Raw genomic sequence first — 144179 nt, forward strand, 5'->3', positions numbered from 1 at the left:
GGCTGTTCAGGGGACTGGAGACGTGGTGCCTACATCTCATGGAACACAAGCATTGTGTAGCGAAATGGGTGGTTTTTCTACACAGGTGACAGGAGAGGAGGAGCAAGAGCAGCCGGATTCGCAAGAGGGAGATGATGAAGACGAGGCAGATGACGAAGACGAGGCAGATGACCCAGACACACCGTGGCAGTATGCAGTGGAGATGGAGGCAGGAGTCTCTCCGAGTCACTTGCACAAATGGCCCGATGCATGCTCACTTGCTTGTGTAGTTACAGCCGAATTGTCACCATTCGGCAGAGGGATGACTACTGGCTTTGCACCATGTTAGACCTTTCAGGGCTCCAGATGGCGACCAAAATGGTCGCCAATGCGACTTAGAATTTACAAATGGCGACAAGACTTTTTAGTCTTGTCGCCATTTGCGACTATACTCGCTGCCGCAGCTCTGCCGTTGAATACAGCGGCGGGCACAGGAGCTGATAGTTCTCTGCCCCGCCGCCGATATTCTTCTCAGCAGCGCAGAGGAGGCGGAGTCTCCCTCCCCCGGTGCTGCTGCCGCTGCCTCCGCCAATAAGAAGAGAGATGGGAGGAGGAGGGGGGGGGGGCGCGCACTGTGCCACCAATGAAGATAACTGACCTGTTAATACAAATACAGGAGGCGGCACCCGACCTCTGACAGGGAGCTGCGATCAGCGGCAGTTGAGTTAACCCTTCAGGTGCGGTACCTGGGGGGTTAACTTGCTGATCGCAGCTCCCTGTCAGAGGTCGGGTGCCAGCTATTTGATTCCGGCACCCGCCTCCTGTATTTGTATTAACAGCTCAGTTATCTTCATTGGTGGCGCAGTGCACCCCCCCAGTATAAGAAATGTTGGTGGCACAGTGCGCCCCCCCCAGTATTAGAAACGTTGGTGGCACAGTGCGCCCCCCCCAGTATAGGAAACGTTAGTGGCACAGTGCGCCCCCCCAGTATAAGAAACGTTGGTGGCACAGTGCCCCCCCCCAGTATAAGAAACATTGGTTGCACAGTGGGAAGTGCCAATGAGGGTTAAAAAAAATATAGATAATTAACTCACCTCCTCCAACTGATCGCGTACCTGCCGGTCTCCTGTTCTTTCTTCAGGACCTGTGGTGACGTCACTGAGCTCATCACATGGTACATTACCATAGTGATGGATCATGTGATGAGCACAGTGATGTCACCACAGGTCCTTTGACAGGTCCTGAAGAAAGAACAGGAGACGATCAATTGGAGGAGGTGAGTTAATAATTTTTTTATTTTTTAACCCTCATTGGCACTGCCCACTGCGCCACCAATGTTTATTATATTGAGGGGGCACACTGCGCCACCAATATTTATTATAATGGGGTGTTGTGGGGTGCGCACTGCGCCACCAATGTTTATTATATTGGGGGGGTGCACTACGCCACCAATGTTTATTAGAAACCGGATTCCAAAAAAGTTGGGACACTATACAAATCGTGAATAGAAACTGAATGCAATGATGTGGAGGTGCCAACTTCTAATATTTTATTCAAAATAGAACATAAATCACGGAACAAAAGTTTAAACTGAGAAAATGTACAATTTTAAGGGAAAAATATGTTGAATCAGAATTTCATGGTGTCAACAAATCCCCAAAAAGTTGGGACAAGGCCATTTTCACCACTGTGTGGCATCTCCCCTTCTTCTTACAACACTCAACAGACGTCTGGGGACCGAGGAGACCAGTTTCTCAAGTTTAGAAATAGGAATGCTCTCCCATTCTTGTCTAATACAGGCCTCTAACATGCAACCCCATACCATCAGAGATGCAGGCTTCTGAACTGAGCGTTGATAACAACTTGGGTTGTCCTTGTCCTCTTTGGTCCGGATGACATGGCGTCCCAGATTTCCAAAAAGAACTTTGAATCGTGACTTTTCTGACCACAGAACAGTCTTCCATTTTGCCACACTCCATTTTAAATGATACCTGGCCCAGTGAAAACACCTGAGCTTGTGGATCTTGCTTAGAAATGGCTTCTTCTTTGCACTGTAGAGTTTCAGCTGGCAACGGCGGATGGCACGATGGATTGTGTTCACTGACAATGGTTTCTGGAAGTATTCCTGAGCCCATTCTGTGATTTCCTTTACAGTAGCATTCCTGTTTGTGGTGCAGTGTCGTTTAAGGGCCTGGAGATCATGGGCATCCAGTATGGTTTTATGGCCTTGACCCTTACGCACAGAGATTGTTGCAGATTCTCGGAATCTTCGGATGATGTTCTGCACAGTTGATGATAGATGCAAAGTCTTTGCAATTTTTCACTGGGTAACACCTTTCTGATATTGCTCCACTATCTTTCTGCGCAACATTGTGGGAATTGATGATCCTCTACCCATCTTGGCTTCTGAGAGACACTGCCACTCTGAGAAGCTCTTTTTATACCTAATCATGTTGCCTATTGACCTAATTAGTGTTAATTGGTCTTCCAGCTCTTCGTTATGCTCAAATTTACTTTTTCCAGCCTCTTATTGCTACTTGTCCCAACTTTTTGGGGATTTGTTGACACCGTGAAATTTTGAATCAACGTATTTTTCCTTTAAAATGATACATTTACTCGGATTAAACGTTTGATCTGTCATCTACGTTCTATTTTGGAATCCAGTTTGTATATTGGGGGGGTGCACTGCACCACCAATGTTTATTATATTGGGGGGGCGCATTGCGCCACCAATGTTTATTATACTGGGGTGTTGGGGGGCGCACTGCGCCACCAATGTTTATTATATTGGGGGGCGCACTGCGCCACCAATGTTTATTATACTGGGGTGTATATAATGTTTATTATATTGACCTTCTACTAAGCATTCTGTATTAAAGAATGCTATTATTTTCCCTTATAACCATGTTATAAGGGAAAATAATACAGTGAATAGACTTTCATCCTAGCAACCATGCGTGAAAATCGCACCGCATCCGCACTTGCTTGCGGATGCTTGCGATTTTCACGCAGCCCCATTAACTTCTATGGGGCCTGCGTTGCGTGAAAAGCGCACAACATAGAGCATGCTGCGATTTTCACGTAACGCACAAGTGATGCCTGAAAATCACCGCTCATGTGCACAGCCCCATAGAAGTGAATGGGTCCAGATTTAGTGCGGGTGCATTCCGGTATTTTGAATGCTGGATCCGGCACTAATACATTCCTATGTGGAAAAATGCTGGATCCGGCATTCAGGCAAATCTTCTGGGGTTTTTTCGCCGGAGATAAAACTGTAGCATGCTGCGGTCTTATCTTTTCCCTGATCAGTCAAAATGACTGGACTGAAGACATCCTGATGCATCCTGAACGGATTGCTCTCCATTCAGAATGCATGGGGATATGCCTGATCAGTTTTTTTTTCTGGTATAGAGCCCCTAGGACAGAACTCTATGCCGGAAAAGAAAAAAGCTAGTGTGAAAGTACCCTAAAATATTAAGTTTAAATCCCCCCTTTCCTAATTTTACATATAAAATACATAAACAATAAATAAATAAACATATTAAATAGCGCTGTCCAAACTATTAAATTATTAAAAAAAATATCTCCTATGCGGTGAGCATTTGCCATTTTTTTTGTCACCTTGTCACCCCAAAAATAGGATAGGACTGTTCTATTATGGGCCGAACGTTTCATAAAATGCGAAATGCACGCAGCTTTTTTGGTGTTGAAAGCAAATCAAAATTTTGGTATCAAAACAACCCTACGCCGATCTGATTGGCGTAGCGTTGTCACGATACCAAAATTCTGATTTGGTTTCGATTTGGCGACTAAAAATTTGATTTGGCTCCTAAATTTTTCAGTTCAGGAGCCAATGGCTACTTGGTATTTTTTTTTGTCTGGAGCACTGCCTTTGCTACCGGTCCAAAATGGGGACCTTTTTTTACACAAGTGCTGAGAGGGAGAACAAACTGAACTACTATAGAGACATCCTATGTAGTCAGTTTCCCACTGCCTATCTATGTTATTGTCCATCCTCTTGCAGGTCTGACCATGGGGCCCCTTTGCACTCACGTTCCACGGCCATGGCTGCTGGGGGGGGGGGTGGCAGGAGCAGTACAAGCTCCATCAGCCTGAGTCTAGAGTCGCTGATGAGTAGATTTCTTCACCTGCATATTGAAGAAACTAGTCACCAGCAGCTAGACATAGAGCAGAACCTGAACCAGCAGGTTTTGGCATACTTGGAATGCACCCTGCCAGCCATCATTGAAGATCAGCTTGACTACTTGGGAGCCAAACTGGATTTGTGGCCGCAACTGGCCGAACTTGCCCTGGAAAAGCTGTCCTGCCCGGCCAGTAGTGTGGCATCAGAGCTGGTGTTTAGTGTTTCGGGTGCCATAGTTACCCCAAGAAGAACTCGCCTGTCTACCCAAAATGTGTAGAGACTTACTTTTGTCAAGATGAATCAGGTGTGAATCAGCCAGAATTTCAACCCACCAATGCCTGATGCATCAGATTAGATCATCCATGCTGCCTCACCCAAACCTTGACAAAAGAGATCAGTTTCTTATTGCTACTTGCCTCAGCTACTATTTTGATGCTGCCACTCACCTGATGCCAAGTGCTCCTTCTTACACCCACCATTGTCAGCGAATACTGTTAGTTCCACTCACCTCCCCACTCTGTCACTGGGTCACTCTGTGGTCTCCTGATGCTGCTGCCACCTCCACACTATATCACCTTGCCACTCTGTGGTCTCTTGATGCTGCTGCTACCTCAAAACTATGTCAACTTGCAACTCTGTGGCCTCCTCATGTTGCTGCTTCCACCTCGACACTCTGTCATTATGATACGCTGTGGTCTCCTGATGCTGCTGGTACCCCCACACTATGTCACCTTGCCACTCTGTGGTCTCCTGATGCTACTGCCACCTCCACAATCTGTCATTGTGCCACTCTGTGGTCTCCTAATGCTGCTGCTACCTCCACACTATGTCACCTTGCCACTCTGTGGTCTCCTGATGCTGCTGCCACCTCCACACTATGTCACCTTGCCACTCTGTGGTCTTCTGATGCTGCAGACACCCTCTCCACTCTGTCTGGGGCTCTACTTGTATAAGCGTTTGATAGAGCAGGTTCTGTAGGCATCTATGTGGAATCAGCTGATGATCGTGTAAAAGAAGTGCGCTCTTACATGCTATAGTAGGATCTTGGGCCTCTGCATTGTTCTGTTGAAGATGCTCTCAATCAGGGCTAAGAAACGTTTGCTCTACTGCTCCAAATTGTTCTGATCCTAGGATTTTACATGAATGGAAGAACCCACACTGACACCAGACAAGGGTCAAAGCAGTTTCTTATTTATTACAAGAAGTTAAGCAGTATATATGTACATCAGAGGGGGCATCCTACCTGAGGCTCGTGGCTAGAGATGGCCTTGCGGTTCGCCCGGCAGTCATTTCGCAGCAAACTTTGCGTGTTCGCGATTCGCCAAACATAGAGAAATTCGCGCCCGCCATATTCTTTTACATTATGAAGAACTTTGACCCATGACACATCCATCAGGTGGTACAGGACAGCCAATTGAGACATTTCAGCACATGGACATACCTCCTACCTTATAAATAAACCTGACCTGGCCGCCATTTTACATTCAGTATTTTGCCAGTGTATGGAGAGTTTGCTGTGTGGAGCAGGTACAGGCTGTTAGAGATACCAACCGCTAGCTAATAGGGCCACAAAAGTCATTTTAAGGACTAGGATAGGTGTGCTATCTATATGTGTGATACACAGAGGGGTGTGATATACTTATAATATACTTTTATAATGAGTCAAAAACACATAGATCTATATAATGATCACCTGGAAGTCAGGGGCCTCGGGGCTAGGGGCTTCTAGGGCCATTTTTATATAAGATAAGGTTCTGGATGGTGTCGCTCTAATCAGGCTGGGTGGTCTGTGGTTAGGCTATCAGGGCCAGAATAGCACCCCCTGTAGGGCAATTTCAGGGACAGTTCTTTGCCCACCCTGTCTTTCAATACCACATCATCATCTAGCCCAGGGATAGATGTTTTTTGCTTTCCCTCCGGGATTCATGGATGTGCACTGGAACCCCCCGGATTGTGGTAGGACATATGGTTTCTGATTTGGTGCCGCCGATCATTTGTTATTGCCTACCACATCTATGCTTTTTGCTTAACTTTAATTATTTAATTTCTTTTCATTTTGAGGGATATCTATTCCATTCACACGTCCGCAAAATGGATCCGCATCCATTCCGCATTCATTTTCAATGGGGCCGGAATGTGCTGTCGGCATCTGTGGATCCACATCCGCATTTGCGGATCCGCACTTCCGCATCTGTGCTTCCATTTCCGCAAAAAAATAGAACATGTCCTATTCTTGTCCGCAATTGCAGACAAGATTAGGCATTTTCTATTATAGTGCCGGCGATGTGCGGTCCGCAAATTGCGGAATGCACATTGCCAGTGTCCGTGTTTTGCGGATCCGCAAAACACTTACGGACGTGCGACTGGACCCTTATAGTAAAATTATTAAAGTTTACGTTTTATCTTTATGTATATTCTAATGGATTGCCTTCCTTGTACAATGTTATAATAAACTTTCTATGTTAGAAAGTATATTATAGTGCATTTGTATTGTGCGGCAGTTGTGTGCGGTTCTGCTGCGATACTGCAGGACAAGCGTTATTGGAACAAATAATTTTTACTGGTGTGATATACCAGGCGCCCCCCCAAAAAACTGATTGAAGTGGGGTGTTATATACCAATATACTTTCTTTATAGTGCATTTGGGTACTGTATAGTGCATTTGCGTATGCGCGCACGTGAAAATTATATTGCTAATATTTCGCTGTGAAAAAAATAATGAATGGGGATCGCAAATTCGAATAATACATCTGGTATGTCACTGTCCATGTTGTGGGACTATTTGTGCACTTCTATTAATTATTTCTTGGCTGCAAATATGAGCTGAAGGTTTTTCAGGTTCGCCTGCCATTAAAATTAATAGCGCAAATTTCAGAGGTCAAGGAGACCAAAGCGTGACTTGGGTCACCTACTGGCTATCTTTTATTTTTTTTTATTAAAACATGTACCTTTATTGATTCTATTTTAAAAAAGAAAAAATATCACTCTAATTTCTAAAAGAGTAAAATTCCTCAGAGTGAGCAGTGAGACTGTGAATTCCACTGTGTATTTCTCTTCTCAATACATATCACATAGTGGGATAGCACCTGATAAACTTTCTCAGGGCTCGCCCTACTAATCTATATCTCTGCAGCAACTTTGTATTTAGTTGCCTGTAAGTCTCTAACTTTGAATGCTCACTGGCTCAGTCTGAACTAAAATATTATTAATGCTCCCACATCCCTACATGTTTCGCCGAACTTCGGCGTCCTCAGGGGATAATGCAGGTTTGCATTGGACGGGGGATCCCTGATTATTATAGGTTTGGTTCCTATGGGTGGGGTTTGAATAACCTATCAGGGCTAGGCTCTCTATGATTGGCATTGGTAGCAGTCAATCCCTGTTTTATTCCCGTGTCAGTTGTCCACGTCACCCTGCTTGCACTGGTGACGTGGTCTGGCCACTCCCCTTTTACCTCCGTCACTTCAGCTTCCACCAGTGACGTACCCGGGCCTCGGTCGGATGGCGTGTGTTGTTCCGGTGCACAGATATCCACGTCATTCGTCTCTTGATAGTGACCTTTTCCTTTGCGCCGGGCACTCTAGGATGACGTCTATTGACTATCATCGTCCCGGATTTCATATACGCATGCGCCGGTACTTGGAGTAGTTTTTATGTTATTATGTCCGATATTTTAAAATATTATGCGCCTGTGTTCACACTCAGAGAAGATCCCATATTCTCTTCATTAAAGTAGGATCAGGAGTTGAATATAAAGTATCCATCAATTTCTTAAATTGTATACTGGATGTTCTATTCAGATTATATACTTGATATTGTATTCAATTAGATGCTGGATGTTCTATTCATCAATATTGGGATGCATTAGGGTGTTTCTCAGTATTTGGATGTCATATTCTCTCTCTCTTATTTATACATTATTTCTATTGTTTGTGCATTATTTATACATTATTTCATAAATTCTCCTGTGGTCACTCTCTGTTTTACATTATTCTTTCATTTTTGTGATATTATTTATGTTTATTAAAGATATATTTATTCTATATCTGTAATTGTGCTGATTTTTTAGTGTTCTTTTATACTTGGTTATTCCTATCTCCTACTATTTCTGATCAATCATTCCCTATATAAAACGTGATAAATTAATATTATATTTTTCTCATTAGTGTTTATTTTTATTATTTTCTCTTTTTAGTTAGTTTTTATTATTCAATATCTAATTCAATTTCTCTTTTTAGTTAGTTTTTATTATTCAATATCTAATTATTATTTCTAATACTTTTCACTTTAAATTAATATTTTTTACACACCAAAATATTCTTTTATTTTTATTTTATATTTTGCATCTTTTTGAGATTATGCTTATTGATTGCTTCCTCTCCAGGATGACCATCCCCTCTCATCTTCTCCTGATCCCGAATTCCTTCTTTACTGAGTGTGTTGTTCATGCCCTCTGGTTTTTATTATTATTATTTTATTCTATTTTAATATCCGACTCATTATTTGTTTTATCTTATTCCTCTTTGAATTTTTTTTTTTTGGGGGGGGGGGGGAGGGAGTTTATTACCAATGCACGGTTTGTCTATTTCAAATGCCTAGTCTTTCTAATATTTTTTATTTTTATTTTTAATATTATTTTTTTATTTTTATTTATTTTTTATAGAAAAAAGGAAATTAATTCTCCTTTATGTATTTTTTATATTTTATGTTTTATTATAATTTCATTATCTTGATTCTCTTTTTTTCATATTTCATATTTACGGAACTCTTGTTTTTGTTTATTTAGCATTCTTTGCATCAAATTTATTAATTTCTTCTTGCAAGAAGGGGAATATACCTGAAAAGCAAGAAGAAATTAATAAATTTGATGCAAAGAAAGCTAAATAAACAAAAACAAGAGTTCCGTAAATATGAAATATGAAAAAAAGAGAATCAAGATAATGAAATTATAATAAAACATAAAATATAAAAAATACATAAAGGAGAATTAATTTCCTTTTTTCTATAAAAAATAAATAAAAAAAAAAAAATAATATTAAAAATAAAAATAAAAAATATTAGAAAGACTAGGCATTTGAAATAGACAAACCGTGCATTGGTAATAAACTCCCCCCCCCCCCCAAAAAAAAAAATTCAAAGAGGAATAAGATAAAACAAATAATGAGTCGGATATTAAAATAGAATAAAATAATAATAATAAAAACCAGAGGGCATGAACAACACACTCAGTAAAGAAGGAATTCGGGATCAGGAGAAGATGAGAGGGGATGGTCATCCTGGAGAGGAAGCAATCAATAAGCATAATCTCAAAAAGATGCAAAATATAAAATAAAAATAAAATAATATTTTGGTGTGTAAAAAATATTAATTTAAAGTGAAAAGTATTAGAAATAATAATTAGATATTGAATAATAAAAACTAACTAAAAAGAGAAATTGAATTAGATATTGAATAATAAAAACTAACTAAAAAGAGAAAATAATAAAAATAAACACTAATGAGAAAAATATAATATTAATTCATCACGTTTTATATAGGGAATGATTGATCAGAAATAGTAGGAGATAGGAATAACCAAGTATAAAAGAACACTAAAAAATCAGCACAATTACAGATATAGAATAAATATATCTTTAATAAACATAAATAATATCACAAAAATGAAAGAATAATGTAAAACAGAGAGTGACCACAGGAGAATTTATGAAATAATGTATAAATAATGCACAAACAATAGAAATAATGTATAAATAAGAGAGAGAGAATATGACATCCAAATACTGAGAAACACCCTAATGCATCCCAATATTGATGAATAGAACATCCAGCATCTAATTGAATACAATATCAAGTATATAATCTGAATAGAACATCCAGTATACAATTTAAGAAATTGATGGATACTTTATATTCAACTCCTGATCCTACTTTAATGAAGAGAATATGGGATCTTCTCTGAGTGTGAACACAGGCGCATAATATTTTAAAATATCGGACATAATAACATAAAAACTACTCCAAGTACCGGCGCATGCGTATATGAAATCCGGGACGATGATAGTCAATAGACGTTGTTACGGTTACTCCCCGGCTAGCTGGGAGCTGGACCGCTTGGATAGTCTGGATCTCTGTTTAGGGAGAGAGAGAGGAGCCGCTTCGTCTCGGTATCCAGAAGGATCCTGTAAATGTACAACAATCCCGGTAATGATCTTTCAGCTAGGATAATCCTTCCCCCCTCCACAAACGAGTCGAGGCTGCGATTTGAAGGTTAAGCAAGACTGATGTTTATTGACCCGGGGCCTCCTTTTATGCCATCCTTCCCTGGGAAGGGCTACATTTACATGATTACCACAATACACAATTACATGTCTGGGACAGCCCCCACTTCTCCTCCCCTCAGATAAGCCTTTAACATAATCAACCCACACACAATGTTACCCAAGTTCTGGATGTACCCCAAAACCAGGGGGTACATCTTTACATTCGGTATCCTCAGACAGTCCTGGTGTAGGGGAACAACATATCCAAAATCCGGCTCCGTCGGTCCAAGGGTTCGGGAGTTACGGGTCCCTGAAGTCCTGACCGACCGCACATAGTGTAATTAACAGTTTTGTAACAGTGTAACTAACAGTTTTGTAACAGTGCTCCCTTTTTGTGGAACACTCTGGCAGACACTGTCTGACCCCTTTTCGGGGCAGCCTAAGGCTGTCCAGACCGCTGGTTATGCTGGGCTGAGGTCTGTTTGTCTGGACAACCCGTCAGCGTTGCCATTCTGTTTCCCAGGTCTGTAGGTAATGGTGAAGTTGAAGGGTTGTAATGACAGACTCCAACGTAAAAGTCTGCCGTTATCCCCCGAGACCCGGTTTAGCCACACCAACGGGTTATGGTCGGTAACCAGAGTGAACTCTTGTCCATACAAATAGGGAGTCAATTTCTTTAGTGCCCACACCAAAGCCAAACACTCTTTTTCTACCGCTGCATAGCTGACTTCACGTGGCAGGAGCTTACGGCTGATGTAGACAACTGGGTGCTCCCCTCCATCTTCGCCTACTTGGCTGAGGACAGCTCCCAGCCCGAACATGGAAGCGTCTGTATGGACGATAAAACGTTTGTTAAGGGCTGGGGCCGCCAAGACGGGAGCGTTGACAAGAGCAAGTTTGAGAGCTTGGAAAGCCGTTTCACAGTGGGGAGACCACAGGACCTGTCGAGGTAAGTTTTTCTTGGTCAGGTCAGTCAGGGGTTTGGCAAGTGTGCTGTAGTCTGGTACAAACCGTCTGTAGTACCCTGCTGTGCCCAGGAATGCTAGGACCTGAGTCTTAGTGGTGGGGGTGGGCCAATTGGCAACAGCTTCTATCTTGGCCGGCTCTGGTCGCTGTTTCCCACACCCCACCCGGTGACCCAGGTACTGTACCTCGGCCATCCCAAAGTGGCATTTTTCTGGCTTCAGAGTCAGGCCCGCAGTCCGGATCTGATCCAGAACCATTCCTACGTGAGCTAAGTGGTCCCCCCAGGACTCACTGTAGATCGCTATGTCGTCCAGGTATGCGCAAGCAAAACTCTGGAAGCCATCCAGGAGCCTATCAACCAAGTGCTGGAATGTAGCTGGGGCATTCTTCATCCCAAACGGCATTACCTTAAAATGATATAAGCCGAACGGGGTGACGAATGCTGACTTGGGGACAGCCTCCTGGGCCAGGGGAATCTGCCAGTAACCCTTGCAGAGGTCGATGGTGGTCAGATAATTTCCCCTGGCTATACGATCGAGTAGCTCGTCTACCCTGGGCATAGGGTAAGCGTCCGTCACTGTCTTTTCATTGAGCCTCCGATAGTCTATGCAAAACCGGGTTGTACCATCTTTCTTGGGCACCAGGACCACTGGAGAAGCCCAGGGACTATCGGAGGGCTCAATTACCTTGAGTTGGAGCATCTCATCGATCTCCTTCTTCATCTCTGCCCTAACTGCCTCGGGGATTCGGTAAGAAGCCTGGCGTAAAGGAGCTTGTCCCGGGGTATCTACCTGGTGGGTGGTTAAGGTAGTGTACCCTGGCTTCTGGGAGAAAGTGGGGCTTTTGGACTGCAGGAGTTGGTTAAGCTGCTCCCTTTCAGTGGGGCTAAGTCGGTCCCCTATCTTGACCTGAGCTACTATATCTGCGTGGGGACTTTTTTCTAACAGATCTGGAATGGGTAGACTGTCGGGGTCTTCCTGAGGGGGAGCATATGGCCGTCACGTTCTCCGGCCGCTCAAGATATTCCTTGAGCATGTTCACATGGAATGTCTTTCTAAGATTGCTGTCATGGCAGCTAGCTATTACATAGGTGGTGTCTCCCCTTTTCTCCACTATCTGATAGGGGCCCTGCCAGGACGCCTGTAATTTGTCTGTCTTAACTGGCTTAAGCACTAACACCTTTTGTCCTAGGGTAAAGATTCTCTTTCGGGCCCCCCGATCGTACCACACCTTCTGTCTTCTCTGGGCCGACTGGAGGTTAGCCTGCACTGATTTAGCTAATTGCTCCATTCGGTCCCTGAGTTCCAGCACGTACGGCACAATGGGGACACCGTCAGTCTCCATCTCTCCCTCCCAGTGCTCCCGGATCAGGTTTAGGGGTCCCCGTACTTTTCTTCCGTAGAGCAACTCGAAGGGCGAAAACCCGGTCATTTCCTGGGGCACCTCCCGATAAGCAAATAGGAGGTGTGGCAGAAAACGCTCCCAGTCTCGGTATTCCTGAGTAAATGTTTTGAGCATTTGTTTGAGGGTCCCGTTGAACCTCTCACAAAGTCCGTTTGTCTGGGGGTGGTATGGAGAGCTCAGGAGGGACTTAATTTTGCAAACCTGCCAGAGTTGCTGAGTCAATTCGGCCGTAAATTGGGTGCCTCGGTCGGACAGGATTTCTTTCGGAAATCCTACCCGGGAAAACACCTGCACCAGCGCATTCGCTACCGTATCCGCTTGGATGTTGGATAGGGCGACAGCTTCCGGGTACCTGGTAGCGTAGTCCACTACGGTAAGAATGTAGCGCTTACTGGAGGGACTAGGGGTAGCCAGCGGTCCCACTAGGTCAATAGCAACCCTGCTGAAGGGTACCTCCACAATGGGCATATTTACTAAATGAGCTTTAGGGTGATCGCCTCTCCTCCCTACTCGTTGGCACACATCGCAGGTCTTACCATAAGTCCTAACATCAGCGTGTACCCCTGGCCAAAAGAATGTGTGAGTAATGCGGTGTAGTGTGCGGGTTACATCTAGGTGGCCTGCCAAGGGAATGTCGTGTCCTATCTTGAGTATTTCTCGACGGTATTTGTGGGGCACTACCAGCTGTCGCCTCTGCTGCTCCCTTTTCTCCGTCAAGCGATACAGCTTTCCCTTTTTCCATAAAAAGGTTTCGTTATCTGACCCGCTCCCTCCGGTCTCTGCTCGTTCCCGGTACTTTTGTAATGTCGGGTCAGTCTTAGACTCTGTCTCGAAAGCATCTGGGGTGTCCCAGGGTATGGGACCTAACGGGTCAGTCGAGGTCGGGGTAGGTCTTACCTGTGTCTCCCGCACCGGTGATAGTTCTTGCTCCATTCGGGCTTGGGCTCTGGTAGTCACTGGGTTTGCCTCGTTGTTGTCCACTGGAGCATAGGCAGAAGTCATGGGGCCCAAATCGTTGCCCAGTAGTACTTCGGCAGGTAAATTATCCATTATGCCCACGTTTACGGACCCCTTTCCCACTCCCCAATCAAGATGTACTTTAGCGGTCGGAATTTTGTACACATCCCCTCCCGCCACTCTAACGGCCACAGTCTGCCCTGATCGCTTGTGCTCCGGCACCAAATGGCTCTGGACTAGTGTAATGGTAGCCCCCGTGTCTCTTAACCCCTCGGTAGATCGGCCCTCGAGCCATACCTTCTGCCGATGGTGCTGGCGGTTATCCGAAGCAGCATATACCGGATCTGCTTCGTGAAGTGGTCCCAAATATTCCTCCATAGGGGCTTCTTGGTTAACACAGAGCGCCCGGGCAGGACGAGATGACCCAGGGGGGTAATTATAATTCCGGGGGGTCTGGTGTGCATTAAGGGGGCAGCTAGCCATGAGGTGCCCTGGTTGCTTGCATCGGTAGCAGGTCGGTCTGGGGCGATCAGAGTTGTTACTCGGTGGTCCTGAGTACCGTGCGGGGCCCGCGGGCACCGAGGCTCGGAATTCAGTACGTGGTGGCGTGCGGTAAACATCTTTGTGTTCGACCCGTGCTGGGGCTCGGTAGTTCGTGGGTTCGTGTAGACGGGAGTCGTAATGTTCATCGGCCAATTTGGCTGCTTCTTCTAAGGTAGAGGGTCGTCTGTCTCGCAGCCATTCCTTCCCCTGCTGCTCCATGCCGTTATAAAAATGTTCTAAGAGAAATAATTGTAAAATTTCTTCACCAGTCACAGCTTTACTTCCGCTCATCCAGTGATTTGCCGCTCTCCGCATTCGGTGCGCCCATTCCATATGTGTGTCGTTAGGCTTCTTTCTCGTGCTGCGAAATTGTCGGCGATACGTGTCAGGAGTTACAGCGTACCGCCGCAACAGTGTCTCTTTGACCAGCGCATACTGTGTCACTTCCTCAGCGCCCAGAGTCCGAAATGCTTCCAGAGCTCGCCCGGATAGTTTTCCAGACAATATCGTGGGCCACTCTCTGTTGGGAATCTGGTGCAGGGCACATTGCCTCTCGAAGTCCGCTAAATATTCATCGATTCCTGTCTCGCTCTCTAGGAAGGGTCTAAAAGCCGCATAGGGTATCTTTGGCCTCCCGGCATTTCCGACAGGAACGATTACCTGCGGTGCTTCGGCATTGCGGTGTGCGGTCACTAGGCTGAGTTCGTGGGCTCGAGCCTTCCGTATATCCTCGTCCGCTTCTGCCATCAACTGCTGTACCAGTTCCATAGGTGGGTTCGGCCCGTATAGAGAGAGCCTCTCCCGAACAATCCTGGTCTTTTCGTCACTACTCGTGGTCGGGGTTTCTGCCATCGTGAAGCCCTGATCCAGTTCGGTTAGTTCTGCGATCAGTTCCCTTCTCGGACGGTTGCTGGCGTTCCCCCCTCTGCTTTCGAGTAAATCCTTCAGGGTCGCACGTTTCAATTTTTCGTAAGCGCTCTCCATCCGTTCAGTACCTCTCCTAGGAAATCCAGGACAATCCCACCGCTGCCATCCAAATGTTACGGTTACTCCCCGGCTAGCTGGGAGCTGGACCGCTTGGATAGTCTGGATCTCTGTTTAGGGAGAGAGAGAGGAGCCTCTTCGTCTCGGTATCCAGAAGGATCCTGTAAATGTACAACAATCCCGGTAATGATCTTTCAGCTAGGATAATCCTTCCCCCCTCCACAAACGAGTCGAGGCTGCGATTTGAAGGTTAAGCAAGACTGATGTTTATTGACCCGGGGCCTCCTTTTATGCCATTCTTCCCTGGGAAGGGCTACATTTACATGATTACCACAATACACAATTACATGTCTGGGACAGCCCCCACGTCTCCTCCCCTCAGATAAGCCTTTAACATAATCAACCCACACACAATGTTACCCAAGTTCTGGATGTACCCCAAAACCAGGGGGTACATCTTTACATTCGGTATCCTCAGACAGTCCTGGTGTAGGGGAACAACATATCCAAAATCCGGCTCCGTCGGTCCAAGGGTTCGGGAGTTACGGGTCCCTGAAGTCCTGACCGACCGCACACAGTGTAATTAACAGTTTTGTAACAGTGTAACTAACAGTTTTGTAACAGACGTCATCCTAGAGTGCCCGGCGCAGAGGAAAAGGTCACTATCAAGAGACGAATGACGTGGATATCTGTGCACCGGAACAACACACGCCATCCGACCGAGGCCCGGGTACGTCACTGGTGGAAGCTGAAGTGACGGAGGTAAAAGGGGAGTGGCCAGACTACGTCACCAGTGCAAGCAGGGTGACGTGGACAACTGACACGGGAATAAAACAGGGATTGACTGCTACCAATGCCAATCATAGAGAGCCTAGCCCTGATAGGTTATTCAAACCCCACCCATAGGAACCAAACCTATAATAATCAGGGATCCCCCGTCCAATGCAAACCTGCATTATCCCCTGAGGACGCCGAAGTTCGGCGAAACATGTAGGGATGTGGGAGCATTAATAATATTTTAGTTCAGACTGAGCCAGTGAGCATTCAAAGTTAGAGACTTACAGGCAACTAAATACAAAGTTGCTGCAGAGATATAGATTAGTAGGGCGAGCCCTGAGAAAGTTTATCAGGTGCTATCCCACTATGTGATGTGTATTGAGAAGAGAAATACACAGTGGAATTCACAGTCTCACTGCTCACTCTGAGGAATTTTACTCTTTTAGAAATTAGAGTGATAATTTTCTTTTTTAAAATAGAATCAATAAAGGTACATGTTTTAATAAATAAAAATAAAAGATAGCCAGTAGGTGACCCAAGTCACGCTTTGGTCTCCTTGACCTCTGAAATTTGCGTTATATATTTAAATAGCATGACCACCTACTGTAGGACCCATCTAGTCTGTTGTGTGCAGGTCTTTTTTTCTGGCGGAACGCCCCGGAACGGCGTTCCGCCACCTATTTTCTCCGACTCGCCCCACCCCCCTCGTGGGCGTCCGCCCACCGCCGCAAACTAGCCCAGAATGTCATCTCCAATAACAACCAGTCCCAGTGAAGAGAACCCCTGGCTCCTCCACATTCGGCGCTGACCTGGAGCACGTGACTGCTCTCATCTCCACAGCAACCCGCACTGACGCTTCCTCAGTAATCTGATAGGCCCCGCCCTATAGACAGCGAGACTCCACCTCTTCCGTTGACATCACACCTACCAGGAGAGGCTACATTCTAGTCAGTACGCAGGTATGTGTGTAGTCATAGTCATTAACCCCTTCGTTGCCGGCTCTGTGCCCTGGCTCCCCTCTGCCCTCCAGTCTTCCCTGCAGGGACAATGCAGCGCTGACCTCTGCCAGGTTCACCCTCTGTATACGGACTATGGAGAGGTGACAGGACTGGGGAAGTCTTCAGCTTTTACATCTCTGGAGTGATGGACCAGAGTCCAGCTTTGTACAGACCTCACCGCTGCAGTGGAGCGTTATGTGAGGGCGGACGTGCTGTCACCGCTCTGACCTCACAGGTGGAGAATGCGCTCTGCTCTTCACATGCTCAGACCTCACTGAGGAGGTGTCAGGGTCTGGAGTCCTGTTACGTGGCTCCTGCTCTAGAATGGAGGAAGGGGGCAGACGGCGGCGGCACCAGGAAACACCTTTCAAAAAGGAAATGTCTCTGAGCTTACTTTTGGTAAATATTTCATTTTTTTTGCACGTTTTACTGCATTGCTTTTTATTTAATTCCATACATTTACTTTTATAGACCCCCCCCCCCAAATTTTACTTGCATCCCTGTTCTCTAAAGGGACGGTTTTAGGGGGCGGTCCTAGGGGTGGGTAGGGGTGTGACCAGGGGAGGGGGGGTGAGTTCCACCACCTTTTCTCTGAGAAAAAAAGCCCTGGTTGTGTGTATGATTAAAATTAATAGGACCTGCCGCGAACTTGCGGTTCGCAAACATTTGATCGCGTTCGCGAACCGTCCCTGCAGATGTTCGTCCATCACTACTCGTGGCATTGTTACATTGGCTAGAATGCCAAAACAAAAAAAAAAAGGTAACACTAGGCATCTGCCGTTTTACTAACTCTGGTTTGCAAACTATGTAAACATCTAAGTGCAAGCGCCATATTGTAATCTCTATCCGTTCTTTATACCTGACGCTAACATCAAGTGTGCAGTGATTCTAAGAGCGATGCCGGTCATCTGCGTGTTATACTGACTTACAGTATTGTTTCACTATCACAACAGACTCCCTATGTGTGTTGCTGCAAGGCACAGTGTTCTACACCAGTACACCACTATACAGGCTCTCTGCAGCCAGGAAATTGCTTTTTTTTAACACAATTCACCACAAATTAATTTGGATCGAATCGTTTCGGAAAATTCAGCGAATTCTGAATTGAATTTTTGAGAAATTCGCTCATCTCTAGCCAGAACCTAGTGATGTGCCATCAGTGATTTGATGAGAAAACCCTTTAAAAGGAAGTCTGGGTAACCAATGGCAGTATCAAATTTGCTTACCTAACCTAATTACAACGCTGCCTGTTATTTGTAGAACCGTGGTTCCCCTGCAAAGAAATTCCAATTTTTTGTGGTATTCAAATGAGGTTTTAGTGCAATTAGGGTGTCACCATTGCTCTTGTTGGACTTTTTTCCACTCTCTTGCTAGTCCCTGCCTCAGGCTGCTGATTGATATATCCAGGTGAGATTATGGTACTGATTTATAATGCCTTCACTACAGAATTCTGGCTTCAAAAAGTCACAAATTGATCTTTTAGAATGTGGTGACTTTTTTAATTCTTACAGAACTCCAGTTTTGGAATATGAATAGGAAAGTAGGTGTGATTAAGTATGTTAATGACTTTCAATTCAGATTTGTCACTGAGACTTTTTTTCACAAAGCTGCACTTGCACATGGACAAAATTGTTGGTACCTTTCTGTTAAAGAATGAAAAGCCCACAATGGTCACTGAAATAACTTGAAACTGACAAAAATAATAAAATAAAATAAATGCTGAAAATCAGCGAATAAAAATCAGACATTGCATTTGCTTTGTGGTTCAACATATTAATAAAAAAAACAAAAAAACTAATAAAACTGACCTGGACAAAAATGATGGTACCCTTAACTTAATATTTTGTTGCACAGCCTTCTGAGGCAATCACAGCAATCAAGCGATTTTTGTAACTCTCAATGAGACTTCTGCACCTGTCAGCAGGTTCTCCAGTTGTCTCAGGTTTGAAGGATGCTTTCTCCAGACTACATGTTTCAGCTCTTTCCGTAGATGTTAAATAGAGTTTAGATTAGGTCTCATAGAAGTCCACTTCAGAATAGTACAATGCCCTTACAATACTCTTGGACATTCTTGGATTCTTTTTTAGCTGTTTGTTTTGGGTCATCAACCTGTTGAAGGACCCATGACCTGCGACTGAGACCAAGCTTTGTGACACTGGGCAGCACATTGTGCTCCAGAATGCTTTGATAGTCTTGAGATTTCATTGTATCCTGCACTGATTTAAGAAACTAAGTGGCATATGCAGCAAAGCAGCCCCAAAACATAACCAAACCTCCTCTCATGCTTCACAGTAGGTACAATGTTATTTTCTTTGTATTCTTCATTTTTTGCATCTGTGAATACAGAGCAGTGTAGTCTCATCTGTCCAAAGGAAATTCTGTCAGAAGCTTAGTGGCTTGTCAATATGCATTTTGGCAAATTCCAGTCTCACTTTTTTATGATTTACTTTCAACAGTGGTTTTCTCCTCGGTCGTCTTCCGTTAAGTCCACTTTGGCTAAGACAACAACAGATGGTGCCATTTGACACAGATGTACCTTGACCTTGGACTTCAACTATAATTTTTTTCGAAGTTGTTCTGGGCTCTTTGGTTACCATTCATATTATCAGTCTCTTCAATTTGTCATCAATTTTCCTTTTGCAGCCAGGTCCAGGGAGGTTGGCCACAGTCCTGTAAACCTTAACCTCTTCAGGACATATGTCTTGGTACTTAAGGACACAGGGCGTACATGTACGCCCTGTGTATTTTCAATCACTGCCGTGCGGCTGGCTGTGATCGCAACCCGGTGCCTGCTCAAATCATTGAGCAGGCACCTGGGGCAAATGCGCGGGGGGTCCTGTAACCCCCCCCCATGTCGTCAATTCAGACCTGCGGTTTGCTGCGCGGGGATCAGAAACTTTAGTATTCCTAAAATATAAATTTACCCCCCCCCTGCACCCCTGAGTGATTTTATCCCAGTGGGAGGTGCAGGGGGAGGGTTGCAGGCAGTGCAGGAGGCGGGCGGTGCGGCAGGCGGGATCGCAATCCCCCGCTCGCCTCCCTTTGAATAATCGTTGGTGTGCAGTGGGTATACCAGAGTGTCAGCACATTGCTGACACCTTGGTATAAACGGCTGACATCTGTGATGCGATGTCAGCCGTTTAACCCTTTCCATACCGTGGTCCGTACGGACCGTGGTATGGAAAAGGTTAACAGTAAGAGGGGACTCCCTTCCTCTCCCATCGGGGAGCTGCTGTGCCTTTGCAGCCCCCCCGATGGGAGAGGGAGAGAGCCCCCAGACAGCCCCTAGACAGATACCCTTTCCCGTCTGCGAAATTGTGGCAGACGGAGAAGGTTCCCATGGCAACAGTACGCCTTCTCAGGCATCCTGCTGTCCATGGTGCTGAACAGATCTGTGTTAAAGGCATAGATCTATTCAGACAAAGTGTAAGTAAAATACAGTACAGTACACTATATAGTATACTGTACTGTATTATACAGACATCAGACCCACTGGCTCTTCAAGAACCAAGTGGGTCTGGGTCAAAAAAAGTGAAAAAAATGTAAAAATCAAAAAACACATTTATCACTGATTAAAAATGAAAAAAATAAAATTCCCTACACATGTTATATATCACCACGTCTGTAACGACCTGATCTATAAGATGTTACTTTACCCGAACGGTGAACGTCATAAAAATAAAAAACTATGATGAAATTGAAATTTTGCCCACCTTACTTCCCAAAAAAGGAAATAAAAGTGATCAAAAATGTCATATGTACGCCAAAATAGTACCAATCAAACCGTCACCTCATCCCGCAAAAAATGATACCCTACCTAAGATAATCGCCCAAAAATTGAAAAAACTATGGCTCTCAGAATATGGAGACACTAAAACTTGATTTTTTTTGTTTCAAAAATGAAATCATTGTGTAAAACTTACATAAATAAAAAAATTGTATACATGTTAGGTATCGCCGCGTCCGTGACAACCTGCTCTATAAAAATATTACATGATCTAACCTGTCAGATGAATGTTGAAAATAACAAAAAATAAAAACGGTGCCAAAACAGCTATTTCTTGTTACCTTGCCTCACAAAAAGTGTAATATAGAGCAACCAAAAATCATATGTACCCTAAACTAGTACCAACAATACTGCCACCCTATCCCGTAGTTTCTAAAATGGGGTACATTTTTTGGAGTTTCTACTCTAGGGATGCATCAGCGGGGCTTCAAATGGGACATTGTGTAAAAAAAAAAACGGTGCAGCAAAATCTGCCTTCCAATACCGTATGACATTCCTCTCCTTCTGCACCCTGCTGTGTGCCCTTACAGCGGTTTACGACCACATATTGGGTGTTTCTGTAAACTACAGAATCAGAGCCATAAATATTGAGTTTTGTTTGGCTGTTAACCCTTGCTTTGTAACTGGAAAAAAAATATTAAAATGGAAAATCTGCCAAAAAAGTGAAATTTGGAAATTGTATTTCTATTTTTAATTAAATCTTGTGGAACACCTAAAGGGTTAACAAAGTTTGTAAAATCAGTTTTGACTACTTTGAGGGGTGTAGTTTCTTAGATTGGGTCACTTTTATGGAGTTTCTACTCTAGGGGTGCATCAGGGGGCTTTAAATGGGACATGCTGTCAAAAAAACTAGTCCAGCAAAATCTGCCTTCCAAAACCATACGGCGCACCTTTTCCTCTACGCCCTACTGTGTGCCCGTACAGTAGTTTACAGACACATATGGGGTGTTTCTGCTGACTAGAGAATCGGGGCAATAAATGTAGCATTTTGTTTGGCTGTTAACCCTTGATTTGTTACTGGAAAAAATGGATTAAAATGGAAAATTTGCCAAAAAATTTAAATTCTCAAATTTAATCTCCATTTGCCAATAACTCTTGTGCAACACCTAAAGGGTTAACAAAGTTTGTAAAATCAGTTTTGAATACCTTGAGGGGTGTGGTTTCTTAGGTGGGTCACTTTTATGGAGTTTCTACTCTAGGGGTGCATCAGGGGGGCTTCAAATGGGACATGGTGTCAAAAAAACCAGTCCAGCAAAATCTGCCTTCCAAAAACCAAACGGCGCACCTTTCACTCTACCCCCACTGTGCGGCCGTACAGTAGTTTACGGCCACATATGGGGTGTTTCTGTAAACGGCAGAGTCAGGGCAATAAAGATACAGTCTTGTTTGGCTGTTAACCCTTACTTTGTTAGTGGAAAAAATGGGTTAAAATGGAAAATTAGGCAAAAAAATGAAATTCTCAAATTTCATCCCCATTTGCCAATAACTCTTGTGCAACACCTAAAGGGTTAACGAAGTTTGTAAAATCAGTTTTGAATACCTTGAGGGGTGTAGTTTATAGAATGGGGTCATTTTGGGTGGTTTCTATTATGTAAGCCTTGCAAAGTGACTTCAAACCTGTAGTGGTCCCTAAAAATTGGTTTTTTGAAAATTTCTGAAAAATTTCAAGATTTGCTTCTAAACTTCTAAGCCTTGTAACATCCCCAAAAAATAAAATATCATTCCCAAAATAATTCAAACAAGTAGACATATGGGGAATGTAAAGTCATCACAATTTTTGGGGGTATTACTATGTATTACAGAAGTAGAGAAACTGAAACTTTGAAATGTGCTAATTTTTTCTAATTTTTGCTAAATTAGGTATTTTTTAATTCAAAACAGTAAACTTTTTTGACCCAATTTTAGCAGTGTCATGAAGTACAATATGTGACAAAAAAATAATCTCAGAACGGCCTGGGTAAGTCAAAGAGTTTTAAGGTTATCAGCACTTAAAGTGACACTGGTCAGATTTGAAAAAAAAAATGGCCTGGTCCTAAGGTGAAATAAGGCTGTGTCCTTAAGGGGTTAAACTTCTGAATAAAATGTGCAACTGTACTAAAAGGAATATCAAGCTGTTTGGGGATTATCTTATAGCCTTTACTGTTAACGTGTCTGTCTATAATTTTCTTTCTTATGAGACAAATCTGTATTTAGCTTTCTTTGGTCCATGTTCAGTGTGGTAGACACCATGATACCAAACAGCCCAGTGACTACTTTTCACAGTTTTTTTTATTTTTATTTTTTATTTTTTTTGTATTCAAAATAGTCAATATAATATCATATATACATTTTTTACACTTATAACCCCTTATATCCCATCCACCCACTCATACTCCTACCCAAGAGATAGCAGAAAAAAAGATAAATCAATAACTAAATAAAATAAAAAATATAATTAAATAATACAGTTATATCACCAACCAAATAATTTACACACTACACAGATATCTACGTAGCCTTGTTAGTAAATATCTTGCATTTACTCTATAATTTGTTAAAAACATGCACCCTGTTTTGCCTGATATAGCCCGCTTTCTCAATAGATTTATTTAAATTCATCATGTTTATCCATTCCCTCACCGTGGGCACAGCAGATCCCATCCATTTTCTTGCAATTAATAATCGAGCCAAAAAAAAAAAGATTTATACACCATGAACTCCATATGTTTTGATAAGTTACAAGGAATTTCGCCCAAAACACAAATTAAAATCATCAAAATTGGGTTAAAACTAAAAATAACTCCAATCATTTGAATGAGATCTTGCCAAAATGGTTGTATCTTTGAACAATGCCACCACATATGAATAATATCTGCATTACCGTTTTCACATCACAGGGATATATTTGGAGTTTTAGTTAAGATTTTATGAAGCCGATGTAAAATCATAAATTGAAGGATTAATGAAATTAATGGAAGGATTTCCCAAGTAGTTACTCGCTAAGGCTACTTTAACACTAGCATTTTAGTTTTACGGTATTGAGATCCATCATAGGATCTCATTACTGGAGAAAAACGCTTTAGTTTTGTTCCCATTCATTGTCAATGCATTCCGTTCCGTTTAGTTGCGTTCCCATACTGGAGAGCAAACCACAACATGTTGTAGTTTGCTTTCCATCTTGGGATTCGAAGCAAGACAGATCTGGCATGACCCCCAATGCAAGTCAATGAGGACGGATTTCTTTTCTCAGACACAATATGCCACAATAGAAAACTGGTTTCTCCTCCATCGACTTTCAGTGGAGTTCATGACGGATTCATTCTTGGCAATGTTAAAGATAATACAACAGGATCCATTCATAACGTATGCAGATGGTTGTATTATCAGTAACGGAAGCGTTTTTGCTGAACACTACCATGGTGATGGATCATGTGATGAACCATGTGATGAGCGTAGAGACGTCATCAAAGGTCCTTTTCCTCTCAGATGAAGACAGAAGAGATGCCGGCTGCACGAACAAGTTGATTAAGGTGAGTTAAAATTTTTTTTATTTAGCGTTCAGTATTCAAAATGCTATTATTTTCCCTTATAACCATGTTATAAGGGAAAATAATAATGATCGGGTCCCCATCCTGATCGTCTCCTAGCAACCGTGCGTGAAAATCGCACCGCATCTGCACTTGCTTGCGGATGCTTGTGATTTTCATGCAGCCCCATTCACTTCTATGGGGCCTGCGTTGCGTGAAAAGCGCACAAAATAGAGCTTGCTGCGATTTTCACGCAACGCACAAGTGATGTGTGAAAATCACCGCTCAGGTGCACAGCCCCATAGAAATGAATGGGTCCAGATTCGGTGCGGGTCCAAAGCGTTCACCTCATGCATTGCACCCGCGTGGAAAACTCGCCCGTGTGAAAGGGGCCTAACAGTAAGCACACGGAAATCCCCTTTGAATGGCTGCTTTCAGAGCTTTCAACTACAAGCAAAGTTTAATTTCAGCTGATGATGATGATTGGTTTAGCGAAGACAGATCCTTTCCCTGTCTATAAATCATCTGTCCCTCCATGTTCGTTTCTTTCTGCCTTACTTTTTGTAATTAGTAAAATGTATATAGCAGTTCATTCAAGCTTTTACGTAAAAGGCGAAGGAGTGAATTTCCACTACTAGCTGTGAGCATATATTTTGTAAAGCTGAAGAAGAATGATTTCGCTTTGCCTGAGCGCACAGCTGCTGACAATAACTGTAATAGATACTGCGTGGGATGTGCCATTTCCCTTTACCAAGACATAATCATGATTCATGACCATAACTCAGCAGTCCAGATTGAGAACATTTCAGTGCCTTCTCCTAACTGAGCTCATTAGATTACAGTCTGAAAATGACTTTGCAAAACAACAGCATTGCGTCCGTTTACAATTAAAGTCTGTATTTCTCTGTGACCCAAACATTACCAAAGGAAAATAAAATAAATGTAATGTGTTTGATTGAGAAGCATTGGAGCAGAGGCATTTTATACTTTACTGTCTTACATACATAAGATACGGTTGCCTTCCCTGAGTGAGCTGCTCTATTAATTCTTCATTCTGTAATGTATAAATACAATAGAGGGAGAGGCCAGCAATATTATTAGAATTAGTTTGGATAAAGGCTTCATATTTACAATTAAATTAAAAGAAGAAGTAAAAAGTAGTTATGAAAGTTTACAATTTTCTGTTTATCTCACAACTGGAAGTATTCCCAAGTAGAATGAAGTTTCCCCAGTTATCAGCTGATGTCTGCCTTTTCCAGTTAATGGCCTTTGTAGATTAAGGCTAGGTCTACACGACGACATTTGTCGCGCAACAGATAGGGCACAACTACTCTGCAACATTTGTCGCGCAACATTTTGTTGCACCAATGTCGCGCAACAATTTTTATAATGGCAGTCTATGGTCTCGAATGGATCGTGTAGACCTAGCCTTAGGTTGCTGCCCCACTTTCAGGTTTCTTGGTAGCCAAAACCAGAAAGGAATATAAAAAAAAAAGTGGACAGTGTCTGAACTTAAACGCTATGTACACCTTTAGGGGCTATTTTTAAATTATTGCATTGTGCCCATTTTGAGCAATTTTTTTTTTTAAATTGGTCTTTATTAAAAATAGGAAATCCTTTTTTCTGTACAGAGCTGACGTGGTCTAGAAGCACCCTTTGGATTTTCTGTCTTGTCCGTCATCTGGGGAGCACAGACAGACTCCTTATCTCTGTTCTATGACCTCATAAGCATGCATTGTAGCTCAGTTCTTATCTTACTGTTAAGAATGTGGCTTAAATAAGTGTTTATGACCTCTCAGTATTTTAGAGGGTTATTAGATGACCGGCAAAAAGTGAAAGTACCAGTCACACAGCTAGAAAAACGGTTAACCCTTTGTGACAGAGCAGCTCAATATTTTTTTTAATAAAGGCCAATTAAAAAAAATGACTTTCAGCCAAAAATGAGTAGTATGCAATCATAAAATAAAATTGACTCTGAAAGTGTACATACCCTTTAATGCTTTATTTTCTTTTTAGGATACACCCATGATTTTGGCTTCAAAAACTGCATCAAAGACCTGAACATGTGGCAGCACCCTTAATGTTGTTTTCAATGGTGCACTTTCAAATAAATGTTTGGCAATGGTCACATCAGAGCACGACTTATTCTTTCTAACTGCAACCTCCACCATGACATTCACATGTAGTAATCATCGCAACCCATTTAATTTTGTCATACATTTGATAGACATGGCTCTCTCGCCAGAGTCTGCTGTGAATGCTTCCACAGTACCTGCACAGTGGATCTGATTGGTTCTGACAGCATAGTTCATCAGATCCACTGTGCAGGCTGGCTAGAGAGCCATGTCAATCAAATGGTGAAGGGGGGAGTGAATAGAGCAAAGGAGCATACCCTAGGTGCTCAAAATAGAAATATATCACTTTACTCAGCATAATTAGCCTTGCCATGAAATATGCCCAGTTTAAGGGTTGATCATGCTGACAGAGACTATTTAAAGGGATTGTGTCATCAAAAAATGACAGTTTAAATCACATTTCTATGTTTAACATATTTTTAAAGAGTTTTTTTATGCTATTTTTAATTTCCCATATTAATATCTAAATTTAAACAAAAAACAAAATCCTACCGTTTTCGCACTGGCCACCAAGCCGAATATTAGACGCCACTTTTTGGTCTGTACAGATCACTTTACTGTAGTTACTGGTTATCTGACATTCTAATCCTGCCTGTAATGATATCACCTCTATGTATAGATAAGACAGGATCCACCATTCACAGTAGGTGATTGTCAAAGCTTATCTATAGTGATAAGCGAAGCAAGCTTTGGATGCTACATCCAAAGTCGCTTCGCTCAAAACCTTGGATTAATGCTGTACGGAGATCCATCTGCAAACAGCTTTAAAATGCATGGGCTCCGATGAACCAGTTATTCGCGAAGTTGCATGAGACTTCATTGAATAACTTTGGTAGTTGATTTTTAAAGTGGAAAACCACTTTAGAACTTGGAACTGAACTCGGCTTTGATTTGGACTGGTACTTCGGAACCAAAGCCGAATTCAGTTCCAAGTTTTAAAGTGGTTTTCTAGTTTAAAAATCAACTACTGAAGTTATTCAACGAAGGACTCTTAAGGGACTATTTACAGAAGTATGTGATTGTTAATTAATTTTCTAAGTTATAACCAACATGGGTTTACCAAGGGCAGAGGTTTTCAGACTAACCTGATTTGTTTTTATCAGGAGGTGAGTAGAAGCCTGGACAGAGGGGCGGCTGGGGAAGTAGTGTTTCTGGATTTTGCAAAGGCTTTTGATATTGTCCATCATAGACGTTTAATAGGTAAAGTAAGGTCTATAGGCTTTGAAAGTATAGTTTGTAATTGGATTGAAAACTGGCTGAAAGTCCATGTCCAGAGAGTTGTGCTCAATTATTCCTATTCAAAATGGTCCCAGGTTATAAGTGGTGTACCCCAACGTTCAGTGCTTGGTCCTTTATTATTTAATTTATTTATTATAACAAGGATGGGATTAATAGAACCATTTCTATTTTTGCAGATGACACTAAGCTATGTAGCACTCTGCAGTGTATGGAAGATGTCCATAAAATACAAGCTGACTTGAACACTTTGAGTAATTGGGAATCAACTTAGCAAATGAGGTTCAATGTAGACAAATGTAAAGTTATGCATCTTGGCAGTAACACTGTGAGAGTCACTTATAGAGAAGGATGTGGGTGTCTTTGTAGATGGTAGATTAAATACCAGCATACAATGTCAATCAGCTGCTTGTAAGGTCCCCCGGATATTGTCATGCATTAAACAAGGCATGGACTCGTGGGACAGGGAGGTAATATAACCATTTTATAAAGCATTGGTGCGGCCTCATCTGGAATATGCAGTACAGTTCTGGGCACCAGTACATTGAAAGGATGCACTACAGCTGGAAAAAGTACAGAGGAGAGCGACTAAACTGATAAGGGGAATGGAGGGTCTTAGTTATGAAGAAAGAATAAAAGAATTACATGTATTTAGTCTTGAGAATAGATGTCTAAGGGGGGACATTATTAACCTATACAAATATATAAATGGGCCATACAAAAAAAAGGTGAAAAACGGTTCCATGTAAAATGCCCTAAAAAGACAAGGGGGCACTGCCTCCGACTGGAGAGGAAAAAGTTCAGTCCACTCTCCAGAAGTGTCAAAGCTTCTTTACTGTAAGAACTGTTATCTGTGGAATAGACTTCCTCAGGACGTGGTCACAGCAGGAACAGTGGACAGTTTTAAAAAGGGTTTAGATGAATTCTTAAAAATAAATGACATTAATGCTTATTAAAAAGTGTAGAAATCTGAGTCTCACTTCCTTGATAGATTTATGCCTTTTTTCAACCATATTAACTATGTAACTATGTAAGTCACGCGCTACTTTGTGAATAACTGACTTCGGCTCATTGGAGCCCGTTTATTTTAATGCTGTATGGGGGCGGATCTCTGTACAGTATTATTCCGAAATATTGAGCAAAGTGACTTCGGATGCAGCATCTGAAGCATGCTTCGCTCATCGCTACTTATCTAGTCTTTTCTCTGCACATGTCACAGAGCATGCCTAGACTAAACTCTCCCATAGAAGTTAATAGGGTCCCCTCCTGTCCATTGTGTCTATAGTCCATGTGTAAATCAATTCTAGAAGGCTATGTACACCTTAGGGGGGCATTTTTATGATTGCATTTTACTCATTTAACAGAAAAAATATTTAACTGTTCTCTCACAAAGGGTTAACAGTTTTCTAGCTGTGTGAATTGTACTTTCACGTGTGTCATCTAATAAACCTTATTTCTAAATTACTAACAGGTCATAAACACTTATTTTAGCCACATTAAATCAATGAATCAATAGATGTCGTATATCTGGACTTCTCCAAAGCATTTGACACTGTACCACATAAAAGGTTAGTATATAAAATGAGAATGCTCGGACTGGGAGAAAACGTCTGTAAGTGTGTAAGTAACTGGCTCAGTGATAGAAAACAGAGGGTGGTTATTAACGGTACACACTCAGATTGGGTCACTGTCACTAGTGGGGTACCTCAGGGGTCAGTATTGGGCCCTATTCTCTTCAATATATTTATTAATGATCTTGTAGAAGGCTTGCATAGTAAAGTATCAATTTTCGCAGATGACACTAAACTGTGTAAAGTAATTAACACTGATGAGGACAGTATACTGCTACAGAGCGATCTGGATAGATTGGAGGCTTGGGCAGAGAAGTGGCAGATGAGGTTTAACACTGACAAATGTAAGGTTATGCACATGGGAAGGAATAATGCAAGTCATCCGTACATACTAAATGGTAAACCACTGGGTAACACTGACATGGAAAAGGATCTAGGAATTTTAATAAACAGCAAACTAAGCTGCAAAAAACAGTGTCAGGCAGCTGCTGCCAAGGCCAATAAGATAATGGGTTGCATCAAAAGGGGCATAGATGCCCGTGATGAGAACATAGTTCTACAACTTTACAAATCACTAGTCAGACCACACATGGAGTACTGTGTACAGTTCTGGGCTCCTGTGAACAAGGCAGACATAGCAGAGCTGGAGAGGGTCCAGAGGAGGGCAACTAAAGTAATAACTGGAATGGGTGGACTACAGTACCCTGAAAGATTAGCAAAATTAGGGTTATTCACTTTAGAAAAAAGACGACTGAGGGAAGATCTAATTGCTATGTATAAATATATCAGGGGACAGTACAGAGATCTATCCCATCATCTATTTATCCCCAGGACTGTGACTGTGACGAGGGGACATCCTCTGCGTCTGGAGGAAAGAAGGTTTGTACACAAACATAGAAGAGGATTCTTTACGGTAAGAGCAGTGAGACTATGGAACTCTCTGCCCGAGGAGGTGGTGATGGTGAGTACAATAAAGGAATTCAAGAGGGGCCTGGATGTATTTCTGGAGAGTAATAATATTACAGGCTATAGCTACTATAGCGAGGGGTCGTTGATCCAGGGAGTTATTCTGATGCCTGATTGGAGTCAGGAAGGAATTTTTTCCCCCTTAAGTGGGGAAAATTGGCTTCTTGATCAACTTGCAGGATAACAGGCCGAACTGGATGGACAAATGTCTTTTTTCGGCCTTATATACTATGTTACTATGTTACATTCTTATCAGTAAGATAAAGATTGAGCTATAATAAGTGTTTATAAGGTCAGAAATAAGAAGCCTGTCAGCTGTGCTGCCTAATGGAACAGAGTAAGATAGGTTATTGTTTCTATTATACAGGTGAAACTTGGAAAATTAGAATATCGTGTAAAAGTTCATTTATTTCAGTAATGCAACTTAAAAGGAGTTGCATTAATGCAACTTAAAATTTGAATTTTGTGAAAAGGTTCAATATTGTAGGCTCAAAGTGTCACACTCTAGTCAGCTAATTGATCCATACCCCCTGAGCAAAGGGTACCTGAGATTGTGACTTTAGGGTTTTCATAAGCTGTAAGCTTCGCAGAATTTTCCTAAAAAATTAGCTTCGATCTGAATATATTTGCGACAAATCGCGATAAAAAACTGCTATTTCCAGGCTGCATAGAGCCTTTATATGGGTGTAGAACTCTGTGCCTTGCAGTAACACGCATAGGGAGTGTGCTGGGGTAGTGAAATAATACTGTCAGTCAATATGACACGCAGATGACAGGCGTCGCTCTTAGAATCACTGCACACTTCACTTATTTGGGCAGTGACAGGGCCGAAACTGACCAAATAACTCAAGTATTAACTCAGCCTTACAGGTCCATGTTAGTGTCAAGAAGAAGCGCACTCCTTTAAAACCCTCATCAGCTGATTCCACATAGATGTCTACAGACTACAGAACCTGTTCTATTAAACGCTTATAAAAGTAGAGCCCCCGGGACAGAGTGAAGAGGGTGTCAGCAGTAAACTTGTGTTGAAGTCGATGATTATTTTGCTCTTCCTCTAATTCGTCAGAACAATAACCCACAAAAAACATATCCTGTCTGGGGAGCATACGCCTTCACTCGGTCAGCATTTGCTCAGTAATCCATCTCTAAAACAGAGATGACACGTGAAGGTAATATTTGCATGTCTTCTGTGTTTTGTACCCACTCCTGCTTTTGGCTACCAAATCATAAGTCAATTCTGATGGGGCCATACAGGCCTTACAGCTGCTACACAGAGAGGATCCGTTGTGCGTCTCATTTTTCCATCATTCTGAGCGATCAGAAGAAAGGTCAAATAAATGGTGATTTCAAAAAGGCCAAACAAGGACAATAGCAAGCCTGTCATAGAGTGCGCAGGGTGGTAAGAGCAGAGGAAGTGCACAGAATGGCCCTATGACATAGTGGTGAAGTGGAAGCAGCATGAGGAGACCACCAAGTGGCACAATGACAGGGTCTGGAGGTGGCTGCAGCATCAGGAGGCCACAGAGTGGCAAAATGACAAAGTGTGGAGGTGACAGCTGCAGTATGATTAGGCCACAGAGTGGCATGGTGACATAGTGTGGAGATGGCAGCATCAGGAGGCCACAGAATGGCAAGGTGACATAGTGTGGAGATGGAAGCAACAGCAGCATGATACCACAGAGTGGAACGGTGACATAGTGTGAATAAGGCAGCATCAGGAGGCTACAAAGTGGCATGGTGACATAGTGTGGAGATGGCAGCAACGTGATACCACAGAGTGGCATGGTGACATAGTGTGGAAATGGCTGCATCAAGAGGCCACAGAGTGGCAAAGTGACATAATGTGGAGATGGCAGCAACAGCAGCATTTTACCACAGAGTGGAGAGGTGACAGTGTGGAGATGGCAGCATCAGGAGGCCACAGTGTGGCAAGGTGACATAATGTGGAGATGACAGCAACAGCAGCAGCATGATACCACAGAGTGGCAAGGTGACACAGTGTGGACATGGCATCATCAGGAGGCCACAAAGTGGCAAGGCGACATAGTGTGGACATGGCAGCAACAGCAGCAGCATGATACCACAGATTGGCAAGGTGACACAGTGTGGACATGACAGCATCAGGAGGCCACAAAGTGGCACAGTGACATAGTGTGGAGATGGCAGCAGCAGCAGCATGATACCACAGAGTGGCAAGGTGACATGGTGTGGACATGGCAGCATCTGGAGGCCACAAAGTGGCAAGGCGACATAGTGTGGAGATGGTAGCAATAGCAGCAGCATGATACCACAGAATGGCAAGGTGACATAGTTTGGACATGGCAGCATCAGGAGGCCATGAAGTAGTATGGTGACATAGTGTGGACATGGCAGCATCAGGAGGCCAAAAAGTGGCACGTGACATAGTGTGGAGATGGCAGCAACAGCAGCATTATACCACAGAATGGCAAGGTGACATAGTGTGGACATGGCAGCATCAGGAGGCCACAAAGTGGCATGGTAACATAGTGTGGAGATGGTAGCAATAGCAGCAGCATGATACCTCAGAATGGCAAGGTGACATAGTGTGGACATGGCAGCATCAGGAGGCCATGAAGTGGTATGGTGACATAGTGTGGAGATGGCAGCATCAGGAGCCCACAGAGTGACATGGTGAGATAGTGTGGACATGGCAGCATCAGGAGGCCACAAAGTGGCAAGGCGACATAGTGTGGAGATGGTAGCAATAGCAGCAGCATGATACCTCAGAATGGCAAGGTGACATAGCGTGCACATGGCAGCATCAGGAGGCCATGAAGTGGTATGGTGAAATAGTGTGGAGATGACAGTATCAGGAGCCCACAGAGTGGCATGGTGACATAGTGTAGACATGGCAGCAACAGCAGCAGCATGGAGATGGATGATCTGATGCATCAGGCATTGGTGGGTGGAAATCCACGCCTGATTCATCTTGACAAAAGTAAGTCTACACATTTTAGGTGGACAGGCGAGTTCTTCTTAAGGTAACTTTGGCCCCCGCCACACTAAACACACACTCTGGTGCCACACTACTGGCTGGACAGAACAGCTTTTCCAGGGCAAACTCGGCCAGTTGCGGCCACAAATCCAGTTTGGCTGCCCAGTAGTCCAGCGGATCTTCTATGACGGCTGCCAGGGTGCTGTCAAAGCATGCCACCACCTTCTGGTTCAGGTCCTGCTCCAGGTCTACCTTCTGCTGCTGGTGAGTAGTTTCTTCACTATGCGGGTGAAGAAAGCTGCTCATCAGCGACTCTAGACTCAGGCTGCTGGTGCTGCTGTCACTTGCGACAAAGTCGAAGATCCAGTCAACCAATCAAGAACCGCTGGGTTGCTGGTCAAGACACGACCGCCAGCTGACATGTGGACCTGAGGCCTCGGGAAGAAACCCCTGCTGCCACGCCACCTTACTCTGCTGCGACCTGTGCCTGCGCCAGAATTATTTACGCCTCTGACACTCCCCTGTGCAGGGCCTGGAACTTCTCTGTCTCACATACTTTTAGCTGAACTAAATAAATTAAAAGCAAATTAAACCACCCCTAAAAGCGGCAAATATATTTTTCTTTTTTTACTAAAATAGGCAACTAAAGGATTTGAAATTGGCAACGAAACGATTTCAGCGTAAATAACGGCAAAAGTGAACTGCGTATATATTTCTCGTATTGGACTAAAATAGGCCACTCAACGATTTTCAAGTAAATAACAGAAAAAGTGAACTGCGAATATTTTTCTCTTTTTCTAAAAAAATATGACAATAAACGCTTTTAGCGCAAATAACACCAAATGTGAACTGCGTCTATTTTTCACGTATTGTAGTGAAATATGACAAGAAACACTTTTAGGGCAAATAACATCAAATATGAACTGTGTCTAATTTTCGCGTATTGTAGTGAAATATGACAAGAAACACTTTCAGCGCAAATAACACCATATATAAACTAAGTTTATTTTTCTCGTATTGTAGTGAAATATGACAAGAAACGCTTTCAGCGCAAATAACACCAAATGTGAACTGCATCTATTTTTCTCGTATTGCGGTGACATATGACAAAAAACGCTTTTAGGGCAAATAACAGGAAATATGAACTGCGTCTATTGTTCTCGTTTTGTAGAGAAATATGGCAATAAAAGCTTTTAGCGCAAATAACACCAAATGTGAACTGTGTCCATTTTGCTCGTATTATAGTGAAATACGACAAGAAACACTTTTAGCACAAATAACAGCAAATATGAACTTAGTCTATTTTTTCAATTTTTCTCTAGAAATATGGCAATAAAAGCTTTTAGCGCAAATAACAACAAAAGTGACATGCGTAAATATTTCTTGTATTGTATTAAAATAGGCCACTAGATGATATCAGCGCAGTTAACAGCAAAAGTGACCTGCGTATATATTTATCTTTTTCCACAGATAACAGCCACTAAAGGTTTTTCAACATAGCACTTGCACCCCAATAACTAATTGCTGAAATGACAGAGCTGGATTATGAGACTATTTTGATCCCCAAGTAATGTTTCCCTGCACCTGTAAATCGCATTTTTTCACAATAAGGATTTTCCTATGACTGTCCCTAGAATCTGAACACGTCTCTCCCTGACTGTGAAATGATTCCTATCACTATCTATCCTTTCCCTGCACTAGTAAATCACTTCTTTCCTTTTTTTTTTACAATTACTTTTTCTTTCACTCTCCCTAGCGCCTGCATACACGTCTGTCCCTGAACAAAGTACGATAGTGAATGGCAGACGCTAAGATGGCCGCTGTATTTATAGGGCTGTGACATCACTGGGCTGGCTGCTGATTGGCTGCATTCATGGCATTATGGGTCATCCCGCCTTCCCAGAGTTTCTTGCCCCATGTCCTCGCATGTGTAGCCGCCATTTTAGCCGCCATTGTAGCTGGCTAGCTGCCATGTTAGGAAAAATTGCAATTCTTTACCATGAAGCGCATTCATTCAGAATCTGCATTTTCATGAAATTTGGAACGAATTCGACTTCGTCAGCTTCCATTCCCTCATCTCTATTGTAAGCCATAATCATCCAAATTATAACAAATAAAGGCTTGAAATATCTCGCTTTGCATGTAATGAGTCTATCACATATATTAGTTAAACCTTTTAAGTTGCATTACTGAAATAAATAAACTTTGCATGATATTATAATTTTTCGAGTTTCACCTGTATTATTTTCTGAGTTTATTCTATTTTTTCCAAATAAGCCTAAACCACATTTTATGGCCAGCATAAAAATATGGACCCAGTAAAGATCAGTTTTTAGCCAGCCACTATATAGGACACTCAAACATTTGTCCAATTTTGCGTAATTATAATACACTGCTCATTAAATTTAATGAGCAATCACTGAACACAGTTTATTCCTTTTCTATCAAATGTATGCAAATGAAGTACAAAAGATAAAACATGAATACCAATGAAACTGTAATTGAGAATAGAAACTGTAAGTGTTAATGAAAATGCTAAGATTAAAGTTTAACTCTGCATTACATAAAAGAGCTTGTGTTTGAATGGAGTTTATTTAAGTTTTACACCAAAATTAACAATTTTCATCTTCAAGTTAGATATGTATTTCTTATGTATTTCTTTTACGGTATATTGTTTGGTTATATTCCGCCAGGTTTGTATTACATCTTGATTGCAAAAAACACAGATAAATCCATTATTATGGAATTGGATCCATTGATGGAACAGTTAAGCTAAAACGGAATGATAAAAGTACACAAGAAATTTGGTTGGCCTCAGTGTTGGTCTGTCTGCAGTACTGCATGATCCTTACAAAATGTTGTAGAAATCTAGCAGAGAACACACTGCTCAGTCTTAGGATGCAGATGGAGTGGGCAAGGCTTAGTCAGAGGAGAGGGGCTTAATCTTTTTGTCCTACTACACATAGGGCACAGTAGCGATGCTCCTGCTCCAGCCACTTACAGCTTACTGTCTTACAGCTTTTCACAGGATTGTAAGAAGGAGGAGGCAGGCATGAATGGTTTCCTTGGACACATAGAAAAAATGTATGTATGAATTTATGCTTGCCTATTTTTTTTTACATTTCTGTACATTTTATGTGTTTAAAGGGAACTGTCACGGCTGAGGATGGGGAAAACCCTCAGCCGTGCGATGACAGAAGATGCTTGGCTGCTTGGCCAGGACGAGAGAATTATAGAGCAGGTCACCTCCTAACGCATCCCTAATCCGACCCTAACTCCTAGCTGCATGAGCCGACCATGAAGGTAGGAGGGCCCATGCTCAGGAACCTCGGATCCCTACTCACCCTCCGCTGGTCCCTGAACTAGAAGTAGGGTAAGACGACCTGTTCCTTCTGGACACGGAGGAACAGGAGTCTCACTGGCCAAGCTGCAGGGAAAAGGGGAACAGAAACAGTCCTATGGATATGGCAGGTGAACTGCATTAGTTCCAGCCACCTGCCACAGCCTTGCTGACTGGATCCCTGTGCTGGCAAGCTGAAGTCCACACAATACAAAATGAACTCAGCACACACACATCCACACAAAGGAACCCAGATCCATAGCTGCATCGAATAACAAAGGAAAACATCAAGTAAACATCACACATAAACCTCACATCAGACAAGGTAACAATTTATGACCAGAAGGGTGGCCCCCACTGGCAGTTGGTAAATAACCAGGAGGATGTCTCCAGCAAACATAGAAACATAGAAACATAGAATGTGTCGGCAGATAAGAACCATTTGGCCCATCTAGTCTGCCCAATATATCTGAATCCTATGAATAGTCCCTGGCCCTATCTTATATGAAGGATAGCCTTATGCCTATCCCATGCATGCTTAAACTCCTTCACTGTATTTGCCGCTACCACTTCTGCAGGAAGGCTATTCCATGCATCCACTACTCTCTCAGTAAAGTAATACTTCCTTATATTACTTTTAAACCTTTGCCCCTCTAATTTAAAACTGTGTCCTCTTGTGGTAGTTTTTCTTCTTTTAAATATGCTCTCCTCCTTTACCGAGTTGATTCCCTTTATGTATTTAAAAGTTTCTATCATATCCCCTCGGTCTCTTCTTTCTTCCAAGCTATACATATTAAGGTCCTTTAATCTTTCCTGGTAAGTTTTATCCTGCAATCCATGGACCAGTTTAGTAGCTCTTCTCTGAACTCTCTCTAGAGTATCTATATCCTTCTGGAGATATGGCCTCCAGTACTGCGCACAATACTCCAAGTGAGGTCTTACCAGTGTTCTGTACAGCGGCATAAGCACTTCACTCTTTCTACTGCTTATACCTCTCCCTATACATCCAAGCATTCTGCTGGCATTTCGTGCTGCTTTATTACATTGTCTTCCCACCTTTAAGTCTTCTGAAATAATTACTCCTAAATCCCTTTCCTCAGATACTGAGGTCAGGACTGTGTCAAATATTCTATATTCTGCCCTTGGGTTTTTACGCCCCAGGTGCATTATCTTGCACTTATCCACATTAAATTTCAGTTGCCAGAGTTCTGACCATTCTTCTAGTTTTCCTAAATCCTTTTCCATTTGGCGCTTCCCTCCAGGAACATCAACCCTGTTACATATCTTTGTGTCATCAGCAAAAAGACAAACCTTACCATCGAGGCCTTTTGCAATATCACTTATGAAGATATTAAACAAAATTGGTCCCAGTACAGATCCCTGTGGAATCCCACTGGTAACATGACCTTGTTTTGAATGTTCTCCATTGACTACAACCCTCTGTTGTCTGTCACTCAGCCACTGCCTAATCCACTCAACAATATGGGAGTCCATGCTCAATGACTGCAGTTTATTGATAAGTCTTCTATGTGGGACAGTGTCAAAAGCCTTACTAAAATCTAGATATGCGATGTCTACTGCACCTCCACCGTCTATTATATTAGTCACCCAGTCAAAAAAATCTATAAGATTTGTTTGACATGATCTCCCTGAAGTAAACCCAAGCATGGCTGAAGCACCCTCCCTGACTACTGCCTTCCACTGAGGCTTTATAGGGCCAAGAAGCCACACCCAACAGTCAGACACACCCAGTGCACACACACACTAGGAAGGAAGTTAACCCTTCCAACACCAGGGAAGGGAAAACATCAACTTAAAGGGGAAGTGCACACAATAACCCCCATGCACACCAGACAAGGGAAGTGCACACAAACACACGTTGCCAAGGGCAACCGCACGCATACCTGCTGTCCGCGGCAACCGCACTTGAGGCAAACAACTAAGTACCCCCAGCTGCCGTTGACACAACACCAAACCGCGGGCAATTGCATGCGGCTCCCAAGGAGTCACGACCATGACCAAGGGTCGTGACACTCCCACCCCTTAAAGCCCCCCCAACCGAAAAGGGAAGCTGGTGGGGCCAAACAACAGGGAGGGGGGAGGGGCAATGCCTGATAACCACCAGTGTCTCCCTCCAGAACTGCCGCCAACAAACCTGGACCGACACAATGGTCCCAGGTCGTCAGCCACCAAAGCAGACTGGAGGAAAGAACAACTGGAGGCACTGCCAGACAGGTACCCGTATCCTCCTCCAGAACTGCTGCCAACATACCTGGACCGTCACCTAGGTCCCAGGCAGCCAGCCACCAAAGCAGTCTGGAGGAGAGGACACTGGACACCGCGTCCAACTCAGGAAAACGTTCCTACTCCAGGTCGCTGCCAGCAGACATTCCCAGACCAACACCGAGCAGGTATACCATGGAATACTGCCAGCAGACGACCAGAGCAAGGAACCCTGAGAGGGACGAGGGGTCACCAACATGGACACAGTTAGCAAGGTGGCGGGGAATAAGCCACCAACCGCGCCGTTAACGGTGAACCCCATAACGCTCTCCCTCCGGAGAACGCGCATGCACCCCATCAGCCTATGGCGATGCATGCTTCACCCTTTTTCGAGGGAATGCCATGTGAGGAGCCATTGTGGTCTTACGGTCACGGCTGAGGATGGGGAAAACCCTCAGCCGTGCGATGCCAGAAGATGTTAACACTGCTTGGCCAGGACGAGAGAATTAGGGAGCAGGTCACCTCCTAACGCATCCCTAATCCGACCCCAACTCCTAGCTGCATGAGCCGACCTTGAAGGTAGGAGGGCCCATGCTCAGGAACCTCGGATCCCTACTTACCCTCCGCCGGTCCCTGAACTAGGAGTAGGGTAAGACGACCTGTTCCTTCTGGACACGTAGGAACAGGAGTCTCACTGGCCAAGCTGCAGGGAAAAGGGGAACAGAAACAGTCCTATGGATATGGCAGGTGAACTGCACTAGTTCCAGCCACCTGCCACAGCCTTGCTGACTGGATCCCTGTGCTGGCAAGCTGAAGTCCACACAATACAAAATTAACTCAGCACACACACATCCACACACAGGAATCCATATCCATAGCTGCACCAAATAACAAAGGAAAACATCAAGTAAACATCACACATAAACCTCACATCAGACAAGGTAACAATTTATGACCAGAAGGGTGGCCCCCACTGGCAGTTGGTAAATAACCAGGAGGATGTCTCCAGCAAGCATGGCTGAAGCACCCTCCCTGACTACTGCCTTCCACTGAGGCTTTATAGGGCCAAGAAGCCACACCCAACAGTCAGACACACCCAGTGCACACACACACTAGGAAGGAAGTTAACCCTTCCAACACCAGGGAAGGGAAAACATCAACTTAAAGGGGAAGTGCACACAATAACCCCCGTGCACACCAGACAAGGGAAGTGCACACAAACACACGTTGCCAAGGGCAACCGCACGCATACCTATTGTCCGCGGCAACTGCACTTGAGGCAAACAACTAAGTGCCCCCAGCTGCGGTTGACACAACACCAAACCGCGGGCAACTGCATGCGGCTCCCAAGGAGTCACGACCATGACCAAGGGTCATGACAGGAACCCGTCATCAACTTTATGCTGCCCATACTAATGGCAGCATAAAGTAGAGACAGGTGAGTTGATTTCAGCGGTCTGTCATTTAAAAGTAAAAATTAAGAACCAACATCACAATCATTGCAGACTAGGCCTGGAAAAGATTCACGGCCACCTGAGAAGAGTCATGGTTATTCATGAATTCTTGCTCTCCTGCCCACCTGCTGATAACTGACAGTCTTCTACCTAGTTTTCTGCCTTTCTATCTAGTAGAGAACTGCCAATCATCATCAAATGGTCGGGAGAGCAGGAGATTGTAAATAACCAGGACTCTTCTCTAGTAGATTTGACTCTTTTCAAGGCCGGGGCTGCAATGATTATGATGCTGGTTCTTAACAACCACTTACTTTTAGCTCATGAGTGACACATCACAGAAATCAGCATTTCTGTCGCTAATTTATGCTGCCCTCAGTGAGGTCAGCATAAAGTTGATGACAGGTTCCCTTTAATGTACTATTATAATTGGGTTACACTCCATTTGAATGAAAACCATGATGTTAGCATGAAGGGTCTCTAAGATACAACATAGACAGATTTTCCTCCACACTTCATATTATAATGCCTTTATTTCATCTTCATAAAAAAAACACATAGTACAGTGCAGCCCATTTTGCTTACACATTTTGAAACCTTACTGGGCTCTTGTGTATGGCTCATACACAAATTAATAATAACACCTTGAATATTAGGTTATAGGTACTGTAAAAAAAAACATTGAATTTTCTTTTTTGGATATTACACTGAGAGGAGATCATGTTCATCAACAATCACTTTATTTTCCTTTGGCTTTGGCAGGAAACACTATTTTAAATGCACATAGCTGACACCCAACACATACAGTTAAAGTGTTATGGGCACACAGTGCCAACTAACCGGGCTATTCCTGAGGGCGATCTCCGGGTGGTCCCCTGGTTTTCACCTTTTAATTCATAGGGATCTGCTCTTTGCTGCAGAACACTGAGGCATCAGGCTAAACTCGCAGTCAGGAAACAGGCCAAGTTCAGGGCAGGCAGAGTATGTGCAAATTTAAGTACAGTCTAAAGGTCGGGTCAGGCGGGTCAGCATAATGAACAGGAATGAGTTAGGTCATTCAGCAGAGAATTCAATGTCTAGCAGACAATAGTACACAGGCAAAAAAAAAACAGATATAGCTCTTCTCTTTTACAGGGTTGAGCAGACCAAAGGACCTTGCAGGAGCTTTAGAGACCTATTGCACATTCAACTATTGAAGGAAACAGCCAGGTATATATCGGAACAGTTTATTAGCAATTGGATCCAGCCATGCGGCAGCTCACAGAGCAGGAGATTAACCCTTGCAGTGTTAGAGACTGAGGTTCAAAGAATACAAGTGCTAATACACACAGGACACTGATGCCCTGGCATGCTGCCAGAGTACTGGAATGTTACAGAAACAGGGTGAGTATAGTGGCACCCATGCCTGCCCAAGATGGCGGGACAGCAATGGACACAAGCTGCCAGCGTCACATAAAGTAATTGCCGTAAGTGAATATATCAGAACCAAGAGAGCATGCAATACCCAAACAAATTTTTCATTAGCATGTGAGGAAATTGATAGATGAAGGGGGTATCAAAAATGGATGCTGAATGCCACTGAGGACAAATTAAAACATCATTCACATAGTATTTTATTCTATGTTAAATCAATTTTTTTTTTGTAAGGCTAGCAATGTTGTCTTTTTCTACTGTTTACAGTGATAACTTAAAGAAATTAAAACATTTTTTTTTCTAAACTACTTACCTTTATTCTACCAGGATGAGGTTTTGGGGAAAATCACTGAAGGAGTAGTTAAATGTGTAGCCAAGAGTCGAAAGACCCTTGACACAAGGTGCCATGTGTGTCCGCAGAAGTTGAGAACTAGAACCAACTGCAACACATATCATGTAGTTTGCAAAATTAATTGCACCACTTGTGACAAATCATACATTAGGTACATAATCACAAAATTAAAAGCAATTATAGCAGAACATACATTCCTTAACATTGACATTGCAGAAGGACAAGCAGTAAATCAAATAAGTAGCAGTCAATGCTTACATCTGCAAATGATCAGTTTTCAAGCACCTATCGCTAATCTGTGGCATTTGGAAGGAGCATAAAGGTCAGACTGAAAGCAAAGTTTTTTTTAGCCACATAAAATCTCAAAAATTGTATCAAGCCATGTGAAAGGATTGTGCAATGCCTCCTCTTTGTTGACATGCCAGTTATCGACACTTGTCGCATATTGAGAGGGACAGAATGCTTGAACTGAGAGACCTTGGATAATTCCTCTGGAAGATCACTATGCGTCTAGGCCGAGATGTAAGCACTATTCAGTATTGCATATCCCGATGGTTGAGAGAACAATGACGAACTGGAATGACAACAAGAGGTGCCCAGAGGTTATCCTCTGTACGAATAGATGGTCTGATTAGAAGAATGGCACGTAGTGATACTGTACATTCTGTACTGCAAGTAAAATTGGATGTCACATCCCAAGCCTAGGGTGTCAGTGATTGCACAAACCATTAGAAGGCATTTGCACAACATTGGGCTATGACCCAGTTATCTAGCTACGGCGTTCCATTGACCTCACGTCACCGCTCTCAAAGGCTATCATGGTGCACAGGAAGCAAGCAGTAGAGGCTGGAATGGAGGTCTATTCTCTTCAGTAATAAGTCCTACTTTTGTCTAGGACACAATGATAGCCGGAGATTGGTCTGGAGACCACAAGGGTAATGCCGTAAAGAGGCCTTCACAAGGGAACGCTACAGCAGTCCTACTCCTGGGACTATGGTGTGGGGTGGCATAATACATAATATATAGTAGCTGGACCCCTAGTTTTCATTTTAATTACACTAACAGCTCAGTGTTACATTGATTTGGTCATGAAACCAGTGGTATGGCCATTTCTCCAAAGTGCCCCAGGAGCTATTTTAAAAACACCAGGATGCATGTTGCCCATGCTACTGTGAACAACCTGAGTGGACTAAACAAGCTACCATGGCCTGAAGCAACTCAGCATCTCTCATCGAGCACATCTGGGATATCATTGGTTGGCAGGGAGTCTGCCTGGGTGAAAATAGGGATATGTCCGAGTTCAGCTCTGAACCCGGACACCCCCTTTAAGGGTTACTTGATTAGTTTTGTATGAACAGTAGTTTTGCAATATTGTACATTGTCAGCATTTACTCTGATTGTGACATCAAGAGATTTTTTTTCCCCTAGTTAAGTCAGCTGTCTTGAGGATAGGCCATTACTTACTAAAAGCTGCACAACTCCTTTAATATACTGTAGTTACATAGAGAATATTACAAATGCAAAATGGCACAAAAATAGCTGTTCTGTCTGGCTAATAGAAACACTGAATGCATACAATAGACTCATAGCTAGGGCTCTTGCACGTGACTGTATTTTCAGTTTGCGTCGCGGATCACACATGGACCCATTAATTTCTATGGGGTTAAAAAAAAAATGTGGCTGAGAGTACATTCACACGATCAGTTTTATATCACCATTTTACATTAGGCTACATTCACATTAATGGAAGAAAATGGCACACACCCATTTTTATAACCATTTGAAGTCAAAGGGGTTATTCACATTGCCTTTTTTTAATGGCCAGTGACTATCTGCCATCAAAAAATAGGATGTCCTTTTTTGACCATTTTGATGGCCAGGTGACCCCATTGAAGTCAATGGAACAGCTGTTTACACAGGTGTGCGCTTAACGGCAGTTTTTATTTTTTTAACACAAGCAGAACAGGAGCGTTCCTTATGCTCAGAGCCACTAATGACGCCATTAATAATACTGGGTGCCACTAAAATGGGATGGGCACTAAGGGGGCATTTATCATACTGGGGACCTCTAATGGGGGGATTAATACTGGGGGGCCAGTAATAGGGGAATTATTAATAATACTGGAGGCCTCTAAGAGGACATAAATTATACTGTGGAAACTGACAATATGTCTGTCTTTCAGCCATATTTTGCACTGTGTGTGCATCCATTTTCTGGTCATTTATCAATTTTTTATGACTTTTGCATCAGTTTTAAGGGCTGTTAAAAATGGAAGAGTTAAATAGGCTTTTTTATTTTTTATTTTTTTATTCCAACCCATGAAATGCCCTCAGTCTACATAATTTCCCCCCGAGTGCCCACTGGACATCCAATGGCCCACATAGTTCCTCCTAGTATAAAGAATGGTACCCATCGTGTCCCCCAGTATAAAGAATAGTCCCCATAGTGTTCCCCTAGTATGTAACAGTCCCCTTAGTGCTCCAAGTATAATTAATAGCCCCTTTTTTGCCCCCAGTGTAACTTACCCCTCTTGTGATCTCAGTAATTATAGTGCTGAATAAGTGTAAACAATTAAAGAGAAAATACCTCATTCACATCAGATTCTCCTGCCTCCACGCAAGGGACAGCACTGAAGACAGCAGGACCTGATGATTCCAGTGGGATCATGTGACACCACCACTCTGGAAAAGGTGAGTGTTCCTGCCATTGCAAATGGATAAGGTGTGTATTTTATTCTTTAATTTTAAATCCTGAAAGGGCACCTCTTTTTAACGCCTGTTGAGCATTCCTTTCTAAACGACCAGTAAAAAAACGGCCACATTGATTTCAACGGGGTCTGTCTGGCCATGAAAATGGACAAAAATCGGACATGTACTATTTTTGACAGCCATTATTTAATGGCCTTTAAAAAAAAAAAAGGCCTACGTAAATAGCCCTAGAGACTTTAATCAGTTCTCCAAACGACTATGTGACAGCCATCACACGGCTGTTGAATGTAGCCCTAAATGTCAATTATACTACTTGGTGAACACTGTAAATAATAATTTCAGAATTGCTGCTGTTCATTCTGCTTCCCATAAAGTGGAAAAAAGGAATCAGAAATACCTATTATGGGGATTCGCTCTAGTAGACAGGATAAGTGGACGCAGTATAGAGGCACCAAACTGTTCAGTGTTTATTCACACTCTTGGCAAGTTCATAAACAAAAAGTCACATTCAACACAAAAAGTCACCTTTTGGTTTTGGTGTTAGTTTACACCCAGCTGGCAGTTCTGCCTCAAAGAGTCCATGAACAGACTTTAGGCGGCCTGTTATCCCTCACACCTATTTGGAATATTTTTTGACAGCGTCACATTTATATACAGTGTCTTGCAAAAGTATTCACTCCCCTTGACTTTTTCCATATTTTGGTGCCTCACAACCTGGAATTAACATGGATTGTTTTAGGATTTGAAATATTTAATTTACAAAACATGCCCACAACTTTAAGATGTTTTTTTTTTTGTAAAGCAAACAACAAATAGGACAAAATAACAGAAAAAGTCCATGTGCATAATTATTCATCCCCCCTAAAGTCAATACTTTGTAGAGCCACCTTTTGCGGCAATCACAGCTCCAAGTCGCTTTGGATAAGTCTGTATGAGCTTGCCACATCTTACCACTGGGATTTTTGCCCATTCCTCCTTGCAAAACTGCTCCAGCTCCTCCAAGTTGGATGGTTTGCGCTTATGAACAGCAATCTTTAATTCTGATCACAGATTTTCTATTGGATTGAGATCTGGGCTTTGACTAGGCCATTCCAACACATTTTCATGTTTCCCCTTAAAGCACTCAAATGCTGCTTTAGCAGTGTGTTTGGGGTCATTGTCCTGGTGGAAGAATAACCTTCGTCCTAGCCTCAAATCACGCACAGAGTGGTACAGGTTTTGCTCAAGAATATCCCTGTATTTAGCACCATCCATCTTTCCCTCAACTTTGACCAGTTTCCCAGTCCCGGCTGCTGAAAAACGTCCCCATAGCATGATGCAGCCACCACCATGTTTCACTGTGGGGATGGTGTTCTTTGGGTGATGTGATGTGTTGGGTTTGTGCCAGACATAGCCTTTTCTTTGATGGCCAAAAAGTTAAATTTTAGTCTCATCAGACCAGAGCACCTTCCTCCATACATTTTGGGAGTCTCCCACATGCCTTTTTGCAAACTCACAATGTTTTTAGCTTAAAGTAATGTCTTTCTTCTGGCCACTCTGCCATAAAGCCCAACTCTATGGAGTGTACGGCTTATTGTCGTCCTATGTACGGATACTCCAGTCACTGCTATGGAACTCTGCTGCTCCTCCAGGGTTACCTTAGGTCTCTGTGCTGCCTCTCAGAATAATGCCCTCCTTGCCTGGTCCGTGAGTTTTGGTGGGTGGCCATCTCTTGGCTGCTTTACTGTTGTGCCATGTTCTTTTCATTTGGTTATGATAGATTTGATGGTGCTCCTGGGGATCATCAAAGATTTAGATATTTTTTTATAACCTAACCCTGACTTGCGCTTCTCAACAACATTGTCCCTTACTTGTTTGGAGAGTTCCTTGGCCTTCATGGCAGTGTTTGGTTGGTGATGGTGATGGTTGCAGCCTTTCGAGCATTTCAAAAAAGGTGTGTATATGTAATGACAGATCATGGGACACTTAGATTGCACACAGGTGGACATCATTTCACTAATTATGTGACTTCTGAAGGTGATTGGTTGCACCAGAGCTTTTTATGGGCTTCCTAACATACGCACATGCCAATTTTATATTTTCTATTTCTAAACAATAGTTTTATTTATATATTTTTATCATTTCACTTCACCAACTTAGACCATTGTGTTCTGATCCATCACATAAAATTCAGATTAACAAAACATTGAACTTAAGGCTGTAATGTAACAAAATACGAAAAATGTCAATGGGGTGAATACTTTTGTAAGGCACTGTAGAATATAAATAGTGCCCTTAGAAAATACAACTTGTTCAGGAAAAAATAAGCCCTCATGTGGTGATATGAATGGAAAAGTAAAAAAATAAAGTTATGGCCCTTGGAGGGCTGAGAGGAAAAACAAAATATTAAAATTGGCTGCATCCTTAAGGTTTTAAAGGGGTTCTCCAGCTTCTCTTTTTTAATTAAATTGCCACCCCAGCCTGCAGTAGCTGTGAACAAATGCACACTCACTAGCTGCTCATTGCACTGTTCTGCCTCCCTGGCTCTCTTCACTGGTCTTCTGATCCAAGTCTGTAAACTTCCGGATACACAGGATTTTGGCTTATGTGCTTCTTGGAGACTAATCTTCACCGAGACCAGTCATTGACTGTAGCGGTGCCTGTAATATAACAGCAATATCTGTTGGGCACTTACTATAGAGGTTGATTAACGTCGATAGCTCACCACCTTTCTCAGGGTGGAAAAGGTGCTCTAGTCTTGACTGATCACCCAATCAGTAAATAATACGCAATGGAGAAAATTTATATAAGACTGGCACTCAATATATGGGCCACAAACAACACAATTAAATATTGCAGCAAAAATGTATTGGCTAATGACACTATAAAAATTAACTCTAAATATACACAGTTCCGGATAAATCTGTGGATAAGATAGAGTATAATCAATCAAATCACAATCAATCACAATATAAAATACATAAAAGAAACGCATAAAAAACGCAATGGAATCACAGCTGACAATACGATCTGAGCGCAATGCAGAGCCCTATGAAGGAGATCACTTCAATCTCTAAGGTGAGAGATATTAGGCAACAAGTATCCAGCAAGAATGTTTCCTTGATCTTGCTTATAAATTGACACTAAATGTGCCGCGGTATGTTTAAATCCCCAATTACACTCCTTAAGGGGGATGTTCGACTGAACATGTGGCGATTAAGTTCAGTAAAAAACTATCTCCATCTGTACTCCTAGGGTGGAAAGCTCACACTGGACATATAACAGTTCAATCTGATAGAGAACAATCACCATCTATACTCTTAAAGTGAGAGAATCACACCGAATGTATGGCGGTTGGATCCGGCATAGAGCAATCACCGTGGTCCAAGTGACACTGTGCCCAGTGATTTTGCTGGCAGTTCAGTGTAGTGGTAAGAAATACGGGAATAAAGGTCTTACCGGTAGATGATCAGTAAACCGGCAGTTGAAAGTCCCGTTCAATCTCTTTCTACTCACCACCGCACGGCTGTTTCTCTTTCCTCGGTGCTCTCGCTCTCTAGTGCGTCTCACGTGACCGCTTTAGAGATATCGCGAGATTGGTCTTTTGGTCCACTTCGTAGGTGAGACTATACTCACAAAGAAAAAAGATTTTGGAGCGCTCCAATTTTTAATGTTTCTTAGTTGATCCGCGGTGTATCCAGTTTAGTGTAAAAGCAGGGGTGTAACGCCAAGCGCGTTTCGGGGACTTCTCTCCCCTTCCTCAGTGGCTCTACCCCTACTCAGCCCTCACATCCTTTTATAGTCCCATAGGTCATCCACAAAACCTGGACCAGAGCACGAATTGTGTTCATTGCGATATCAGTGCGTCTTCTGTGCGTTTTTTAACAAACATATGCGTTTTTTATTTATTGTCCCCGCATTGCTATAAATAAGATACGTAATGAAGGAAAAGTAGCTGCGACATTGCCTTTTGCTACAAAAAATCCAAAAAATACATTTATATTAGCAGCAATGTCTCTTTAAATAAAGAAAAAAATATGGAAAGCCCTTTTAAGACCCCAAAAAAGCCAAGAAGGGGATTTGCACCAGAAATAGGCTGGAGGCTGGGCACAATCACAGTAAATGTGTGCCACTATTTTTCTGTTTTGCTTGGCGTGATAGTTTAGTGGACATGGCACAATACTTTGCTGCCTGTAACGAGGGAAACATATTAAAATGACAGATCAGAGACTATTCATTCTCATAAATATGCAATAATAAGGAATGTCTGGATGTGACAATTGTTTTGTAGCCCTACTGTATCTGTAGGTCTTTAATGCAAATTTAATTTCTTTCCTGCTTGATCTCTTGCCTGGGGAAGAATCAGCTACAATAATATAGGGAATATTGCAGTGATAATAGATTTATAGCCAAGATGTGGCACCTGCGGCGAAGCAGCCTCATACCCAAGCATAGTGTTTTGTCTCTGCCATGATCTGCAATGTTATCAGGTGTTCACGGTGAAAATTTGTTATTGAAATTTTCTGGAAGAAGTAAAAAAAACAAAAAAAACCTAAGCAACTTTTGATGGATTATAAAATGACGTTTTCAGGGGTGCACGACCAATGAGGCCAGGTGAGGCCTCAGGCAGCACCAGGAAAGGGGACGAGGGTGGCAGCAGAAGGGCCATGGGCCCATGGGTGGCTCAGATGCGGACCCATTCACTTCAATGAGGCCGCAAAAGATGCGGACAGCACTCGGAGTTCCGTTCCGCGGCCCCATCAAAAAAGTATAACATGCCCTATTCTTGTCCGCACTTTGCGGACAAGAATAGGCATTTATATTGCCGGCGCCCATTCCATTCCGCAAAATGTGGAAGGCAACACGGGCGGCTTCCGTTTTTTGCGGATCCGCGGTTTGCGGACCGCAAAAAACAACACCGCTGTGTGCATGAGGCCTTAGGTTTCAGTTTACGCCTCAGGCAGTAGAAAGGCTGGGTGTATCCCTGGAGGTTTTATACAGAGCACTATGAATGTCCAAAGCATCTACTTGATTTCACCAGGAGAAACCTGGCGAGCAGTGGTGTACCTTGCATGGAGGCAGACCATGCGACTGCTACAGGGCCTGAGGTGGAAGGGGGCCCTGACATTGAGGTGTTTTCACTGCTTCTTTACATGGCCACATTCATTTTCTGAATCCACCACTAGAGGGAGCTCACTGAATAGATATTAAACAGCTCCTATTGAGTTCTATTGTAGATGTATAATTCATATGTACTAAGCTCCCCCTCGTGGAGACTATGGCACTCATTGTGGTAGATTAAAGAGGTTGTTTTATCTGCACACGTATGGCATATTCACAGGATAAGTGGAAAGGTACGTGGCACGTTCTTTTTTTTTCTATGTCTATGTTTACTGTAATGGTTGGGACATTGTATATTTGAGTAGTGATTTATGTCCTATTGTCTCCACGTGTGTATTGGCGATTTCCCTTTGTCCTGAGAGATAATTGAGTTACTCCTTGGTTGTCTCCAGGACAGAAGACATTGTGTATTCTCCTTGCCTGTGATAATTACATCAACCCATTGTGTAAGGTAATTGCATCACAGGCAGAGGATTTTGTGTGGGAGTGTTTTACTGTATTGTACGTGTTTATTGTTTTGTTTTTTTACAAAACCCTGTGGGTGGTACGAGTGTGTAACAATGTTAAATAAGAACAATAAACACACAGCTCTGGCTGTTCACTGCTTTACCCTCAACACGGAGCTTGGTTTCGGTCTTGGGGGGATTCACTCTATGCTGTTAGAGACTGATTGCTAGGAGTGTAAGCCGATTGGGTGCGTTTCCTATTCATCTGCTAGCAGCTATTCATGAGGTTCCGTTCGGGAGTTTGGAACATTCCCTTGCATGCCGTTACAATTGGTGGCAAGCGGCGGGATCGTTCTCACAGCCTAGAAGGACAGCTACAAAGTAACTTCATTCCCTGGAATTACAATTTGAGGGCAACCCATGTCCCAGTACAGCGACCCTGACAGCAGCAGGATGGAACTAGCAGTGGCATACGATGAGGAAGACCTGGATGGCCGGGGAGACTTTCTGCCGGAAACAAGTGCCAATCTCGTTTAGCTCTATTTGCAGGGAGCTATCGTTGACACGGTACCAAACGATTGTTCGTGCAATCACTCGATTCGTACTCTTTGATTACCATCGGTAGCACATTATCCAAAGGCCTCCTGCAAACTAAAGTATCCGTTTTTACGGTCTGCAAATGGCAGATACGCAAAACGTGGTACTGACCATGTGCGTTCCGTATTTCGTGAATCGATGCCTCCTGCCCTCTGTTAGAAATACCTATTCCTGTCCGTAATACTGACAAAGATACATTGTGTGCTGTCCGTATCTTTTGCGGTCCCCCCATTGAACTAAATTGGTCCGCATCTAAATCGGCAAAAAAATGCAGATCGGATGTGGACCAAAACCATGTTCAAGTGCATGAGGCCTTACACAGTGTGCGATACGCTGCTGACAACTAGTGGTTTTAACATCGCATTAAAGATGCGATGAAACAACAAATGAGTATTCGCCCATGGAGGCAAATGGCACCCTTCAAACCTGCATCACTTAACAAGAAATAAATACACTACCACTTCTTTATTGGAATAAAATGTCTGCAATGCTTTATTAAGGGTAATACCATAATATAATAAATAATTTAATAAATAATTAAAATCATCTGCATTAATAAATGAATGAACCATTAGAACCATTAAATAAATACCGAAATCCACTCAAACACTGAGTGATAGTACAGCCCCTCTAATAAAGCAAAGCAATGTTGTGAAAAAATAAGGGGAGGGTGGGCGACCCGACCAATCCGGTCTTCTTGAACTGGCCCAGAAGCACCACCAGACCCGCAATTTAAAGACGACAACTTTCCCACCATAGGCAAGGAGATGAATCAGGGAACGGTATTCTCCCCCAGCAACAGCTTCCTCCAATCAGCGCCACATCTTGTGGTAACCAGCTGGAACCGGTCCAAGGAAATCTCCTCAGGTAATTCTGAACTAAAAAGCGGGAAAACAGAGAAAGCAACCTAACTAAAATGAATAGTGCCATTGCCCCCACGTGTCCCCCAAGCTAAATGCTCTGAGGGTCCTAAACATTTGACAGTTCATCCGCCTGATTACAGCTCTTGGAGCTTGTTCACTTCTTGGTTGGAGGCTCCGTTCTGGACCTGAATAACACATTCCTTCAAAAACAGCAAAAAAGTGGACTCACGAATAGAGTTGAGCGAACACCTGGATGTTCGGGTTCGAGAAGTTCGGCCGAACATCCCGGAAATGTTCGGGTTCGGGATCCGAACCCGATCCGAACTTCGTCCCGAACCCGAACCCCATTGAAGTCAATGGGGACCCGAACTTTTCGGCACTAAAAAGGCTGTAAAACAGCCCAGGAAAGAGCTAGAGGGCTGCAAAAGGCAGCAACATGTAGGTAAATCCCCTGCAAACAAATGTGGATAGGGAAATGAATTAAAATAAAAATTAAATAAATAAAAATTAACCAAAATCAATTGGAGAGAGGTTCCATAGCAGAGAATCTGGCTTCCCGTCACCCACCACTGGAACAGTCCATTCTCAGATATTTAGGCCCCGGCACCCAGGCAGAGGAGAGAGGTCCCGTAACAGAGAATCTGTCTTCATGTCAGCAGAGAATTAGTCTGCATGTCATAGCAGAGAATGAGGCTTCACGTCAGCCACCACTGCAACAGTCCATTGGCATATATTTAGGCCCAGCACCCAGGCAGAGGAGGGAGGTCCCGTAACAGAGAATCTGTCTTCATGTCAGCAGAGAATTAGTCTGCATGTCATAGCAGAGAATCAGGCTTCACGTCAGCCACCACTGCAACAGTCCATTGGCATATATTTAGGCCCAGCACACACACAGGCAGAGGAGAGAGGTCCCGTAACAGAGAATCTGGCTTCATGTCAGCAGAGAATCAGTCTGCATGTCATAGCAGAGAATGAGGCTTCACGTCAGCCACCACTGCAACAGTCCATTGGCATATATTTAGGCCCAGCACACACACAGGCAGAGGAGAGAGGTCCCGTAACAGAGAATCTGGCTTCATGTCAGCAGAGAATCAGTCTGCATGTCATAGCAGAGAATGAGGCTTCACGTCAGCCACCACTGCAACAGTCCATTGGCATATATTTAGGCCCAGCACCCAGGCAGAGGAGGGAGGTCCCGTAACAGAGAATCTGTCTTCATGTCAGCAGAGAATTAGTCTGCATGTCATAGCAGAGAATGAGGCTTCACGTCAGCCACCACTGCAACAGTCCATTGGCATATATTTAGGCCCAGCACACACACAGGCAGAGGAGAGAGGTCCCGTAACAGAGAATCTGGCTTCATGTCAGCAGAGAATCAGTCTGCATGTCATAGCAGAGAATGAGGCTTCACGTCAGCCACCACTGCAACAGTCCATTGGCATATATTTAGGCCCAGCACACACACAGGCAGAGGAGAGAGGTCCCGTAACAGAGAATCTGGCTTCATGTCAGCAGAGAATCAGTCTGCATGTCATAGCAGAGAATGAGGCTTCACGTCAGCCACCACTGCAACAGTCCATTGGCATATATTTAGGCCCAGCACCCAGGCAGAGGAGGGAGGTCCCGTAACAGAGAATCTGTCTTCATGTCAGCAGAGAATTAGTCTGCATGTCATAGCAGAGAATGAGGCTTCACGTCAGCCACCACTGCAACAGTCCATTGGCATATATTTAGGCCCAGCACCCAGGCAGAGGAGGGAGGTCCCGTAACAGAGAATCTGTCTTCATGTCAGCAGAGAATTAGTCTGCATGTCATAGCAGAGAATGAGGCTTCACGTCAGCCACCACTGGAACAGTCCATTCTCAGATATTTAGGCCCCGGCACCCAGGCAGAGGAGAGAGGTCCCGTAACAGAGAATCTGTCTTCATGTCAGCAGAGAATTAGTCTGCATGTCATAGCAGAGAATGAGGCTTCACGTCAGCCACCACTGCAACAGTCCATTGGCATATATTTAGGCCCAGCACCCAGGCAGAGGAGAGAGGTCCCGTAACAGACAATCTGGCTTCATGTCAGCAGAGAATCAGTCTGCATGTCATAGCAGAGAATCAGGCTTCACGTCACCCACCACTGCAACAGTCCATTGTCATAAATTTAGGCCCAGCACTAGTGTTGAGCGGCATGTCCCATATTCGAATTCGCGAAATTTTGTGAATATTCGAAAGAATATTCGTAAAATATTCGCGATTATTCAAATTCGTTATTATTTCGCATATGCGATAATTCGAATTATCGCATAATACATATGCTATGCAAAATTCACATGTGCGCTAATGAAATCGCCTTACGAAGATTCGCAACTCAATTCAATCACTAATGTATGAATGCAATGCCCTTTGCCTCTGTTCTGGGACAAGTGTAGATATTCGCATGTGCGCTAATAAAATCGCCTTACGAAGATTCGCACCTCAATCACTTTCTAGGGAATGTGAGACTTTTGGGAATCAATCGAGATACAGTGGGGGGTGATGACAGTAGTTGACAGAGTACAGATCAATGTAATCTGTAAGGTGGAAAGTAAAATAAAAAATACGAATATTCGTAAATCGAATTTTACGAAGTTCTACGTATTCGCGAATATGGTGCTATACTATATGAATGCACAGGCCTTTGCCTCTCTGTTCTGGGGACAAGTGTAGATATTTGCATTTGCGTTAATAAAATCGCCTTACGAAGATTCGCAGCTCAATTCAATCACTAATGTATGAATGCAAAGCCCTTTGCCTCTGTTCTGGGACAAGTGTAGATATTCGCATGTGCGCTAATAAAATCGCCTTACGAAGATTCGCAACTCAATTCACTAATGTATGAATGCAAAGCCCTTTGCCTCTGTTCTGGGACGTGCCGATATTCGCATGTGCGCTAATAAAATCGCCTTACGAAGATTCGCGCCTCAATCACTTTCTAGGCAATGTGAGTAAGATCTGAGCTGTTGGACCTTTGGGAAACAATCAATTATATGTGTACTGTAATTTTGTGGGGGGGGGGGGGGGAAACAAAAAACGAATATTCGTTTTTACGAATATATAGCACTATATTCGAAATATTCGCGAAATCGCGAAGTTGCGATATTCGCGAAAAAAATTTGCTTTTCGAATATTCGCGCTCAACACTACCCAGCACCCAGGCAGAGGAGAGAGGTCCCGTAACAGAGAATCTGGCTTCATGTCAGCAGAGAATCAGTCTTCATATCATAGCAGAGAATCAGGCTTCACGTCACCCACCACTGTAAGAGTCAATTTTCATAAATTTAGGCCCAGAACCCAGGCAGAGGAGAAAGGTCCCGTAACAGACAATCTGGCTTCATGTCAGCAGAGAATCAGTCTTCATATCATAGCAGAGAATCAGGCTTCACGTCACCCACCACTGCAACAGTCAATTGTCATAAATTTAGGCCCAGCACCCAGGCAGAGGAGAGAGCTCCCGTAACAGAGGATCTGGCTTCATGTCAGCAGAGAATCAGTCTGCATGTCATAGCAGAGAATGAGGCTTCACGTCACCCACCACTGCAACAGTCCATTGGCATATATTTAGGCCTAGCACACAGGCAGAGCAGAGAGGTCCCGTAACAGACAATCTGGCTTCATGTCAGCAGAGAATCAGTCTGCATGTCATAGCAGAGAATGAGGCTTCACGTCACCCACCACTGCAACAGTCCATTGGCATATATTTAGGCCTAGCACACAGGCAGAGCAGAGAGGTCCCGTAACAGACAATCTGGCTTCATGACAGCAGAGAATTAGTCTGCATGTCATAGCAGAGAATGAGGCTTCACGTCAGCCACCACTGCAACAGTCCATTGGCATATATTTAGGCCCAGCACCCAGGCAGAGGAGAGAGGTCCCGTAACAGACAATCTGGCTTCATGTCAGCAGAGAATTAGTCTGCATGTCATAGCAGAGAATCAGGCTTCACGTCAGCCACCACTGCAACAGTCCATTGTCATAAATTTAGGCCCAGCACCCAGGCAGAGGAGAGAGGTCCCGTAACAGACAATCTGGCTTCATGTCAGCAGAGAATTAGTCTGCATGTCATAGCAGAGAATGAGGCTTCACGTCACCCACCACTGCAACAGTCCATTGGCATATATTTAGGCCTAGCACACAGGCAGAGCAGAGAGGTCCCGTAACAGACAATCTGGCTTCATGTCAGCAGAGAATCAGTCTGCATGTCATAGCAGAGAATGAGGCTTCACGTCACCCACCACTGCAACAGTCCATTGGCATATATTTAGGCCTAGCACACAGGCAGAGCAGAGAGGTCCCGTAACAGACAATCTGGCTTCATGTCAGCAGAGAATCAGTCTGCATGTCATAGCAGAGAATGAGGCTTCACGTCACCCACCACTGCAACAGTCCATTGGCATATATTTAGGCCTAGCACACAGGCAGAGCAGAGAGGTCCCGTAACAGACAATCTGGCTTCATGACAGCAGAGAATTAGTCTGCATGTCATAGCAGAGAATGAGGCTTCACGTCAGCCACCACTGCAACAGTCCATTGGCATATATTTAGGCCCAGCACCCAGGCAGAGGAGAGAGGTCCCGTAACAGACAATCTGGCTTCATGTCAGCAGAGAATTAGTCTGCATGTCATAGCAGAGAATCAGGCTTCACGTCAGCCACCACTGCAACAGTCCATTGTCATAAATTTAGGCCCAGCACCCAGGCAGAGGAGAGAGGTCCCGTAACAGACAATCTGGCTTCATGTCAGCAGAGAATTAGTCTGCATGTCATAGCAGAGAATGAGGCTTCACGTCAGCCACCACTGCAACAGTCCATTGGCATATATTTAGGCCTAGCACACAGGCAGAGCAGAGAGGTCCCGTAACAGACAATCTGGCTTCATGACAGCAGAGAATCAGTCTGCATGTCATAGCAGAGAATCAGGCTTCACGTCAGCCACCACTGCAACAGTCCATTGTCATAAATTTAGGCCCAGCACCCAGGCAGAGGAGAGAGGTCCCGTAACAGACAATCTGGCTTCATGTCAGCAGAGAATCAGTCTTCATATCATAGCAGAGAATCAGGCTTCACGTCACCCACCACTGTAAGAGTCAATTTTCATAAATTTAGGCCCAGAACCCAGGCAGAGGAGAAAGGTCCCGTAACAGACAATCTGGCTTCATGTCAGCAGAGAATCAGTCTTCATATCATAGCAGAGAATCAGGCTTCACGTCAGCCACCACTGCAACAGTCCATTGTCATAAATTTAGGCCCAGCACCCAGGCAGAGGAGAGAGGTCCCGTAACAGACAATCTGGCTTCATGTCAGCAGAGAATTAGTCTGCATGTCATAGCAGAGAATGAGGCTTCACGTCAGCCACCACTGCAACAGTCCATTGGCATATATTTAGGCCTAGCACACAGGCAGAGCAGAGAGGTCCCGTAACAGACAATCTGGCTTCATGACAGCAGAGAATCAGTCTGCATGTCATAGCAGAGAATCAGGCTTCACGTCAGCCACCACTGCAACAGTCCATTGTCATAAATTTAGGCCCAGCACCCAGGCAGAGGAGAGAGGTCCCGTAACAGACAATCTGGCTTCATGTCAGCAGAGAATCAGTCTTCATATCATAGCAGAGAATCAGGCTTCACGTCACCCACCACTGTAAGAGTCAATTTTCATAAATTTAGGCCCAGAACCCAGGCAGAGGAGAAAGGTCCCGTAACAGACAATCTGGCTTCATGTCAGCAGAGAATCAGTCTTCATATCATAGCAGAGAATCAGGCTTCACGTCACCCACCACTGCAACAGTCAATTTTCATAAATTTAGGCCCAGAACCCAGGCAGAGGAGAAAGGTCCCGTAACAGACAATCTGGCTTCATGTCAGCAGAGAATCAGTCTTCATATCATAGCAGAGAATCAGGCTTCACGTCACCCACCACTGCAACAGTCAATTGTCATAAATTTAGGCCCAGCACCCAGGCAGAGGAGAGAGCTCCCGTAACAGAGGATCTGGCTTCATGTCAGCAGAGAATCAGTCTGCATGTCATAGCAGAGAATGAGGCTTCACGTCACCCACCACTGCAACAGTCCATTGGCATATATTTAGGCCTAGCACACAGGCAGAGGAGAGGTTCATTCAACTTTGGGTAGCCTCGCAATATAATGGTAAAATGAAAATAAAAATAGGATTGAATGAGGAAGTGCCCTGGAGTCCAATAATATATGGTTATGGGGAGGTAGTTAATGTCTAATCTGGACAAGGGACGGACAGGTCCTGTGGGATCCATGCCTGGTTCATTTTTATGAACGTCAGCTTGTCCACATTGGCTGTAGACAGGCGGCTGCGTTTGTCTGTAATGACGCCCCCTGCCGTGCTGAATACACGTTCAGACAAAACGCTGGCCGCCGGGCAGGCCAGCACCTCCAAGGCATAAAAGGCTAGCTCTGGCCACGTGGACAATTTAGAGACCCAGAAGTTGAATGGGGCCGAACCATCAGTCAGTACGTGGAGGGGTGTGCACACGTACTGTTCCACCATGTTAGTGAAATGTTGCCTCCTGCTAACACGTTGCGTATCAGGTGGTGGTGCAGTTAGCTGTGGCGTGTTGACAAAAGTTTTCCACATCTCTGCCATGCTAACCCTGCCCTCAGAGGAGCTGGCCGTGACACAGCTGCCTTGGCGACCTCTTGCTCCTCCTCTGCCTTGGCCTTGGGCTTCCACTTGTTCCCCTGTGACATTTGGGAATGCTCTCAGTAGCGTGTCTACCAACGTGCGCTTGTACTCGCGCATCTTCCTATCACGCTCCAGTGCAGGAAGTAAGGTGGGCACATTGTCTTTGTAGCGTGGATCCAGCAGGGTGGCAACCCAGTAGTCCGCACAGGTTAAAATGTGGGCAACTCTGCTGTCGTTGCGCAGGCACTGCAGCATGTAGTCGCTCATGTGTGCCAGGCTGCCCAGGGATAAGGACAAGCTGTCCTCTGTGGGAGGCGTATCGTCATCGTCCTGCCTTTCCCCCCAGCCACGCACCAGTGATGGACCCGAGCTGCGTTGGGTGCCACCCCGCTGTGACCATGCTTCATCCTCATCCTCCTCCACCTCCTCCTCATCCTCGTCCTCCTCGTCCTCCAGTAGTGGGCCCTGGCTGGCCACATTTGTACCTGGCCTCTGCTGTTGCCAAAAACCTCCCTCTGAGTCACTTCGAAGAGACTGGCCTGAAAGTGCTAAAAATGACCCCTCTTCCTCCTCCTCCTCCTCCTCCTCCTGGGCCACCTCCTCTTCCATCATCGCCCTAAGTGTTTTCTCAAGGAGACATAGAAGTGGTATTGTAACGCTGATAACGGTGTCATCGCCACTGGCCATGTTGGTGGAGTACTCGAAACAGCGCAACAGGGCACACAGGTCTCGCATGGAGGCCCAGTCATTGGTGGTGAAGTGGTGCTGTTCTGTAGTGCGACTGACCCGTGCGTGCTGCAGCTGAAACTCCACTATGGCCTGCTGCTGCTCGCACAGTCTGTCCAGCATGTGCAAGGTGGAGTTCCACCTGGTGGGCACGTCGCATATGAGGCGGTGAGCGGGAAGGCCGAAGTTACGCTGTAGCGCAGACAGGCGAGCAGCAGCAGGATGTGAACGCCGGAAGCGCGAACAGACGGCCCGCACTTTATGCAGCAGCTCTGACATGTCGGGGTAGTTGTGAATGAACTTCTGCACCACCAAATTCAGCACATGCGCCAAGCAAGGGATGTGCGTCAAATTGGCTAGTCCCAGAGCTGCAACGAGATTTCGCCCATTATCACACACCACCAGGCCGGGCTTGAGGCTCACCGGCAGCAACCACTCGTCGGTCTGTTGTTCTATACCCCGCCACAACTCCTGTGCGGTGTGGGGCCTGTCCCCCAAACATATGAGTTTCAGAATGGCCTGCTGACGTTTACCCCGGGCTGTGCTGAAGTTGGTGGTGAAGGTGTGTGGCTGACTGGATGAGCAGGTGGAAGAAGAGGAGGAGGAAGCCGAGAAGGAGGAGGTGGCAACAGGAGGCAAAGAATGTTGCCCTGCGATCCTTGGCGGCGGAAGGACGTGCGCCAAACAGCTCTCCGCCTGGGGCCCAGCTGCCACTACATTTACCCAGTGTGCAGTTAGGGAGATATAGCGTCCCTGGCCGTGCTTACTGGTCCACGTATCTGTGGTTAGGTGGACCTTGCTACAGATGGCGTTGCGCAGTGCACACTTGATTTTATGGGATACTTGGTTGTGCAGGGAAGGCACGGCTCTCTTGGAGAAGTAGTGCCGGCTGGGAACAACATACTGTGGGACAGCAAGCGACATGAGCTGTTTGAAGCTGTCTGTGTCCACCAGCCTAAATGACAGCATTTCATAGGCCAGTAGTTTAGAAATGCTGGCATTCAGGGCCAGGGATCGAGGGTGGCTAGGTGGGAATTTACGCTTTCTATCAAATGTTTGTGAGATGGAGAGCTGAACGCTGGCGTGTGACATGGTTGAGACGCTTGGTGACGGAGGTGGTGGTGGTGGTGGTGTTGGTGGTACATCCCCTGTTTGCTGGGCGGCAGGTGCCAACGTTCCTCCAGAGGCGGAGGAAGAGGCCGAGGCGGCAGCAGCAGAATAGGCCGAGGCGGCAGCAGCAGAAGAGGTAGCAGGGGGAGCCTGAGTGACTTCCTTGGTTTTAAGGTGTTTACTCCACTGCAGTTCATGCTTTGCATGCAGGTGCCTGGTCATGCAGGTTGTGCTCAGGTTCAGAACGTTAATGCCTCGCTTCAGGCTCTGATGGCACAGCGTGCAAACCACTCGGGTCTTGTCGTCAGCACATTGTTTGAAGAAGTGCCATGCCAGGGAACTCCTTGAAGCTGCCTTTGGGGTGCTCGGTCCCAGATGGCGGCGGTCAGTAGCAGGCGGAGTCTCTTGGCGGCGGGTGTTCTGCTTTTGCCCACTGCTCCCTCTTTTGCTACGCTGTTGGCTCGGTCTCACCACTGCCTCTTCCTCCGAACTGTGAAAGTCAGTGGCACGACCTTCATTCCATGTGGGGTCTAGGACCTCATCGTCCCCTGCATCGTCTTCCACCCAGTCTTGATCCCTGACCTCCTGTTCAGTCTGCACACTGCAGAAAGACGCAGCAGTTGGCACCTGTGTTTCGTCATCATCAGAGACATGCTGAGGTGGTATTCCCATGTCCTCATCATCAGGAAACATAAGTGGTTGTGCGTCAGTGCATTCTATGTCTTTCACCGCTGGGGAAGGGCTAGGTGGATGCCCTTGGGAAACCCTGCCAGCGGAGTCTTCAAACAGCATAAGAGACTGCTGCATAACTTGAGGCTGAGACAGTTTCCCTGGTATGCATGGGGGTGATGTGACAGACTGATGGGGTTGGTTTTCAGGCGCCATCTGTGCGCTTTCTGCAGAAGACTGGGTGGGAGATAATGTGAACGTGCTGGATCCACTGTCGGCCACCCAATTGACTAATGCCTGTACCTGCTCAGGCCTTACCATCCTTAGAACGGCATTGGGCCCCACCATATATCGCTGTAAATTCTGGCGGCTACTGGGACCTGAGGTAGTTGGTACACTAGGACGTGTGGATGTGGCAGAACGGCCACGTCCTCTCCCAGCACCAGAGGGTCCACTAACACCACCACGACCATGTCCACGTCCGCGTCCCTTACTAGATGTTTTTCTCATTGTTATGGTTCACCACAACAACAAATATATTATTTGGCCCAATGTATTGTATTCAAATTCAGCGGGATATAAATTTGAGGCCTAGTATTTAGGCGCTGGGTGACCGGTATGGATTTAGTGACAGAATTAGACTTGGAAATGCACAGAAGCGTGTGTGTGTGAAGTTATTCTGAATGACCCAATGTGCACCTTGAATATTATATACCCTTTTAGGGATAGATTTCAAATAGCTCTGATATAGCAGAAACCACTAAATTATGAAATTGCTAAATTGGGAATTGTACTTCAACCCAGAACAAAAAATGTGCTTTGACGGACACTAAATATCTTGCCCAGCAACAACAGTACAGCGGTGGGTAACGAGAGATTTAGAGGGAATTAAATTTGAGGCCTAGTATTTAGGCGCTGGGTCACCGGTATGGATTTAGTGACAGAATTAGACTTGGAAATACACAGTAGCGGGTGTGTGTGAAGTTATTCTGAATGACCCTATGTGCACCATCAATATTATATACCCTTTTTGGGATAGATTTCAAATAGCTCTGATATAGCAGGAACCACTAAATTATGAAATTGCTAAATTGGGAATTGTACTTCAACCCAGAACAAAAAATGTGCTTTGACGGGCACTAAATAACTTTCCCAGCTACAACAGGACAACGGTAACGAGAGATTTAGAGGGATTTAAATTTGAGGCCTAGTATTTAGGCGCTGGGTGACAGGTATGGGTTTAGTGACAGAATTAGACTTGGAAATACACAGTAGCGGGTGTGTGTGAAGTTATTCTGAATGACCCTATGTGCACCCTCAATATTATATACCCTTTTTGGGATAGATTTCAAATAGCTCTGATATAGCAGAAACCACTAAATTATGAAATTGCTAAATTGGGAATTGTACTTCAACCCAGAACAAAAAATGTGCTTTGACGGACACTAAATATCTTGCCCAGCAACAACAGTACAGCGGTGGGTAACGAGAGATTTAGAGGGAATTAAATTTGAGGCCTAGTATTTAGGCGCTGGGTCACCGGTATGGATTTAGTGACAGAATTAGACTTGGAAATACACAGTAGCGGGTGTGTGTGAAGTTACTCTGAATGACCCTATGTGCACCTTCAATATTATATACCCTTTTTGGGATAGATTTCAAAGAGCTCTGATATAGCAGGAACCACTAAATTATGAAATTGCTAAATTGGGAATTGTATTTCAACCCAGAACAAGAAATGTGCTTGAACGGACACTAAATAACTCGCCCAGCTACAGCACTAGGGACAGATTTAGCTGGATATAAATTTGAGGCCTAGTATTTAGGCGCTGGGTGACAGGTATGGGTTTAGTGACAGAATTAGACTTGGAAATACACAGTAGCGGGTGTGTGTGAAGTTATTCTGAATGACCCTATGTGCACCTTCAATATTATATACCCTTTTAGGGATAGATTTCAAATAGCTCTGATATAGCAGAAACCACTAAATTATGAAATTGCTAAATTGGGAATTGTACTTCAACCCAGAACAAAAAATGTGCTTTGACGGACACTAAATATCTTGCCCAGCAACAACAGTACAGCGGTGGGTAACGAGAGATTTAGAGGGAATTAAATTTGAGGCCTAGTATTTAGGCGCTGGGTCACCGGTATGGATTTAGTGACAGAATTAGACTTGGAAATACACAGTAGCGGGTGTGTGTGAAGTTATTCTGAATGACCCTATGTGCACCTTCAATATTATATACCCTTTTTGGGATAGATTTCAAATAGCTCTGATATAGCAGGAACCACTAAATTATGAAATTGCTAAATTGGGAATTGTACTTCAACCCAGAACAAAAAATGTGCTTTGACGGGCACTAAATAACTTTCCCAGCTACAACAGGACAACGGTAACGAGAGATTTAGAGGGATTTAAATTTGAGGCCTAGTATTTAGGCGCTGGGTGACAGGTATGGGTTTAGTGACAGAATTAGACTTGGAAATACACAGTAGCGGGTGTGTGTGAAGTTATTCTGAATGACCCTATGTGCACCTTCAATATTATATACCCTTTTTGGGATAGATTTCAAATAGCTCTGATATAGCAGAAACCACTAAATTATGAAATTGCTAAATTGGGAATTGTACTTCAACCCAGAACAAAAAATGTGCTTTGACGGACACTAAATATCTTGCCCAGCAACAACAGTACAGCGGTGGGTAACGAGAGATTTAGAGGGAATTAAATTTGAGGCCTAGTATTTAGGCGCTGGGTCACCGGTATGGATTTAGTGACAGAATTAGACTTGGAAATACACAGTAGCGGGTGTGTGTGAAGTTACTCTGAATGACCCTATGTGCACCTTCAATATTATATACCCTTTTTGGGATAGATTTCAAAGAGCTCTGATATAGCAGGAACCACTAAATTATGAAATTGCTAAATTGGGAATTGTATTTCAACCCAGAACAAGAAATGTGCTTGAACGGACACTAAATAACTCGCCCAGCTACAGCACTAGGGACAGATTTAGCTGGATATAAATTTGAGGCCTAGTATTTAGGCGCTGGGTGACCGGTATGGATTTAGTGACAGAATTAGACTGGGATATGGCCAAAAAATGAACAGACTATTGCTGGTTAAATGCACTTGGTGTGACAGCTTCACCCTGATGTAGGCTTTAGCCAAAAAACAACCACACCATTGAGGGTTAAATGCACTTGGTGACAGGCGCAGCTTGCCCCTGATTTTGTATATGGCCAAAAAATGAACAGACTATTGCTGGTTAAATGCACTTGGTGTGACAGCTTCACCCTGATGTAGGCTTTAGCCAAAAAACAACCACACCATTGAGGGTTAAATGCACTTGGTGACAGGCGCAGCTTGCCCCTGATTTTGTATATGGCCAAAAAATGAACAGACTATTGCTGGTTAAATGCACTTGGTGTGACAGCTTCACCCTGATGTAGGCTTTAGCCAAAAAACAACCACACCATTGAGGGTTAAATGCACTTGGTGACAGGCGCAGCTTGCCCCTGATTTTGTATATGGCCAAAAAATGAACAGACTATTGCTGGTTAAATGCACTTGGTGTGACAGCTTCACCCTGATGTAGGCTTTAGCCAAAAAACAACCACACCATTGAGGGTTAAATGCACTTGGTCGCAGCTTGTGCTGGCGCACCACAAGACACAAAATGGCCGCCGATCACCCCAGAAAAATGAGACTGACAAACGGTCTGTGCAGCCTAAAAACAGTGAGCAATTGAGGATCAGCAGCTCAATGATCCACAGCTGCAGATCGATCAGTTAATCAAGTCCTTTGGAGGAGTTAATCTGCCTAATCTCGCCCTACTGTCGCAGCCGCAACCTCTCCCTACGCTAATCAGAGCAGAGTGACGGGCGGCGCTATGTGACTCCAGCTTAAATAGAGGCTGGGTCACATGGTGCTCTGGCCAATCACAGCCATGCCAATAGTAGGCATGGCTGTGATGGCCTCTTGGGGCAAGTAGTATGACGCTTGTTGATTGGCTGCTTTGCAGCCTTTCAAAAAGCGCCAAGAAAGCGTCACAAAAGCGCGAAGAAAGCGACGAACACCGAACCCGAACCCGGACTTTTACGAAAATGTCCGGGTTCGGGTCCGTGTCACGGACACCCCAAAATTCGGTACGAACCCGAACTATACAGTTCGAGTTCGCTCATCCCTACTCACGAACAAAAACTAAACACACCCCATTATGTTCAATGGGATCTGTTTGGATCCATTCGGGCGAGTCATGAGCAGGATCTGGCACTTCTGGCATTTCATTGTTCTGCTCCTCTAAGGGACCAGAACAACAGAAATCAATTGTGGTGGTGTGAACTGACTCTTGTACAGAGACAGTTAAGGGGTCAAGCACACGACCGTATGTATTTTGCGATCCGCAAAACACGGATCCTCAAAAATACTGGATGACATCCATGTGATGTATTTGCGTATCCATTGTGACAATGCCTGTCCTTGTCTGCAAAACGTACAGCAATGCGGCCCCATTGAAATGTATGGTTATACAGGCCGCAAAAAAACGGAACAGACAAGGACAATAAAATATGTTCATGTGCATGAGCCCTAAGGCAAACAGCAGTCTAAAGTATGAATTTCCAATCCAAGTATAGCAAACAAATGAACACGCATTCATAGGTAAATGAGTTATCTGACCCTCTGTAACGATGACCTATCCTCTGGATAGGTCATCAGCATCTGATCGGTGGGAGTCCGATGCCTGCCGATCTGCTGTTTGAGAAGTTTGGCCGCTTACTCTAGGCCAATGATGTCACAACCGTCGGTCACATGGGACAGGAGCAGTTCAGCTCCATTCATTAAAAAGGGGCTGAGCTGTGCTTAAGGCTACGTCTATACGACGACATTTTTCGCGTGACAGATAGGGCACAACTACACTGCAACATTTGTAGCGCAACATTTTGTTGCACCAATGTCGCGCAACAATTTTTATATTGGCAGTCTATGGTGTCGCACTGCAACATGCAACATGCTGCGACTGCGACGCAACAGTCGCAGAAAAATCCATCTTGAATGGATTTTCTGCGACTGTTGCATTGCAGCATGTTGCATGTTGCAGTGCGACACCATAGACTGCCATTATAAAAATTGTCGCGCGACATTGGTGCAGACGTAGCCTAAGCCACATGACCGATTTAAATAATAAAAACAGCCTCAAAAAGTACGTTGCCTAGTTGTGTTGCAGGTCCCAATGGTGAAGTGGGTACAGTTCACACAGATAGAAGGTTGATAGGAGGAATGTGACCATGTGTGAAGTGACGTAGAAGTAGTTGTCACGGAAAGTGTACAGGAAACAAGACAACACAAAATGAATATACGACTCACTGGATCCAAAACTAAGGAACAAAAAGGGAGACCCCTGCATCAGACCTGGCACTCTCCCTGACTGCTCAGCCTATGCGAAAATCCCAATGGTAGATGATCGCATATCCTTGTACCTCGACTGTATAACACCTGAACACCCTATAATAGTGAGGGGACACGACCACCAGCTCCCTACACTAGATACGCAGGGAGTCAGGGTCACCTGGGATCCAGCAAACAGAAAATCACAAATGAATGCACAACACTTATCTTGTAGAAGACCGGGAAGTAGGATCAGCATGCACACACACTCCAGGAAGAACTATAAACTGCACACTAATGCACTATGGGGAGGAATTTAAAGGGATGCAATCAGTACAACTACATGACAGCTGAGAGAGGCTAACGAGATGAGGAACTGAAAGCAAAACAAAGGAAGCTCAAGGAGGAGGTTCTGAAAGGCATCTGTCAGAGCTTCTCAGATGTCTGGTGGTGACAGTAGTTTAATGAATGAAGCCGGTTGTAGTGTGATGCGTGTGGTCTAGGATTGGTTTAGAAGTTTTTACATGTATATGTGAAAGTTAATGTGAAATGTCTTTCTTTTTATGTATTTGAAACTTGTATGTGTCTGATATATTACTGAGGAATATGTACTGTATTTATATATTGCTGGATGTTTAAATATTGAACTTTTAATGTTGTAATGGATTGGATCATGATTTCGTGGAGAGGTGGGTGCAGACCAACCTGATCCCTTATAAGACCACCCTGGAAGGGGCGGGATGAATACCCCTGACGAAGCTCGACTGAGCGAACCCCGGGTCGGGTGATTGATCCTTTTATACACTGCTCGTTTTTACCTGTGTATTGTGAGTATAAGGCCTCTTTCACACGGGCCTCATGTTTTTTGCCCGGATAAGATGCAGGTGCGTTTAGGGAAAATGCGCAATTTTTCAGTGCGAGTGCAAAACATTGTAATGCGTTTTGCACGCGCGTGAGAAAAATCTGCATATTTGGTACCCAAACCCGAACTTCTTCACAGAAGTTCGGGTTTGGGTTAGGTGTTTTGTAGATTGTATTATTGAAAATAATGGCATTCTTAATACAAAACTTTTTTTAACTCACTTTAATCCACTTGATCGCGCAGCCCAGCATCTCTTCTTCTTCTTTGCTGTGCACAGGAATAGGACCTTTGATAACGTCACTGTTCTCATCACATGGTCTAATCACATGTTTCATCACCATGGTGAGGGACCATGTGATTGGATCATGTGATGTGACATCACCACAGGTCCTTAGCCAGCAGCTCAACATTACAGAAGAAGACAGAGATCCGCAATCTAGTGGACTCGTGAGGTTTTTTTTTTTTAACCCCTCCAGCCCTGTTGTACTATGCATTCTATATTCAGAATGCTATTATTTTCCCTTATAACCATGTTATAAGGGAAAATAATACAGATCGGGTCCCCAGCCCGATCGTCACCTAGCAACCATGCGTGAAAATCGCACCACATTCGCACTTGCTTGCGGATGCTTGTGATTTTCACGCGGCCCCATTCACTTCTATGGGGCTTGCGTTGTGTGAAAAACTCTGAATATAGAGCTTGCTGCGATTTTCACGCAACGCACAAGTGATGCGTGAAAATCACAGATCATGTGCACAGCCTCATAGAAATGAATGGGTCAGGATTCAGTGCGGTTGCAATGCGTTCAACTCACGCATTGCACCCGCGCGGAAAACTCGCCCGTGTGAAAGGGGCCTAATAAACCCTGTTTTACTCCAATTCATGTGACGGTATTTCACTATTGGCTGCATCCTTGGTGTTCCATAGAAGCCTGGAAGAGAGAGGAGGAAAGGCTTTGTTTGGCCTGTATGCTTTCCCATGTTTGCCATTATCTGACTGGTTTTGAGTGTGGAATCTCTGTTAATCCTGAGGCAGCGTGGTCCAACAAAAAGAAGCACATGACCGATGTTTGTGACATCACTGGCCTAGAGTAAGCAGTGAGAAGGTTGTGGAGAGTGCTGAGGCCTTTTCAAGCAGCTAATCAGTGAGAGTTCCTTGTGTCGGACCTCCACTGATCAAATGTAGATGACCTATCCAAAGGATAGGTCATCAGTTACAAAGAGTCAGATAACCCCTTTAAGAGGAACTTTGGAACCCTACTACTGAAGCAATGTGAAGGTGACAAAAGCAGATATATATCTCATTGAATGAATTTGGGTCTTGGAGGGCTCATATTCCACACAATATATTGATGGATGCCAGACCTGGGATGCATTTGCAGGGTAAACATGCATGAAACCATTTAGTTGCTAAATACAACTTCTTCACTTTTTTGAATTTACTCTTAATTTTTGCTTCCAAAACTGCATCAGGAAACCTGACTGTGTATCCATGCCATAAGAGCAGGAGCCTGGCTGTAAAAAGAATGAGCTCCTTCTCTTCCCTGCATGGGAGACACTTCGATTAGGATGCTGTAGAAAAGCAGCAGCCTAGCCTTACGCCCCTTAGTGACTACTGTAAAAAGGCTTAGTGATGGTCACTAGGGATGAGCGAATTTCATATTTTGAAATTCGAGTTTGGGTTCATGCTGTGGTATAATCTGAATTGTATTATGGATTCCGTTACCACGGACCACAACACAATTCCATGACGGAATGCCTTTAGATGTATCCCGTTATTCATTCCAAGAAAATAGAAGTCTATGGCCTGCATAACGGATCCGTCCGGTTTACGTTATGCTGGAGTCCTCTCCTGCATAATGTAAATCGGACGTAAACAATTCCGTTATCCATTCCGTCATGGAATTGCGTTATGGTCTGTGGTAATGGAATCCATAACGCAATTCAGATTATACCACAACCCAAACTTCAAAATATGAAATTCGCTCATCCCTAGTGGTCACTAAGGGGTCACAAAAGTTGCTTGTATCATGTATTTTTACATACAAGTAACTCTTTTAAAAGCCTTAATCAATGCTACTTGCAGTCTATAGATTGCCTGAAGAGACTGACTATATATCTCCATACCTCCCAACTTTTGAAAATCACAAAGAGGGACAACAGCAGTGGCGTGGCAATTTTTTTAAACATTTTTTTAATTAAGCCATGGCTCCACCCAATGCATACCTCAACACACCTAATCCCTCCCAATCCCCTTAGGTCCCCCACATAGAAGTTATACCAACATTGTGCCCTTATTGTGCTCCTTTAGAGTAGTTATGCCCACATTTCCACCATATTCATGGTAGTAATACCCACATTGTGTCCCCACATAGTAGTTATGCCCATATTCTTGTAGGTACTGTACGTATGGGACAGTTGGGAGGTATGTATAACTAAGGGGATTCTCAACCAGGAATTAATTGGCGAACAGGCCTCTTTCACACTACCGTTTTTTTTTTCCGCCTTGCGTGCCATTTTTTGCGTTCCGTATATGGTCCGTATACGGTCTGTATACTGAACCATTCATTTCAATGGTTCCGCAAAAAAAACGGAATGTACTCCGTATGCATTCCGTTTCCATATTTCAGTTTTTTCGTTCCGTTGAAAGATAGAACATGTCCTATTATTGCCCGCAAATCACGTTCCATGGCTCCATCCAAGTCAATGGGTCTGCAAAAAAAAGGAACACATACGGAAATGCATCCGTATGTCTTCCGTATCCGTTCCGTTTTTGCAGAACCATCTATTGAAAATGTTATGCCCAGCCCAATTTTTTCTATGTAATTACTGTATACTGTATATGCCATATGGAAAAACGGAACGGAAAAAACTGAACAGAAACGGAACAGAAACGGAAACACAACGGAAACAACGAAACGGAACAACGGATCCGTGAAAAACGGACAGCAAAACACTAAAATAGCCCTACAGTAGTGTGAAAGAGGCCTTATTCAGAGCAGAGACTCTCTTCAAAGGACTTAGAAGAGCCTATGACATCAGTCTACACGGACAATTATTTCGTATCAGCACTGGCTGTAATGCTTCACATTCCCTGTGTTGATGTTGTAGGAGAATTGAATACATGTTCCCACAGTATCTATCTGATCTCGGATGGTCCTATATATTTCCTATATAAAAACCATATCTGAATAGAGGAGGCAGCACAGCATTTGTTTGCTATTGTGTGGATACATGCATATCCCAACCAGACCTACATTTCCCTAAATGATTGCTAAGGGAAAGAAATGTGTGAACTGGTGACGTACGGTACCATATTTTTAATTCTCCTAAGCGCTGTGTCAGTGGAGATTTGATGCTCGATCTTGCATTAAATGTTCTGTTATTTACATGATGTAACGCAGCTTAATAGCTGTACTGTACTAGAGGATCAATACCGGATGAGCGCACTGAAGGATTTTTTTTATAGGTAGTGTACATTCATTATTAAGTTTTCTCTCAAGAGCATTAAAACATTACAGTGCTCATTTAGTTCAGATTTTTTTTTTCTCGGCTATGAAGATTAGTGATGAGCGGGAGTTGCCATATTCGATTTTGCTATATTTCGCAAATATTCGATTGAATATTCGTCTTATATTTGTCAAAATAATATGCGATTTAATTATTCGCGTATTGCGACGAATATTCGCTATATTGCTGTATATTCTTGTTTTAGAATATTCGTCATATTCTAAAAAACAAAGTTATAGCAATATAGCGAATGTTTGTAAAATACACATATAGACTGCAATTTTTTTTGTCTCTTCTGAACTTCAGATTTGGAAAAAATTTACACTATTAGGCCTCATACACACGACCGTTGTTTCATTCCGTGTCCGTTGTTCAGTTTTTCGTGATTTTCTGCGGACCCATTTACTTTCATAGGGTCCGTTGAAAACTCAGCTAATGCCCCGTTTGTCATCCCCATCCGTGGTTCCAGTCGGTCAAAAAAATATAACCTGTCCTATTTTTTTCACGGAAAACGGTTTGCGGACCCATTCAAGTCAATGGGTCCGTGAAAAAAACGCAGAGGCACACAAGATTGTCATCTGCGTCCGCGGCCGTTTTTTTTCTATCATTTGCATGGCAAACTTGACTTCGATTTTTACTTTCCTTCATGTCTGGAGATCCTCCAAAAATAAAGGAAGACACACGGAAACAAAAACGGACACAGATCACGGAACAACGGAACCCCTTTTTGCGGACCGCAAAAAAATACTGTCGTGTGCATGAGGCCAAAGTTGTAGTTTTTAATGGCACCATTTTGGGGTATAACATAACTTTCTGATTAACATTTATTAACTCTTTCCGGGAGGGAGAGGGGAAAAACAGCAATACTGCCACTTTATTTTTACATTATAAATTTTACGGCGTTAATTTTTCAGTATAAATAACATAATATCTTTATTCTCTATTCTCTAGGTAAGTATGATTACAATGATACCAAATGCATATAGTTTTAGTTTTACTACTTTTCTTAAAAGGAAAAAAATTATTTGAATTGCCGCTTCCCAAGACCCACTTCCCAAGAACTTTTTAATTTTTCTCTCTATGGAGTTGTGTGAGGGCTTGATTTTTGCGGGACGACTATTTTTCTTTGCTTCAAATTGTTTTTTATTGTTTCATAGAGATATGAAAAATACACTGAAAGTCAATAAAAGATTAGCACTGACAAGGTCTTGGACATATCAGCATGCTAAAATAACAGCTAATACATTAGATACACAGATATTGATATCATCAGTATATCGCATTATCAGGTAAAACACAACACAACCTGGGGTAAACATTATCAAAAGGGAGGTGAGGTGGGGGGGGGGTGGGAGGGGGAAATCTGAGGGGAAGAGGGTAAAGGTATGGTAAGTCCTCGTATCCCATTTACATTTTCCCCCAAGACTATTCCTAGAAGACATCGCCGTATTCTCTAGGGGGTACTACCTTAGTCAGCAAACCCTCTAAACTTCTTCCATGGACTCCATATATCTCAAAAACATTGAGGTGTTCTGGCATCCCAATGGGCTAATTGCTCCAATCTATAAATTTGACCGCACTTCAGATACCAATGTTGTAACGATGGGGGGTCGGATTTCCGCCAATATACCGCCACAAGAATACGGTCAGCAGCCAATAGTGTTTTACACAAGATGTGAATCTCCTTCGATTTTGGACCAGCTATGTCTCACTAGACTATCGCATATGCTGTAAAATCAATGGTTTCACAGCACTTCGCCAGGTGCTGCAACCAGGGGTGTGAGCATAGCGTTCCACAAAAATACACCGTTTGTACATACTTCCACGCTGACAGACACGGAAGGAAGGTGTATTTATAATAAATGTACACATTTGGAAATGTCTATGCCCCAAATGTATCTCAGGTCCCGTGGCTTATAGCAGCTTTGGTTGCTTTAGATCGTTTTGAAGAAGGCATTGTTGTCCTAAATGGAGATTTTAATCTCACATTAATACCCAGACTGGACTCCTCCACGGGGTCATCTGCTCTTTCCAATACTGCCCTTCAGAGAATTAATGCTGCATTAGCACAGAATGGTTATGTGGATATATGGCGGAGTCTGCATCCAAAAGACAAAGACTACTCTTTCTACTCAGCGCCCCACAAAACTTATCAGAGGTTAGATTATATTTTTATTAAAGTGCAATTTCTCCAATTCTGTATAGCCTCGAATATTGGATCTATTCTTTTATCTGATCATGCACCGGTGTTCCTGTCTTTGGTGATACCTAATATGCCGAGGTCAGAATTCCGATGGCGGCTCAATGAAACGTTACTTAATGGCTCCAGCATTCCGAAGCTATCTCAGCTTTTACAAGAATATTTCCAGTTAAATGACATAGGTGACCTGTCGTCTATGACTTTATGGGAGGCTCATAAGCCGGTCATGAGAGGTCATTTGATCGCTCTAGGCGCTTTCACAAAAAAGCAAAAACAAAAGAGAATTGAAGAATTAAATATGAAGATTGAATATCTGGAGAAGCGACATAGGCAGGCCCAACAAGATAGTGTACTGGCAAAATTGGAGAATCTCCGCTCGGAAATGAAAAATTTGTTAAACGCCAACACAGCGAAACTTTTCCTTTCAACGAAATATAAGTTCTATGCCCACGGAAATAAAGCTACCAAAGTGCTCCTGTCCCAGATTAAGAAAAGGAAAATGTCCTCGTATATATCGAATATTAAGACAACTAATTCCACTGTAGTACGCAAAACTAACCTTATTGCTCAACAGTTCTATGATTTCTATAGCCAACTGTACAATCTCTGAGGTACCTTATCCCCTTCTAGGGAGGATTACTTAAAATTAGCTACCAAAAGCTGGTTAGATAACCCTGACTTACCGGTCTTAAGCAAAGAGCAATCAATATCTTTAAGCGCCCCTTTCTCATTAACTGAACTACAGAATGCACTAAAAGAGTCCCCATTACATAAAAGTCCAGGGCCAGACAGCTTTCCAATCTCCTATTATTCCGCTTTCAAAGACATTTTACTCCCTTTTTTTCTGAAAACGTGTAATGAGGCGAGGGAGGGAGGAGCCTTCAACAGTGACATGCTGCAAGCACAAATTTCCATCATCCCCAAACCGAAAAAGGACCATTCACTATGCGCAAATTACAGGCCTATATCACTATTGAATAATGACCTTAAGCTTTACGCAAAAATGTTAGCAAACAGGCTAAAGAAATTCTTGCCAGATCTAATCTCCCCCGAACAGGTAGGGTTTGTGCCGGGCAGGGAAGGTAAAAACAACATTATTAGAGTGATACACCTTATGCAATTAGCAAAACGTATATTTTCACCTCTGGTTTTGCTTAGTATGGATGCCGAAAATGCCTGAAGTCCAGTGTCAAGTACCCACAGTCAGTGATGGTCTGGGGTGCCATGTTAGCTGCTAGTGTTGGTCCACTGTGTTTTATCAAGGGCAGGGTCAATGCAGCTAGCTATCAGGAGATTTTAGAGCACTTCATGCTTCCATCTGCTGAAAATCTTTATGGAGATGAAGATTTCATTTTTCAGCACGACCTGGCACCTGCTCACAGTGCCAAAACCACTGGTAAATCGTTTACTGACCATGGTATTACTGTGCTCAATTGGCCTGCCAACTCTCCTGACCTGAACCCCATAGAGAACCCCATTTTTTTTTTACGGCATTCACCATAGCGGATAATTTATATGATATATATGTATTCCAGGTCATTACGGACATGGACCTACAAAACATATGGGGGAGATCTTTATTTATTTTTTGCAATTTTTTTTATTGAAAAGCGTAATTTCAATAGAGAAAAAAAGCATTTTTTTAAATGGAATTTTTTAAATTGAATAAATGTTTCCCCCCCCCACTTAATAGTCCCACAAGGGGACTATAACAGACAATATTCTGATTGATTTTAAAATGCAATGCATTATTCTTATAGTGCATTGGATTTTAATGTCAGTGCTATACTGACATTGACCAGCAGGCTGTACCAGAGAGGCACAGCCTGCTGGAAACTACTCAAGGCAGGCATGGGGCCTTCATAAGACCCCATCCTGCCTTTACACACATCGGTACCCTGCAATTGCATTTGCAGGGTGCCGATGGAGACAGAGGGAGTCCACTCCCTCTGTCAGCTCTTTACATGCAGTGGGCGCTATTTCCCGCTGCATGTAAAGCATTAAACAGCCCAGATCGGCACCCCCTCATGTGAGAGCCAGGTACCCACTTCATGGGGGACCCATGCAACGCTTAGACCCGGCCGCCATGAAAAAGTGGTGGCCTAGCCTAAGGCTCCTTAGTGACCACCATAAAAAGGCATATGGGTGGTCACTAAGGGGTTAAAAATATCGCTCTCATTTGAGAAGGCAAACCTCCCACCCTCCATGCAAGATGCAGAAATAGTTGTTATAGTAAAATCTGGGAAAGATCCTTTACTAACAGATTTGTATAGATCTACAATATTTCGCATATAGATTCAGATGTTAAAATTTTATTATGGATTTTTAAAGCAACACCATCAAGACTGTAGCCCAGTATCCAAATGGGTTTATGCCAAATAAAACCACAGCCAATAATTAGCAACTTTTTTTTTTTTTATATTCATATGTGTGTGATGCCCACACTGGATACTGTCCCTGGATGCAGTAGAGACATTTGAAAGTGTTGAGTGGGGGTTCCTCTGGACAGGTGTGAAGAAGATGGGTTTCCCTAATTATTATTATTATTTTTTAAACTGTTGTAGAGTAATCCCATGGCTAATTTCTCATTGAACAGTGTGCTGTCTTGATAATTTAATTTGAGGTACCAAACAGGGTTGCCCCGTCTCCGTTTCTGTTCTCCTTTGTCATCGGACCTTTGGCTGCCTTAACCACTTCAGCCCCGCTAGCTAAAACCCCCTTCATGACCAGGCCACTTTTTACACTTCTGCACTACACTACTTTCACCGTTTATCGCTCGGTCATGCAACTTACCACCCAAATGAATTTTACCTCCTTTTCTTCTCACTAATAGAGCTTTCATTTGGTGGTATTTCCTTGCTGCTGACATTTTTACTTTTTTTGTTATTAATCGAAATTTAACTATTTTTTTGCAAAGAGAAATATCTTGGCAAAAGACAACTTTTCCAATTTTTTTATACAAAGTTGGCATTTGACCAAGATATTTTTCTCACCCAGCATGGGTATATGTAAAATGACACCCCAAAACACATTCCCCAACTTCTCCTGAGTACGGCGATACCAGATGTGTCACACTTTTTTGCAGCCAAGGTGGGCAAAGGGGCACATATTCCAAAGTGCACCTTTCGGATTTCGCAAGCCATTTTTTACACATTTTGATTGCAAAGTTCTTCTCACACATTTGGGCCCCTAAATTGCCAGGGCAGTATATCTACGCCACAAGGGACCCCATTTTGGAAAGAAGACACCCCAAGGTATTCCGTGAGGGGCACGGTGAGTTCCTAGAATTTTTTATTTTTTGTCGCAAGTTAGTGGAATATGAGACTTTGTAAGAAAAAAAAAAAAAAAAAAAGAAAAATCCTCATTTTCCGCTAACTTGTGACAAAAAATAAAAAATTCTAGGAACTCACCGTGCCCCTCACGGAATACCTTGGGGTGTCTTCTTTCCAAAATGGGGTCACTTGTGGCGTAGTTATACTGCCTTGGCAATTTAGGGGCCCAAATGTGTGAGAAGTACCTTGCAATCAAAATGTGTAAAAAATGGCCTGCGAAATCCGAAAGGTGCACTTTGGAATGTGTGCCCCTTTGCCCACCTTGGCTGCAAAAAAGTGTCACACATCTGGTATCGCCGTACTCAGGAGAAGTTGGGGAATGTGTTTTGGGGTGTCATTTTACATATACCCATGCTGGGTGAGAGAAATATCTTGGCAAAAGACAACTTTTCCCATTTTTTTATACAAAGTTGGCATTTGACCAAGATATTTCTCTCACCTAGCATGGGTATATGTAAAATGACACCCCAAAAAACATTCCCCAACTTCTCCTGAGTACGGCGATACCAGATGTGTCACACTTTTTCGCAGCCTAGATGCGCAAAGGTGCCCAAATTCCTTTTAGGAGGGCATTTTTAGACATTTGGATCCCAGACTTCTTCTTACACTTTCGGCCCCTAAAAAGCCAGGGCAGTATTAATACCCCACATGTGACCCCACTTTGGAAAGAAGACACCCCAAGGTATTCAATGAGGGGCCTGGCGAGTTCATAGAATTATTTTTTTTTTGCATAAGTTGAATTGATTTTTTTTTTGTTTTTTTCTCACAAAGTCTCACTTTCCGCTAACTTAGGACACAAATTTCAATCTTTCATTGACTCAATATGCCCCTCACGGAATACCTTGGGGTGTCTTCTTTCCGAAATGGGGTCACATGTGGGGTATTTATACTGCCCTGGCTTTTTAGGGGCCCTAAAGCGTGAGAAGAAGTCTGGAATATAAATGTCTAAAAATGTTTACGCATTTGGATTCCGTGAGGGGTATGGTGAGTTCATGTGAGATTTTATTTTTTGACACAAGTTAGTGGAATATGAGACTTTGTAAGAAAAAAACCCCAAAAAAAATATATATTTCCGCTAACTTGGGCCAAAAAAATGTCTGAATGGAGCCTTACAGGGGGGGGGGGGGGTGATCAATGACAGGGGGGTGATCAATGACAGGGGGGTGATCACCCATATACACTCCCTGATCACCCCTCTGTCATTTATCACCCCCCTGTAAGGCTCCATTCAGACGTCCGAATGATTTTTACGGATCCATGGATACATGGATCGGATCCGCAAAACACATGCGGACGTCTGAATGGAGCCTTACAGGGGGGTGATCAATGACAGGGGGTGATCAGGGAGTGTATATGGGTGATCACCCCTCTGTCATTGATCACCCCCCTGTAAGGCTCCATTCAGACGTCCGAATGATTTTTACGGATCCATGGATACATGGATCGGATCCGCAAAACACATGCGGACGTCTGAATGGAGCCTTACAGGGGGGTGATCAATGACAGGGGGTGATCAGGGAGTGTATATGGGTGATCACCCCCCTGTCATTGATCACCCCCCTGTAAGGCTCCATTCAGACATCCGTAAGATTTTTACGGATCCATGGATACATGGATCGGATCCACAAAACACATGCGGACGTCTGAATGGAGCCTTACAGGGGGGTGATCAATGACAGGGGGTGATCAGGGAGTGTATATGGGTGATCACCCCCTGTCATTGATCACCCCCCTGTAAGGCTCCATTCAGACGTCCGAATGATTTTTACGGATCCATGGATCGGATCCGCAAAACACATGCGGACGTCTGAATGGGGCCTTACAGGGGGGTGATCAATGACAGTGGGGTGATCAATGACAGGGGGTGATCAGGGAGTGTATATGGGTGATCACCCGCCTGTCATTGATCACCCCCCTGTAAGGCTCCATTCAGACGTCCGCATGTGTTTTGCGGATCCGATCCATGTATCCGTAAAAATCATACGGACGTCTGAATGGAGCCTTACAGGGAGGTGATCAATGACAGGGGGGTGATCAATGACAGGGGATGATCAGGGAATCTATATGGGTGATCACCCGCCTGTCATTGATCACCCCCCTGTAAGGCTCCATTCAGACGTCCGCATGTGTTTTGCGGATCCGATCTATGTATCCATGGATCCGTAAAAATCATACGGACGTCTGAATGGAGCCTTACAGGGGGGTGATCAATGACAGGAGGGTGATCAATGACAGGGGGTGATCAGGGAATCTATATGGGTGATCACCCGCCTGTCATTGATCACCCCCATGTAAGGCTCCATTCAGACGTCCGTATGCGTTTTGCTGATCCGTTCCATGTATCCGTGGATCTGTAAAAATCATACGGACGTCTGAACGGAGCCTGACAGGGGGGTGATCAATGACAGGGGGGTGATCAGGGAGTTTATATGGGGTGATCATGGGTGATCAGGGGTTCATAACGGGTTAATAAGTGACGGGGGGGGTGTAGTGTAGTGTGGTGTTTGGTGCGACTTTACTGAGCTACCTGTGTCCTCTGGTGGTCGATCCAAACATGGGGACCACCAGAGGACCAGGTAGCAGGTATATTAGACGCTGTTATCAAAACAGCGTCTAATACAGACGTGGACAAAATTGTTGGTACCCTTTGGTCAATGAAAGAAAAAGTCACAATGGTCACAGAAATAACTTTAATCTGACAAAAGTAATAATAAATTAAAATTCTATAAATGTTAACCAATGAAAGTCAGACATTGTTTTTCAACCATGCTTCAACAGAATTATGTAAAAAAATAAACTCATGAAACAGGCATGGACAAAAATGATGGTACCCCTAGAAAACACAGAACATAATGTGACCAAAGGGACATGTTAATTCAAGGTGTGTCCACTAATTAGCATCACAGGTGTCTACAACCTTGTAATCAGCCATTGGGCCTATATATATGGCTCCAGGTAATCACTGTGTTGTTTGGTGATATGGTGTGTACCACACTCGACATGGACCAGAGGAAGCAAAGGAAAGAGCTGTCTCAAGAGATCAGAAAGAAAATTATAGACAAGCATGTTAAAGGTAAAGGCTATAAGACCATCTCCAAGCAACTAGATGTTCCTGTGAGTACAGTTGCACATATTATTCATAAGTTTAAGATCCATGGGACTGTAGCCAACCTCCCTGGACGTGGCCGCAGGAGGAAAATTGATGACAAATCTAAGAGACGGATAATCCGAATGGTAACAAAAGAGCCTAGAAAGACTTCTAAAGAGATTCAAGGTGAACTTCATGCTCAAGGAACATCAGTGTCAGATCGCACCATCCGTCGTTGTTTGAGCCAAAGTGGACTACATGGGAGACGACCAAGGAGGACACCATTGTTGAAAACGAATCATAAAAAAGCAAGACTGGAATATGCCAAACTACATGTTGACAAGCCACAAAGCTTCTGGGAGAATGTCCTGTGGACAGATGAGACAAAAATCGAAGTTTTTGCCAAGGCACATCAGCTGTATGTTCACAGACGAAAAAATGAAGCATATCAAGAAAAGAACACTGTCCCTACTGTGAAACATGGAGGAGGCTCTGTTATGTTCTGGGGCTGCTTTGCTGCGTCTGGCACAGGGTGTCTTGAATCTGTGCAGGGTACAATGAAATCTCAAGACTATCAAGGAATTCTAGAGAGAAATGTACTAGCCAGTGTCAGAAAGCTTGGTCTCAGTCGCAGGTCATGGGTCTTGCAACAGGACAATGACCCAAAACACACCGCTAAAAACACCCAAGAATGGCTAAGAGGAAAAAATTGGACTATTCTAAAGTGGCCTTCTATGAGCCCTGACCTCAATCCTATTGAGCATCTTTGGAAGGAGCTGAAACATGCAGTCTGGAAAAGGCACCCTTCAAACCGGACACAACTGGAGCAGTTTGCTCATGAGGAGTGGGCCAAAATACCTGCTGAGAGGTGCAGATGTCTCATTGACAGTTACAGGAAGCGTTTGATTGCAGTGATTGCCTCAAAAGGTTGCGCAACAAAATATTAAGTTAGGGGTACCATCATTTTTGTCCATGCCTGTTTCATGAGTTTATTTTTTTACATAATTCTGTTGAAGCATGGTTGAAAAACAATGTCTGACTTTCATTGGTTAACATTTATAGAATTTTAATTTATTATTACTTTTGTCAGATTAAAGTTATTTCTGTGACCATTGTGACTTTTTCTTTCATTGACCAAAGGGTACCAACAATTTTGTCCACGTCTGTATACCTGTTAGGGGTTAAAAAAATCACATCTCCAGCCTGCCAGCGAGCGATCGCCGCTTGCAGGCTGGAGATCCACTCGCTTACCTTCCGTTCCTGTGAGCGCGCGCGCCTGCGTGCGTTCACAGTAAATCTCGGGTATCGCGAGATGACGCGCCGATGCGTCCAGGAGGAGTAAATCAACCACCTCCCGGATAGTGATGAGCGGGAGGTGCCATATTCGATTTCGCGATATTTCGCGAATATTCGAATGAATATTCGTGTTTTATTCGTCGAAATCGAATATTCGTAATTATTCCAATTATCGCGAATAATATACAAATATTTTTTTTTTTCTCGCGTATTGCGATTATTTATCTTGATAGTATAAGGCAACGTTCCTATGCTAATTGACTATGGCTAGGCTAATATGTGTATTTTACGAAATTTCGTGATTTGCTCTAACTTCGTCTCTTAGAATTTTACGAATATTCTAAAAGACGAAGTTAGAGCAATATTGCGAAATTCCGTAAAATACACATATAGATTGTAATTTAGCTAATATACTGCTATAATCCCTTTTTTTGCCTCTAATTTTTTTTTGCCTCTTCTGAACTTAAGTTTTGTAAAATATGTGCACTATTAAAAAATATTACTATAGCAGTATATTAGCTTAAATACAATCTATGTGTATTTTACGAAATTTCGTAATATTGCTCTAACTTCGTCTTTTAGAATATTCGTAATATCCTAAAAGACGAAGTTAGAGCAATATTAAGAACATTTGCAAAAGCCGAAATTGCGATGCGAGTTATATAATACGAAATAATCGCATGAAGATTTCAACTTAGCACTGCTATATTGCATATTCTAGCCTAGTATGGAATATAGCTGTGCTAAGTTAGCACTGCTATATTCCATACTAGGCTAGAATATGGAATATAGCAGTGCTAAGTTGAAATCTTCATGCGATTATTTCGTATTATATTACTCGCATCGCAATTTCGGCTTTTGCAAATGTTCTTAATATTGCTCTAACTTCGTCTTTTAGAATATTACGAATATTCTAAAAGACGAAGTTAGAGCAATATTACGAAATTTCTAAAAGACGAAGTTAGAGCAATATTACGAAATTTCGTAAAATACACATAGATTGTATTTAAGCTAATATACTGCTATAGTAATATTTTTTAACAGTGTACATATTTTACAAAACTTAAGTTCAGAAGAGGCAAAAAAAATTTAGAGGCAAAAAAAGGGATTATAGCACTATATTAGCTAAATTACAATCTATATGTGTATTTTACGAAATTTCGTAATATTGCTCTAACTTCGTCTTTTATAATATTCGTAATATTCTAAAAGACGAAGTTAGAGCAATATTAAGAACATTTGCAAAAGTCGAAATTGCGATGCGAGTAATATAACACGAAATAATCGCATGAAGATTTCAACTTAGCACTGCTATATTCCATATTCTAGCCTAGTATGGAATATAGCAGTGCTAACTTAGCCCTGCTATAGTCCATATTAGGCTAGAATATGGAATATAGCAGTGCTAAATTGAAATCTTCATGCGATTATTTCGTGTTATGTTATTCGCATCGCAATTTGCGAAATTTCGTAAAATACACATATAGATTAGATTGTAATTTAGCTAATATGGAATATAGCAGTAAGTTGAAAACGCCACTGACTGGAGCAGCCAGGAAGCCAGGCATCCAAAGGACAGGTAAGAACAACTTTAGAGAAGTGGGAAAGAAAAAAATATAATAATAAAAAAAAAAAAAAAACGAATATTCGAATTCGCGAATATATAGAACGATATTCTAAATATTCACGAAATCTCGAAATTGCGATATTCGAGAAAAAAATTCGCAATTTGAATATTCGCGCTCAACACTACTCCCGGACGCATCGGTGCGTTAGGCGGTCGGGAGGTGGTTAAAGGCTATATACACCTTTAGGGGCAATTTTTTTTCATCATTGCATTGTACTCATTTTGAGCTAAAACAATAATTTTTTCAATTGGTCTTTATTAAAAATATGGAATCCTTTTTTCTGTACAGCGCTGAGATGCTCTAATGTCAGCCTCTCGATGTTCTCTCTTTTCCGTCAGTTGGGGAGCTAAACACTCATTATAGCTCAGTTCTTGTCTTACTGATAAGCATGTGAATTAAATAACTGTTTATGACCTCTTAGTAATTTAGAAATAAGGTTTATTAAATGACCAGCACTTTACACTTCAAGTCAAGCTTGTTGTGCCCCTTTCCTGCCTTTTTCACTCTTGATAGACAGCTATTATTTCTTTCTTCAGGAGCGATGCACCAGATATCCTGTGCTCGCTCTGTTTGGCGCCTGCACAGTGCGTCCTGCTGTAGTGTAGCCAGGATAAAGGGTAGGTGGGGGTAGGCAGTTGCCTGGGGCGCCACCTTATACCAGCCAAGAGGGGGCGCACAAATGCTTCTTATGAGTGGCCAATGTGGCCTCCTTATAGTTCATTTCACTCAGTTAGTGCTTCTCCCCTGCCCTGCTGATCCACGCTGCCAGCTCCTTTACTGTCAGTATCTCCCCGATGCCCTACCAAAGATGCAATGAGATTTGCTTGATGATAGCATGAGTAGGCAACAGGGGAGAAGCGCTCAGCTGGCTCTGGTCCGGCTAATTTATAGCATCATGGCTGGCTAGGCGGCGGCTGGACAGAGACAGGTCAGGAAAAAGTGCTGCTTGCAGGCAGCCTGCACATGATGACTAGTGATGAGCGGGAGGTGCCATATTCGATTTCGACAAAATTCGTCATTATTTTAGTTATCGCGATTAATATGCGATTTAAATAATCGCGTATTGCGATTTTAACTTAAGGTAACTTTCCTATTGGTTTGATATCTAGAATTAGCGAAGATGACGAATATGACGAATGTATTCGTCATATTCCTCAAAGCGAAGATAACGAAGTATTCTCCATCTTTGTTTTAGCTCCATATTTCTTCAACTTCGCTAATTCTAGCAATCATATAGGAAAGTTGACTAGTAGAGACAGCTAAGTTTTTAATTCGCTATGCGATAATATTACTTTGCTTTTTTTATTAAATAAATAGAATCATTATAATAATTATCAAGTATTATAATTATTTTATTTATAAAAAAAAGCAAAGTAATATTATCGCATAGCGAATTAAAAACTTAGCTGTCTCTACTAGTCAACTTTCCTATTTGATTGATAGAATTAGCAAAGTTGACGAATATGGAGCTAAAACGAAGATGGAGAATATTTTGTTGTCTTCGTTTTGAGGAATATGATGAATACATTCGTCATATTCGTCATGTTCGCTAATTCTACCAAGTCAACCATAGTAAACCAGGTCTAAGTTGAAATCGCAATGCGATTACTTCAAGTTATATTAATCGCATTGCGATTTTAACGTAATTCTCAAATCCGACAGTACATTCTAGTATGGAGGCGTTCCCATGGTGATGGGGACGCTCCATGAGCACGGAAGTCGGCAGAAGCAGCAGCGGGCACTGACTGGAGCAGCCAGGAATCCTAAGGACAGGTGAGAACTACTTTTGGGAAGTGGGAAAGAAAAAAATATAACAATAAAAAAAATAAACGAATATTCGAAATAGCGAATTTATAGCACTATATTCGAAATATTTGCAAATTAGCAAAGTGACGATATTCGCTTAAAAAAATTTATATTCGAATATTCGCGCTCAACACTAATGATGACATCATTGTTAGGGTGTAAGACAGGCAGGTGGGATGGAGGAGGCATCGGTGCAGGGGAGAAGAAAGCTAAGCTGGCTGAGTGTGTGCCGTCTGCAGGCAATGAGTGCTGTCCCCTTCATACTGATGTGAGTGCTCATTGGTCTGTCAGTTAGCTTACAGTGTCACTCAGCGGACCATGAGGCTTCCATCAGTGTCAAGGGGAAAGCACCTCTCTAATTCTAGGTACAGGACACCTTTTATTATGTTGTTCTGCAACTGAGGCAGGGGTGGACATACTGCCTGTGCAGCCGGTTTGGCTGCACAGGGATTCATTGCAGGAGAGGTCCCCTTCTTACGGCGGCAGTGGGAGATGAGCGCTTACATTGTGGAAGTGCTCACCTCTCTATATTCCTCTGTGGATGCTGCAGCGGGGAAGGGGAAAGGCATCTCCCTTCCTCAGTCCTCTCATAGGCTGCAGGCCTAGTTTCTGTAGCCTATCAGAGGCCGGCACAGTCGGCGCAATGACGTAATCACACCGCCTGAGCTGTACAGCGCGGGACACAGGCCGGAGGAGGCCTGCTTCAAATCGCTGAAAGCGGCAAGGAGGTAAATTTGTGAGTTTATTTTTTTTTTATTTACACTTTACTAGGGGCCCTATGTGGCACTCATGGGGGAATTTACTGGGGGCCCTCTCTTATGTACTTACACACATGGGGGGCACTATGGAAGAGGAGGAGCACTATGGGGGCCCTATTTTAAATACTGACCTGACACACATGGGGGCACTATGGAGGGGGAGGAGCACTATGGAGGGCCCTATCTTAGTTACTGGCACACATGGGGGGCACTATGGGGGCCCTATCCTATATACTGGCACACATGGGGGGCACTATGGAGGGGGAGGAGCACTATGGGGACCCTATCTTATAAACTGGCACAAAGGGGGGCACTATGGAGAAGGGGGGAGAGGAGCACTATGGGGGAATCTTCTGGGGCTCTATCTTATATATTGGAAGACATTGGGCGCACTATGGAGGGGGAGGAGCACTATCGGGGCCCTATCTTATATGCTAACACACATGGGGGGCACTTTGGAGAAGGGGGAGCACTATGGGGGCATCAACTGGTGACCCTCTTTTATATACTGGCACACATTATGGGGCATTTTATGCTGGCACATTGTCAGGCACCATGGGGACAAGGGGAGGCGCATGATATAGGGGTATTTTATAATGGCACAAATTATAGGGCACTATGGGGACCTTGGCTCAACTGGGGCACACAGTAGGGGGCATTGGCACACATTATGAGGGTACTATGGGGACATTGGCACTAAGAGGGGGTATTTTTTTATAAGGCCTAGTTCACACAAACGTATGGCTTTTTTAGTTTTTTGCGGTCCATTTTTCACAGATCCGTTGTTCCGTTTTTTGTTTCCGTTGTGTTTCCGTTTCTTTTCTGTTTTTCCATTTCATGTTTCTGTATGCCATATACAGTATACAGTAATTACATAGAAAAAAATTGGGCTGGGCATAACATTTTCAATAGATGGTTCCACAAAAACTGAACGGATACGGAAGACATACAAATGCATTTCCGTATGTGTTTTGTTTTTTTTGCGGACTCATTGACTTGAATGGAGCCACGGAACGTGATTTGCGGGCAATAATAGGACATATTCTATCTTTCAACGGAACGGAAAAACGGAAACGGAACACATTCCATTTTTAATGCGGAACAATTGAAATGAATGGTTCCGTATACGGACCATATACGGAACACAAAAAAATGGCCCGTACACTTGCAAAAAAAAACATCGTGTGAACTAGGCCTAACAGTGTCTTCAACAGATCCCCCCCATAGCAGTGTCATCCAAAGATCCCCCCCATAGCAGTGTCATCCACAGATCCCCCTCCCTATAACAGTGTCATCCACAGGCAACTAGGAAATCTTGAAATCTGAGTGATTATTATATTTTTTTTTTAAACCACAGACAACAGGACTTTTCCCTGTTGCAGTTTTAGGTATTGGGTAAAGTATCACAGCATTTCTAAGCATACTTGTGTAAATATATCGTTGTTATAGCTGCCCCCCCTACTTTTGTCCTGGTCCCCAGTGTGCCCCCCAAAATTTGAAAGCTAGAGACGCCACTGAGCATTATTCATTCTGGGACACAGTGGGGACATTATTACTGTAGGGGGTATTACAATGTGATATACTGTATTAGGCTACCTTCACATCTGAGTTAGGCCTCTTGCACATGACCGTATGGCTTTTTCAGTATTTTGCGGTCCTCAAAAAACGGATCTGCAAAAAATACAGATGACGTCCGTTTGCATTCTGTTTTTTTGCGGAACGGAACAGCCGACCCCTGATAGAACAGTACTTTCCTTGTCCATTATGCGGACAATAATAGGACATGTTCTATCTTTGAATGGAACGGAAAAACAGAAATACAGAAATGGAAGGTATATGGAGTACCTTCCGTTTTTTTTTGCGGATCTATTGAAATGAATGGTCCCGTATACGGAACGCAAAAAACGGAACGGAAACTAAAAAAAAAAATGTTTGTAAGCAAGAGGCCTTAAAGATTCTGGCAGGCTCTTCCAGCAGAGAACAGCCTGCCTGAATGCTGGATGCAGACAGAATGCCCGCCGGCCCCATTATCTTTAATGGGGTACGGCAGAGATCCGGCCACAATCTGGCAAAAATGCAGAGAATCAGCGGGACATAAACCGCTGCATGCCTGAGTTTGTGTCAGTTGGCCAATTCCATGCATTCTCTTCCAGATCAGGTGGCCGGAGCGTAGTGCTGCAGGTGTGAAAATTGCCTTACCCTGTATGTTTTGTATTGCTATAAGTAATGTTAGGACGGAATGGGTTATGTTGAGAATTTGGCTTGGTGGTGTGGGGGTGGGGGAAGGGGGCAGGCACATTGTTTGCAAAGGGTCCCTCTGCTGTCTGTGTCTGCCCCTGAACTGAGGTCTGTATTATGAGGTTCTGCGGTAGCTAAGGTATGAATTTGTATTATGTGTATTATAGGGTTAGCTGAGCTGTCTGTGATGTTTTGCAGCAGTTGATCTGTGTATTGTGTAGCTGGGGAGTAATTGTTTTCCCTGTTGGCTATTTTAAGGAGGGGGGGCGTTTTCCTCATCTGCGTAGGGCACCAAAATTCCTTGTCCCAGCCCTACTCCCAGCAGTCTAAAATAATCAAGGCAGGCCTTAATATGTTGTTTGTGGCTTTTAACAAAATTTTGATTAGCCCAAGCTGCATCCTCTACGTACTGGGCCGTGGACCATTTGGTACTGGTCTGAGGGGAGTGGCGGGGATGGGATCTATTGTTTACTGTTCCCCACTGTTTAGCCTCACAGGCTGACGGCTGCCAGGCCTATGAGGCAGGGTTAAAGTGCAGGAGGTCGCGATGACGACGTCACCACGTCACCAGAGACCTGGAGCAGAGCGCCTGTGCCATAATTCAGGCCACCGGGGTGGAAGTAGCAGCAGGCTGTAAGAATGAGGTGACAGCAGGAGCGTGGTAAGTATTATGTTTTTTTTTGTTTTGTTTATGGACACTTCTGGGGGCACTATATCTGAAGAGGCACTACTGGGGGGGGGGCTATAATTAAAGAGGCCATTACGGGGGGGCACTATATTAAAACAGACCTTTACTGGGGGGCACTATAATAAAAGAGGCCACTACAGGGGGACACTATATTAAAAAGAGACCACTACTGGGGAGGCAGTATATTTAAGGGGCACTCTATGTAAAAAGGCCACTACTGGGGGCAGTTTATGTAAAGAGACCACACCTGGGGGAACATTATATGTAAAGAGGCAACTACTGGGCATGGGGGGGGGGCATTATATGTAAAGAGGGCACTGCAGGGTGTGTTATATGTACATAGGACACTACATCTGGGGGGCCTTATATGTACATAGAGCACCACTGGGGGGGTATCGTTATATCTACTGGGGCCTAAACAATGATGATTACCAAGTAGAGGCATAAAAAGGAGTCATTAATACTAAATATGTGTGTTCAATTATGCAGAAAGAAGTTGTGGTCAGGAGACGATATCATGGTAATTTGTGTAGGACAGAGAAAAAGGAAAGAGAATGACTCCAGCCAGAGGAGACATCACCTGTAAGTCAGTGAGTGAGGGCCTGAACAGGATTATTAATGACTGCTTTGTAGCTGTATTATTTGGCCTTTCTAAAATGTTATTATTGGCAATATTGGCCACGTATTCTAATATGTACTGTATTGTGTTTTATTATGTACGTGATTGACCTCCGTCTCCTTGACTTCAAAGCCCAGAATGAGTAGGAATTTAAAGATTTTTTAATGACTCTTTCCCCACAAAGCTTAATATCAATCTTCTCAGATCCTCCTGCTCTATAACCCGCTGCCTCTACCTTACATTGCATTTTCATGGTGACAGGTTCCCTTTAAAGCGGCTTTGTCATCAGGATCAACCCTATTATGTTTAATAGTATTTTATTGAAGCTGAAGTAGCACTTAGTACAGTACAATCATATATTTGAAGAAGGTGCATCATATGTCCGCTGTACAAAGGTCTTGAAATACAAAAGGTTATATTCGGTACAATATTTCCTAAGTTTCATCGGTTAACAATGTAGTATTGGTTGTCATATATATTGATATCAGATCGCATTGGCTATCATTGAAAATAAAACATGGGAAAATCGGAAAGAAAGGGGGACGGGGTAGGGAAGGAATGACAAGGATATAAACAATAAAGGTGTTGTTTGCAATGAACAGTATCAATAGTAAAATATTAGTAACATAGTATCCATAAGTGAGAGGTATCTCATCTATAGATATTATAGCTGAAGAGAATATGCTGGTTGTGAAACATAAAGGTGTTAGATCAATGAAGGGAGAAGTTCCTATACTGTTCCCACGGTTTCCATATCTTGGAAAACCTCTGGGTTGTCCCTGTCTCCCAGGCAGCAATTTGTTCCATGTGATAGATGTTGTAGCATTTCTGGATCCAGCAGGCTATCGATGGCGGGGTTGTGCTTTTACAATATGTGGCTATTAAAATTCCAGTAGAAGTGTTGTCAGGTCTTTTGTATGTGTTGTACCCACCCTGTGGCCCATTAGGTTTAAAGGACCCAATTGAGAAGAGTGTGGAACGTTTAGTCCACATATCCCTGAGATTGTTTTACATATCTCCCTCCAAAAGTCATTTATAGAAGGGCATTCCCACCAGATGTGTATGAATGTTCCTAATGAAGAGTTACATCTCCAGCTCAGGGGATTAGAGGTTGGAAAAGGAATCTGTAGTCTCTGCGGAGTATAGTTCCATCAGGTCATAAGGATATACCTTTCTTTTGTCTGTATGTTAAATACCTGGAGAGATATCTGTGGTTTTATTAACCCCTTACCCTGCTTTCACACCTGAGCGTTTCCCAAACGCGTGTCAAACGCGCGTTTTTGATGCGCGTTTCTGACTCGCGTTTTTGGTAATAGTAAACGCGCGTTTGACGCGCGTTTGTGTCATTGACTGCAGTGTCCTATGGCCACAAACGCGCGTCAAAACGCCCCAAAGAAGCTCAAGTACTTGTTTGAGTGTCGGGCGTTTTACAGCGCGATCGTACGCGCTGTAAAACGCCCAGGTGAGAACCATTCCCATAGGGAAGCATTGCTTTTCATGTGTTGAGCGTTTTACAGCGCGTTTGAACGCGCTGTAAAACGCTCAGGTGTGAACTTAGGGTTAAGGCCCGGAGTTTTCTTTTTTTTTTGCGTTTTCGTTTTGCGCTCCCTGCCTTCCCAGAGCCATAACTTTTTGTATTTTTATGTTCACATAGGAATATGAGGGCTTGTTTCTTGCAGGACAAGTTATATTTTCCAACGCCACCATTTAATATTGCATATGATGTAGTGGGAAGCGGGAAAAAAATTACAAATGGGGTGAAATTGCAAAAAAAATAAGCAATTCCACCACAGTTTTACGGGTTGTTTATTTACGACGTTCGATGTGCGATAAAACTGACCAGGCACTTTTATTCTACAGGTCAGTATGAATCCAGCGATACTTTATATGTATAGTTTTTCTTGCGTTTTGATAGTGCTAAAAAAATTTAAAAGTGGGAAAAAAATCAGTTTTATTTTTTTGTCGCCATATTTTGACCCTTATAACTTTTTTGAAATTATGTGTACGGAGCTATATCGGGGCGATCTGAATTTTTTATTTATACCATTATGGGGTGTGTATGACTTTTTTATCACTTTTTATTTAATATTCTTGTAGAAAATGAAGCGACCAAAAAACTGTGAATCGGCCATTTGGACTCTTTTTTCCATTTTGCTGTTCGCCGTATGGGGAATATATTTTTATATTTTTATACTATTGACGTTTTCGCACATCGCGACACCCATGATGTGTATTATTATTATTTTTTTTTAGTTCTTTTATTTTTATTTTGGGAAAAGGGGGGTGATAGGCTGTATTCCTGTTCAGAGCAGGAGCGCACGGCGTCATTGGTTGCTATGACGCCGTGCGCTTCATGCCGTCGCTGCACTACATTAATACACTCGTATAGTGTATTACTGTAGTGCAGTGGCGACATGAAGCGCACGGCGTCATAGCAACTAATGACGCCGTGCGCTCCTGCTCTGAACAGGAATCCAGCCCGGGATACCACGGACCGCTCTCGGCCACGGAACACGGCCGTGTGCATTCGGCCTTAGGCCTCCTGCACACGACCGCTTTTTTTCCCCCATTTACTGGCCGTTTTTTGGGTTCCGTATACGGTCCGTGCCGTGGCTCCATTCACGTCAATGGGTCTGCAAAAAAATTGAACACATATGGAAATGCATCCGTATGTCTTCCGTTTCCGTTCCGTTTTTTGCGGAACCATCTATTGAAAATGTTATGCCTAGCCCAATTTTATCTATGTAATTACTGTATACTGTATATGCCATAAGGAAAAACAGAACAGAAAAACGGAACAGAAACGGAAAAACTATGGAAACAAAAAACGGAACAATGGATCCATGAAAAACGGACCGCAGACTTTTATTATGGGTTAAATGTGGAAGAAAAAAAAATATCTAAAGAAAAAAACCTGGAAGTTTCTTCCAGGATTCAAACCTGTAATCTCTACATGCTAAAACCATAAACTTACCACCAAGCTATAGGATTACCACATATAGATGCATGTTTTTTCTATGCATATAAGCTAACACATATTGCTGGTGTCTTTATAGTCATATATTGTGCTTGTGAATAAAGCAGAAATATGCGTATTAGCTTTCTGAACACATCTTAGTGTAGTGAAGCTATAGTACATCGTCTATACAGACCGGCGCAAGGATTTTTGCCGCCCTAGGCAAAGATCCATTTTGCCACCCCCTCATGTCACTCACTCACTGACAGACACACACACACACTGACAGACAGACACACACTCAGACACTCACTGAATGACATACACAGAAACTGACAGACAGACACACACTCACTCACTGACAGACATACACCTACCCACTGAAACAGACACACAGAAAAAAACTGACAGACACTCACTCACTGGCAGACAAGCACACAAATATACTCACTGAAAAACACACAGACACTTACTGACCGACAGACATCCACACTTACTGACATACACTCACTCACTGACATACACACAGACACTTACTGACCGACAGACATCCACACTCACTGACATACACTCACTGACATATACACACAGACACTCAATGACAGACACACATACATTTACAGACATACATGCACTCACTCACTGACATAAATACACAGGCAGACACTCACTCAGTCAAACACTTAAACACTCACCTCCCTGGGGTCCAGTGTGGTGCAGCTCCTCAGTCCTCCAGTGCGCCGTTTATTATGCCTGGGCCGTAATGACGTCATATTCTGGCATCACAGAGGGCGCACGAGGGAGGAGTGGGGAGCTGCTAGAACAGCCTCCCTTGCCGCCCGCCTCCTCTCCTCCGGTAATTTACTGGCAGAGCAGGCACCTGCCATTAGGTGCCTGTAACGGCGCTGGGGGCGGCTCAAGAGCTGCTCGCCCATTCCTGACCTTTTGTAATCCACAAAGTAAAAACCAGCACCGTTCATAAAAGTGAAGCTTTTAAGAACGATGCTGGTTTTTACTTTGTGGATTACACAGGTTGTGTTACAAAGCAATTAGGGCTGCAGCTAACGATTTTTTGAATAATCGATTAGTTGTTAATTATTAAAATGTTGCATTACAATGTAAAAAAAGATAAGTTATGTCGGATCTGTGGATGACACTGTTATGGGGATCTGTGGATTACACTATTATGGGTGATCTGTGGATGGCGCTGTTATGGGGGTGATCTGTAGATGGCACTGTTATGGGGATCTGTGGATGACACACTGTTATGGGGGATCTGTGGATGACACTGTTATGGGTGGATCTGTGGATGACACTGTTATGGGAGGATCTGTGGATGGAACTGTTATGGAGGGTATCTGTGGATGGCACTGTTATGGAGGGGATCTGTGGATGGCACTGTTATGGAGGGGATCTGTGGATGGCACTGTTATAGAGGGGTTCTGTGGATGGCACTGTTATGGGGAGGGGATCTATAGATGGCACTGTTATGGGGAGGGGGATCTGTGGATGGTACTGTTATGGAGTGGATCTGTGGATGGCACTGTTATGGGGAGGATGATCTGTGGATGGCACTGTTATTGGGAGGGGGATTAGTGGATGACACTGCTATGGGGGGGGGGGGGGGGGGATCTATGGATGACACTATATAGCATTGTATGCTATATGTGTCATCCACAGATCTCCCCCATAACAGTGCCTTCCACAGATCCCCTCCCCATAACAGTACCATCCACAGATCCTCCTCCCCATACCAATACTATCTACAGATCCCCCTCCTCATAGCAGTGCCATCCACAGATCCCCTCCTCATAACAGTGAAATCCACAGATCCCCTCCATAACAGTGCCATCCATAGATCCCCTCCATAACAGTGCCATTTACAGATCCCCCTTCCCATAGCAGTGCACAGATCCCCCTCCCCATAACAGTGCCATCCACAGATCCCCTCCATAACTGTGCCATCCACAGATCTCCCAATACACCGGCCACATCAGTATTCAGACTATTCCTTAACTGGCAGTAACTTTTACTTGAACTTTAAATCAGCTCTATGATCTTTATTACCTTACAGATACAATGAAGCTCCAGTAACAGGCAGAGCAGGCGGCGGCATAACGTCACTCACTCACGTGACGTGCCTGCTCCGCCCACTTTATGAATAAAGCAGGCGGAGCAGGCGCGTCACGTGAGTAAGTGACGTAACGCCGCCGCCCACTCTGTCTGTTACTGGAGCTTCATTGTAAGTTAGTAAAAATGCGCTGATTTAAAGTTGAAGTAAAAGTTACTGCTTGTTAAGGACCCTGATAGCCCGCTCCCGCCCTGCATAGAAACGAATCGGCCGATTATTTGATAACGTGATTCGTTGACAACAAATCCCGCTATCGAATATTATCGATAACTTCGATTGATCGTTGTAGCCCTAAAAGCAATACTCAAAGCATTCAGCCCCCCCTTCTGGTGCTTGAACATCTCAGTTGCAATAAGGCTAGGTCTACACGATGACATTTGTCGCGTGACAGATAGGGCACAACTACACTGCAACATTTGTCGCGTGACATTTTGCTGCACCAATGTCATGCGACAATTTTGCACTGAGGAAGTGCTGAGGAAGCGAGCGTCCTTCTCTCAGAGCGCCTGGACGAATGAAGACGCGTAAGGCACAGGCGCGGGATTTGAAATGCTGACAGGGCCAGCCGGAGGAGGAGAATGCTTGCTGGCCCTGTCAATCAACTGGAGGAGGGGGCGTTTTTTTAAAAGGAGGATGCGGCGGCTACCAGCAAGTAGACGCCCTACTTGCTGGTAGTGAAGTAATTTGCATATTTTAAAAGCTTTTTTAATGAAACAAAGCCACAGAACAAGGTAAGAGCCCTATATAGGGAATAGTCGTCCAATGAGGATTTTAATATGCCCAAAAATGAAAAATGAGTTTTGGAAGGTGACAGAAGCCCTTTAAGGAAATTTTTTGCAAATCTGACCAGTGTCACTTTAAGTGCTGATAACTTTAAAACGCTTTGACTTATCCAGGCCATTTTGAGAAAGTTTTTTCATCACATATTGTACTTCATGACACTGGTAAAATGAAGTAAAAAAAAATATAAATTTTTATTTATAAAAAAATACCAAATTTACCAAAAATATGTAAAAAATTGCAAATTTCCAAGTTTCAATTTCTCTACTTCTATAATACATAGTAATAACTCCAAAAATAGTTATTACTTTACATTCCCCATATGTCTACTTCATGTTTGGATCATTTTGGGAATGATATTTTATTTTTTGGGGATGTTAGGCTTAGAAGTTTAGAAGCAAATCTTGAAATTTTTCTGAAATTTTCTAAAACCCAATTTTTAGGGACCAGTTCAGGTCTGAAGTCACTTTACGAGGCTTACATAATAGAAACCACCCAAAAATGACCCCATTCTATAAACTACACCCCTCAAGGTATTCAAAAAGATTTTCCATTTTAATATTTTTTTTCCAGTTACAAAGCAAGGGTTAACAGCCAAACCAAAATCAATATTTATGGCCCTGATTCTGTAGTTTACAGAAACACCCAATATATGGGGTCGTAAACCGCTGTACGGGCAGACGGCAGGGCGCAGAAGGAAAGGAATGCCATACGGTTTTTGGAAGGTAGATTTTGCTGGACTGTTTTTTTTTACACCATGTCCCATTTGAAGCCTCCCTGATGCACCCCTAGAGTAGAAACTCCATAAAAGTGACCCCATCTAAGAAACTACACCTCAAGGTATTCAAAACTGATTTTACAAACATCGTTAACCCTTTAGGTGTTCCACAAGAGTTATTGGCAAATGGAGATGAAATTTCAGAATTTTTTTGGGGCAAATTTTCCATTTTAATCCATTTTTCTCAGTAACAAATCAAGGGTTAACAGCCAAACAAAACTCAATATTTATGGCCCTGATTCTGTAGTTTACAGAAACACCCCATATGTGGTAATAAACAGCTGTACGGGCACACGGCAGGGCGCAGAAGGAAAGGAATGCCATACGGTTTTTGGAAGGCAGATTTTGCTGGACTGTTTTTTTTTACACCATGTCCCATTTGAAGCCCCCCTGATGCACCCCTAGAGTAGAAACTCCAAAAAAGTGGCCCCATTTTAGAAACAACGGGATAGCGTGGCAATATTGTTGGTACTAGTTTAGGGTACATATGATTTTTGGTTGCTCTGTATTACACTTTTTGCGAGGCAAGATAACAAGAAATAGCTGTTTTGGCACCGTTTTCTATTTTTTTTATTTACAAAATTCATCTGACAGGTTAGATCATGTGATATTTTTATAGACCAGGTTGTCACGGATGCGGCAATACCTAATATGTATACTTTTTTTTTAGTTATGTAAGTTTTACACAATGATTTCTTTTTTGAAGCAAAAAAAATCATGTTTTAGTGTTTCCATAGTCTGAGATCCATAATTTTTTCAGTTTTGGGGCAATTACATTGGGTAGGTTATGATTTTTGCGGGATGAGATGACTGTTTTATTGGCACTATTTTGGGGTGCTTCTGACTTTTTGATCGCTTGCTATTACACTTTTTGTGATGTAAGGTGACAAAAAATTGTTTATTTTGCACAGTTGTTATTAAAAATGTTTACGGTGTTCCTCTGAGGGGTTAGGTCATGTGATATTTTTATAGAGCCGGTCGATACGAACGCGGCGATTCCAAATATGTATACTTTTTTTTATTTATGTAAGTTTTACACAATAATATCATTTTTGAAACAAAAAAAATGATGTTTTAGTGTCTCCATATTCTGAGCCATAGTTATTTTATTTTTTGTGCGATTGTCTCAGGTAGAGGATCATTATTTGCGGGATGAGATGACGGATAGATTGGTACTATTTTGGTGAACAAACGCCTTTTTGATCGCTTGCTGTTGTAATTTGTGTGATGTAAGGTAACCCAAAAATTGTTTATTTAGCACAGTTTTTTTTTTTTTTTTTTTTTTTTTTTTTTTACGGTGTTCATCTGAGGGGTTAGGTCATGTGATATGTTTATAGAGCCAGTTGATACGGACGTGGCGATACCTAATATGTATACTCCCCCCCCCCTATTTCTTACCAATTTTCCCATTTGCACAAGGTTGAATACCAAGCTAGCCATGTCCCGTTGATGTCATTGAAGGTTTCTTCCTCCACCCAGCCACGTACAACACCAAGGGTCCCGGAAAGGTGAATTGAATTAATTTTTTGAATGGGGAGATGGTTAAAAAAAACTCTGGCTCCCTCCCCTTTGTTTGAATCCACGGTCACTGCGTCTGTGCCGTGCAATTTACTGTCCCACCCGATATGAGTGCTATTTTCTATAGTTCTCTCTTTTCATCAGTTTAAGGCCTCATGCACACGACAGGTTTTTTTCACGGTCCGCAAAAACGGGGTCCGTGGGTCCGTGACCGTTTTTTCGTCCGTGGGTCTTCCTTGATTTTTGGAGGATCCACGGACATGAAAAAAAAGTCGTTTTGGCGTCCGCCTGGCCGTGCGGAGCCAAACGGATCCGTCCTGAATTACAATGCAAGTCAATGGGGACGGATCCGTTTGACGTTAACACAATATGGTGCAATTGCAAACGGATCCGTCCCCATTGACTTTCAATGTAAAGTCAGGAGTCCCTTTACTTTCACACTTGTGTTCATAATGCAGACGGTGGCTCCGTTCAGAGCGGATCCGTCTGCATTATATTGTTAAAACATTTCTAAGTGTGAAAATAGCCTCAGACGGATCCGTCCAGACTTTACATTGAAAGTCAATGGGGGACGGATCCGTTTGAAAATTGAGCCACAGTGTGTCATCTTCAAACGGATCCGTCCCCATTGACTTACATTATAAGTCTGGATGGATCCGCTTGCCTCCGCACGGCCAGGCGGACACCCGAACATAACTTGAAGCGTCCCCATCACCATGGGAACGCCTCTACGTTAGAATATACTGTCGGATATGAGCTACATCGTGAAACTCATTTCCGACAGTATATTCTAACACAGAGGCATTCCCATGGTGATGGAGACGCTTCAGGTTAGAATATACTGAAAAACTGTGTACATGACTGCCCCCTGCTGCCTGGCAGCACCCGATCTCTTACAGGGGGCCGTGATCAGCACAATTAACTCCTCAGGTGCTGCACCTGAGGGGGTTAATTGTACTATCATATCCCCCTGTGAGAGATCAGGGCTGCCAGGCAGCAGGGGGCAGACACCCCCCCCTCCCCAGTTTGAATATCGTTGGTGGCACAGTGTGCGCCCACCATCGCCCCCCCTCCCTCTATTGTTATAAATCGTTGGTGGCACAGTGTGCGCCCCACATCGCCCCCCCCTCCCTCCCTCTATTGTAATAAATCGTTGGTGGCACAATGTGCGCCCACCATCGCCCCCCCCTCCCTCCCTCTATTGTAATAAATCGTTGGTGGCACAGTGTGCGCCCACCATCGGCCCCCTTCTCTCTATAGTAGTAACAACCATTGGTGGCAGTGTGCGGCCTCCCATTTACCCCCCCCCCATCATTGGTGGCAGCGGAGTTCCGATCGGAGTCCCAGTTTAATCGCTGGGGCTCCGATCGGTAACCATGGCAACCAGGAAGCTACTGCATCCCTGGTTGCCATGGTTACTTAGCAATAGTACAATTGTAGAAGATTCATACTTACCTGCTTGCTGCTGCGATGTCTGTGACCGGCCGGGAGCTCCACCTACTGGTAAGTGAAAGGTCTGTGCGGCGCATTGCTAAAGAACTGTCACTTACCAGTAGGAGGAGCTCCCGGCCGGTCACAGACATCGCAGCAGCAAGCAGGTAAGTATGAATCTTCTACTGTTGTACTATTGCTAAGTAACCATGGCAACCAGCGCTGCAGCAGCTTCCTGGTTGCCATGGTTACCGATCGGAGCCCCAGCGATTAAACTGGGACTCCGATCGGAACTCCGCTGCCACCAATGATGGGGGGGGGGGGATGGGAGGCCGCACACTGCCACCAATGGTTGTTACTACTATAGAGAGAGGGGGGCCGATGGTGGGCGCACACTGTGCCACCAACGATTTTTAACTATAGAGGGAGGAAGGGGGGGGCGATGGTGGGCGCACACTGTGCCACCAACGATTTTTAACTATAGAGGGAGGAAGGGGGGGAGATGGTGGGCGCACACTGTGCCACCAACGATTTTTAACTATAGAGGGAGGAAGGGGGGGGGCGATGGTGGGCGCACACTGTGCCACCAACGATTTTTAACTATAGAGGGAGGAAGGGGGGGGCGATGGTGGGCGCACACTGTGCCACCAACGATTTTTAACTATAGAGGGAGGAAGGGGGGGGCGATGGTGGGCGCACACTGTGCCACCAACGATTTTTAACTATAGAGGGAGGAAGGGGGGGCGATGGTGGGTGCACACTGTGCCACCAACAATTTTTAACTATAGAGGGAGGAAGGGGGGGCGATGGTGGGCGCACACTGTGCCACCAACGATTTTTAACTATAGAGGGAGGAAGGGGGGGCGATGGTGGGCGCACACTGTGCCACCAACGATTTTTAACTATAGAGGGAGGAAGGGGGGGGCGATGGTGGGCGCACACTGTGCCACCAACGTTTTATTACAATAGAGGGAGGGAGGGGGGGCGATGGTGGGCGCACACTGTGCCACCAACGATATTCAAACTGGGGAGGGGGGGGGTCTGCCCCCTGCTGCCTGGCAGCCCTGATCTCTTACAGGGGAATATGATAGTACAATTAACCCCTTTAGGTGCCGCACCTGAAGGGGTTAATTGTGCTATCATATCCCCCTGTAAGAGATCGGGTGCTGCCAGGCAGCAGGGGGCAGTCTTGTACAAAGTTTGCAGTGTATTCTAACTAGAAGCGTCCCCATCACCATGGGAACGCTTCTGTGTTAGAATATACTGTCGGAAATGAGTTTTCACGAAGTGAAAACTTAGATCAGAAAAAGCTTTTATGCAGACGGCTCTTCGGATCCGTCTGTATGAAAGCAACCTACGGCCACGGATCACGGACACGGATGCCAATCTTGTGTGCATCCGTGTTCTTTCACGGACCCATTGACTTGAATGGGTCCGTGAACCGTTGTCCGTCAATAAAATAGGACAGGTCCTATTTTTTTGACGGACAGGATACACGGCCTCGGCTGCAAAACGGTGCATTTTCCGATTTTTCCACGGACCCATTGAAAGTCAATGGGTCCGCGAAAAAAAACGGAAAACGGCACAACGGCCACGGATGCACACAACGGTCGTGTGCATGAGGCCTAATCCCTGTTACGTCCCCAATCTGGGGTCCATTTATTAAATGGATTTTTCGAACGGGGAGATGGTTAAAAAAACGCTGGCTCCCTCCCCTTTGTTTGAATCCACGCCACGGTCACTGCGTCTGCGCCGTGCAATTTACTGTCCCACCCGATATGAGTGCTATTTTCTGTAGTACTATTCTCATCAGTTTAATCCCTGTTACGTCCCATATCAGGGTGGGATTGCCTTTTGTGAAAAAAAATTTAGGCCGGGTACCTTCGACTGCCTTCACAGTGACAGACCAAACTCTGATACACCAAACTGAATTGATTTTAGGAACCGGGAGATGGAAAAAGCAGCTTGGTCGGTCCTCTTACTCCCAAGTTGGGTCACTGCGCGTGCACGGAGCAATGTGCTGTGACACCCTATATGAGTGGTGTCCTAACTAGTACTATTCCTATCAGTTTAATCCCTGTTACGTCCCCTATCCGGGGACGTGTGTCGAATTAACGAACCATTACGACATCCTGGAATAATTTAGTTCTGATCTTTGTACTTGATTTGTATTGGAATTGATGGGGATTTTTTAAATTGTCTGCATTATTTCTAATAAACTATTAAGAGACTTTATTATGATTTTTTTATTTTATGTATTAAAAACCCACCCATACAACTTAAAAAATAAAAATAAAAAAATTTACGTTTTTTCTATGAAAAAACATACAGCCGTCCCGATCGCTTTTGGTCTGATCATAATGAAGCAACAGCCTTATCATCTGGGGTGTGGCAACATTGCCAACACACTCATAGAGGTGATGATCGCTTCATTGTGATACGCAAGCCCCTTCACCACAACAAGGTAACGATCACGAAAGGGGAATTGACACTTGTATGTGCCTTTTTTTTTTGTTTTGTTGTTGCATCCGCTGTTGTAGCAGCAGCCAGAAAAATGGATGTTTTCAAGGCAGAAAGGTGACTAAAACATTGCAGCTTAAACCCTAGTTGGTGGCGGAGAATTCACAAAAGTCATCCAGTATGCAGACATTAAATACAGCAGCGTGGGGACCATTTTGAGGCCAAGGCCTGTCATCAGGCCTTTTGTTAGTTAAACGTATCCCCTACTGTCAGTCCCTTCGGGGTCCATGCCTCATTCATCTTAATGAAGGTGAGGTAATCAACACTTTTTTGACCGAGGCGACTTCTGCTGCACTGAAGGGCCTTTCTGACAGGACACTTGAAGCGGGGCAGGCCAGAAGTTCTATCGCAAACTGGGATAGCTCAGGCCACAGGTCAAGCCTGCACACTCAGTAGTCAAGGGGTTCATCGCTCCTCAGAGTGTCGATATCTGCAGTTAAGGCGAGGTAGTCTGCCACCTGTCGGTCGAGTCGTTCTCTAAGGCTGGATCCCGAAGGGCTGTGGCGATGTGTAGGACTGAAAAAGCTCTGCATGTCCTCCATCAACAACACATCTGTAAAGCGTCCTGTTCTTGCCGTCCTGGTCGTGGTAGGAGGAGGATTACTTTCACCTCTTGCCCAGTTAGATTCCCGTTGTGCTGTGACATCCCCCTTTTAAGCTGTGTAAAGCATATTTTTTAGTTTGGTTTTGAACTGCTGCATCCTTTCTGACTTCCGGTAATTTGGTAACATTTCCGCCACTGTCTGCTTATATTGGGGGTCTAGTAGCGTGGCCACCCAGTACAGGTCGTTCTCCTTCATCCTTTTTATACGAGGGTCCCTCAACAGACATGACAGCATGAAAGACCCCATTTGCACAAGGTTGGATGCCGAGCTACTTATTTCCCGTTCCTCCTCCTCACTGATGTCATTGACGGTCTGTTCTTCCCCCCAGCCACGTACAAGACCACGGGTCCCAGATAGGTGACAACAACGAGCACCCTGGGATGCCTGCTGTGGTTGGTCTTCCTCCTCCTCAAAGCCACATTCCTCTTCGGACTCCTCTTCCTCATACTCCTCTTGCAGCGTTGCCGCAGGTCCGGCATTCGATGATGACAAGGCTGTTTCTGGTGGTGATGGTGACCACAACTCTTCCTCTTCACGCTTATCTACAGCCTGATCCAGCACTCTTCGCAGGGCACGCTCCAGGAAGAAAACAAATGGGATGAGGTCGCTGATGGTGCCTTCGGTGCGACTGACTAGGTTTGTCACCTCCTCAAAAGGACGCATGAGCCTACAGGCATTGCGCATGAGCGTCCAGTAACGTGGCAAAAAAATTCCCAGCTCCGCAGAGGCTGTCCTAGCACCCCGGTCATACAAATACTCGTTGACGGCTTTTTCTTGTTGGAGCAGGTCGAACATTAGGAGTGTTGAATGCCAACGTGTCGAATGTCTGCAAAGTGCGCCATGGCCGTGTAGGAACGCCTGAAATGGCCACACACCTTCCTGGCCTGCTTGAGGACGTCCTGTAAGCCTGGGTACTTGGCTTGTAAGCCTGGGTACAAAGCGTTGTACGATGAGATTCAACACATGTGCCATGCACGGCACATGTGACAACTTGCCCAAATTCAATGCCGCCAACAAATTGCTTCCATTGTTACACACCACTTTGCCGATCTCCAGTTGGAGCGGGGTCAGCCACTGATCCACCTGTGCGTTCAGGGCGGACAGAAGTGCTGGTCCGGTGTGGCTCTCTGCTTTCAGGCAAGTCAACCCCAAGACAGCGTGACACTGTCGTATCCGGAATGTGGAATAGCCCCTGGGGAGCTGGGGGGATTCAGTTGATGTGCAGCCAGACGCCGCAGCAGAAGAGGACTCAGCCGAGGAGGTTATGGAAGAGGATGGAGTAGGAGGAGTAGAGATGGTGGCAGTAGGCCTGCCTGCAAGTCGTGGAGGTGTCACCAACTTCGCTGCAGAGCCACGCATTCCATGCTTGGTAGCCGTCAGCAGGTTGACCCAATACGCAGTGTAGGTGATATACCTGCCCTGACCGTGCTTTGCAGACCAGGTATCAGTGGTCAGATGGACCCTTGCCCCAAAACTGTATGCCAGAGATGCCTTTTTAATCACTGAGTAGAGGTTTGGGATTGCCTTATTAGAAAAAAAAATTCGTCCGGGTACCTTCCACTGTGGTGTCCCAATAGCGACACATTTTTTGAAGGCCTCAGACTCCACCAGCTGGTATGATAAAAGCTGGCGGGCTAAGAGTTCCGTCAAGCCAGCTGTCGGACGCCGGGCAAGGGGGTGACTCTGTGACATTGGCTTCTTACGCTCAAACATTTCCTTTACAGACACCTGACTGTGGGCAGATGAGATGGAACTGCTCAAGGTGAGAGGCGGAGTGGCGGGTGGTTGAGAGGGGGCAAGGAGGACAGCAGTGGTTGACGTGGCTGAAGATGCTGGACCAGGAGGAGGATGGTGGCTTTGAGCTTGTGTGCTGCTTCAACTCGTCATTATGTGTTGATCCCATAGGCGTTTGTGATGTGCAAACATGTGCCTTCGCAAAGCAGTTGTACCTAGGTGGGTGTTGGATTTCCCACGACTCCGTTTCTTTTGGCACAGGTTGCAAATAACATCGCTGTTGTCAGAGGCAGACACACAAAAAAAATGCCACACTGCTGAGCTTTGCAATGACGGCATTCTGGTGGTGGCAACAGCATGCGTTGACAGCATGTGCTGTCTGGCTGACCCCGGGTGCCGATAAATGCTGTCTGACTGTGCCACTAGCTCCTTGCGACGACCTCCCCCTGCTTCCAACTTGTCTCCTCCTTCTCTCTGTCTCCCCTTCTGAACTTTCCCCCTCTTCTTCTTCTCTTCGAGCAGGCACCCACGTGGCACCCACGGACACATAGTCATCATCAACCACTTCACTTGTATCTGACACCTCAGCAAAGGAAGCAGCAGCGGGTACAACATCATCATCACATTGTACGTCCAAGTGTGTAATGCTGCCTGACTGAGACATATCCCTGTTATCTACATCCCCTGGCAATAATGGTTGCACATCACTAATTTCATCTAACTGATGTGTAAATAACTCCTCTGAGGGATCAAGTTAAGCGGCTGTGGTGGCTGTGCTGGTAGTGGTGGTGGTGGCGGCGGGCGGGAGAGTGGTAACTTGAGAGCAGGTGACCAAACCTGACCTGGAGGCGGATGGTCCGTCACGGTTCTTAGCAGAAGCTGTTTAAGATTGGGTGTCCTGTGTAAGCCAGTCAACTATTTTCTCCGAATTTTTGGGGTTCAGGGTACGTGGCCTCTGAACACTGGGCATTATTCCAGGGCCAGTGGAAATCCCAGCACCACGAACACGACGGCCCCTGCGGCGTGGCCTGTGATTAGATCACAGAAAAATTTTAAATCCATTTTTTTTTCCTGCAAGGTATTTGGGTGAATGACACCCTGTAACTGTATGAGTGCAGGCCTAGCCACTAGCCAGTGGGCACAATACAGTATGTGTGGGCCTGACGCACACAGGCTTGCAAATGTGTTTAGATCACAGAAAATTTTTAAATAGATTTTTTTTTTCCTGCAAGGTATTTGAGTGAATGACACCCTGTAACGGTATGAGTGCAGGCCTAGCCACTAGAAGTATACAGTATGTGTGGGCCTGACACACACGGGCTTGCAAATGTGATTATGTCACAGAAAAATATTAAATATAATTTTTTTTTATCTGCAAGGTATTTTCTGTCACACCCTGTATGAATGGTGTGCACTGTTCACACAGTGCTGTCTATGACTGAGCCTGCAGCCTCTCACACAAGGGCAGCCAGGCAACTGCAATATATATCTATATATAAAAATAAAAAAAGCACACTGATGTACCAGCCCTGAAAAGGGCTTTTTGGGGTTCTGTCAGGACGCTGTCCTTACAGCAGATGAGTCTGTGGACACAGAACAATGCCCTAGCTAACACTTTCCCTATTGAATCAGCAGCAGCAGTACTCTCCCTCCTCTCACTGTGAATGCAGTTTCCGAATAAATCTAAAATGGATGCTGTCCAGGAGGTGGGAGAGAGGGTCTGCTGCTGATTGGCTGGAATGTGTCTGCTGACTGTGAGGTACAGGGTCAATGTTTACTCAATGATGATGTATAGGGGGCGGACCGAACATCGCATATGTTCGCCCGCAGCGGCGAACGCGAACAAGCTATGTTCGCCGGGAACTATTCGCCGGCGAATAGTTCGGGACATCACTACTCGCTGTAAGCTGTGGCAAGTTGTGTACACAGTGTTTCCTGATAGTAATTTAGTTTGTCCCCCTTTTCTGCCAGAGGAAAACATTCCCCCATTTTCCCTTGGTAGCAAGGGTCTAAAAGCATGGCTATCCAGTAATCATCAGTCTGCTTGATGTCACTGCGTAAGCAAGCAAGCATGCAGGTGACCATTCTGTCCAGTGTTCCCGAGGAGCCACTTCTTTCGGGCTCCGCTCCCCACTGAGATGCTTGGGTGTTTTGGCCAGTGCCATGCTTATCATCATCCACTTGTTCCTCCTCCTCTTGTAGTGGAAGCTCCTCATCATCATCCTACTCATCTTCTTCATCCTGCTCCTCCATGGCAGATTCCCTTTGTGTGTCCCTAACAGCTATAGGGCAGACCACAAGATGCGACAGCTGCTTTTCTTCCACCGTGATCCCCTACTGCATGAGCGTCAGCATCCTTTCTAAGATAAATATGAGAGGGATGACGTTGTTCATGCCGCATTTGTCCCTGTCAAGAGGGAGACTTTTGACTAATCTTGACTGATCTGCTATAGGGCGTGGTGGGGTTTTCTCTCCACTTCTTAGGAAAACGGAAGGTGACTCTGTGGGAAGGAGTAGTGAAGACTTGGAAGACTCGACTGAAAGTCTTCTTTGGGACTGCAAGTTGGAGGAGCAGAAGGAAAGTTGTTAACCCTGGCACGGTGTCAGACTCTGAAGTCACCTCCACATCATCCTGCTGCTAGTACCCACATTCTGTGTCTTATATTTGGAACCCTTCTATAGCCCGGACATTTTTGGGCCTTTAGTGTACTACCCTGTTGTCTTGGTGTAGTAAATACATACAGGTCCTTCTAAAAAAATTAGCATATTGTGATAAAGTTCATTATTTTCTGTAATGTACTGATAAACATTAGACTTTCATATATTTTAGATTCATTACACACAACTGAAGTAGTTCAAGCCTTTTATTGTTTTAATATCGATGATTTTGCCATAAAGCTCATGAAAACCCCAAATTGCTATCTAAAAAAATTAGCATATTTCATCCGACCAATAAAAGAAAAGTGTTTTTAATACAAAAAAAGTCAACCTTCAAATAATTATGTTCAGTTATGCACTCAATACTTGGTCGGGAATCCTTTTGCAGAAATGACTGCTTCAATGCGGCGTGGCATGGAGGCAATCAGCCTGTGGCACTGCTGATGTGTTAAGGAGGCCCAGGATGCTTCGATAGTGGCCTTAAGCTCATCCAGAGTGTTGGGTCTTGCGTCTCTCAACTTTCTCTTCCCAATATCCCACAGATTATCTATGGGGTTCAGGTCAGGAGAGTTGGCAGGCCAATTGAGCACAGTAATACCATGGTCAGTAAACGATTTACCAGTGGTTTTGGCACTGTGAGCAGGTGCCAGGTCGTGCTGAAAAATGAAATCTTCATCTCCATAAAGCTTTTCAGCAGATGGAAGCATGAAGTGCTCCAAAATCTCCTGATAGCTAGCTGGATTGACCCTGCCCTTGATAAAACACAGTGGACCAACACCAGCAGCTGACATGGCACCCCAGACCATCACTGACTGTGGGTACTTGACACTGGACTTCAGGCATTTTGGCATTTCCCTCTCCCCAGTCTTCCTCCAGACTCTGGCACCTTGATTTCCGAATTACATGCAAAATTTTCTTTCATCTGAAAAAAGTACTTTGGACCACTGAGCAACATTCCAGTGCTGCTTCTCTGTAGCCCAGGTCAGGCGCTTCTGCCGCTGTTTCTGGTTCAAAAGTGGCTTGACCTGGGGAATGCGGCACCTGTAGCCCATTTCCTGCACACGCCTGTACACGGTGGCTCTGGATGTTTCTACTCCAGACTCAGTCCACTGCTTCCGCAGGTCCCCCAAGGTCTGGAATCGGTCCTTCTCCACAATCTTCCTCAGGGTCCGGTCACCTCTTCTCGTTGTGCAGCGTTTTCTGCCACACTTTTTCCTTCCCACAGACTTCCCACTGAGGTGCCTTGATACAGCACTCTGGGAACAGCCTATTCGTTCAGAAATTTCTTTCTGTGTCTTACCCTCTTGCTTGAGGGTGTCAATGATGGCCTTCTGGACAGCAGTCAGGTCGGCAGTCTTACCCATGATTGCAGTTTTGAGTAATGAACCAGGCTGGGAGTTTTTAAAAGCCTCAGGAATCTTTTGCAGGTGTTTAGAGTTAATTAGTTGATTCAGATGATTAGGTTAATAGCTCGTTTAGAGAACCTTTTCATGATATGCTAATTTTTTTAGATAGGAATTTGGGGTTTTCATGAGCTGTATGCCAAAATCATCAATATTAAAACAATAAAAGGCTTGAACTACTTCAGTTGTGTGTAATGAATCTAAAATATATGAAAGTCTAATGTTTATCAGTACATTACAGTAAATAATGAACTTTATCACAATATGCTAATTTTTTTAGAAGGACCTGTATATATGCTGCTAGTTTGAATATAATCAACAACCCCTCCGCCCAAAAAAAAAAGGATTAAAAACGTGTGAAATAGTGAAACAGATTTGGGTTTAACTTCGTTATCACTCCCAGATACTTCTGTGTGCTACCCTGTCTATTGGTGTAGTAATCACGTATATATGTCCCTGTAAAAAAAAAAAATATATTAATTATTGAAAATGTGTTTGTGAGCACAAAAATAAAGGGAAACTGATTTAGGCCTAAATTCTTTATCCCACACAGATACTTTTGTGTGCTGATCTGTGTATTGGTGTTGATCACCTATATGCTGGTTTAATTAAATTGAGCAAGTCCCAAAAGACATTTAAATTCCAACCATGTGGAAATAGAATTCACAGAAATGGACAATTGAGGCACGACTCTCAACTTCTTCCTAATACACACAGGTAGATTGCTGCTGCACCTTGTGTCTTGTAGCAATAACATATAGATCCTGATTTAAACACATTTACAATTCCAAAAAATATTTTAATTCCAACCGTGTGGAAACTGAAAATACATTAATGGACGATTGAGGTGTGGCACAGAATTTCTCGTTAATACACAGTTGGTATTGCTCAGTAATCATGTACATATATGCTGCTTAATTGAATTGAAAGCACTCCCCAAAAATAGCGAGCATGTGGAAATTGAAAATACATAAATGGAGAATGAACGATTGAGGCTTGACTGCTCAGTTTCAACTTAGCATACATAGGCAGATTACTACCACACCGTGGGTAATGCAGCAGTAACTAATACATGCTTCCTAATTAAATTGAAAGCACCGCCCCAAAAAAATTTAATTGGGCCCGTGTTCAAACTGAAAATACATATATATGGAATATTGAGGCATGACGCTCAATTTCAACTTAACACACACAGGTAGATTACTGCCACACCATGAGTATTGCTGCAGTAATCACATATATATGCTGCTTAATTAAATTGTAGGCCCCCCCAAAATAAACAATTAATTGTGACAGTGTGGAAACTGAAAATACGTAAATAGATAATTGAGGCCTGACACTCAATTTCAACTTAATATACACAAGTAGATGCCAACTGTGGGTATTGCTGCAGTAGTCACTTGCACTTCTGATAGCAGGCACAGCCACAGGTCCTGTCTCCTCTCTTCCTGCCTGTCAGCTGCCCTGCTCTCCTTTATTGTACACAATACACACAATTCTTTCCTTTCACTTTCCCTGTCAATAAGCTTGATTGATTGATTTCAGGCTGTCCCTGATTGATTTTTTGCTGTCCTGGACTCCTTATCCCCTTAAGGACTCAGCCCTATTTCACCTTAAGGACCAGGCCATTTTTTGCAAATCTGACCAGTGTCACTTTAAGTGCTGATAACTTTAAAACGCTGTACGGGCACACGGCAGGGCACAGAGGAAAGGAATGCCATACGGTTTTTGGAAGGCAGGTTTTGCTGGACTGTTTTTTTGGACACCATGTCCCATTTGAAGCCCCCCTGATGCACCCCTAGAGTAGAAACTCCAAAGAAGTGACCCCATCTAAGAAACTACACCCCTCAAGGTATTCAAACCAGATTTTACAAACGTTGTTAACCCATTAGGTGTTCCACAAGAGTTATTGGCAAATGGAGATACAATTTCAAAATTTAACTTTTTTGGGCAGATTTTCCATTTTAATAATATTTTTCCGGTTACAAAACAAGGGTTAACAGCCAAACCATACTCAATATTTATGGCCCTGATTCTGTAGTTTACATAAACACCCCATATTTTGTTGTAAACTGCTGTACGGGCACACAGCAGGGCGCAGAAGGAAAGGAATGCCATATGGTTTTTGGAAGGCAGATTTTGCTGGACTGGTTTTTTTGACACCATGTCCCATTTGAAGCCCCCTGATGCACCCCTGGAGTAGAAACCCTAAACAAGTGGCCCCATTTTAGAAACTACGGGATAGGGTGGCAGTATTGTTGGTACTAGTTTAGGGTACATATGATTTTTGGTTGCTGTATATTACACTTTTTGTGAGACAAGAAATAGCTGTTTTGGCACAGTTTTTATTTTTTGTTATTTACAACATTCGTCTGACAGGTTAGATCATGTGATATTTTTATAGACCAGGTTGTCACGGATGCCGCGATACCTAATATGTATGCTTTTTTTTATTTATGTAAGTTTTACACAATGATTTCATTTTTGAAGAAAAAAAAAACATGTTTTAGTGTTTCCATAGTCTGAGAGCCATAATTTTTTCAGTTTTGGCGATTACCTTGGGTAGGGTATAATTTTTGCGGGATGAGATGATGGTTTTATTGGCACTATTTTGGGGTGCGTGTGACTTTTTGATCTTTTGGTATTACACTTCTTGTGATGTAAGGTGACAAAAAATTGTTTATTTAGCACAGTTTTTATTTTTTATTTGTTACGGTGTTCATCTGAGGGGTTAGGTCATGTGATATGTTTATAGAGCCGGTCGATACAGATGCGGTGATACCTAACATGTATACTTTTTTTATCCCCCCTATTTTTTACAATTTTTTTTTACCTTTTCTGTTTATTTTTACTTGAAACTTTAAATTTTTTGGGGGGGAAACTTTACTTTTTCAACTTTTTTTCACAATTTTTTGTCCCACTTTGGGACTTGAACTTTTGGGGATATATTCCTTTACAATGCATTCCAATACTTCTGTATTGGAATGCATTGGCTGTATGAGTAATACTGTGTATTACTCATACAGCTTCCGGGGCCTGTGAGATCCAGGGGGCCGGATCTCACAGGCTCTTCACCGGAAGGCAGCGCAGATGCCTTAGGAAGGCATCGCGCTGCCTTCCATGCCATCGGGTCCCCCCCACAGCCCCATGGGGACCCGATGGCACCGCCGCCGCACTATAGAAAGCCGCAAACCGCAGGTCTGAATTGACCTGCGGTTTGCGGCGATTGCCGACACGGGGGGTGTCACGGGACCCCCCTGCGCATTTAGCCGAGGTGGCACCTTGAGCAGGCACCTTGTTCTGATCACCGCCCGCCATGTGTCCTTAAGAACTCGGGAAACATGCCGTACCGGTAATTCATGTGTCCTTAAGGTGTTAAGATTGTTTTCCTGGAAGACTCAGTCACACACCACCCTCTTTCATAGCCCAGCACAGAATGATGTTCTGCTTGTTCTGCTCGGGCACCTCCCTGCCTGCTACAGCACTGTTTGGTTAATTTACGCTGTCTGGGGGCCAATCAGGGCAAGCCCTACCACTAAATAGAGGATTCAGTATATTCCAATGCAGTGCTGCCACCTGCAGTCCTACATTGGAATATACCTATAAAAGGCATTGGAGCCTGCAGCATACTCCGGATTTTTACAATGAACAAACATCCCCCAATCACCGCTTGTAGAAAGACTGGACTTACGTACAGCGGAGGTCCGGAAATGGTTAAAAATTTGTCCGCTTCGGACAATGTATTTTGTTAGATGGATCCATTGATGATAGGTAATCATAGACTGTCCGGTTGCACCTAGCAATCAGCTGTACACTGTTGAGCTCAGCAAGTGTTCATTTCCTCTACAGCGCTACCCAGGAGAAATTAAGCATTAAACAGTTTCTATTTCAATCAATAGCCTGCCCATGTAGTACATAGACATGACAGGTCCTCCAGAGAAGGACAATTTGCAGCCACTCTCCATTTTGTTTTCATAGATAAGGACTCAAAATTATTCTCTTATTTTGGGCACTTTTGAAAAGTCTTATTTTTCTAATCATGTAGATTAGAGAATTCACATTGAGAGACTTTCTCTTCCTTGGCCATGTCACTAGATACCTGGCACCTTGTGTTCTTTAATCTACAGAACATCCTGCACATTCTCATCAACATCAATCATGGCCTCTGCAATCCCTATTCCCTGCTAGTTCTTCTATCCTGTCAGAATGATTCTTTATGCAATACAAAGCGCTCAGAGAGATTGTCTTTCACAGCTGCAAAGCACAGCACAACAGAGAGCAGAAACTATTTATATTCAAGGGGAAAAAGTAGATGTCTTTTCTCCCCTAAAGATTGCTGTGATCTTATTTGTACTTTTTGCATATTCAATGGACAACCTTCGATTCACCGGCTGTTCAGCATCTGGTCCATAGACCTTCATCTGTCTGCAGCAGCATGACAACACTAGCTGCAGGGCCTTATTTACAGCAAGGCACATGAGGGCACGTGCCTAGGGTGTCAAGGAGGGGGAGGTGGCACTTCACAGAGAAAACAAATGATTTATGTTGATCCACCTTAGTGCTGCTTCTAAGTTAACTTTAGTTTATTGTAGCTGCAAGGAGATTTAACTCTCATGCTACTTTCCTACAGCGCAGTCAGATGAGGAGAAAGATGAAGCCAGTATATGACCCATGAACATGGAAGCATTTTTATACGGACTGCGCACAGATGATGTCCACATTCTGTCTGGTTTTCTTGCAGACCCACAACTACAGTGTGTCCTTACTTATGACATGAGTAGGGATGCACTGTAATCACCCGAAATGCACAGATTGTATATACCTTGCTATATATCATGCTTTTAATGGCTTAAAATAAAGATTGGAATTTTTTGGAAACTTTCTTTGGAATGTCCAATAAACACATCACAAAATCACAGAAATCATGGTTAAACCAAATGTGTTTTAAACTGCATTTTTTACTACATGGTCAAAATCATTTTATGTAACTACTGTATACCCTCGAGATAAAGGTACCTATAGCCAAACTAATAGGTGGTGCGAGCACTAAACGTGCCTAGGGCAGTATAAACCCTAAATACAGCCCTGACTAGCCTTGTGAACAAGCAGCAGGAGTTCTGATTCTCATTCTCCAAATATATTTTCTTACATTGTATGTGGGATAACGAAGTCTTATTGTGTCAGTTACTGATTACATTTTCAGAAGCTCACTCCTTGACTACCATAAAATAGTAAAGTTGTATATATGTTGGAGTGGAGAACGGTTACCAAGGGCATCTCTAGTAGTGATGAGCGGCAGGGGTCATATTCGAATTTGCAATATTTTGCGAATATTTTTTAGAATATTCGTTGAATATTCAAAAATTCGCGATTTTTTTTCTTGAAAAAAAATCGGCACGGTAATGATTGTGTAATATGCGAATTTTCATAATTCGAATTTTCGGATTCAAATTTTTATTGCGAATTTTTCAACTTACAACTATTAGACAAAGAAGATTATAGCACCATATTAGCTAAATTGCTCTATATTAGATTTTTTTAATATTCGCTATATTGCTATAACAGTTTTTTTGAATATTCGTAATATATAGCAATATAGCGAATATTCGAAAAAAACGAATATAGAGCAATTTAGCTAATATAGTGCTATAATCTTTTTTTTTATAGTTGTAACTTTTTTCCAATCTGAACTTCAGATGCAGATACAACTATTAGACAAAGAAGATTATAGCACTATATTAGCTAAATTGCTCTATATTCGTTTTTTTCCGAATATTCGCTATATTGCTATAACTTCGTTTTTCCGAATATTTGTAATATTCTAAAACAAGAATATATAGCAATATAGCGAATATTCGAAAAAACGAATATAGAGCAATTTAGCTAATATAGTGCTATAATCTTCTTTGTCTAAAAGTTGAACAATTCGCAATAAAAATTTGAATCCGAAAATTCGAATTACGAAAATTAGCATATTACACAATCATTACCGTGCCGATTTTTTCAAGAAAAAAAAATCGTGCATTTTCGAATATGACCCCTGTCGCTCATCACTACTCCTAAAGTCAAGTATATTGCAGCCTTCTTATTGGCCCACAAGCTAGAAGCAGGAAGGGATCATGTCTGTGTACTGATTAAAAAAAATAAAATCAGAAAAGAAATCGGAAAAAAACGGGGAAAAATCGAATATTCGAAATTACGAATATATATAACTACAGGTCCTTCTAAAAAAATTAGCATATTGTGATAAAGTTCATTATTTTCTGTAATGTACTGATAAACATTAGACTTTCATATATTTTAGATTCATTACACACCAACTGAAGTAGTTCAAGCCTTTTATTGTTTTAATCTTGATGATTTTGGCATACAGCTCATGAAAACCCAAATTTCCTATCTCAAAAAATTAGCATATTTCATCCGACCAATAAAAGAAAAGTGTTTTTAATTCAAAAAAAGTCAACCTTCAAATAATTATGTTCAGTTATGCACTCAATACTTGGTCGGGAATCCTTTTGCAGAAATGACTGCTTTAATGCGGCGTGGCATGGAGGCAATCAGCCTGTGGCACTGCTGAGGTGTTATGGAGGCCCAGGATGCTTCGATAGCGGCCTTAAGCTCATCCAGAGTGTTGGGTCTTGCGTCTCTCAACTTTCTCTTCCCAATATCCCACAGATTCTCTATGGGGTTCAGGTCAGGAGAGTTGGCAGGCCAATTGAGCACAGTAATACCATGGTCAGTAAACCATTTACCAGTGGTTTTGGCACTGTGAGCAGGTGCCAGGTCGTGCTGAAAAATTAAATCTTCATCTCCATAAAGCTTTTCAGCAGATGGAAGCATGAAGTGCTCCAAAATCTCCTGATAGCTAGCTGCATTGACCCTGCCCTTGATAAAACACAGTGGACCAACACCAGCAGCTGACATGGCACCCCAGACCATCACTGACTGTGGGTACTTGACACTGGACTTCAGGCATTTTGGCATTTCCCTCTCCCCAGTCTTCCTCCAGATTCTGGCACCTTGATTTCCGAATGACATGCAACAGTCCAGTGCTGCTTCTCTGTAGCCCAGGTCAGGCACTTCTGCCGCTGTTTCTGGTTCAAAAGTGGCTTGACCTGGGGAATGCGGCACCTGTAGCCCATTTCCTGCACACGCCTGTACACGGTGGCTCTGGATGTTTCTACTCCAGACTCAGTCCACTGCTTCCGCAGGTCCCCCAAGGTCTGGAATCGGTCCTTCTCCACAATCTTCCTCAGGGTCCGGTCACCTCTTCTCGTTGTGCAGCGTTTTGTGCCACACTTTTTCCTTCCCACAGACTTCCCACTGAGGTGCCTTGATACAGCACTCTGGTAACAGCCTATTCGTTCAGAAATTTCTTTCTGTGTCTTACCCTCTTGCTTGAGGGTGTCAATGATGGCCTTCTGGACAGCAGTCAGGTCGGCAGTCTTACCCATGATTGCGGTTTTGAGTAATGAACCAGGCTGGGAGTTTTTAAAAGCCTCAGGAATCTTTTGCAGGTGTTTAGAGTTAATTAGTTGATTCAGATGATTAGGTTAATAGCTCGTTTAGAGAACCTTTTCATGATATGCTAATTTTTTTAGATAGGAATTTGGGGTTTTCATGAGCTGTATGCCAAAATCATCAATATTAAAACAATAAAAGGCTTGAACTACTTCAGTTGGTGTGTAATGAATCTAAAATATATGAAAGTCTAATGTTTATCAGTACATTACAGAAAATAATGAACTTTATCACAATATGCTAATTTTTTGAGAAGGACCTGTATATTCAAAATATTCGAGAATTTACGAAGTACCTATATTCGCGATAAAAATTCTAAATTCGAATATTCGTGATCAACACTAATCTCTAGAAGACCTGTCCTGTCTTGCAATACACAGACAACCCATTATTTTGAATGACAACGGTGTAATGTTTATATTGTCACTGAATTCTCAAAAAACTTTTGATACATCATTGTGACATATTAAAGATTTTGATCGATGAGGGTGTCCGCACTCTCTCTCCTCGTTGCAAGAGAAGGAATTGATATGAGCCCATAAGACTTTCTACTGAAGATAGAGTGTGTTATGTTAGCACTTCTCTCTCTTCATTCTAGCGGTCATGGGGGTCTCAGCACTCAGGCCTCCACAGATCAAAACCTTTGAAATGTTGCCATGACCTATCAGAATTATTTTTCAAAGTCCAGTAACACTTTAACCCTATTTGCATTTTTTTTTCCTCCCCACATTCCAGTAGCCATTACTTTTCTATTTACATAGCCATATGAGGGCTTCTTTTTGCAAGACACAATGTATTTTTAATGCCAATTACTTTACCATGTGTTGTATTGAAAAACGGGAGGAAAAATTCCGACAAGGTTTTGGGGGTTTTGACATCATGGCATTCACTGTGCTAAAAATGACAGGACATCCTTATTCTGCAGCTCAATATGATTGTGATGATACCAAACTTGTATAGTTTTATTTTGTTTAGTTACTTTAAAAAATAAAAATAAATCTTTGAAAAAAATCTAAACTTTCTTTGCATCGCCATATTCTGACAGCCATAACTTTTTTATATTTCAGTCTACAGAGCTGTAGGAAGGCTTTTTGTGGTATGTAAGTATGTATCACTGTTATTAAATTTTTGGGGGGAGGACAAGATAAAGAAAAAAAAAATGCAAATCACATGTTTTTAATTTTTTTTCCATTATGGTGTTCACTGCACAGGAATTTTATTTTTTTTACTTATTTTAATAGTTCAGACATTTTTTGGATGCGGTGATACCTAATTTGTTTATTTTTTATATATTTTCATATGTAAAATTGGGAAAGGGGGTTATTTAAACTTAATATTTTGGTGTTTTTTTTTTACTTTTTATTTAATAACTATTAACCGTTTTAGGGGGCTAGAACCTGGGATCTTTTGATCCCTTCTCCTATATAGATCTTTATTATGGTGAATAGGATTCTGACACTGAGCTTACCATAAAGGCTTCAGAAGCTTCCAGGCTGCCATGGTAACTGATTAGAGCCCCGCGATTTCACTGCGGGGGCTTCGATCGGAAGGCATTGGAAGCCGCATACCTCTGCCTTACTCCACAGATGCCACAATCAGCATTGAACGCGGCATCTGAAGGGTTCCCTATTCTTGCGGCCGGGTGTCTTCTGTATGATACAGCCGGCACACTCTGCGTATAGAGTGGCTCACCGCAGCAGCCTGCTCAATAGAAATGCGGGCGCATAATGATGTACATGTACGACATTACGGGTTAAGGGGTTAAAGTGGTTTTCCAGTTTGCATCAACATCCTTTAAAATAATAATTTATGAAAGTAGCTTTAATTTTGTGAGATATTTCTTTTACCTTTATTGCTCTTATCTTTCATTCTGGGCTTTAGTCACATGACCATGTCCATGCAGCTCTTTCCTATTTCCTGTGGTGTTATGTCTAGGCTTGAGCGAATTGGGTTTGGATTGCTCTATCCAAACCCAATTCATTTGAAAACTTAGTTTACAATATCTCCTCTATAGCACGCTAAAATGTATGGGCTCCGTTGTGGCCTTGAAAATCTTGCTGCAAATAACGCAAGACTTGCTTCGTTACACTTCGGTTATGCGCACATAAATGATATAAATTATCGTTTAAAAATCTCATTAACGAAGCAGAGTTCAGCTTTGGATTTTGAAACTGTAATTTATGCGCATAACTGAAGTATAATGTCATAGACACGAAATGAAGTTGGAGTTATCCAAAGCAGGGAACCCCTTTAAGTGAAGTCACATACAGGTGAAACTCGAAAAATGTTAATATTGTTCAAAAGTTCATTTATTTCAGTAATGCAACTTAAAATGTGAATCTAATATATGAGATAGACACATTACATGCAAAGCGAGATATTTCAAGCCTTTAATTGTTATAATTTGGGTGATTATGGCTTTCAGTTTATGAAAATATTCAAATTCACAATCTCAGAAAATTAGAATATTACATGAAATCAATAAAAAAAGGATGTTAAATAGAAAAATGTAGGACCTCTGAAAAGTATAATCATGCATATGTACTCAGTACTTGGTTTGGGCCCCTCAATGCGGGGTGGCATGGATGCCATCAGCCTATGGCACTGCTGAGGTGTTATGGAAGACCAGGATGCTTCAATAGCAGCCTTCAGCTCTTCTGCATTGTTCGGTCTCATGTCTTTCTCTTGGCAATGCCCTGTAGATTCTCTATGGGGTTCAGGCCAGGCACAGTAATCCCATGGTCATTGAACCAGGTTTTGGCAGTGTGGGCAGGTGCCAAGTCCTGCAGGAAAATGAAGTCATCTCCATAAAGCTCGTCTGTGGAAGGAATCATGGAAGTGCTCCAAGATCTCCTGGAAGACTGCTGCATTGAATCTGGACTTAATGAGGCACAGTGGACCAACACCAGCAGAGGACATGGATCTCCAAATCAACACAGACTGTGGAAACTTCACACTGGACTTCAAGCATCTTGCATTGTGTGCCTCTCCATTCTTCCTCCAGACTCTGGGTCCTTGGTTTCCAAATGAGATTCAAAAGTTGCTCTCATCAGAAAAGAGGACTTTGGACCACTGAGCAACGGACCGGTTCTTTTTTTCTTTAGCCCAGGTAAGGGTACTTTCACACTTGCCGCAGAGGATTCCGGCAGTCAGTTCAGTCGCCGGCAATCCGGACGCAAACAGATGGCATTTGTCAGACGGATCCGGATCCGTCTGACAAATGCATTGAAATACCGGATCTGTCTCTCCGGTGTCATCCGGAAAAACGGATCCGGTATTTATTTTTTCACAGATTTAAAGGTCTGCGCATGCGCGGACTGGAAGAACGAATCCAGATAAAACGTGACCAGCGTCTTCCTTTGTGCAAGATTTATTTCCAACCACCAACACAGCAGACAGGCAACGTTTCGGCTTCACATAAGCCTTTCTCAAGCCATACTAAAATCCACAAATTGTGAGCATATATACCTCCCACAAGGGGTTGTGCCAAAATGTTCCTCCAATAAATACTTGATATACATTCACATATCATCATATAGTGTTATCCCATATAATAAACCACTTTATACATGTTCTTCTCACCAACAATAGTGCATATGTGAGCTGCAGTATGACCGCCACCGCCTGTCTCCTCAGTGTCCCTGGCGATCCACTGCGCATGTCTCCGCTCATTGCGTCTTGCGTCTCAGTATCTCCTACTGCGCCTGTCACGTCCCTTCTTTTTCTTTTTTGTTTTCACACAACTTTATTGGCAGGGACAGCGGCATTACAATCCCTGTTTTTGCATTATATATTCTCTTATGTACGCCCCAATGTGAAGGAGTCAAATATTCTCCTTCCACAGCGATTTCACTTCCATGGATCTTGTCCATATACTGGCTCCTAATCCATGTTTGTTCTAGTACATATCAGGATATTCATACATATCACCAACATCCCGTCTCTGTCAAAGTTTATTTGCTGTGGAGACATGCGCATATTGCCACCTTCCCGCAGCTCACTACAAAACAAAAACATAGCCCAATATTGGCATATATACACTTATCATTTAGTGATTAAATAACTTAATAAAGTAAACCATAGTGCAATGTTATAATGTTATAAAATACATTAACATCATAAAATCCCATATACCCAGGACAAAACCATACAAGGACAACAGGGGCATCATAGGTGACTCACATTATATTCTACATTCAAACCCTTCGGCTGTAATGTCTGCAGCGTATGAATCCATCTGAGTTCCTTCTTCCGCAGAAGGGCTGCCCTATCTCCACCCCTGCATAATGGGGGTACAGAGTCAATGACCCTAAACCTCAACTGGTTTACAGAGTGTCCTTTCTCTTTAAAATGTTTCGGTAACTCCATAATGACGCTGAGGAGACAGGCGGTGGCGGCCATACTGCAGCTCACATATGCACTATTGTTGGTGAGAAGAACATGTATAAAGTGGTTTATTATATGGGATAACACTATATGATGATATGTGAATGTATATCAAGTATTTATTGGAGGAACATTTTGGCACAACCCCTTGTGGGAGGTATATATGCTCACAATTTGTGGATTTTAGTATGGCTTGAGAAAGGCTTATGTGAAGCTGAAACGTTGCCTGTCTGCTGTGATGGTTGTCTTGCACAAAGGAAGACGCTGGTCACATTTCATCTATATTCTTATGTCTCTTATGTCTATTATTGACAGCGGGAAAGAGTCTTACTGCTGGTGACAGTGACGTTTCCAAAAACTTGGGACATTTATGTTTCTATCATGTATAGCTTGGAAGAAAGACGAGACAGAGGGGATATGATAGAAACTTTTAAATACATAAAGGGAATCAACGAGGTAAAAGAGGGGAGAATATTTAAAAGAAGAAAAACTGCTACAAGAGGACACAGTTTTAAATTAGAGGGGCAAAGGTTTAAAAGTAATATCAGGAAGCATTACTTTACTGAGAGAGTAGTGGATGCATGGAATAGCCTTCCTGCAGAAGTGGTAGCTGCAAATACAGTGAAGGAGTTTAAGCATGCATGGGATAGGCATAAGGCCATCCTTCATATAAGATAGGGCCAGGGGCTATTCATAGGATTCAGATATATTGGGCAGACTAGATGGGCCAAATGGTTCTTACCTGCCGACACATTCTATGTTTCTATGTTTCTGTCCTTGAAATATATTTCTCGGAAGAACGGATCTGTCACTGTGGCAATTTTAATGCCAGGGATCCGGCACTAATACATTTCAATGAAAATTAATGCTGGATCCGGCGTTCGGCAAGTAACATAGTACATACATAAGGCCGAAAAAAGACATTTGTCCATCCAGTTCGGCCTGTCATCCTGCAAGTTGATCCAGAGGAAGGCAAAAAAAACGGTGAGGTAGAAGCCAATTTTCCTCACTTTAGGGGAATAAAAAATTCCTTCATAACTCCAATCAGGCAATCAGAATAACTCTCTGGATCAACGACCCCTCTCTAGTAGCTATAGCCTGTAATATTATTACGCTCCAGAAATACGTCCAGGCCCCTCTTGAATTCCTTTATTGTACTCACCATCACCACCTCCTCAGGCAGAGAGTTCCATAGTCTCACTGCTCTTACCGTAAAGAATCCTCTTCTATGTTTGTGTACAAACCTTCTTTCCTCCAGACGCAGAGGATGTCCCCTCGTCACAGTCACAGTCCTGGGAATAATAGATGATGGGATAGATCTCTGTACTGACCCCTGATATATTTATACATATTGATTAGATCTCCTCTCAGTCGTCTTTTTTCTAAAGTGAATAACCCTAATTTTGATAATCTTTCAGGGTACTGTAGTTGCCCCATTCCAGTTATTACTTTAGTTGCCCTCCTCTGGACCCTCTCCAGCTCTGCTATGTCTGCCTTGTTCACTGGAGCCCAGAACTGTACACAGTACTCCATGTGTGGTCTGACTAATGATTTTGTAAAGTGGTAGGACTATGTTCTCATCACGGCATCTATGCCCCTTCTGATGCAACCCATTATCTTATTGGCCTTGGCAGCAGCTGCCTGACACTGGTTTTTGCAGCTTAGTTTGCTGTTTATTAAAATTCCTAGATCCTTTTCCATGTCAGTGTTACCGAGTGTTTTACCATTTAATAAGTACGGGTGACTTGCATTATTCCTTCCCATGTGCATAACTTTACATTTGTCAGTGTTAAACCTCATCTGCCACTTATCTGCCCAAGCCTCCAATCTATCCAGATCCCTCTGTAGTAGTATACTGTCCTCTTCAGTGTTAATTACTTTACACAGTTTAGTGTCATCTGCGAAAATTGATATTTACTATGCAAGCCTTCTACAAGATCATTAATAAATATATTGAAGAGAATAGGGCCCAATACTGACCCCTGAGGTACCCCACTAGTGACAGTGACCCAATCTGAGTGTGTACCAGTTAATAACCACCCTCTGTTTTCTATCACTGAGCCAGTTACTTACCCACATACAGACGTTTTCTCCCAGTCCGAGCATTCTCATTTTATATACTAACCTTTTATGTGGTACAGTGTCAAATGCTTTGGAGAAGTCCAGATATACGACATCCATTGATTCGCCGCTGTCAAGTCTAGAACTTACCTCCTCATAGAAACTGATTAAATTAGTTTGACATGACCGATCCCTCACGAAGCCATGCTGATATGGCGTTATTTGCTTATTTCCGTTAAGATGCTCTAACATAGCATCTCTCAGAAAACCTTCAAACAGTTTACCCACAACAGATGTTAAACTTACCGGCCTATAGTTTCCAGGCTCTGTTTTTGGACCCTTTTTGAATATTGGCACCACATTTGCCATGCGCCAATCCTGTGGGACATTCCCTGTCAGTATAGAATCTGCAAATATCAGAAATAACGGTCTGGCTATGACATTACTTAATTCCCTTAGGATACGGGGGTGTATGCCATCCGGTCCTGGCAATTTGTCTATTTTAATTTTTTTAAGTCACTGATGTACTTCTTCCTGGGTCAGACAGGACACTTTTAATGGGGAATTTATTTCAACATTCAGCAAGTCAGCTGACAGTTTATATTCCTCAGTGAATACATTGGAGAAAAAAAAAATTTAACAGCTTTGCTTTCTCCTCGTCGCTCTCTGCGACTCCCCCCTCATTACTCTTTAAAGGGCCAACACCTTCAGATTTATGCTTTTTAACATTTATATAATTGAAGAATATTTTAGGGTTAGTTTTACTCTCTTTGGCAATTAATCTCTCGGTCTCTAGTTTGGCCGCATTTATTTGTTTTTTACATGTTCTATTTTTTTCCTTATAGTTTTTCAGTGCTTCCGTGCTACCTTCCTGTTTTAGTGTTTTATATTCTTTCTTTTTGTCATTTATTGCTTTCTTTACAGTTCTGTTTATCCACATTGGTTTCTTTTTGTTCCTTAACCTTTTATTCCCATACGGTATGTACCTCTCACAATGAGATTTTAGGATGCTTTTAAAGATATCCCATTTTGTGGCTGTATTTTTATTTTGAGGACTTTATCCCATTTAGTTAGGCCTATGGCCTCTCTTAGTTGGCTAAATTTAGCTTTTTTGAAGTTTGGTATTTTTGTTCCTCCCTGTAGAAACGCTCTTTTGAATGATAATTGGAAGGTTATTACTTTGTGGTCACTATTTCCCAGGTGTCCCCCAACCTGCACGTCTGTTGTTCTGTCAGGCCTATTGGTTAATACTAAGTCCAGTATGGCCGTCCCTCTAGTCGGGTCCTGAACCAGTTGGGAGAGGTAATTGTCTTTGGTTATTGCCAAGAACCTGTTTCCTTTATGAGATATACAAGTTTCAGTTTCCCAGTCTATATCTGGGTAGTTGAAGTCCCCCATAATAACCACCTCATTATGATTTGCAGACTTGTCTAATCCATTTAGTAGTAGATTTTCTGTGGACTCTGGTATATTAGGTGGTTTATAGTAAACTCCTATTAGTAATTTATTATTGTTTTTAGCGCCATGTATCTCTACCCACAGTGACTCCACATGTTCATGTCCCTCACTTATATCTTCACGGAGTGTGGGCTTTAGACCGGACTTTACATAAAGGCAGACCCCTCCCCCTCTCCGGTTTTGACGATCCTTTCTAAACAGACTGTAACCCTGTACATTAACTGCCCAGTCATAGCTATCATCCAGCCATGTCTCAGTTATTCCCACTATGTCATAGTCCTCCTCACACATCACTAATTCCAGTTCACCAGTTTTATTAGTCAGGCTTCTGGCATTAGTATACATACATTTGAGAGGTTTATGTATATTTTTTACCCTACACCTTTCCTTCTGAACTGTTCTAGTCCCTCCTTCCATTCCTCCCCCAGTCCCACTACCTTGCCCCCGGTCTCTATCTGCACTATCTTCCCATCCTATAACATAATTACCCTCCCCCCAGTCCCTAGTTTAAACACTCCTCCAACCTTCTAGCCATCTTCTTCCCCAACACAGCTGCCCCTTCCCCATTGAGGTGCAGCCCGTCCCTACGATAGAGCCTGTAGCCGATAGAGAAGTCGGCCCAGTTCTCCAGGAACCCAAACCCCTCCTTCCTACACCAGTTCTTGAGCCACTTGTTAATCTCCCTAATCTCCCGCTGCCTTTCTTGTGTGGCCCGTGGTACAGGTAGTATTTCAGGAAAATACTACCTTTGAGGTCCTTGCCCTAAGCTTTTGACCTAAATCCCTGAAATCATTTTTAAGGACTCTCCACCTACCCCTAACTTTGTCATTGGTTCCGATATGGACCATGACCGCTGGATCTTCTCCAGCCCCTCCCAGTAATCTGTCAACCCGATTCGCGATGTGTCGAACTCTAGCGCCAGGAAGACAGCACACTGTTCGGCGATCACGGTCTTTGTGACAGATTTCCCTATCTGTTCCCCTAATAATTGAGTCTCCCACTACCAGCACCTGTCTGGCCTGCCCTGCTCTCCTGGTCCCCTGCTTACCTGGAGCTGACATTCCCCTGACTGGCAGAGGAAGTGTCCTGGCTGCGGCAGTGCCATCCCTGGACTGACATCCCCCTCATCTGCCAAACGTGCAAACTTGTTGGGGTGTGTCAGATCAGGGCTAGCCTCCCTGGCACTCTTCCCTCTACCCCGCTTTCTAACTGTTACCCAGCTAGCTACCTCACTTTCCTCAGCCTCCTCTCTGTCACCCTCCCCCTCATCTACCCCAAAGAGTGCTTGCTCGGTGAGAAGCAAACTCTTTTGCAAATTGTCAATGCCTCTCAGTGTTGCAACTTGCCCATTTAGAGACTCGATTTGCGATTCCAAACGGGTAATTTGCTCACATCTTGAACAAAGATATGCACCCTTGAACTCCTGTTCCAGGACTGCATACATCATGCAAGATGTGCACTGGACTGCGTTGTCAATTGTGCAACACATACTAAATGGGGATTACACCACAAAAGCGAAAAATACAATATAATGTAGTACTAAGAAACTGGCTAATTACAGTCCCCCACTGAAGTCCCTGAATCTAAAGTGACTTAATCTTAAGTCACACACTTACGCAACCACACTTAATCAACCACGCGTCGCGGTCAAACTCGCGTTATACATCTCCTTATATAAATAAATATAAATGCAGCTCACTACACCAGCCTGGTTTGTTTTCCCTCTAGATTCAAAAAGTGTTGAGGATTTTTGGCCAGAGAGAAAGATATAGCATGCTGCAGTATTTTCTCCGGCTCAAAAATGCAAGAGGGACTGAACTGATGCATCCTGATGCATACCGAACGGATTGCTCTCCATTCAGAATGCACTAGGATAAAACTGATCAGTTTTTTTCCAGTATTGAGCCCCTAGGACGGAACTCAATACCGTAAAAGAAAAACACTAGTGTGAAAGTACCCTAAGACGCTTCTGACGTTGTTTGTTGTTCAGGAGAGGCTTGACAAGAGGAATACGACATTTGAAGCCCATGTCCAGGATCTGTCTGTGTGTGGTGGCTCTTGCTGCACTAACTCCAGCCTCAGTCCACTCCTTGTGAAAGTCCCCAACACTTTTGAATGGCCTTTTCCTGACAATCCACTCCAGGCTGCGGTCATCTCTGCTCCTGGTGCACCTTTGTCTTCCACACTTGTCCCTTCCACATAACTTTCTATTAATGTGCTTTGGTACAGCACTTTGGGAACATCCAACTTATTTTGCAATTACCTTTTGAGGCTTTCCCTCTTTATAGAGGTTGTCAATGATGGTTTTCTGCACAACTGTCAGGTCAGCAGATTTCCCATGATTGTGATTCCTACTGAACCAGACTAAGAGACAATTTAAAGGCTCAGGAACCCTTTGCTCAGGGGGTATGGATTAATTAGCTGACTAGAGTGTGACACTTTCAGTCTAGAATATTCAACCTTTTCACAATATTCAAATCTTCTGTGATTGTGAATTTGGGGTTTTCATAAGCTGTAAACCATAATCATCCAAATTATAACAAGTAAAGTCTTGAAATATCTCACTTTGCATGTAATGTCTATCACATATATTAGCTTCATCTTTTTAGTTGCATTACTGAAATAAATGAACTTTTTCACAATATTCAATTTTTTTCGAGTGGTATATTCAATACCTCTGATACCATCGATCTGTCTATTAGGTCATCCTATAGATTGATAACATAAAATTGACTATTTGGTATATGGACTTCACTGCTGCAGCCAGCTGCAGAAGAGCCTTTTGTGGTCACATTTCCATGTATAAAACACTAGTGTGCTGGGAACCACCATGAGGGTCCTGGGCCATGTGTCTGTTTTCTGACATGGTTTTTCAATGTGAATGAATGTGGACACCTTGCCATGAAAGGACATGGGAAGTGGATTGTGCATGACCACTGGTGTTTTTTGGGGATGAAATCTGTGATAAATTCCGCCAACAAAGTCTACGTTTCAACGAGGCCTAGTAGTATATACATGTCTTACAGCAAATAATCATAGGGCAGTGTTAAAGAGTAACTACACTTTTTTTCAATAGAAATAGAAAGTCTATTGAGTTTGTCTACAGTCTTGCGCTCAACACTGAGGAGAAGCTGTGCTCGGCTGAGCGCTTCTGACCTCTCATTCTAGCAATCGGTGGGGGTTTCAGAGCTGGGATCCCCGCTGATCAACACTTCTGATATGTCCCTATTACATATCAAAAATGTAAAAAAGTGTAGTTACTCTTTAATGCTTTATGTGACAATAGAAACCGTTTTCCCTGAGAAAATTGTCCGCACAGCCACTCGGATAATGAGTAACATCGAAACGTTTGATTGATTTTGTGTCCTGGCACTTGCTACCTTATTTTGCAGCATTCGTTTGACCTCTTTTTGAAAGTTCACTGCCCTGTCAGTCATTCCATTTTGTAGTTCACTGGTTGATTGCTCTCTCGGCCAGTTCATGTAATTGTGAATTGCTTTGCTGTCTTCTTCTGTCTTCATAGTGTCTTAACAAGTACCATGGCCGAGATTTACTAATGTGTCTGTCTAAAAAGTGTTGGTGCAGTTTGGCACAACTAGGATTTCTAACATTTTTCAAGTCTTTTGAAAAGGGGGGGGTTCATGAGAAGTGTTGTGGCTTAACAGATAGGAGTCATGTTCTCAGTTGCAATGTTTTGTTTCAAAATTGCTCCACAATCCTGTGTCAAAGCAAACCAACCAACAGTTGGCATAGATTTCGACAAGAGTGTCCATCCCTGCACCAAACTTATCATCCAACCTGAGTCGCCATGATAAATCTGGTGCAGGTCTAGACAGCCTGAGTTTACACCATCTACTTTTCTTTCAGCTTTATTTTTTGGAAGCAGATATGCACACGATACAAGATCAACTGACCTTGATGTCACACAGTTTGAAGGTGGTACCTCTTTCGGCTATTAGTGGATGGCTTTAGTTTCCAAATCTGTGGTTTTGATGACGGTATGAGAACAATTATGATAGCTCTGGTGCTTTCTGAGTACACTATGGTCACAAGATGGCAGAATAACACCATTGATAATTATATTACATACTATACCTCAAGTGTATTACAAAGCACGTAGAACATATAGATCACGAGTCAGATAGTTTTATTCATAAAGGAAAGCTAAACCTGGCAATGGATAACAGAATATGTTGTCAGTCTTCAAGGGATTCTGCAGGTTCCTGGAGCAAAGAAGTGTATAGCATTCTGGCAGAGAAACAGGGTTTCTGTAGCAACTGGTTCTCTCCTTGTTCCACTTAGCACGTCATGAATGGTGAAGCTTACCTAATGGCTGTGGTTTCATGCAGGAAAAGCAATTGGGAAAAGTCTCCACTTCCCTGCAGTGACCAGGCGGTGGAAGTCCACCCATTTTGCTATACATATAACTAACATTCCCTTAAGGAACAGGGGGATGGGTAACATGATTGCTTGCAGAGAGGTAAACAGAATACATGTAACCTTTGAAGCATCCACATTAATGGGAACCTATTGCTATGAAAATGCAATGTAATCCGCAGGCAGCATCTTATAGAGCAGAAGAAGCTGAGCAGAATTATATATATATATATATATATATATTTTTTATTTTTTTTGGAAATAATTCAGCAAAACATGTCATTTATTCATGTAAATCCCTGCTCTTTCTGAGCTCAATAGCCAAGTGGGCAGTCCTATCAGTGTTACATAGCCTTCCCTGTAAGTGTATAGACTCTGATAGCTATCAATCACTGATAAAACCACCATGTGGACAACTGAGATCAGAAAGAGCAGAGATTTAAATGGGATTCCAAGTGTATTTTTACTGATGACCCATCCTCTGGACAAGTCATCAGTATCTGATTGGTGAGGGTCCGACACCTAGGACTCCCACCGATCATCTGTTTGAGAAGGCACTAATGCTTGTAGTAGCGCCGTGGCCTTCTGAAGCTTTCTCTCGACTAAAAATGAAATACTGTATATTCATATATTGTAATGGTAGTTATGGATGCATGAATTAAAGAGTTTATCCAGCATAATTGAGATCATCCATTGTTGAGTTCTCTACTCTAGCTAATAGATGGTAGTCTTGAGAGCAGGTGACCCTTAGATTACATTTATAGTCCCCATCAGAGCATATTGATAGAAGTTATTTATTGTACCAGGCAACCCATGTGTTATATTTGTTTATCAATCACTTTGCGAATACATTGCTGCATATCAGCAGGAATAATCAATATACAGTGGTTCCTCATATATCATTTGTGTCAGGTCAGTTGTTTTATGCTTGAACCTAACACATAAGAAGACAAAGTTGTGCCCTTTGTGCAGCACTGCAGCTCCCGTAGCTGGATAGAGAAACTCTACAGAGAAACTATGGGTATATTGTTCTCATAACTTTTCCTACACTATGTCATTAAAGATTGTAGATATAAGGAGGTGGGGTTATATGGACAGGTGAGACCAAACAAAGTGTGGGATCACATGAAATGTGCTTCGCCCTACTCTTTCTACATCCTGCTGCTCCCTGCTGTTTTATTAACCTGTTGACAAAAGATACCGATAGTTGTGCCGTGTTTTTCTGGTATGAGATGTTGAGCTTTTCCAATAATAATTTTGTACTCCTGCTGAAAGAATAATTACAGGGAATATTCAAAGGGGAATCAGGATTATTCTTATCCATGTGCCCTAATAGGATATATGCACAGTACCCCAGACCTTGGGGTATCTTCAAAGTTTGATTTGTTATATACTGTTTGTATTGTTAATGCTATGTACTGCACACTCTGAGATTAGCTGTGGAGAGAGAAGGAGCAGACCCCATGTGCTCCTCTCTCATTTACTCCAGCTCCAGGTTCTGGAACATCAGTCACCTCCATGGGCTCCAGGAGATTCAAGCAAGCAAGAACTAAAGGAGAAAGATCTGCATGGCTGCAGAGATAGAGAGAGAGCAAGGTAACCCTGTTTAAAGCATTACAGATCCTGGTGCTGCATAGGGGAAACAAGTTATGACACCCTATACATCCCAGACTAGTGGACACTAAAGCCACTGTTGCCAGATTAGTTGCTAGTTAGTTGTCAGATGTAGTTGGTAGTCAGAGAGTAACAGAGATTTTAGCAAGAGAAGGGATAATCAAAGGGCAATATCTGCAAAAAAATGCTCAACTCATACTTGGACATGACCCATGTTCAACATGACAGTTTCCTTTAAATAGTTGCAGTGTAATACTACATTTGCTATACAGTGTTGCCTAATGCAGATTCTCCTGATTTCCCTGCCATTGTCACAATTTTACCAGCAGATGTACTGATTAGCTGATCACCAGAAGATAAGATAAGGGGTTATTCTAATGTGATAACCTTAAATCCCTATGAAAAGAAAAAGATCTGACAAACGGCTTTGATTCTAACACATTATCATAGCTAGTCTCTTAAATGGAAGAAAAGTAAATTTTGGAAACAATAGGATAAGCTATGATGTGTTCTTGTTATTTTAAAATTCATAAGGGTTACTGTTTACAGTAACAAGATATATAAAAGGGATAAGTGACCCAATGAGCAATCAAGCTATGAAGAGTGGTAGGTTATAGCTTTAGCACCTAGGCTCAGGTGAGCTTTAATTTTACTAATGTATTTGTGTGGCTGCTCGGAGTAGTATTTATTGAAGCATGACAAGAAGCAATAATGTTGTGTGCTTCATATGGTTTATAGGACTAACTGAGATTTCTGTAATCCTGTGTAATATATAATACCTCTCATTGGCTGGAAATCTTCAAAAGACTGTACTAACCTCTAGCTTCGGTCACACTTTTATTGAAGGGATAACTAGACGCGGCAGCATGCTGAGCTAGTCCTCTTACGTGCTGTTATTGAATGCATTCAGGGTATTGATTGAACATCTTGAGTTTCTGTCCTAGTTTATACAATATGAATGCCTGAGATATTTGTTTTGATGGTTGAAATATTAAATGAATTTCTGAGATACTTATAGAATATGTAAAATATTGCTCTAAGGTCTATGATATTCACAGGTATTGGTTCATCTAAAGTACCATCTTTAAAGTTCCTTCATGCTCTATGATCTGGTCACAATACTGGATAGCTGGTCAACAACTGACAATTGTGTATTATTTGTTCATATATATATATATATTGGAATATACAGAGCTCACCATATACAGAGCTCACCATATTATGGTCAAAATCAAATTTTTCATGTATTTGTGAGATTGGCTATAAAAGTGTGCACAAGTTACAGTAGGTGCATCCTTGAAATAATTCATAATGATTTAAAGGGGTTTTCCAGTTTGCATCTAAATCTTTTTATAAAGGTAACTTTGTAATGTATTATTTTACCTTTTTTTGCTCCTATCTTCCATTCTGTGCTCTGGTCACATGACGATGTCCATACAGCTGTTTCCTGTGATGTAAAATCCATGGGCGTGGCCAGGGGCGTAGCTATAGGGGGTACAGAGGTAGCAGTCGCTACCGGGCCCAGGAGCCTGAGGGGGCCCAAAGACCCTTGTGCCACATAAGACACTGGCAGTATAGAAAGTGCATACTGGTCAATTTACACCTCTGGCTGGAGGGAAGGGGTTAGGTTAAGAATTTGGCATGAGGGTATGCCCTTTCAATGTTTGCCTCAGGCAACAGGAAGGATATGTGCTCCCCTGCCCCTTGCCAACAAGCACTGAGGGACGGGGGCCCAAGCTGAACTCTTACACCAGGGCCCATGAGCTTTTAGCTACGCCCCTGAGCGTGGCAATACAATTGGAGCAGTGATAAGAGTGTCTATAGATAACTCGCTAGGTGGAAGGAGCTATAAACTTGCTGAGTGTTAGGGGCAGTGCCGAAGCTGTGGCAGAGAAAGGAGAGGAGCATCAAGGGTTTTGTTGGATACATCAACAGAAATTGCTACATACAAGATGGAAACAAACCAGAGTGATTGTTTTACATGGTTAAAACAGAAGTGTTCAAATAAAAATAAATAAAAAAAACACAGGGAAGATGTACATGAGGTAAGCAACTACATACATATTTGTTAAAAACAATAGTAATACCAGAAAACCCCTTTAAAGGTACAGTGGATATAAAAAGTCTACACACCCCTGTTAAAATGTCAGTTTTCTGTGATGTAAAAAAATTAGACAAAGATAAATCATTTCAGAACTTTTCCCACCTTTAATGTGACCTGTAAACTATACAACTGAAATCTTTTAGGTAGAGGGAAGAAAACATATAAAAATAAAATAATATATTTGCATAAGTGTGCACACCCTTAAACTAATACTTTGTTGAAGCACCTTTTGATTTTATTACAGCACTCAGTCTTTTTGGGTATGAGTCTATCAGCATGGCAAATTTACACTTGGCAAGATTTGCCCACTCTTCCTTTCAGAAACACTCCAAATCTGTCAGATTGCGAGGGCATCTCCTGTGCACAGCCCTCTTCAGATCACAGGGGTGTGTAGACTTTTTATAGCCACTGTATATAAAGTGAGTGTGTAAGCAGTTTTGACCATACTAAACTACTGATATGACTAGGTAGAGGCTGGGGAGAGCAGGACAAACATACCTTTTTGTGGAGCTTTTATTATCAAGAGTAGTGTGAATATGAACTTTTATTCTGTAGGATTCTGTTCCTGCAAGTGCACCTGAGGCAGAGGGTTACTGGTAAGGGCTCTCAATTGAGCTGCTTCACCTAGCGTCGCATCTGTTCTCAGCTGTATTTATCTACTGCTTGGATGTTACAGCTGTCACTCAGAACAGAGGGGAGGAGCTGTGAAGCAGGTCAATATAGGGAGCACTTCACAGTGATGCTCCACCACCTGTGCATTTACATGAGCAGAATCTGGCAGAAAAAAAGTTCATATTCACACGATTCCTGATAGTAAAAGCTCCACAAAAGGTATGTTTTTCTTGCTGCACAAGCCTTAACCTAGTGCTGTCAGCAAGGGTTGTCACATAGGAATAATACCTTATTATTGTACAAATCTAATGGTGCTTAGCAGATCACTACACCTGCAGTTTGGCCTCTGGCGATCAGTTGATATTGCAGCAGAGTCTGTTTCCAGCTACACTTTATGGCAAATACGTGTCACCTAATAGTGGAGTAAGGGGTGTGGACTGCAAGTCATATGTTCTTGGCTCCATACTAGGCATAACACAGTGGGAATTTTTACTAATAATTTAGAAATAGACAATTTAAAAACGAGCCAGATTTATCAAAATGGATGGTGAAGAATGATAAATCTGGAGCGCTTTTAGACAGTCTAGTGTATAACACCTATTAGTGGGCTCAGCTTATGATAGCATTTTATGCCTCATTGTTGCAACTGAAGCTACTCCCCTTTCTGACATCCCTATCCTGGGAGGCCACAACCTTTGTGGAGTTGAAAAATATGACAAAACAAATGCAGTTCAAAGCATGTATGCCAGTGCAAGTTGTGCCACAGTTCTGGGACATTTGATTAGTAGTCTCCTTCAGTGTATCCATTTTGCCTGGAACGTTTCTATAAATGTAATGTGTCATCAGAAAATTAATTAAGACCCTTTCACTTTTTTCACATTTTGTTATGTTGCATCCTTGTGCTAAAATAAAAAAAAAATGTTTTCTCTACTATTCTACACTTAGTACCCCAAACTGAGAAAGTGAAGAATATTTGACATTTTTGTTAATTTTTGAAAAGTAAAAATGAAATTTTTGCATTGACATAAGTATTGAGACCCTTTACTCAGTGCTTTGTTGAACCACCTTGGGCAGCGAATACAGCCTCCAGTCTTCTTGGGTATGATGCCACAAGGTTTGGACACCAAATCTGAGGATTTTCTTCCATTCTTCTCTGCCGATCCTTACAAGTTCTGTGAGGTTGGATGGGACTGTCAGTAGACAGCCCCATTTTCAGGTCTTTTCCGAGATGTAGAATTGGGTTGAAGTCAGGGCTCTGGCTGGGACACTCAAGGACATTCACAGAGTTGTCCCTAAGCCAGTCCTATGTACTTATGGTCCTTGTCTTGTTAGAAGCTGAGCTTTCAGCCTAGTCTGAGTTCCCTGGATCAGGTTTTCATTTTATACATGCAATGTTGAAGAAAGATGGCCTTGTTAATACTTATCTGTCCACTGCAACACCATCCCAGCTGCACTTTTACAGGCTGTGAGCTCCTACGCTTGTTTCCTGAATGGATGTACACTTCTGTTCAAGACCAAAGCGGATGAGCGCCACAGCCTGTACGAGTGCAGCGGGGGTGGCGGCACAGCAGATGGTAAGTATTAACTTTCTTCAACAGGTCCAAGGAATGCTTGTATTTTTCATAATACCTGGAGAACCCCTTTAATGCTGTTAAGAACATCTCAGACAAGATAGCTATCCCTAGAATCATGTACAGGAAATAGAATAAAAATGTATACAATAAGAAAAAAAAACAGGAAAAAAAAAAAACATTGTCCCTGGTTTTAACTGGCAGAAAAAAAATATAGGTGATACTTTCCCTTTAACATTTTAATATAGCTGCTTTATATGTCCTTTGCTGTAGTCACTTTAAGTAGGGTCAGTAAATTTAGATTCTTTATTGCAGAGCCATCAGATAATTATTTTTCACAAAACTTTCTAGGGATCTCTAACATTTTAACCTCTTCCTGACACCTCTCCCGTGCGTGCGGAATGACGTAGCACATGCTGCGGGCTCCGCCCCCTGCTACCTTGAGCTCCACCCCCCCTGCTACCTTGAACTCTCTTTTCTCCTCGCTCCTAGCCGAATCACTGCTCCATTGTGGCTCCGGAGGACCCGCGGCGCTCTGGACCGACTGGTGTGCTGTCCTGTCTGGTGTCCGGTGACCGGACAGGCCATTGGGGAGTTCTGTGGCGGTGAGCGGGGTGTGCAGCGAGCGGTGAGAGGGCATAGCAGGCAGCCCGCGTGGCGCATGAACCTCTAGGGGAACAGCAGTTTGGCTTTGACTTGCTGTGTGTAGACGAGGCATACCATGGGCCGTGAGAGAAGATAGCAGCTGACCCGTGGGACCTGTGAACTTTCACGAACTGCTGAGGAGTTCTGGGCCGGTGCATTGTTCTTGTGTAGTCTCCGCAAAGCAGCAGACCACAGAGACGTCGGTGAAGGGGACTATATTAACCGCTTGTGACCTAGAGTCACTCTGCTGACCCTGACCCATCGTTTGATTGATCCTAGGACGGGCAAGTTGGGTAAAAGTCACCTGTTTAACTGCTTAACTGTTTAACTGTTTAACTGCGCTATTAACATCTAACTAACTAACTGAACCTTAGGCCAGAAGGTCATTAATTGTGGGGGTACACTGGTTAGCTTGCTAACAACATTAACATTAACAAGTTGAATATTGCTGAATGACCTGGGTGACCCCCTGGGCTCAGGTAGAAGGATCTACCAATATATGCTTTAAGGGCCATCTTGAAGGATCTGTGGAGCTGGGGGGGGGGGGGGGGGGATCTTTACGGCTCAGGTTAAATTGTGTTTTGGGGGATTTAACCTCATGTGATAGATTACTGTGGTAGTTTAAAAGTGGGAACATGGCCCCTGAAACACAAAATAGGAAATCTTTGGGCATTACGTCACCAAAAGGTTCAGAAAATAAAATCCCTAAACCCAACATAGAGAGGTATTTAAGATCCTCCCCCACAAAAACAAGAGGTACGCTCAAACCCCTTGCCCGCCCAGAGGAAAAGGAAGAGTCTAGAAACGCCGTAACGCTTACCGATAATAGCGAAAAGGAGGCTATGGATAACCGGATACATATGCGTATGGAAACAATCAAGCAAAAATTGGGGGACATTCTGGAAACCTTTAAAAATTACCAACCAAGCCTTAGGAACACTGACAACCACTGTGTGCTCAATGCAAACTGATATCTCTCTTATCAGGGACGATAAAATCCGCTCCAGGGCCAAAGAAACGGAACTATCCTTAATTGCTACTAAAAATGGAGTCTCCTCACTGGGGAAAAAAATTGAGACGATTGATCTAGAACATAAGGCCTTTAAGGAAAAACTAACTGACTTGGAGGACAGGTCACGCAGGGGAAATATCTAACTGATAGGCTTCCCTGAAGGATTAGAGGGGGACGACACAGGGGGGGTTCATTCAGAAATGGCTGATGGACTCTCTGGGCCGAGAATCTTTCTCTTCATTATCTATGGTTGAACGGGCACACAGCGTCCTAAATAAAAAACTACCTGTTTGTGGCCCCCCACGCAGCTTCCTTGCTAAAATTCTGTGTGTTAGTGACCGAGACAAAGTATTGAGGCAAACGAGAGAACTAGGCGATTTGATGTATAATGGAAACAAAATCTCGATCTACCCTGATTATTCCTTCTCTACTCAACTTAAAAGAAGGCAATTTGGGGAGAAACGTCTTATTAATGCCAACGTTAAATATTCAATGCTGTTCCCGGCCAAGCTAAGAATAGTATATAAGGACTCTGTTATTTTTTTCTCAAGTACCGAGGAAGCCTCTGCCTGGCTGGATGCCAGGGGGATATGAGAATTTTAGTTGGGTGGTTTTTCTTCTGTGTTTAGCTATGATCTACCTGTCTTCTCTAATCCATTTTTTTTGGGTCTCTGTTGTCTCCCTTACCATATATATAGTATAAAATAAATTGTTTGGAGTGGTGGGGAGAGGGGAGGTTTGGGGGGGTGTGGGGGGATGGAGGCCTAGGCGATGTGTAAGAGGAGCATGGGTCTTTATTGCCTTGTGTACCATGGGGAGGGGGGCTTCTTTCGCTGCTGCGGGACCCGATGTAGAACCGGAAAGGGAGCGGATAACCTTGACCATTCATCATTATTGTGTAAATGCCACGTATCTTGACATGGAATGTCCGCGTATTGGCGGACAAGCTTAAACGGAGGGTGGTCTATGATACCATCTCCAGACATTTACCTGCTATCTTGGGGCTGCTTGAGACCCATTTAACTGCTGAAAAACTTTACTATATGCGAAAATCTTGAACGCAGTACGAGTACCACTCCCACTATTCGGCCTATTTGCGAGGAGTAAGTGTCTACATCCATAGAAATGTAGATTATGACCCATATGACTAATGGATTGATAAGGAGGGAAGATTTGTATTTTTATATGGCCGATGGATGGGACTGGTAAGCGTACTTGCGTTTGTATATATCCCTCCCCCTTCTCTTCTGAGGTTTTGAGAAAACTTGCGGAATATGTCTGTAAGCGGGATCAGTGTCCCCTATTAGTGCTGGGAGATTTTAACTCTGTTATGGACAATAAGGATAGGATATCTGCGATTAGTGGAGGGGGGAGTGTTAATTATCAGCCCACGATTCTTAGCAGGATCTGCCAGGAGATGGGCCTTACGGATGTGTGGCAGTTTATGTATGGGAAAAAAATTGCCTTCTCCTGTTTTAGCAGATCTTGCAAGGCCAGGTCTAGGATAGATTTATCGCTGGCGAGTCCAGAATTCCTGGAACGGATACAAAAAATGAAGTATGAGCCACATGGCATATCTGACCATACTCCAATGTCGTTGTCGATGGCTGATTTTGTGTCTTTAAAAGGGAGAAAACCTTTTAGGTTAAACTCACATTGGATCCATGTGGTCGGTGACCAAGAAAGGATCGGGGAAGAAATTTTAGATTTTTGGGCACTAAACTATGGATCCACACATATACACTTTGTTTGGGACTCCCTGAAGGCCATGATAAGAGGGGTATATTGTATGCGGATTGAAAAAAAAAAAAGGCAGAATACGCTAATATTGAAAAGAAACTGGCAGAGTGTCACGGCCTATGGTGTGTTTTGCCCGTGGCAACGTGTGGTGTTTTGTGCATGTGGTGGCAGTGTCTCAGCCCTATGGCTGATTCCCAGGACATGATTGCCACGCATGCCGTTGCCCGCGGCAACAGGTGAAGTGTGGGTTTATTTGTGTACTTCCCCTTTAAGTGGCCGTCTTCCCTTGCCTTGTGTTGGAAGGGTTAATTCCCTTCTGTGTGTGTGAACACTGGGTGTGTCTGTTGGGTGTGGCTACTTGGGACTATAAAGCCTCAGTGAATATCTCTAGTCTGAGGGGTACTTCAGCCATGGCTAGCTGGAGCAGCCCCCTGTGTAATTCAATCTGCCAGTGGGGGCCACCCTTGTGGTCATAAGTTCACGTATGGTGTTTAGAAGATGTTTGTTTGGTCTCCTTGTTATTGCAGCATACCTGCCATTGCCATATGTCTGTTCATGTTCCCCTTTCTATGTAGCTTGACCAGTGTGACTCCTGTTCCTCCATGTCTAGGAGGAACAGGTCGTCTTACCCTGCTCCTAGTCCAGGGCCACCCTGAGGGCTAGCAGGAATATCAGGTTCCAGAGTATGAGCCCTCCTACCATCAGGGTTGGCTCATATGGATAGGAGACAGGGTCAGAATTAGGGATGTGTAGGAGGTGACCTGCTCCCTGATTCCTGTCCTGGCCTGGCATTGACCATCCGCCTTCTGATACCGCACGGCTGAGGGTTTTCCCCATCCTCAGCCGTGACACAGAGAGGGTTGGGGATTTGGAGGTAGAGCTGGCCAGACAGAATGGGGAAAATGCCCGACTATTATTAATGGAGGCTAAGAGGAAATATCAGGTCTTCCTTTATGAAAAAGCGCAACACAAGTCCTTTTTTGCGGGACAGCAAGCCTTTTTTGAAAAAGGCAAAACAGGCAGAATGCTGGCATCTGTAGTCGCTAATATTAAATCTTCCTTTATAGAACATTTCACTAAACTATACCAGTCGGATCTCGGAGTGGATGACGGAGCCCTGGCTCTTTTTCTGGACAATGTGGTACTCCCTTGCCTCTCCGATCAAGATCGCTCTAAATTAAATTTGCCAATTACTCTTGAAGAGTTGGAGTCGGCAGTCGATAGTTTAAAAAGTAATACGGCATTGGGCCGAGACGGCTTACCCTTCGAGCTATATAGAGCACATCACAAAACAGTATTGCCTCTCCTTCTTCAAATGCTTAATGAGTCTTGGAGGAGTCCTTCCTTGAGGGAGGCTTCCATTTCTTTAATTTTGAAGAAGGATAAAGACAAGACTGAAATTGGGTCGTATCGCCCAATTTCATTACTTAATACCGACTACAAGATACTAGCTAAATTACTCGCTAACAGGTTGAGGGGGGTCATCCACTGTCTGATCCATCCAGATCAGACAGGTTTCATTCCAAAACGAAATATACAATCTAATATCCGTAGAGCTTTTCTTAACATATACGTTGGGGAAGGGGAGGACCGCTCCATCCTGTATTTGGATGCCGAGAAGCCTTTTGACAGGGTGGAGTGGCCCTTCCTGTGGGAAACTTTGAATAGAATGAATTTAGGTGAACATTTTATTAAATGGATACAATGGCTCTATTGTGGATCTACTGCCAGTGTTAAGATAAATAGGATTTACTCTGAACAGTTTCCACTACAGCGAGGCATTCGGCAGGGATGTCCCCTCTCACCTCTGATATTTGCTCTGGCGTTAGAACCTCTTGCATGTAGAATCCGACAATCTAATGAGATTGTTGGTTTCGGAAGGAGAGGAGAAGAAGATAAGATTAGTCTGTACGCGGACGATATTCTTGTCTTCTTGAGGCAGGGGTGGAAAGTCTGCCTTGCTATTAAGTATTCTGTCAAGGGACTTTCAGGGGCCGTATCGGGATATTTTTTCTATTTTGGAGACTGGGCACCCGGGGAAAAGAAAAAAACTGTTTAATTAGTGATACGTTAAATAGGGTCTGGAATAAGATAAAAAAGATACTGGGTGTAACATGCCCCACTCACTTTACCCCACTTTGGCACAATTATAATTTAAAAGAATTTATGTCAATTGTAGATGATAAATACTGGAATTCACGCGGTATTAACCGTTTAACCCATATAATATCACATAGTAGTATTATCGCTTTAGATTAATTAATTAAAGGCACAACTGTCACCTTTTTAGATAGATACAGATATGCACAAATTAGTCATGCATTTATGAGCACACAGGATAAAAGCCTTTTAGATATTAGGGCAAATCCCTTTTTGGATTCCCAGCAAGTGAGCTTAACTAATTGATGTGCACGCAAAGGATATTTGACTAACAACGACAGGCCTGTCTAGGAATTGCCTTAGCCCAACTAGGACCTCCGGCAAGCATAATCAGCTGACCGGCAAGGAACGCCTCCTTCGTGTCACGTGAGACGCCGTGCCGACGCTTGCTTCATCACCACGTGGGACGCCGCGTGAAGGGTGAGGATAATTCCAAATATACGCAGAGCGAGAAAACGCCCGGTACATGCGCTGTTCTCGAGCAATTACGTGTTTTAAACCAAAACTGGACTCAGAACAGCTTAGTTTGAACAAGTACAAAAAACTTTTATTTAACTTACAATGATAAAAATTGTTACATATCCATACATATAAATGAGCAGCACAATGCCACACAGGATAACGTTATGTTGGTCTGTTGTAAAACAAATAGCAGAAGACAATCCCAAACCGTGCAGAGTATATTCTTACACGGCTAACAGTCAATACAATGTAAAGTGCATAGTGCAAATTGTAAACACTGACTACGGGAAATACAAAAATCAATACAGACCAGGTCCTCCTGGATCCCAAATCATTTATCAAAAATTTAATTCATTGTAAGTTAATATCATTGTAAGTTAAATAAAAGTTTTTTGTACTTGTTCAAACTAAGCTGTTCTGAGCCAAGTGAAGGGTGAGGAGCAGAGCAGAGGAGGACGCCGTGAATCGGGAGGCCGGTAAGAGATGCCATCTACTGGGAGGCGGGCGAGAGGCACATCGAGAGTTCGGTAAGAGACACCTACTTCTACTTCCGGACAAAATAGCGCACTATAGAGCCGTCAGGCTGATACATTTAGCGCAGTTAAACAGAGCAGCATACCTTGCTATAATTAAGGTTGAACTGACTGTATGTAAGCTGTATGTACTGCTCTTAATATCTGATTATACTACTGCACTTTAAATGAGAACTGTACCATTGCACTTTCAACGGAACTAGGACATTGAACAGCCTTCCTAGAGAAATATAGTGCTACACTTGAATTTAAGGACTATTCTTAACCACAAGGAGGAGTTATATACAGTTGCAAGAAAAAGTATGTGAACTCTTTGGAATAATTTGGATTTCTGCACAAATTGGTCATAAAATGTGATCTGATCTTCATCTAAGTCACAACAATAGACAATCACAGTCTGCTTAAACTAATAACACACAAAGAATTAAATGTTACCATGTTTTTATTGAACACACCATGTAAACATTCACAGTGCAGGTGGAAAAAGTATGTGAATCCCTAGACTAATGACATCTCCAAGAGCTATTTGGAGTGAGGTGTTAGCCAACTGGAGTCCAATCAATGAGATGAGATTGGAGGTGTTGGTTACAGCTGCCCTGCCCTATAAAAACACACACCAGTTCTAGGTCTGCTTTTCACAAGAAGCATTGCCTGATGTGAATGATGCCTCGCACAAAGGAGCTCTCAGAAGACCTACGATTAAGAATTGTTGACTTGCATAAAGCTGGAAAGGGTTATAAAAGTATCTCCAAAAGCCTTGCTGTTCATCAGTCCACGGTAAGACAAATTGTCTATAAGTGAAGAAAGTTCAGCACGGCTGCTACTCTCCCTAGGAGTGGCTGTCCTGTAAAGATGACTGCAAGAGCACAGCGCAAACTGCTCAATGAGGTGAAGAAGAATCCTAGAGTGTCAGCTAAAGACTTACAAAAGTCTCTGGCATATGCTAACATCCCTGTTAGCAAATCTACTATACATAAAACACTAAACAAGAATGGATTTCATGGGAGGACACCACAGAGGAAGCCACTGCTGTCCAAAAAAAACATGGCTGCACGTTTACAGTTTGCACAAGAGCACCTGGATGTTCCACAGCAGTACTGGCAAAATATTCTGTGGACAGATGAAACCAAAGTTGAGTTGTTTGGAAGAAACACACAACACTATGTGTGGAGAAAAAGAGGCACAGCACACCAACATCAAAACCTCATCCCAACTGTGAAGTATGGTGGTGGGGCATCATGGTTTGGGGCTGCTTTGCTGCGTCAGGGCCTGGACAGATTGCTATCATCGAAGGAAAAATGAATCGCCAAGTTTATAAAGACATTTTGCAGGAGAACTTAAGGCCATCTGTCCACCAGCTGAAGCTCAACAGAAGATGGGTGTTGCAACAGGGCAACGACCCAAAGAATAAAAGTAAATCAACAACAGAATGGCTTAAACAGAAGAAAATACACCTTCTGGAGTAGCCCAGTCAGAGTCCTGACCTCAACCCGATTGAGATGCTGTGGCATGACCTCAAGAAAGCGATTCACACCAGACATCCCAAGAATATTGGTGAACTGAAACAGTTCAATAAAGAGGAATGTTCAAGAATTACTCCTGACCGTTGTGCACGTCTGATCTGCAACTACAGGAAACGTTTGGTTGAAGTTATTGCTGCCAAAGGAAGTTCAACCAGTTATTAAATCCAAGGGTTCACATACTTTTTCCACCTGCACTGTGAATGTTTACATGGTGTGTTCAATAAAAACATGGTAACATTTAATTATTTCTGTGTTGTTAGTTTAAGCAGACTGTGATTGTCTATTGTTGTGACTTACATAAAGAGCAGATCACATTTTATGACCAATTTGTGCAGAAATCCAAATCATTCCAAAGGGTTCACATACTTTTTCTTGCAACTGTATACAGTGGATTACTTTTCCTATCTTCCATATAATGACAGATTTTAGCATTGCAATGTATGATTAATTGATGTGTTTTTTGGGAAATATTTTACAAAAGTATATGTATACTTTTTTTTATTTATGTAAGTTTTACTCAATAATATAATTTTTGAAACCAAAAAAAATCATGTTATAGTGTCCCCATAGTTTTTTTTATTTCTTGGGCCATTGTCTCATGCAGGGGCTCATTTTTTGTGGCATGAGGTGACGGTTTGATTGGTACTATTTCGGCGTACATGCAACTTTTTTGATCACTTTTATTACCTTTTTTGGGAAGTAAGGTGGGCAAAATTTAAATTTCCTGATAGTTTTTATTTTTTTATTTTTATGGCGTTCACCGTGCAGGGAAAGTAACATGACCGTTTTGTCGTTACGGATGTGGCGATACCTAATATGTGCAGTGTATTTTATTTTTTTAATTTTTATTCAGTGATAAATGTGTTTTTATTATCTTTACTTTTTTTCACTTTTTTAAAATATTTTTTGGACCCATACCCACTTGGTTCTTGAAGATCCAGTGGGTCTGATGTCTGTATAATACAGTACAATACACCATATAATGTATTGTCCTGTATTTTACTTACACTGTCTGAACAGATCTATCCCTTTAGCATAGGTCTGTTCAGCACCATGGACAGCAGGATGCCTGAGAAGGTGTCCTGTTGCCATGGGAACCTTCCCCGTCTGCCACAACTGAGCAGACGGGGAAGGAGGGGAGCTCCCTCCCTCTGTCACCCCATCCATCTGGGGGCTGCAAAGGCACAGCACCCACCCGATGGCAGAGGGAGGGAGCTCCCTGACTTAACCCTTTCCATACAGCGGTCCGCCCGTGCAGTCCGCCCGTGCAGCAACTACAAACCGCCTGCCTGATCAACAGCTTAGTGGTGAGATACCTGTTGATCTCTTTATAAGTGACTGCACTATGCAGGGCACTTCTTCTCTGGACAATTCCACTCCTGTTTTGGACTCTTCTCTAAAGATTCAATTATTTAATGAATTTATTCAATTCTTAAATAAGCAATCTGTTACACCTGGCAATATTTGGTCTGAACCTACTACTTGTAGCCAGTCCAACATTGACATTAATGTAACAGATACCACTCCAGTTTTACCTATTTCTCCTGCCGTTAATACATCAGAGCTCTTTGTTCCGGAGCTTGAAAACAGTTCTGAGATCAGAGAGACGGTAGTAAAAGAAGTTATGGCTTGTCAAGTTTCCCCTTTAGGTTTTTACCTCTCTCAATTTGTTAAGGAAAAAATTTGGAGGAGAGATTATATCGATTTTTTTTCCTTATTACCTTACTCTAATGAAATTGTTAAAAACGATTCCTCCAAAGATAAAAAATTTGAGTCAGATGATAAGAAGAAACTACTACAAAAACATTTCTCAATTGGATTCAGGCATTTTGCATCTACGCTGCTGTTTTAGGGGAAAAGCGCCCTTCTTTGTGTACCTGTCTCTTCTATCACATTGACTCTATATTAGAATCATACAGAAACTTTGGAGGCATGGATGGTGTTCTTATGACGAATCCTTTCACCAAAAGATTGCGGTTTATCTTAATTTAAGCTGGGGTAGCAAAGACGTAGGCCTGTGGTTGAGCCTTATGCTTCCCAATAAAAACTATCCTTTTCGCCAACAATCTAATTTCAATAATCTCAAAAAAGGTATCTGTTTTACCTTCGAGGCGTACTGGAGATAGCAATGCAATTGCAGATACCGCCACAAATGTTCCTACTGTGCCGGTCCTCACCCAGCTAACAAATGCTTCAAAAAACAAGGAATTCATTTTCCAAATTCCAGTAGAGACATTTATTCAAATAAGTCGGGTGACGCCACTGAATTTACAAAGATTACTCCAATGGTTAAAGTTTTATCCAATAATTCAGATGGCAAAATTTCTATATAATAGTTTTTCCAGGGGTTTTTACGTACCTCATTTCGTTGGTCCAGGTTGCGTTACTGTTGAAAATGCAGCTTCTGTTAAGAAAAATTTAGATGTTGTCAAAGATAAGATACTGTCTGAAATTTCTGCAGGCTGAATAGCGGGTGCTTTTGATTCTCCTCCCTTTCTTAATTTCCGTGTTTCCCCATTAGCTATTGTTCCCAAAAAAGAGCCTAATTCTTAACGCCTTATACACAATTTATCTTTTCCAAAACAATTTTCTCTTAATGATGAAATCGACAAGAATAAAGCTAGTGTTAAATATTCTTCTTTTGATCAAGCTTTGAATCTTCTTCAAAAAGCTGGTCGTCACACTCTTCTAGCTCTTGTAGCCTTCTTTAACAATAATTGGTCTGCTGAAAAATGGCCTCAAGTTTGGATTGAAAACAAAAAGTATTCAAAAAATTTAGTTTTTCTTGAACTAGCCCCGTTTTGGTCTCGTTATTAATTTGGTCCGACGAATTCCAAAACAGGCAAATTTTATTAGGTTCGGACAATATGGGAGTTGTTTTTTCCATAAATTGTCTGTCGTCAAAATCACCTTTGGTATTGTCATTATTAAGAAAATTTGTTTTACATTGTCTTACGTATGTAACATGGTTAGCACTCCTTTTTTCTGAGATTTCTGAGTTTGGTTATTTAATCTAATATATGGTTAAAAGCTAAATTTATCCGAGGAAAAAATTACAATCTTGCTGATGCTTTATCTCGTCAGCAGCTTTTGAAATTTTTCGCAATGGCACTTCAAGCATCCATGAAAGGAATTCCATGTCCAGGTCACTTGTGGGGTATTACAGAAGATTAACTAACTCAATTTTGGCTTTTTCGTTAGCCAAAAGTACATGGGCAGCATATTCTACCGCATGGCTCGAATGGAAGGAGTTCTGTGAAATAAGTAAATTATCAGTTACTAAATTTGTGATAGAGAATTTTTATTATTTTATCATTCAGTTATGAAAAAAGGTTTATCAGCTGAATCCATCTCAAAAAAGTTATCTGCTATTTCCTTCTTTTTCAAATTAAATGGTCACAACTCCATTTTGAATAACTTCAAAATCAAACAGATTATAAAGGGTATTAAAAGATCTTCTATTCCTAGAGACAGAACCAATCCGTTATCTATCCAACAATTATCTGGAATTTTAAATCAATTACCTGATGTATGCTCCTCTGTTTACGAGACACTGTTTGTTTTCTGCAGCTTATTCTTTAGCATTTTTTGCATTGGTGAAATTGAAGCAGAAAATAAACATT

Source organism: Bufo gargarizans, chromosome 5, assembly GCF_014858855.1.
Source record: "Bufo gargarizans isolate SCDJY-AF-19 chromosome 5, ASM1485885v1, whole genome shotgun sequence".
NCBI classification, from domain to species: domain Eukaryota; kingdom Metazoa; phylum Chordata; class Amphibia; order Anura; family Bufonidae; genus Bufo; species Bufo gargarizans.